This window comes from Podarcis liolepis, assembly GCF_965112155.1.
Source record: "Podarcis liolepis genome assembly, chromosome: 14".
In the NCBI taxonomy this organism is placed as follows: domain Eukaryota; kingdom Metazoa; phylum Chordata; class Lepidosauria; order Squamata; family Lacertidae; genus Podarcis; species Podarcis liolepis.
In genome coordinates, this window is record NC_139569.1 from 48,600,116 (window position 1) to 48,722,011 (window position 121,896).

Consider the following 121,896-nt stretch of genomic DNA (forward strand, 5'->3'; position numbering starts at 1 on the left):
AGAGCTGACACTAAATCTGCATTCTGCATGTGGAGAGGAACTTCACATTCCTCAAGTCTCAAGTGTATAGAACCTTTTATCTAAATAGTAGCCACCATAATAAACTTGTAATAGAGCTTGCACAGAAACACACAGAGAGACACAGAGAGAGAGGGAGGGAGGGAGAGAGTTACGGGAGGAAAAGGAGGCAGAAGCTTGAAAATGTTAAACTATGAAGACTGGGATATTTTGCCATGCAAAATTATCTTCATATAGAATCATAGAATCTTATAGTTGGAAGGGACCCCCTGCAATGTGGGAATCTCAGCTAAAGCATCCATGACAGATGGCCATCCAGCCTCTGCTTACAAAGGAGAGTCCACAACCTCTTGTGGGAGTCTGTTCCACTGTCAAACAGCTCTTACTGTCAGAAAGTTTTTCCGTATGTTTGGTCGGAATCTCCTTTCTTGTAACTTAAAGCCTTTGGTTTGAGTCCTACCCTCTAGAGCAGGAGAAAACAAGCATGTTCCCTCTTCCACGTGACAGCCCTTGAGATATTTGAAGATGGCTCTCATATCTCCCTCTCAGTCTCCTCTTTTCCAGGCTAAACATACCCAGCTCTCCTCTCCTCTCTCGTGAATGCTCCACTCACCCACACAATATTCCCAATGCCCCACTTGAGCTGCCCACCTCTCTCCCAGCAGCCCTTGCCCCTGGAAGATGGTTGCCCTTCCCACTTTCCTCGCTCCACGTTCTGGCTCCAACATCTGCCTGCTGCCCTCCTACATTCTCAGGCTTCTTCCCAAGCCTTCCTGAGTGTAAAGGCTCCTCCGCCATCCCACTCACAGCCGCTATCATTGCCCACCTCAACCACATACCTGCTGCCGTCACCACGACCTGGCTCCCCGCCCACAGACCTCCCTAGCAGCCATAGAGAGGGAAAGTGGAAGGGGGAAGAGCATGCCAGCTTCAGGTGCCACCATGTTCACCAGAGGTGAGGAGAAGAAAATCTTTGTTCCTATTGGCAATGTTGTGATGGCCTGGGACTGGGGCTCGGACTTGGAACAAGAGGAGTCTCAGTCTGCACTGGATCCTTTGCCTCAGGCATCATCTGAACCAAGTCTGGGGCCTGATCCTGAAGAGTTCCAGTCTGCACAGGTTTCCCTGCAACAAGCACCAGCTGGGCCGAGTCAGGGGCCTGAGCCTGCCCTGGCTCCAGATGCGGGGATTACCTTGTTGCCTCCAGCTGGGCCATCACTTACAGCTGCTCCACTACTTGTGGTCTAGTAACCCACCGACGTCTCCTGAGCTGCAGAGACTGAGGTCTGAGAGAAGGAGAGACCTGAGTACTCGCAGGAGGAGTGTTCGCCTTAGGGCGAGACAGGGAGGTGAGTCGCCTGGGGATCAGGACCGGCCGCTACCCTGGCAAAGATAAAAGGCTGTCGGACCCCGCCCCAGGATGCGGGAGCAACATTGCTATAGGCTAGATCCTGTGCCTGTCCTTGCCTGATTTCCTGCCTCGTGTCCTGCCTTGGCCCTGTCAGACTGACTCTTAGCAGAACCTCTGGATTCTGGTCCAGTCCTGGACCGCATTTCCCAGGTGACCCCCGGGCCCAGCACAAATGTCCAGGACATTCCAGGATGCAATTAGAAGCCAGGAATGGCTTCCGTCAATTTGGAATGTTCCAGTCAAAATGGGGCAGTTGTGAGGTATGGTGAAGCTGATAGAGACAGCAATTATTTTAGGGGCATCTGATATGTGTGCGACTGCGCATGTGTGATTTGCGCTGAACCGGAAGTGACCCAAAAAGTTGATTCCCACGTGCAGGGACCACAGCATGGTTTAAAGTGTAACAAAGCAGCAGGGTATATTAAGAAAGATGTTAGAAAGGATGAAATTAGATAAGACAAAACTTTAAAACGCAATTGTATGTAATTTGAGTTATAAACATGGATGGTGGGTGAGCAGGAAATCACTAGTTTTCTTGATCCAGAATATAATTGTAACAAATACAACTTTCTATATGAAAAAAAGAATAAAATGTTATTACAAGAAACCCAAAAAAAGGGGCAGGGTGGGGGCAGAACATGGTGTTTGCTGGCTTTTTCAATGGTTTTTAAAATATACACAATTTTAATGTGCAGTGCCTTCGAACATAAACCCCATGTAAATTGGGAGTTGCCTGTACAGTTTTATGACACACAGGGTTTTTCCTTTTGGCTTGGCAGTCCTGAGAATCTGGGGTGAGGGGGAAGTATTTTAGACTTTGTCAATTAATTGCTGTGGCAATGTTTAAATTTGACATAAGGGTTGGCACCCCCCAAAGAATCCTGGGAGGTGTAATTTGGTAAGAGTGCTGAGAGTTCTCTGGAGACTTTGCAGAACTATAATTCTGCCCAGTGGCGTAGCATGGGTTGTCAGCACCCGGGGCAAGGCAAGTAATTTGCGCCCCCTGACCCGTGGATTTGCGCCCCCTAACCCTAACCCCCAGATGTTGTGCCCAGTGCGGCCGGCCCCCCCTGCACCCCCCACGCTACGCCACTGATTCTGCCACAACCCTAACCCTTAACAAACTACTGTTCCAAACATTCTGTGAGGAAAGCCATGAAGTTTTTGAAGTGTTGTGATGCTGCTTTAAATGTGTAGTGCGGATGGGTCCATTTTTTCTGTCACAGAATATTTGCTGTCTGTGCGCAGTGCTTTTTTCTCACAAATTATGTGTGCTGTAGCAAGCTATGTCCCCCCTGCCCCCGCATCTAAGCATTCACTGATGCCTTGAACCATGAAACCCAATCAGACATTATGTGCTCCCTCCTGGATTTTTGTAGAAACCCCTTTTCATTGCTTGGCTCCAGATTCTCCAGCCGCTTTGCACATTTTACAAATTCCAACTTCATTTCAAATTTGCTTTTCAGACTTGGGCTTTGTTTCAGGGCTTTGTCCTCACATGCCTTTGTCCTTCCTCCTCTCTGGGCTGAGATTTGGGGTTTGCTCTCCTAAATGTTTTGCCTCTGAAGTGGCACCATCAAAACAGCCCTCAAACACGGATCGCTTTTCAAGCTCTTTCCTGCCTCTTTATTTATCTTCTTTGAAAGCCACTTTCAAACACCTCATCTGCAAAGACGTCACTGTTGCAGCCAGCCAGCCCTGCCTGGCTTGTACTTGCTGTACAAACTGTTATTAATCTCTTCCTGAAACAGAACCCCTGTTATCAGAAAAAAAGGGAGCCCTGCCTTTCCACCTGGAGCGAGTGGAGCAAGGGCCCTTGTCTCTCGTAGGCCTCTCAGATCTTTTCCTGTTTGAAGAAAGAGAGGTGAACAAGCAAGGCAGCTTCAAAAGAAAACGGTCCCTGACGTTGCAGGTTTCACTTCAGTCCTCTTCCTGGAACAGAGAAGAAAAAACACACAAACCTGAAGAATCCCAGATCTGACAAGTTGGGGCTCAGCAGGGCAGACAGCCTGAGCAGTTCCTTTTTTACATTTTACTTATAAAAATATCTACAGTATATGCCCCATTCATTGGAAAAAAAACAGTTTACAACAATTGCACATAAAACCATTAAATGAAAACTATATTAAAAAGTTAAAATAGGAAATAAGCTAATATTGTAAGATGTACAGTGGTACCCGCGGGTTACAGGCGCTTCAGGTTACAGGTTACAGACTCCACTAACCCAGAAATAGTACCTCGGGTTAAGAACTTTGCTTCAGGGTGAGAACAGAAATCGTGCGGCGGCGGTGGCGGCGGCGGCGGCGGCGGGAGGCCCCGTTAGCTAAAGTGGTACCTCAGGTTAAGAACAGTTTCAGGTTAAGAACGGACCTCCAGAATGAATTAAGTTCTTAACCCAAGGTACCACAGTAATTCTGAATTGTGTGTATAAGCCTGATGGAACAGAAATGTTTTCAGCACAGGGTTGCGATACGTCCGGAATTTCCCAGACATAGCCAAGATTCAGTCATTGGAAACAGTGTCCAGGTGGAAATTGCTTAAATGTCTGGGAAAATGCGGATGTATGGCAATTTTTGTGTCTTGATTTTCACTTTTTGATATATGGTGACCCTACTTCAGCAGGTGTTTAAAAGTTGCCACAGAAGGCGCCTGCTGCACCTCTGTTGGCAGAGTTCCCCAGGACTTGCCCAAGGACACTAAAGGCTTGGCTCCCTGTTGTTGAGCCTTGCTACCACGGACAACAGCCAATGATGATCCTGCAGATGATATTGGAGACTGAGCTGGGATATAAGGGTTTGGGTGGTTCCTGAGGCACCCTGGACCTAAGTTGTTCTGGGCTTTGTAAATAAATGCAAAGCAGCCGACTCCAGCAGTGGAAACGCAAGAGGTGTTGCCTTGCCCACCCCACCACATCCACCACTGGTGGAACGCCTGCCTCTCACCAAGTTTCAGCAAGAGGGAGGCGTTCCAGCACATGATGTCACTGCTCATCTTCCCCACCGCCGGGATAGAGAAGACAAGTGGCAAGGCCTTACAGAATGCCCCCTTCTCCTGCCAAGCTCAGCAAGAGCGAGGGGCATTCAGCCAGCGGCAGGAGTGGTGGGGCAAGCGGGGGGCAGAAGGCAGCACATCTCCATTTTCCCTCAGTTGGTGAAATGGGATGGGCCAACCCTGACCTTGAACCTAGCTCAGTAGTAGATAGGCAGCCAGTGCAGATGCTTTAACAATGGCGTCACTTGTTGTCAACCAGGTAATGGTGCAGGAGAACTTTCTCCACCCACAGCCAGCCCCAGATTTGAGGAGGTCCTGGACAGAATGCCTCCAGGTGGGCCCTGCGGATGGGCAGTAACCTGGACAGTGCTGGGTGGCTGAGGGGGGGCAAGACAGAAGTACTGTTTTGGGGGGACAGGAGGCGGGCAGGTGTGAAGGACCAGGTATGCAGCCTAGGAGTGATTTTGGACTCACAGCTGTCCATGGAGGCACAGGTCAAATCTGTGTCCAGGGCAGCTGTTTACCAGCTCCATCTGGTACGTAGGCTGAGACCCTATCTGCCCATGGACTGTCTCGCCAGAGTGGTGCATGCTCTGGTTATCTCCTGCTTGGACTACTGCAATGCGCTCTATGTGGGGCTACCTTTGAAGGTAACCCGGCAACTACAACTAATCCAGAATGCGGCAGCTAGACTGGTGACTGGGAGCGGCCGCCGAGACCATATAACACCAGTCTTGAAAGACCTACATTGGCTCTCAGTACGTTTCCGAGCACAATTCAAAGTGTTGGTGCTGACCTTTAAAGCCCTAAACCGCCTCAGTCCAGTATACCTGAAGGAGCATCTCCACCCCCATCATTCTGCCCGGACGCTGAGGTCCAGCACCGAGGGCCTTCTGGCGGTTCCCTCACTGCGAGAAGCAAAGCTACAGGGAACCAGGCAGAGGGCCTTCTCGGTAGTGGCGCCCGCCCTGTGGAACGCCCTCCCACCAGATGTCAAAGCGATAAACAACTACCTGACATTCAGAAGACATCTGAAGGCAGCCCTGTTCAGGGAAGTTTTTAACGTGTGATATTTTATTGCATTTTTGGTTTCTATGGAAGCCGCCCAGAGTGGCTGCGGAGGCCCAGCCAGATGGGCGGGGTATAAATAATAAATTATTATTATTATTATTACCCCCAAGTTCCACTTGCTGAAGAGGCAATTTCCCCAGGGCATATTCAGTGCCCCCCCCCCTGCAAAAAGGCACAACAACCAGGCTTTCCCCAAGCTCTCAGATTACTTCAGAACAGAGTTTAGAGGTAACCAGCCAATTTTCTCCCTCCCTTTTTAGTTCTCCTTTAGCAAACGTTAACGTTCGTGGTGCAAAACTGAGAGTACTGCTCCCCCTTAGGGCACCATCTGTTGCCATCTGAGAGGTGAAGAGGGGAGCGCTGGGCTTCCCCAGCTAGTTCTTTTGTATTTTCACCCAACTTCAATATATTTTAAGTGGTGCTTTGGGCAGGATAGAATCCACCTTCCAGCCATGCTCTTTCCGCTAATCACGAAAGTGCACCTTTCATTTTGGACGTGCAGGTCCGCCTCTAATTGGCACACTAGCCTGGGAGCAGATGGAGGGCCTGATTAAGAGCAGCCCTTCTGGCAATCACAGATCCTCACAACTCAGACAGTGGCGTCAGTGGGCGAAGGGGGGTGCCACTGGGGAAAGGCCAGGAGAGGAAGAGAGCTTGAAATGTATGCAGTCTCCATCTCTGGGGAGAGTGATCCAGGGACTGAAATTTGCAAGCTAGGCTTTAAATGAAACCAAATTTGTCACCTTTAAAACTTGACTTTGGTGTGTGAAGAAGAGGAACTCTTCTAATTGGTCCCCACCTGGTGCTGAATAAAATACATTTTGCATTCTTTCATATGCCTCTAAGTAAGGACTTAAAAATCACTTGCTCTTTTCAAGAGGTATGTTAGAAAAATGTCCATTGTTTGGGCAGGCAAGAAACACAGTGCTTGTTTTACGAGAAATATGTTTTGGTGGCGTCAAGTGAATGCCTAAACCACCCCAAGCTCTGTAGCTACAGTGGTGCCTCGGGTTACAAATGCTTCAGGTTACATACGCTTCAGGTTACAGACTCCGCTAACCCAGAAATATTACCTCGGGTTAAGATCTTTGCTTCAGGATGAGAACAGAAATCGTGCGGTGGCAGCAGGAGGCCCCATTAGCTAAAGTGGTGCTTCAGGTTAAGAACAGTTTCAGGTTAAGAACGGACCTCCAGAACAAATTAAGTACTTAACCCGAGCTACCACTGTATACACTTTTTCAATGGCTTTTGATGACTGGTGGCTACTAGTTAGAAAGGACACCCTGCTTGCTCTGGTGGGGGTTTTATGGGAGGGGCTAGTTGAAGGACATTTGTGCAGTCAAACCAGCAATTCCTGCTTTGGCAGATGGGCACATGAAAAGACTGAGATTCATAGAGCTTTCTTGTAAAATTTGCTAGCGAGAACTCTGTGAGATAATTTCCTTTGTCTGCCTTGGCAGGAAGCTGTAACACTACAGACATCCTGATTGCATCTTTCTTCATAATGTTGGCAAGCTGACTACGTGTGCATGTCTGAGCTCTGCAGCTCGGACACCATTTTTGAACTTACATTTTGTACTTTTGTAACTTAGATAGTAGTTTTAAACCTGCCTTCATTTTGCTGCTGTAAACTGCTACTTCAAGACCTGCAATATGTATTTTAAAACTTTTTATTTTTTTATATACAGTGGTGCCTCGCAAGACGAAATTAATTCGTTCCACGAGTCTTTTCGTCTAGCGAATTTTTCGTCTTGCGAAGCACGGTGTCGGAAAAGTTTTGGAAAAGCATCAAAAATCACCAAAAACCTCAAAAAAAGGCTACCACACCACATTCTATGAGTTGCTCCTCGAAGTCAAGTCGCAACTGTATTAACGGTGTTAAGAAAAAGGAAACAAACTTGCAAAAAACGCAAGACGTTTTCGTCTTGCGAAGCAAGCCCATAGGGAAATTCGTCTTGCGAAGCAGCTCAAAAACCGCAAAACCCTTTCGTCTAGCGAGTTTTTCGTCTTGCGAGGCATTCGTCTTGCGGGGCACCACTGTAACCATGTTTGTGTCATTATTTTTTTTAAGGGGGAGAAAGGATGTAATACCAGGAAAATCCAGTCTGTCTAGATTGCTATGGTAGAAGCTTAAATAAACCTCGTCTTAGCTTCCAAGTTTAAACTTCAAAGGATGGTGCTCTGTTGATCTCACAAACATGAGCATGGAAGGACAATACCTAAACAATATATCCTCTCCTAGTGTCTGAATCCTAGAAATGACATTTTTATTATTGCTTCCCATATTCCAAAGCTAAAAGATGAACATCCAGGCACCCAAGAATAAAAATCCCGGTTCCAGGAGTTGCTGGTTCAATCACAATTTGGATCCATGACGCAAAGGACATGGGCAGAAACCCAATTCCATTGAGCAACAGTGTTTTGCTCTAGGCTGGTCATTCTTCACTTGATGAGTGCACATTAAAATTAATTGGAATTACTCATGTACATCAAATAGAGAAGAGGGTCATTTTTTATTTTACTTTAAAGGGAAAGAAGAAGCAGACCCCTGAAAACACACATGCTGCAACAAGCCAGCAACCAAGGCAGGAGGGGGCAGAACACAGCCTTGTCAAAAGCAGCAACAACGGAGGGAGACTTATGCGTTTGTGGCTTGCAATGTGGAGATACATAAATTCTCTCTGGAGCACAGTCGTGAATCTTGCAAGCCTGCCTGCTGATGTGCCTCCAAACGTCGCAAGTGACTACAAAATATTCGGATGTTTGCCCATAGACCCCAACAGCGCCATCCCCACAGTCCTGTGATGTGCTTGGCTATGGAATTCCACAAGGATGAAGGGAAAATGGGAACCAGGACACCATCAGAATGGTAACCCAGCTGAAATCCATAGAAGTGTGTGTGTTTTTGTGCTGGTGTCATGTGCAGAGGAAGGAGCTGAGCAGATCCCAAGGCAGCAGGAGGGGGATGGCTCAAGGAGCTCAAAGAATCTTAGAGTTGGCCCAAAAAATTAGGGTCATCTACAGGTTTGGGGGAGGGCCTTGGCAAAGTGCCATCTGTGAGGTGCATCAGGGGCCTCACTGGTTGCAACCTTCATCAACCATCCAGAATTTCATCAGTCATCCATAGCGATTGTGTTACACCTCACACCCATAGCAGGATGTACACACACACACACACACACACACACACACACTTGCAAATACCCCCAGTAACCTGGGAAAGGTAATGTTACCAAATTCAAAATTCATTACCAAACTCAAAACCATGGAGAGACCTGGTCTGAACAAAGACATTGGATTCTTATCTCATTATACATGACTATGCCATTTTTCACCTTCTCACCCCTTGCCTTTTCCTGTAAGACCTATTGCAGTCGTTAAGAGTCGTCAACAGGCTCATCTCAGCTATCTGCCAATCTCCCATTCCCACCACCCTTCTGAGTAATACCCCTCCCCACCTTCTCACTATATAGAAGGATCTGGCAACTTCTGTTTCAGTGTATCTGAAGAAGTGTGCATGCACACGAAAGCGCATACCAAGAACTAACTTAGTTGGTCTTTAAGGTGCTACTGGAAGGAATTTTTTTATTTTGACTGGGAAAGGTAAGTTGCATAAGAACCTAAAAAGAGCTCTGCTGGATCAGGCCAATGGCCCATCGAATGCAACATCCTGTTCTCCCACTGGCCAACCAGATGCCTCAATGGGAAGCCCCAAAGAGGACCTGATCACAACAGCAGCACTCCCCGCCCCCCCCTGCAATTCCCATCAACTCACATTCAGAGGCACATTGCCTCCAACACTGGAGAGAGAGCATGGCCTTGTTATCCTCTGTGGATTTGTCTAATCCTCTTTTAAAGCAACCCAAATTGGTGGACATTATTACCTCTTGTGGGAGCAGATTCCACATTCCCCCTTGTAACTAATAAAATTACTTTCAGGATATCCTTCGGCTAATTTGCACTTTGCAGCTGGAGGAGGAGAGGGCAGAGGGTGAAGCAAGAGCTGTGAGTGGAGCGGGGCCCTTTCCCCATCCTTTGGACCCCCAAGGAAACTCAGCAAACCTGCTGCACCTGGAACTGGGTGTGGAGAGCGCCCATAAAATGCAAGTTTAGAGCAGGAGACCAGGGCCATGTCTGCAGTTTCCAGGAACTCTTCTTGTTGTGAGATTTTTGTGGGTGAGCTGAGAGCTCGTTTGGACCCTCGGTGAGAACCCAGAGACTGAGAGGGAGGGAGGGTGTGTCAGAATGAAAATGAGTATGTGTGTGTGTGTAACTTTGTATTAATGTAACATTTTCATATGTACAGTGGTACCTCAGGTTAAGTACTGGTACTTAATTCGTTCCGGAGGTCCGTTCTTAACCTGAAACTGTTCTTAACCTGAAGCACCACTTTGCTAATGGGGCCTCCCGCTGCCATGGCGCCGCCGGAGCACGATTTCTGTTCTTATCCTGAAGCAAAGTTCTTAACCTGAAGCACTATTTCTGGGTTAGCGGAGTCTGTAACCTGAAGCGTATGTAACCTGAAGCGTATGTAACCCGAGGTACCACTGTAACTGTTTTTATAATTTTTTAAAATTTAGCTGTTGCTGCTTCAGTTTTTTTGTACACCACTTAAAGACATTTTAAATATATTCAGCAGTATAGAAACTAAATAATCAATCATTCAATCAATCAATCTTCATACCAGCTGAAGAACAGCTCTCTATGGGTGTCAGGCTGGGACCTGACCCATCAGGGCCCTTACTGATGGCATTCCCTCCCTCACTCCTTGCGCAGGACTGTTTCCTTCTGACCTGGTTATACATTTTCCTGTTGTTAAGGTGTGCAAACATCTTATCTGGAATTGTCCTTGGTGTCTGTCCTAGCCTAAAGTTTTTCCCTGCTCCATAACGTCACTACATCTTCAGAAAAACCACTTTTCCCCACCCAGATCCCTGTTTTGGTCAGTCTGGCAAAAGCAGACACCGAGGGTGTGAGCACCATATTTTATCTTCTGCCTTTTCCAGCCTCAGTTTCAAAACCTCTGCTGAAAAAGGCCCTCAGCAGCTTTTTCCATTGCCAACTGGTTTTATGTTTATATTAGGGCAGGGCGATATCTGCTTTTCAACATTGTGATATATCACTAGCTAACCATCACTATATACCGAAATACCACAATGTCTGAAATAAGAGGCATTGGCTGGCTTCACGGTTTTTTGTACATTGTGATTTTTGCATAGCACACACACACACACACACACACACACACACACACACACACACACCATGTTTCACAATATATTGTCAGGTCAAAAAAAATTGAAACCAATATCATACTGACTTGAAACCAGTTTTAGACAATATATTGATATATATCGCCCAGCCCTAGTTTATATATTGTTTTAAATGTGCACCCTGCTTTTCTTTATAAAATCAAATCAAAGCTGCTTACAAGTAATTCATAAAAAGCATAAAGCACAAGGACAATTACTAAAATCAGTGTCACACACAGAGGGGCCTTAGGGATCATCTGATTACATCCCAGCTCGATAACTGAGATTGTCAGCAGGAACATCACTGGTTGCTCTCCGAGTTGGCAAGGCTCATTTGACAACATCAAGAAACTGAACCGTTAGTGTCATCAGTCCTGTGGAATACTTTACCAATAGAGATTAAGCTGGTGCTTTCTGTGACAACTTTTTAATGCCTGCTGAAAACCTTGATATTCCACATGCAATTAAAAATACATCCTTCCACATTGGTTAATGGATGCCTGTTTTTAACTTTTAAATAGGTTTTTATTATGCTATTATGCTTTATTGCTGCAAATTACTTCTCTAGCTGAACAATGTTTACAAAGATGCATCATAACAAGGGACAATGCTGCCAAAAATGTGTCCGTTAGTCAAAACTGCATACAAAAAATGTGTTTATCAGGAGAAAGTCATACCAAAAAAAGATGATGAATTTTCACGAAGATTTAAATCTGCAAATTGCTGGAGAAATGTGATGAACTGAATTTTAATATTGGAAAAATGAAAAATGGAGAGAACCAACATGGAGAGATCATTGCACCCTGCACTGTTTCTTCCTAGATTCACCACCTCCATCACCATGGGTGAGCCAGGATTTGGGGGGGCAGGACTTTTGTTAGGTGGGATGCGGGTGGCGCTGTGGGTTAAACCACAGAGCCTAGGACTTGCCAATCAGAAGGTCGGCGGTTCAAATCCCCGTGACGGGGTGAGTGCCCGTTGCTCGGTCCCTGCTCCTGCCAACCTAGCAGTTCGAAAGCACACCAGTGCAAGTAGACAAATAGGTACCACTCCGGCGGGAAGGTAAACAGCATCTCCATTTGCCGGCTGCTCTGGTTCGCCAGAAGTGGCTTAGTCATGCTGGCCACATGACCCGGAAGCTGTACGCCGGCTCCCTCGGCCAATAAAGCGAGATGAGCGCCGCAATCCCAGAGTCGGCCACGATTGGACCTAATGGTCAGGGGTCCCTTTACCCTTTACCTTTAGGGCTTTTCTTGGGAGGGCAGAACCAATGTGATTGGTTAGTTAGTTAAGTGTTTCTATTGTTTTACTTGATCTAGGAGGGTAGCTGTGCCCCGCCCCTTAGCTACACCCGTGTCCACCACTCTGCTTAGCTTTGTGGGCACACACGCTAAACCCTGTCTGTGATGCCTACCCCTTTTCCCCAAAGAATGAGACAAGAGACCAGAGTGTGGGTTCAAATTAGCCACAACTTTATTGAGCTTCAGAAGTGGGAAACTTGGCATAGGCCTTGGCAGGTAACCCTCTCAGCCCATCTGGCTGAGGATACGCAGGCAGGTGAGATCCAGTGAGAGGGAACTGTAAAGCACAAACTTACACAGCATGCCCTTCCACCGACCTCGTCCCAGGAGTTTGACCTACATGCCGCCGCTCTAGGGCCAGGGACTCCCAGTTTTTTGCCCTTTAACGGGCCCTGCAAACACCACCGCATGGGGAGGGAGCATGAATGCATCCACCCCGACTTGATTCTGGAAGGAAGAAAACCAAAAAAGGCTTGGACAAAAGGGGTCAGCCTCTTTTCTTTGGCCTTTGCCCCACCCCCGGCCAGCTGTCCATTGTCCTCCCTGACCGAGGGCGGGCCAAAGGCCAGCCCAAGCAGGTGGGAGGGACCTGGCCAGTGAGCCCTCGCTTGGTGCCGCAAACCCCGCCTGTTATGTACTGAAGTTCTCATCCTGGGCCAGCAGGGGGATGCTGTAGATACTTTTCACTTGGGTCCACATATGCAAATAAGGGATTGAAAGTGACATTCAATGATTGGATAGTTACAGAAAATGGTTACAGTTGCATTGTAGTGGAGCTCTATATAAGCAGGCTGGCTGAATCCTTCAGTTCAGTTCTGTTCTGGCCTGTGAATAAACAAGAGCTGTTTGAAGAATCGCTGTGTCATCTGATATGTTCACCCACAACTTAACATCGCCCACCTGTGGGGAAGGGAGGGCGGAAATTATCACAATATAGTTCAGAGAAGGGGGGGTGGACAGGCTTCATTTCCTGTACCCATTTTGCAATATGTTTGGACTAAGAGCAACCAAAACTGAGTGAACTACCACAGTATTTCATAAAACAAAACACACAACCTCACATTTTGATCTGTGCAAAATTGATCAAAGTTAAAAAAAACATAAAAGGTTAGTTCCGTTATGGTCTTGGGTTAGGCTAGGGGTGGTTCTGTGCTGTTAGGCCTAAAAGAAAAGACCAACTCTGATTAAGGTGATGTTTCTTTGGGGCCAAAGAGGGGGAGACACTGAACTCCATTTTAAAGGTTAATCATTAATGAGCTGCTGATCCTCACTATGTATTGATGAGCAGGGGGGGCTATTCCTTTCCTTCCTGTGCCCACATCACACAGGAAAGCAGCCTCTCTTGTTGTGTAAAAAGGCAAAGAGATGAGAAGCTTCCTGATCTTTTCACTTCTGTTCCTTTCCTGCCTTGCTGTTAGTCCTGAGATTCCAAAGAACAGGAAGAAGAAAGGTGAGTTGCCAATTTTCCAGATTTTCAACATGCATTTGTGGAAACTGCGCTGTGGCCGTGCTGAGTAAATGGTAGATGCTGTACGAGGACAGATAATGGGGAAATTCGAAAAAATGTGGGTCTGCTTCGAGCGCAAGGTGGGCAGGATTGGGCTCATGTTCTCCCCGAATTGGTAACTCTTATAACAGGACTGAAGTGGCTTTGCAAAAGAAAAAGAAGAAAGATTAGCACCCATAAGTATCTGCTCATTGGGAAACTAAGTATTCTGTTACTAAGACTGAAATACTCGTGAAAATCTAGGCGACCTCAAGGTAGCTGAGCAAAGCCAGCCACGGCTGGATCGACCAAGGCACATCTGCTTGCAATAGTTTAAGGGTGGGTGTGTGTGTGTGTGATATTTGTGGTCTCAAGGAAAATCCCACATCTGGGCTCTCATTCTCAGCTCCCTTTTGTTCATCTGAGTTGCCTGAAGTAGCACAGCATCCTGTTCCTTTGAATCAAAGAGACCCTGGCAAAACATCCGTTTGTGTAAGATCATTGTAAAGCGAGGAGGGCTGCTGCAAGCTCTGGTGGTTTAACCAATAGGTTTCTAAAGTAATGTTTTCATTGGTCTCCAAGTGGACGGAGGCCAACTTCAACATGGTGGGAGCAAATTTTGGATCACTGGGCCTGGGAGTCCAGACCACTCTTGGAGCCAACTGGGCAGTGGCGATGGAGGAGGAAACAGATGGAGGAGGTGGCAATTTGTAGCATGGTGGGGGAAGCGCAGTGGGGGGGGGTCAGGTTAAGCATGTCTGCACCATCACGTCTCAAAACAGTCCCTTCTGAAGATTATGTTTCCTTTGTAAAAACATTGGGACTGTATGTCCCTCCTTGCATTGCCTCTCCTTATAGCAACATGGGTGCTTACACACAGGTGAATATACCTACTGCAAGAATGGAGTGGTGCTTTTTATTATTTTACCAGGAATATATTATTATTTTTTAGCTACTTTGAAGGCTTGGGGCATGGGTGGCACTGTGAGTTAAACCACAGAGCTTAGGACTTGCCAATCAGAAGGTCGGTGGTTCAAATCCCTGCGATGGGGTGAGCTTCCGTTGCTCGGTCCCTGCTCCTGCCAACCTAGCAGTTCAAAAGCACGTCAAAGTGCAAGTAGATAAATCGGGAAGGTAAACGGTGTTTCCGTGTGCTGCTCTGGTTTGCCAGAAGCGGCTTAGTCATGCTGGCCACATGACCCAGAAGCTGTACGCCGGCTCCCTTGGCCAATAAAGCGAGATGAGCGCCACAACCCCAGAGTCGTCTGCGACGGGACCTAATGGTCAGGGGACCCTTTACCTTTTTACTTTGAAGGCTTATTGGTGGAACAGCAGTCTAGAAATATTAGTAAAAAATTAATAGCATGAAATTATTATTTTTTTAAATACAGGATGTAAGTGACCATTGGGCAGCTCCAGAAAGGCTGCTTTTTGGTTTCAAACTCACTCCTGCACCAACAATTGCTTGCTCTCTTTTGCTCTCACTCTCCTGCTCTTATAGGAGGCTGAAGTAATAGCTCTGCAGGCTCAACACTTATAAGAATAATAATTTTATTATTTATACCCCACCCATCTGGCTGGGTTTCCCCAGCCACTCTGGGCGGCTCCCAATAGAGGACTAAAAGCAGAATAAAACTTCAAACAGTAAAAACTTCCCTAAACACTTAAGTTGGAATGAGTCTGAAACCTGAATTTAGCAGAGTTTAGGAGCAGTCTTTTAGAGCGGGGGTGGGGATCGAATCTGAACAGCCAGCTTTCTCTGAATAGCCTCCACCTGCCCTGGTATCGTTTAACTCTTCCTTGTAGCTAAAGTTTTGATAATTTCTATTGCTGCTCATAACCCACCTTGCCTGTTCAAATCTGCCAGTGGTTGTGATGCAATTGGCACAGCTTAAACCATTTCTCAAGGGAAAAAGTCACCCCTTTACAAACAAGTCATCGACCTGTACTGGGTTTGGGGGTTTTCATGAAAACCATATATACAACCCTCTAGCAAACAGAGGAGCCCCTTCGCTTCTGTCCTTTAACAGCAGTCCTGCTGAACCATGTGTTGAAATGGTCCCATTGCAAAAGGCATTATTGCAAAAGGATATTGCAAACTCTTTTTTTAAAAAATGCACCCACTTGCAAAGGGGATACCTACTTATAAAAGCACATGTAAATAGAACATCAACTTGTGTGCTGAATACACTATAGAGGTCAAGTCTAGTTTTGGTGAGGGTCAATTTAGTCTTGTTGATTTTCTGCAATTTGCAGGAAGCACATTCAAAACGGAGACTGCATACAGCACATAATGTAAGGTTATGCCACCCTGGAAGTAGGTTTGTATCAAAATGGGAACCAAATCAACCTCTTAGGGACATGGGTCTCTTCATTGCGTCACGCTTGCCATTTCCATGAAGAACTGGATGTTCCAGGAGTGGCTTGTAACCACGTCAGTAAAAAAAGACACACTGTAAGCCTTTAATAAAGTACAAGCTGCTTATTTGCAAATAGACAAGCTGAGCCGCAGAAAGTAGTCACTAGGCCTAGGAATGCTAACCTTTCTTTCTTTTTTTGTAAATAATTTTTATTTGATTTTACAAGTGTAAAATTATAATAATGTCAAATACATACTCAGATTTAGAGATTTCTCTGAATCTCAAGACTTCCCACCATCCCCTCCATGGGTCCTATTGTCATCAATTTTAGCTGCATATTATTTCATCATCCAGATTTTAAGCCTATCCATATCATCCAAAGTTTTTGTTACATTACTAGTGTTGTTAAAATCCTGCTATTGTTTTCATTTGCTTACAGTGGTCCCTTAAATAAATTATAAATCTTTCCCATTCTTTCTTGAAAGTTTTGTCTTGGTTCCTGAGCCTTCTGGTCAGCTTTGCCATTTTGGCGTAGTCCAACAGCTTAATTTGCCATTCTTCTCTGGCAGGGACTTTGTCTTCTTCCCATCTCTGGGCTAGTAGCATCCGTGCAGCCGTCGTAGCATACATGAAAAGTCTTTTCTGCTCCTTTGGAATCTTGGTACCTGTTGTTGTTGTTTAGTCATTTAGTCGTGTCTGACTCTTCGTGACCCCCTGGACCAGAGCACGCCAGGCACTCCTGTCTTCCACTGCCTCCCACAGTTTGGTCAAACTCATGCTGGTAGCTTCGAGAACACTGTCCAACCACCTCGTCCTCTGTCGTCCCCTTCTCCTTGTGCCCTCCATCTTTCCCAACATCAGGGTCTTTTCCAGGGAGTCTTCTCTTCTCATGAAGTGGCCAAAGTATTGGAGCCTTAGCTTCAGGATCTGTCCTTCCAGTGAGCACTCAGGGCAGATTTCCTTAAGAATGGATAGGTTTGATCTTCCTGCTGTCCATGGGACTCTCAAGAGTCTCCTCCAGCACCATAATTCAAAAGCATCAATTCTTCAGCGATCAGCCTTCTTTATGGTCCAGCTCTCACTTTCATATATCACTACTGGGAAAACCATAGCTTTTACTATACAGATCTTTGTTGGCAAGGTTATGTCTCTGCTTTTTAAGATGCTGTCTAGGTTTGTCTACAATTCCTTAAAAAAATGTTTCTGGTTTCTTTATAAAGGTTATTTTAAACATTTTTTTTATTTCATTATATATCATTTCCCAGGATGCTTTTACTACCTTACACGTCCATTAGGAATGCCGACCTTTCAAACAGCATTGACCCCTGCAAAAGCACACACTCTTGCAGTTTCCACCGAGACTGCTTTTTTCCAGCCAATAGCGGAATTCAGTGCTTTTCTCACTGCTAGCATCAAGCTCTTTCTCCGGTCTCCAGCTACAAATGCACACAAGCAGAATACTCATTTCCAGTCCTAGTTCTGCCTGTGACGTGTAAGCTGCAGATACCAGTTGCTCAGAGTAGCCACCGGTCATCACAAGCCATTAAGCAAGCGACTGAGCTGTCCAGAAGCCAAGAGAGGTGGGCACCTCTCCACTCAGCGCAGCGCAGCAGCACCCCGTAATGCTCTTTTAATGAGAACTTTGGACCCAGCACTCTCAGCCAGCTTTTATCTCTGACAGGCATAGCTGAACAGTGCTTGCTTAGCAACGGCAGCCATTCTTCTGTCAAATACCACACTCACTTTCCCTATGGTTAATTGGAATGATGTTGCCCGGTGCCACAGTCATCAAGATGCTGAATTCTTTTTCCGATGGGTGGAGAAATGCAAAGAAAAGCAAGAGCAGGAGCAGGAGGAGAATGCTAGCTCCACGACAACATCTGAGAAATTGATTTTAGCGTCAATTAAAGATTTGTGGCTTCAGGAAAGTTAGGGGATTTTGCTTCCACCTTGCTTTTGTATACTGAAATGGATTAAATAGAATACAACTAGCTTCAAAATATTATTTCCCAAGGCCTGGAAAACACCCACACCTGCTTCTTAACAATTGTAGGGTGACTTTTGAAATTCTAAGCATTTGCCATTCCTCCATATTGCTGGTGGCTAAATAGATAGCATTACCCACAGGCATTTCACAGGTGGAAATAGACAGGATTACAGTGGTGCCTCGCAAGACGAAATTAATTCATTCCGCGAGTTTTTTCGTCTAGCGAATTTTTCGTCTTGCGAAGCACGGTGTCGGAAAAGTTTTGGAAAAGCTTCAAAAATCACCAAAAACCTCAAAAAAGGCTACCACACCGCGTTCTATGAGTTGCTCCTCGAAGTCAAGTCGCAACTGTATTAACGGTGTTAAGAAAAAGGAAACAAACTTGCAAAAAACGCAAGACATTTTCATCTTGCGAAGCAAGCCCATAGGGGAATTCGTCTTGTGAAGCAGCTCAAAAACCGCAAAACCCTTTCGTCTAGCGAGTTTTTCGTCTTGCGAGGCATTCGTCTTGTGGGGCACCACTGTACTGCCTCCCTCCTTGCACATTTGAGGTGGGGAAAGCTCATTTACATTGGATATATTGTTGTTGTTTTAATGCTGTAGTAGCCTGTCCTCAGCTGGTTTCAAAGTCAAGAGTGTTGAATATATACTAGAACAGGGGATGAGGAACCTGGAATTGGGTTCCAACTCCCATCAGTCCCTGTCAGTACAGCAAAAGGTCCGGGATTGTGGGAATTTCAGTCCTGCAGCATCAGGAGGTCCACAGCTTTCCCATCCCTGATCTGGAGGCTGCTTTCCAAAGTGCGAGGCACACATTTGGCACCTGCTTTGAGGGTTCTGCTCTGGAAAAAAAGGAAACAGAAATAGCGCCGCAACCCCAGAGTTGGTCACGACTGCACGACTGGACCTAATGGTCAGGGGTCCCTTTACCTTTACTCCTGAGCAGGTGCAGAGTGCATTTCCCTCACTGCTGAAGGACTCCAGAGAGTCCTCTGTAAAATGGAATCTGGAAGGGGAGGAGGGTCGGAAGATGGAGCCTATGAAACCCTGGACAGAAGAGGCCACATGTTCACATGGCAACAGTTGCTTGAAAATCCCTCACCTTGACACTCTCAACTACAAGGTTTGTTCAGATTGCACCCAAATTTTCACTGACTTTGTTTTAAAAACATGCACGTGTTTTCGGGTTTCTTTGTCGCTTTGCCAAACTGCTTTCACTGGGGCTGTTTACCAGATAACACTTATTTAAAAAGCACCTCCAGGCGACAGAAAACAAATGAGAAATGCCAGCCAGAAGGAAACACAAGTCTGGAATTCTGTTTTCTCTCCGCCCCACTGCCCTGTATATTGCAAGCTGATTTTGCAGCTTGGTCTTCTGGTGCTGGATGTGTAAAATGAATAAATGGTTGACACGACATGGCTTCTCCAAGGGGATCCTCTCCCCTTCCTTAGCATTTCAGAAAGAGAGAAACCACACCTTTGGCAAAGGTTAGGCTGGGCCTCGGGGAAAACGCTTGGCACCAGGCAGTTCTGCCTGCAACCATTTCCAATCAGCAAAAGTACGTTTTTCATGGCAGTCACTGACAAGAGTGACAGAAGGCCCCGGCTCCAGGCATTTGCCAAGGCTGCCTCGTGAAGGCCACCCATTTGCCAGTGGCACTGAGTAAACTATTTCCTGACGGGGTCTGATGTGGATAAGCAACTAATCAGTGTTTTCCTACTCCATGGTGGAAGAAGAATAGGGCCACAGCAACAGTCCATCCAATAAACTGGTGGGACATTTGGCCCCAGAAGTGGCTCAGCCATAGGACAGTGTTGCTTTGGGTACAGAAAGAGCAGCACTTGGAGAAATGAATGCTGGAAGCAAACAGCCTAAGAAACTCAAAAAAGAATCTTTTGCTTAGTGCCAGGCATGAGTCCTGTGAAGCAAAAGGAACTGTTTCTTTGCCATCTTCCATCCCTTTTTTCAAAATGTGCCAAAGGCTGGAGGTTTTCTGCAGACCCAAGGCCCAGGTACAGTTACCAATTACTTGAACAGCATTAGGGTGCAATGAAGGGCATTGCATGTCTTTAAAACAACAACAGGTGCAGCTGTTTTTTACATTATCTCTCACTTAAAAAAAGAAACCCCTTTGGAACGGTAGCTGAATAGTGCGCTGTGGGAGTACCAGGAAACAGCAGAGAGAACCCCTCTGGGCAGTAGCCTAAGCAGACTTTTGTGATTACTGTAACCCTTGAACATGCCATACTGTAAAGGACTTTTCAATATGAACGCATTCTGGTCATAACTCCAGGGACTCCGTTTATGGCCAGATGAGGATTGGTTTGTTTTCATTAAACCTTTTGTAGCAGGAGAATGTGCTGAGATTGGAAGGATGAGATTTCCCAGAACCTGACATCCTGTCCTTCCCTTCTCCTCTTCCTCTTTCACAAACAAGGTGGACACATGGATTGAATTAAGTGGAGCTGAATTTGCCATTCACCTCCACCACATCCCTCCCAGGGCCTCAGACTCTCTCCATTCAATTATTCCAAACTCTGCCAACAAGAAATACTAGCTAGAATGTGTGAAATATTCTCCCCTAGTTAATTATGAATGGAGGGACTTAATTTCTCCCTTGGTCTTCAGGCTCTAAATTCAATTATTCCAAAACCTGCAAATAAGAAATACTCACTAGAAATGCGTGTGTGAAGTTTTCACCCTAGTTAATTATGAATAGAGGGATTTAACAGCAACCCAGCAGTAAATAAGTACTGTACACTCCTTGAATTAATATCTTCCTCAGGCCTGAGAGTGTCTCTTTCTAGTCAGGAACAGCCCTCCCAGAGTACAAGCTGAGCAACAGGAACCAAAAACTGGGCACTATTAAAGACAACAGAGAGTGAGACATCTGCATCATATGAACAAAGGCTGTACTACTGGGCACTGAACCAAGGGGGTGTCCTCTCAAAGCCTAATAAGCGAGGCACTGGGCTTTGGAAGGAGACATGAGCTTCTGACTGGGTCCTCCGGTCCTGGAGTCCTCCCTCCTCCTTCCCAAAGCCTAGTTAGTGCTTTTCCAGCTTTGGGAAGGAGGCACAAGGGCTGGGGTGGGGCTGCCAAATTTTGGCCTCACACAGGGCACCATAGTATCCAATTCCACCGCTGCCAATGCACATTTGCTCCAATATAAATTAAATGGAGTTCAATGAGGCACAGGTAACTGGGTTCAGGATTTCAGCATAGTTCTACAGACTTTAGGTGAGGTATGTTACTTTTATGCTCATTTAACAGATGGGGAAGTAAGCCTGAGAAAGAGTGATGGCTGATGCAAGTAGTCCCAGGCCCCAGTTAACTCGTGAAGGCATTCCACTCCAAACAGGGGCGGGCGGCCTTTTCCTGCCAAAGGTGCCATTCCCTTGAAGGTAATCATAAAATAAGGCAGGTTGCCCACCAGGATCTTAAAAAGTGCAGTTTTGTTCTTGACAAGAAGCCCTGCTGGTTCCACTGATCAGCCTCACTCTGCAGGTATAAACAAGATGTTTGTATTTTGAATGAAACCACCACCATAATCAACCATGCAAAACATTTCACAGTTAATGGAAGTACATTGCATGCTGTAAAAAACAGAAAAATCTTCTTCCATGGTGGAGGTGTTTTTTTTTGCTTCACTCGTTTATAAAGACTCCTAAATTAAGACGTAGATGAACCATAGCTCTACCGCAGAACAAGAAAGCAGCAGACAAGAGAGGGTGATCCTAGGCCATGGTCCAAGGATGCTTTCTGATTAATAAGATAACTCTTTGATCACGTCCTCCTCAGCCTGTGGGATTCCAAGGCAGAAGTCCAGAAAACTGTTCCCCCTTCCTCCACTTGCTGGCATCAGTTCCTTCCCAGTGTCCTGCAAGAGAATATGACGCTCCAGATTCCTAATGCCTAATGGCAGAACTTCTAAGTGGAGAATGTGCTGTGTCTGCAGAACCAATGAGTGTGTGGCAGTTAGGGGTGGGCACAATTCTGCCCCCCTTCTTTGTGCCCATTACACAATTTTGACCTTTTCACGGCCATTTTAGGCAGTCAGAGGAGCTGGGTGCCAATGTCTTCTTGGAAGGCCTACTGTGGGCTGGTGGGACTGAGATGTTTGATGCCCCACAAGCGCAAGAAAACAGCATGTATGGAAGACAATGAGCCCAGAGCTCTTCTCCTTCACATGCTAAATTTCTATGCATCAGGGATGTCTTCCCTTTCTTCACATATACAACACTGTCAGCAAGCCTGAAGAGGTTGAGTCCATGCATCATTCTAACACTCAGTTCAGCTGACTGCATAAACTGGAATTAACCTTTGGGTAAGGAGAGGTGATGGGGACCACCAAAGGTTAAACATTAATGTTTAACTAAGTGTTTGCTATGCTTCCTTTCCAAAGGTTGTACTATTAAGAGCCCCAGGAGGAGATACATTTTTCCACCTCACTTTTTTAAAAGGCTCACTTTTTTTTCCACCTCACTTTTTTTTCCACCTCACTTTTTTAAAAGGCTCAGATTTTTTTAAAAGGCTCACTTTTTTTTCCACCTCACTTTTTTTTCCACCTCACTTTTTTAAAAGGCTCAGATACATATAAAGTGGACGCTCGGAACGTGATCCGTGTGGGATGCATGTTCGCAACCTGCAGCGGCACGTCTGTGCACGCGCGAGTTGCAATTCGGCGCTTCTCCACATGCACAAAGCTCGATTTAGTGCTTCTGCGCATGCACGCCCGCCAAAACCTGGAAGTAACCCGTCCTGGTACTTCTGGGTTTTGGCGGTCCATAACCCGAAAAAACGCAACCTGAAGCGTCTGTAACCTGAGGTATGACTGTAGATTCCAAATCCTTTAAAATTCATACATAATAGTTACACTTTGCCTTCAAACAGCTCTTTAGCATAGTTACGCTCTGTCACATTATTTCACAATAATCCTCATAACAACCCTCTAAGGTGGGTGAGCACCATGAGCCTACAGGATCAGGCCAGTGTAACCATCTAGTCCAGCATCCTGTTCTCACAACAGCCAGCCAGGTACCGACAAAAATAGAGTGGCTTGCCAAATTATTGGAGTACTACAATATATCCAAAACAATGGGAGAAATTGGAAGGATCTCAAAAGAGAAGATAGACAGGGACTGGAAGAAAAATCTCTTTGACCCATGCCTGCCAATCACAAGACAAACAGAAGTGTAGATGACCCTTGACTCTGCAGAAGGCAACTTCCTACGTCCAACAATCAACACACCAACAGTGAGGCCCCAGGCTCAGGTGCCTCAAACTCTGCTTAAAAAACCCAAAAACTGCCCCCTCTGCAAAAAAAAGGAACGAAGATACCCCAGTACAAGCATCATTTCCACTCTACAGCTCCCATGTCTTGCCTTGATGAAATAATACATTTTTAAATGAACATTGTGTGCCCATTTCCTAGAATGATTGACAGCACAGAAAGCTGGAGGATATTTTCATTCTCCGGGCTAACAACGTACAGTTTATATCAAGGAAAACACAGGAGAGAGAAATATAAATATGTACCAATGGGAATTATGGGACCAATTCACGCTTACCCACGGTGCCGTGAAGCATTTTCCCTTTCCCCAAGGTGTGATCACACCCTGCTCTGACAATCTGTGTGTGAAGGAGCCATGACTGGAGATTGGGGGGGGGGTCATATGCATGGGGGTGGGGAAGCCTTGTCCTCAGCTGCTCTTGTCTGGGCTCAATCTGAAGGGCTCAAGTGACAAAAGGGGAGATTTTGGTTGCTGAGTGCAATTTGGAAATGGAACCAATTATTTCCCAATTCTATTAAATTTTGTATTTAAAACATTTCGAAACCTCTCTTCTGACACGTTTTAAAAATAAAATTGGTTGGCTTGTGGAATACAGTCGTACCTTGGTTGTCGAACAGAATCCTTTCCCAAAGTCCGTTCAACTTCCAAAACGTTCAAAAACCAAGGCACGGCTTCTGGTTGGTTGATTGGCCCCGGAAACAATGCCAACAGCCAAAACAGACGTTCAGCTTCCAAAAAACGTTTGCAAACCAGAACACTAAACTTCAGGGTTTGCGGCATTCTGAATACCAAGGCGACTGTATAGTATACCCTCCAACATGCTGCAGAGGAAAATCAGGACACACATCTTTTGGGGCCATGTCCTCACTGAAGCCAGAACATGACATCCCAGAATCTAATCAGAAGCCAGGATGGCTTCTGTAATTCCAGGGTGCCCCAGTCAAATCAGGAAATTTAATTAACAACAACAACAACACACACACAGAGAGAGTGTAGTTCTTGATCTTCTTTGCTTTTTGTTTATTGAGGCATGCCAAGCTCAACCCCCAAAAGCCAATGCTTTTGTGAGTCAAAGATATTCATCGTTCAAACTCTGTGGCTTTCCCTAAGTGGGGCAGCCTTGTCCATTTGTCCCAGGCTTGCTCAACTGCTTCCCAAAATTTTAAACAAAGTGGCTTAGACCTCAAGATCACTTAGGAGGGGGCAAGTTTACTGCCTCCTCCCAGCAGCGGCCCCCACCCCACTCAAGGGCAGTGAGTTCAAGTCTGCTGAGTGGGCTCAAAGCACCAACCTTTTGGCCAGTGGCAGCTGATGTCCCCCAGAGCTGGTGGAGCTGCTAGAAGGTCCCAAGGGCATGGCCAAGTTGCTCTGGTTTTCTCTCCATCCTCAGTACTCTTGATTCTGACTTGCAGCAGCTCCCTAGGGTTTCAAATGGAAATCTTTCCCAGCCTTACCTGCATCTGTTATGTACTGAAGTTCTCACCCTGGGCCAGCAGGGGGATACTGTAGATAGTTATGCAAATGAAGGATCGAAAGTGACATTCAGTGATTGGATAGTTTGTATGCAAATGAAGGATTGAAAGTGACGTTCAGTGATTGGCTATTTACAGAAAATGGTTACTGTTGCATTCTAGCAGAGTTTTAGAAAGTTGCAACAGTTACGTTGTTCTGGAGCTCTCTATATAAGCAGGCTGACTGAGCTCCTCAGTTTAGTTCTGTTCCAGCTTACAAATAAAGAGCTGCTTTGGAAGAATCGCTGTATCGTCTGATATGTTCGCCCACAACTTAACACTTTCCTCTAAAAAGTAAGGTTCTGGTCCTCATGGTTCTACATAAATAGGAAGCAGCTGTATGCAGAGTCAGACCCTTGGCCCACCTGACTCAATAATGTCAGCACTAACTGGCAGCATCTCCCCCAGGGTTTCAGCCTTATTTGGAGATGCTATGCCAGGAATTGGACTTGAGACCTTCTGCATATGCTCTCCCATGAATCTATAGGCCCTTCCCATGAGGGACTTGGCAGCGCCCCCTCTGCACCACCACCCCCATAAAGAAGCTGCTGTAAGAATTCTGGTGCTATGCATGAGGCATCCAAAACAACCGAGAGTATCGCATAAATGCTAATTATTAATACCTCTGTGGTCAATTAAAGTGAAATTTTCACCTACATGTTTTTTTATCTTGTCCATTTGCAGCTTTCATTTGGCAATAAAAATGTTCAGGAAAGCACTAAAAAAAAAATTCCCATTACGCTGCAAAATATTTTAAGAGCGTTTGTTGGCTCAGGCATTTCAAGATGGTGCTGAGCTGTCAATTATATGTTTCCAGTTTAGAGAAATACTGTGGTTCTCTGACCTAGATTTCAGGGATTTTTACTGATTTGTGGTTGTGGTTCCGTTGTATTTATTGTACTGTATTTCCTATCTGACCCTGTGGCTGGCACACCTAGTGACCTTAGGGGGCAAGGACGAGGGGGGCGGGGGAGCCCTTTCTTCAAAGAGACGCCACTAATCAGATTGTACCCTGTACACTCACAGTATTCTATGAATGTTTTAAAATTTACCTCAGTGTCTTTCCTGGAACAGTTGCTGAAATGAATTTCCTGGCTGGTTCAATGACTATTCATTCCAGCTGATTGAAAACACATACAGAAAGAAACCCAAGCTTTAGGTGGAAGAGTTTTAGCTGCAGAAGATCCTTCTCCCTGTGCATCTAGGCAAAGCAATGTGGAGACACCGACCAGCCTTTTAGAATGCATTGTCTTGAAGGCAATGCTGTGATTAAAGACCATTTTTATCCCTAATTTGTACAGTTCTTGGGCATGTAGGGTGACGTGCTCCACCCCATCAGACCAGCCCAGAAGGGCTGACATCCGGCTGCAAAAAAAAAAGCATTTGTGTGCCAAGGCAGGTCATGGGAGTTATTATTAGCTCTAATTAGCACACCCACGAGCATCTCCACCTGCAGAGCAGTGGCACTCAAGGTGAGGGAACAGCAGAGATGCTCTCAGATCTTGGAAGGCAACTCAGAAGCAGCTCACAAGTGGCTGGGAGTCTGTCTAACACAGGTCTCACCAGTATATAACTTGGGGCATTTAACTCAAAGGACCTCAGCAGCAGAAAGGGATCCATGTGAGCATTCAAATGATGACTATTTAAAGCTGTCCCAATCCTTTCTCCAGCTCAGCCAGGGAGAGACAGAGAACCACTGAGTTTTGCCCTTCATGGGGAAAATTTGTTCAACTGTACATTTACAGGTTGAGTGGCAGGGCTTTTTTTCAGCCGGAACTCACCAGAAACTCAGTACCGGCACCTCCCAGCTGGGCACCATTGCCATTATAAGAGAACAAGGGAGGCGTTCATGGTGAGTTCCGGCAACTCTTTTTCTAGAAAAATAGCACTGTTGAATGGGAATGGGAAGTCCCCAAAGTCAAGATAATGGAATTCCGCTCACGTAACTCTATAACTCTATAAGGGACACAGGTGGCGCTGTGGGTTAAACCACAGAGCCTAGGGCTTGCCGATCAGAAGGTTGGCGGTTCGAATCCCTGTGACGGAGTGAGCTCCCGTTCCTCGGTCCCAGCTCCTGTCAACCTAGCAGTTCGAAAGCACATCAAAGTGCAAGTAGATAAATAGGTACGGCTCTGGCAGGAAGGTAAACGGCGTTTCCGTGCACTGCTCTGGTTCGCCAGAAGCAGCTTAGTCATGCTGGCCACATGACCCAGAAGCTGTACGCCAGCTCCCTCGGCCAATAAAGCAAGGTGAGCGCCGCAACCCCAGAGTTAGCCACAACTGGACCTAATGGTCAGGGGTCCCTTTATCTTTAACTCTATAACAGGAAGGTGGAGTCCAACATTTGGGAACCCACAGCCTCCGCCCCCAATCCCTACTTGGAGCAGGGGCCTCTGAAGGAGGCATTTGTCACCTTGACAATTATCAAAATTACCAGGATGTAAAAGACATGTCTTGTTACCAGCTAATAAAGGTTTTTGGTTGTTTTAAAAAACATTTCTAAAAATTTGAAGGGACAGCAAAAGAGGATAACTTATTAAGGCATACTTAGGTTGTTAACTGGCTCCAGAATATGTGTGTCTGAAGAACACTTATCAGGTGATATTTGGCTACAGCTTTGGCGCATGAACTTTGCTATGCCACACTGTGTCGTGTTAAAAGAAAAGCAGGATAAAATGATGTTTTGATGGTGTCCTATCCTAGCCAAAATTCAGAACTTTTACAGTACTAATTCAGATAAGCTCTGAAGATGGTGACAAGATAAATACATTTGTTCTGAAAGTGCAGAGTGATTTATAGACTGGAGTAAAGTCAGAAGGGTGATATCAATCATGTCTGGAGTAGACAGACCAACTGTCTCACGAACTGTTACTCTAAATAATAACAAAAAGCCTTGTCCACAAAGGAATGGCATTCCTTTGTGCTGAATTTAATTGTGGCAGAGAGGTTGGTAATCACGATTCATAAACATTTGTCACTGGGTGATGAATGTAGAGTCAGTCAGTCAGTCAGTCAAGTTTATTGCTTATAGCCAAAGGCTGCTGCAATGTATATATTGTCATTCAATAAAATATATACTAATTTGATACAAAAACTTAAAACATTTATATTGGATGAATGTAGAGGGAGCATCGTGAGTATCCTGATATTATTAAAATTAACACGTTCTCTAAAATTGAGGGAAGGGTTTATTAAGAAACATGCTTTGTCTTCAGAATTGGTTTCCTTTTCATTTGCTTTTGGGAACTCTAGTTACAGTGATACTCATTGTGTTGGTTCTTTATTCTGTTTTTGATCAACAATTGTATTATTACAACTGCATAATGGCTTTATCATTGAGCAACTTTGTCACTGTCTGGCTTTAAAAAAATGAGAAGCAAATACAGATGTGCAATGATCTGTGAATATCTGTGAACACAACATCTAATTGAGAGACTTTGCTGCCACAAGATCTGGTGAGGGCCACTCAGATGGCTTTTTTTAAGGCTAAACAAAGTGATGGAGTACAATAAGGCTATCCAATAAGGCTATTGGCCATGATGACGATGTACTACGTCCAGTACTGAAGGCAGGAGACCTCTGAATACCATCGCATTTGGATAGAAACTGTTTCTCAGGCGGCTATTCCTAGTCTTTATTAACCCTGTACCTTCTTCCAGAAGGCAGAAGCTGAAAGAGATCATTTCCAGGGTGTGCACTATCCTGCACTATCTCTGCAGCTTTTTTATGGCACCTGGAAGCATAGATTTGATCCAAGGTGGGAAGAGTGCACCCAATTATTCTCTCCGCAGTCTTTACAACCTTGGACAGCATTGTTTTTTCCTCTCAGTGTTTTAACTAACTAAAGGGAAAGGGGGGGGGGATGTTTTGGGATCAAGCAATAAGAACATATGAAGAGTTTGCTGGATCAGGCCAGTAGCCCACCTAGTCCAGCATCCTGCTCTCACAGCAGCCCAGAAGATGATTGTGGGAAACCCCCAAGCAGGATTCGAGTCCAATCACCCTCTTCCCTCCTGCGGCTTCCAGCAACTGGGCTTTAGAGACATCGCCATCATGACTAGTAGCCATTGATAGCCTTGTCTTCCAGAAGTCTGCCCAGCCCTCTTCTAAAACGAATGTTGCTTGTGGCACAGTCCGCATTGCAGACTGCAGATCCAGAAATGTGCCTTCCGTGCCTTCCCCATCTTGTGCAACTTCCTTTTTTTTAAATGATATTTATTAAGGTTTCATAAACAATCAAAAGCTTCAAAATTTAAACATAGAATACAAAAACCAAGAAAAACTACAAAAATGAAAAAACACATAAAAAGTACAGAATAGAGAACAGTTAACAGAATAGAAGAAAAAAGCATAAAAAAGCCAAAAAACAAAACAGAAAAGAAATTAGTATTTTCATATCTTATACTTCATTCACTAGTTTCTTGACCTCCTCACACCTCCCTTTTTGTATTCCAGTTCAGATATTTAGTTCAGCAAATCCTTACCCTCTGTCATTTATCCTTACTCAGCATCTTAACCTATAGTAAATATATATTTTCCACCATCATCAATCCATATTTACATATTCTTATTAATCTTTTTACCAACACCGCTTGTTTTCAATCCAACATCCCTTTAACATTCATTAATTTTACAGTATTTCTGTAGATAGTCATCTTGTGCAACTTCCAAGCTTTCAACAAGTGTCAATAGAGTGAAAGTGTTCGCGAGGTCAGCAAGCCTAAAAGCCAGCATAGCCAGTGAAAGTGGGCAGCAGAGCTAAGAGTAAGAAGGACCTAAGGAAATCAGGCACTGAGGAGAAGTGGGTGCCCTCAAACGCTGCAGAGGTTAGTTGATTAATTGCCTTGATTAATAGTAATTGTTCCAGGTCCTTTTGGAGCACTATTTCCTCCTCCTCCCCTCTGTAGTAAATTAAAAGCTTTCAGTTATTAATTGCACCTATACATCAAGAAAGGTTGCAGTTGTCTTCCCGGGTTGTGACTGAACTTTACTTATAGGCCTCAGGACCCCCTTTGGGCATAGAACAGAACAGGAGTGTGCAACATCAGGACCTCCGATTGGCAGGAGTATGAAGACTCTGGATTGGCCAGGCCTGGCATGGATCCTCAGTTGCCTGATCCAGACCATTACTTCCATCAAACAGCAATAACAGACAGTGTGTGCTGGTCCCGGGGGGAAGGTTACTGTTACTGTAGTCCAAGTTCAGTCCTAAGTCACTAGCCTGGAGATAGTCCACAAAGTGCGAGGTGAGGTCCAAAACAGGGAGCCGGGCGGGGACAGGAACACTCGAAGATCAGAAGCAGGAAGCCGGGTGGGGAACAGGAACACTGGAGGAACAGGACTGGATGCTGGCCGAAACAGCTCTTCAATGACGACGTTGCTCCCGCAACCTGGGACCGGGCTGACTGCCCTTTATCTTCTCTGAGGCCAGGGGCGGTCCCGGCCCCCAGGAGCCCCACCTCTCCTGGCCTTAAGGCGAGCACTCCTCCTGGGAGAAACCAGTTCCCTTCGCATCTCTGCCCTAAGCCTCTGCAGTTCAGGAGAGGCCGAAGGGTTACTGGGCCCCGGGGGAGGCTCACCTGTAGACACTGAGTCCTCAAGCACCTCTGGGGCCAGAATGGTTTCACCTGGTGCCTGCTCCTGAGGATCTGGCACAGGTGCAGGCTCCTCAGCATCTAGGCCTTGCCCCAGTTCAGCCGGCCCTGGAGGCGGGGACTCCTGTGCCGGCTGGGATTCCTCCGGTTCACTCTCAGAATTGGAATCCCAGGCCATCACACCGTGACTCTCCTGTTTGGGAAGGATTTGGCCATGACTGCCCACCACCCTGTCTTAGCCTCAAGAACCATATTTTTTTGTATTGTAATTTTATGTTGTGAACTACAGGTATAGGGCAATATACAAATTTAATAAATAATAATAACAACAACAACAACAATGCTAAAAAACAAGCCCCTGTGCATCTGTCACAGGATAACTTGGGGAGAGGGTAGGACCCCATTTCAAACCAAAACGAGGTGAGCTTCAAAAGGTGCTGGAAAAAATGTATGTTTTATGCATAAACAAATTGCAATTTACCCCGCTCCCAAATGACAAAATAACTCCTCATTCAGGAGACAACGGAGACAATTGCCTCAGATGAAGAGGGGTTACAATCAAAGCACATCCCAGTCTCTTGGGCACCTTCTCAGGTTGGGCATCCTTGCCTTTTTGGTACTCCAGGATCCCTGTAGGGTTGCCATATGTCCCCTTTTTGCAGGACACATCCTCTTTTTCATGGGTATGTAATCTATAGTTAAAAGTCGACGTCGGCAAAAGTGTCCTCTTTTTTGCTCTTCAAAATGGCAACCCTAGCACACCTCTCTCTCTCCCTCCCTCTCAAAGTGGCCCCTGCTCTCCTTAAACCCTTTGGGTCTCTCTCTGTTCAGTAAATAAGCACCTGCCTGTGCATTGATAACAGTTTCCAGAGAGGTGGCAGCTGTTGTTGCAAAAACAAGAAAGGAGTCTTGAGGCACTTTAAAAGGCCAGCAGTTTATAACAGATTTTGGCTATAATCCACTTCTTCAAAGCCCCGGTACTTTCCAAAAAGAACCCCTGAGATAGTTGCATTACATCGGGGATGCATTTAGGCTCTGGACTTCAAGCCCTCTTCTTGAGACCAGGAATGGGGGATCTGTGGGGCAATCCCCCCGCTTCCCTCAGCCCCAGCCAGCATGGCCAGTGGTCAGGAATGATGGAAGTCAGAGCCCAACAACATCTGGAGGGATCCCACAGCTTCCTTAGGTGTCTTGGACTGGCTGGATGCAGAGGAATGGTGGAAGGAACCAGCTGAGGAACCCCCAAGGGAAGAAGACCCAGAGCCAGGGCATTGGTGGTGGGATGACCATGAGGGAGAAGAGGGAGAAGACTGAGAAGAGGCAGCAGGGCATAGTGAACAGGGAGCGTCTATGGCAGAGAGCTTCCCAGTAGTGATGTATGGAAGTGAGAGCTGGACAATAAAGAAGACTGACTGCGGAAGAACTGATGCTTTTGAATTATGGTGCTGGAGGAGACTCTTGAGAGTCCCATGGACTGCAAGAAGATCAAACCTATCCATTCTGAAGGAAATCAGCCCTGAGTGCTCACTGGAAGGACAGATCCTGAAGCTGAGGCTCCAATACTTTGGCCACCTCATGAGAAGAGAAGACTCCCTGGAAAAGACCCTGATGTTGGGAAAGATGGAGGGCACAAGGAGAAGGGGACGACAGAGGACGAGATGGTTGGACAGTGTTCTCGAAGCTACCAGCATGAATTTGACCAAACTGCGGGAGGCAGTGGAAGACAGAAGTGCCTGGCGTGCTCTGGTCCAGGGGGTCACGAAGAGTTGGACACGACTAAACGACTAAACAACAACAACAACATGGCAAAGAGAAGTTCAGAATCAGGGCCAAAAGCCAAAGCAGGCAAGTGGGAGGAGGGAGACCCAGAGGCAGAGGTGAGTCCAGCTGACAAAGAGTCACAGGTGACTCCCTCTCCTGCTGCAAGAAGTCCCCCCCCCCCCAGTGTCTAAGAACAAGAAAAGGCATGAGAAGAGCGGAGGAGAGGTTGGCTTCATGCAGGCACAGCCTTCGATTGCTTGGGGAAAGCCCTGGAGAGGAGGGGACTTAGATGGCTGTGAGGAGGCGCCGAGGCGGGGACTTTTTTCTCAACAACTGATTCATGAAGTAAGCTGTGCCTTGTTAGGTTAGACAAGTCTGTGAAGATCACGCTTTGCTAATAAAGAGTTAACTCCAAGTTTCAATGGTACAATTTACTGCCAGCTCACTCTGTGACACCACCGCTGCTTCAGATAGGAATGTAATTATTTCACTAACTTTTGCATTTAGTAAGACACCCCTGCTGCATTTGGGGGCCCTCCGATACCTATGCCGGTGAGGGCCCTTGGTGTCTTCCCCAAAACCCTATCCCATGGGTAGGCAAACTAAGGCCCGGGGGCTGGATCCAGCCCAATCGCCCTCTAAATCTGGCCCACAGACAGTCCGTGAATCAGCGTGTTTTTGCATGAGTAGAATGTGTGCTTTTATTTCAAATGCATCTCTGGGTTATTTGTGGGGCATAGGAATTCATTTTTCCCCAAATAATATAGTCTGGCCCCCCACAAGGTCTGAGGGACAGTGGACTGGCCCCCTGCTGAAAAAGTTTGCTGACCCCAGCTCTGTCCTGATGGCGCCATAGCACTTCATTTCCCTCTGATCTCACACCATTTACAAAGCTGTCAACTTACAGATTTGAAAATAAGGGACCAGCAGCCAAAATAAGAGATTTTAGTCAACCAGCTGAAATACGAAGTTAAAAGGGACCAGATAATTTGGGAGAGCAGCCCCGGCTTTTAGCCCTTCGTTTCCAGAGGTTGCTGCTCAAGACACCAGCCGATGAAACACTGCAATTAAATAACTACAAGCAGCAACCACTTTTCACGCAAAACGAAGTCCAAGCTACGAAGATGCTGCTGCAGTTCTGTATCTTTTCTCTCGTGCTCCATCTGCGGGGCAATTCCATCAGGCGGGGCGGGAAGAAGGGGGGGGAATAGGGCCCGAAGTACAGTGGTGCCTCGCAAGATGAAATTAATCCGTTCCGCGAGTCTCTTCGTCTTGCGGTTTTTTCATCTTGCAAAGCACGGCTATTAGCGGCTTAGCGGCTATTAACGGCTTAGCGGCTATTAACGGCTTAGCGGCTTTAAGAAAAAGGAAACAAACTCTCAAGAACTCGCAAGACGTTTCGTCTTGCGAAGCAAGCCCATAGGGAAATTCGTCTTGCGGAACGACTCAAAAAACGGAAAACTCTTTCGTCTAGCGAGTTTTTCGTCTTGCGAGGCATTCGTCTTGCGGGGCACCACTGTAAACCCGCAGATCAGACCATCTATGCTAGTCTACCACTACAAATCTATGGGAGAAGCGCTTGCGGTCCTTCCCTTGTAAGCCCTTGGAACACCTGCCCACGCCTCCGCCTCCTCCTCCTCCTCTTCCTCCTCTCTCTGAACTGCTTTCTCTGTGGTTGCCCTCACTCTCCTCTCAAGGCTCCTCAGCAATTCATAGGCCATGCCAGGCTGCCCATCTCATCCGGGTCCTTTGGCGGCACAGCCGCAGTACAGCCTAGCGGGAGCAGGAGCAGCGGCGACGGGCAGAGGGGAGGCCCCAGGCAGAGACGCTCAGTTCGGCGGCCGCGAGGAGGATGGCGGCAGAAGGGCCCGAGGCTCCCGCCAGTCCCGGCGGGGAGGGGCTCCCAGGGGCTGAGGCTGGTGAGAGGAGGCCGGAGGGAGGCGGGCTGGGCAGCCAAGAAACACAGTTGGAGCCTCCCTCCTCCCTGGCCAGCAGGGAGGGAGGGAGAAGAGCTGCTTCCTTTGAAACCCGGGAAATTTAAGGGACATCCATCAATAAGGGACAGCAGCGGGACATGGCGCTAGGATAAGGGACTGTCCCTCCAAATAAGGGACGCTTGACAGCTATGACCATTTACTTTCCCCGCCCTCATTCTGCACCCAGGAACAGACCTTCACACATCTGGCTGTAGTAGAATTAATAACAAAAACAACACTAAATTGATTTAATCTTTAAGATATCACGAAACCCTGCACATTTGTAATGTTTTCCAAAGTAATGGCACCCTTACAGTTTGTTGCTGAGGTCTCAACATGTTCAGGAGCCCAAGCTGAGCATCTTTCTCTGTTTTGCATTCTCCTCAAAACCTTGGATCATGAAAAAGGGTTTCCTCGACATTTTTGCCGCAACCTTCTGGCTGCCTAAATTGGAGGCTGCATTGCAATGGAGCCCAATGAAATATGCATGCCGTGTGCTTATTCCAAAGACCTAATAAAAATACTTCTGCTTTATTACATTAAAGACAGGCTGTCAGAGCAGTTCACAATATTGCAGCAGAATGAGAAAGAAAGGGGTGAAAAAAGGGGGATGCGGTAAATGAACTGCATTGCTTCTTAGTTTTATGACGCCAGAATCGGCCACTGTTGAGAATGCGATGCTAAAAATAAAGGCCGTTGATCCTGAAAGCAGCCAACTTTCAATCTGCAGAAATGGCAGTGGCTGCATTGCTTGTTTGGCCCATACTTCAGGGCATTTAGTAGCAAATCGTGTGGCTTCGCAATATATTAGGTTAACAAAACTAGAATAAGAAAGTTCCAACTGGCCTGGGAGCCTAATATACTGAAAAAAATTAAAAAGAGAATCTGAGAGAGAGTCCCAAATTTCCAGATCTAATAAACTGTGTGGGTGAGACTCTATGAGAGCCTGGATATACAAGGCACTTCACACTTCCTTCTGCACAGCAAGGAAGTATTTAAATCCCCCTTAATTCAGGGGCTAAACTGAAAGTGCTTACCGGGGCGGTCCTACCAAGCAGAGTGACATATGCTGAGAGGCAGGGCTGCCTCAAGACATTTTGAGGTGAACCACGAAATTGGGAATCAAAGGCCATCACAGAAGGTGAGGGCTTGTGGTGACTCCAGCTGGCCAGGTGCAGAGCCCAGGAGACCCCGAGAGGGCAGCCCCCACCTAGGGAAGGGGAGGAGAGCGGCAGCACCTCCTATTTGCCAAAAGGCTGCTGGAGAGGTGGCGACTGAGAGGCTAGCAGATCCAGTCTTCAAGGAGCACAGCTCTTGCTGCTACTACGGCCGTGGCAGCAGACGAAGATCTGCTGCCCCTGTGGATCCTGCCACCTGAGGCAATCACCTCACCTTGCCTCATTGGTGAGCTGGCCCTGCTGGGCGGCAATTGGGGAAGGTTTTTGGTCTCTCAATTCCTATACAACTTCCATGATTAAAGACCATACCAAAAGGTTTGCTGGGCATCCATAAGGCCTTACAGAATTCAGACCCTGCTACTTCTCTCCATGACCCGGTTGTCTATACAGTCATACCTCGGGTTACAGACGCTTCAGGTTGCGTTTTTTTGGGTTACAGACCCGCCGAAACCCAGAAGTACCAGAACGGGTTACTTCTGGGTTTCGGGGGTTGTGCATGCGCTAAATCATGCTTTGCTCATGCGCAGAAGCACCGAATTGCAACCCACACATGGGCAGACGTGCCGCTGCGGGTTGTGAACGCTACAGGTTGCAAACATGCATCCCGCATGAATCATGTTCATAACCCGAGCGTCCACTGTATCTTCAAAGTACTTTCAAAGTACATTTCCCCCCTCAAAGAATTCTGGATGCTGAAGTTCACCCCTCAGCATAGTTGCAATTCCCAGCAGCCCTTAACAAACTACAGAATTCTTGGGTGGGTGGGTGGGGGAGGTGCTTTGAATGTGCTTTAAATGAATAGTGGATACACAGCCTTATAGTTCAATTATTGCTGTTGCTTTACTGTATGCTATTTTACTATATGTTGGCAGTTTTATTGTTCTTTGTTGATTTTATTTGCATGGGCTCCTTTGGGAGGAAGGGATACAAGAAATAATAATAATAATACAGTCGTACCTCAGCTCCTGAACGCTTGGGAGTCGAATGTTCCAGCTCCCGAACAATCAAAAACCGGAAGTGACTACTCCAGTTTCCAAATGTTCTTTTCTAAGCTGAATGTCCGACGGGGCTTCCACAGCTTCTGATTGGCTTCCTACGGCCAATCAGAAGCCACGCTTTGGAAGTGAAACATTTCGGAAGTTGAACGGACTTCCGGAACGGATTCTGTTCGACTTCCAAGGAACAACTGTAATAATACAGATGAATTTTTTGAGAACAGTGAGTGGATTGTAAAGCAGGCAACAATTTGCTCAACGAAGATAAAAGCTGGTGGGTTTTAGGCAGGGGGAAATGTCCCGGGCAGTCTACTGACAAGCAAGGGAGTGCCCATCATAGCTCCATGAACCCTCCCATTAATTAGAAATGGAGACCTAAGCTATAACAGCAAATGAAATGCTTTTTTCCCAGAAATGAGTTTTTTTCACATACAAATGGCAGCAATACTTGCCCAGCTAAAATGAAGGTCTCACATTGTAAGGCTTTCATGAAACATCCAGAGCAGAAGTTTTGCTAATCATTATTACTGAGCACAGCTCTCTGTAAGTTTTCTTTACTCGAAAGGGCCTTTATATTTTGAGTTTGCCAAAACGGGCCAAATTGTTTCTGTCAAATATTGGTTTAATGTAGAACTTGCCTAGGATTGTCACACCACAGGATAAAACAGGATTCACTGCTGCTTCTTTTTGCAAATTAATGTAGCACATCTAATCTAGAGCAGGCCATACTCTCAGATGGCACCATAATGGGCTTGTGAATAAATGGGACAATTTATGGAAGACATCCCAAATTAGGTACCTCAGAGCAGGCCTTAAACACAATACATTTTTCAGCAGTAATTGAGGAAATTGGCATAAGGAACCTCTTGAACCTCTAGCTGCTGTGGAACTGGGCAAGTGGGAAGGGGCCTTATCAGAGGCAAAACACCCACCAGCTGACCCAGAGGGGCCTGTCATGGTGCTGCCCGTGCCTGCCCCACAGACAGGAGATCTCTTTGCTGAAATCCCCATCCCTAGTGCGGATGTGCTCAAGTGGTACCATTGCAGCCTGTGTTTCACACCCAGCATGGCAAGGACCCCATGGCATAGTACCTGTGCCTTGTTAAATGGAGATGCTTCCAGAGATTGCACTTGCCACCTTTTGCATGTAAAAGAGGTGCTCTGCCCCTCCCCAAAACTCTGGTGTGTTTCATATGAACACGTGAACCTGCCTCCTGGGGCCCCTTCTGTCCTGAACTACAGGATACGTGGTGACAAGTCCAGTGGGAGTGCACAATCCTATGACAAATGCCAGCACACAGTCTGGCAGGCCAACAAGTCCAAAGTCCAATGTCCAAGTTCCCACCTCCGCAGCTACCAAAGAGCTCCCTGGAACACCCAAGCTGTGGTCCAACCAACATGGGAAGTTGAGCAGACACAGCACCTCCGCTCTGGTGATGGGTCCTGCTGCTCTGGTTCCTGTGCACTGACCTCCATGCCCTTGCCACCCTCCGTTGCCCCATGAGTACTTTCTACGCCAACCTCTCCTTCTCCATCCTCAGCCTGTCCTGGTGTGTCCCAGGCATGGCTAGACCCCTCTCCAGGATCCTCTTCCTCCTCCCCGCTGTTCTGCAATTTATGACACCTCAACTGTATCAGCTGCACTAGCTCCTAGTCTGTTTCCAAGGGTAATTCTGGTTGCCCTTCGTAGTTTGGGAAAGCACTCCTGGAACAGCCATCTCCTCTCATGTGAAATCTGCCCAACATATTTTAAGGTTGGTGTTTCACTCTGTTTTCAAAGGCAGGGTTGGTGTCAACATGCAGGAAGGTTTTCTTTGTGAACTCCCTGCTCCAAGAGCTATGGGGAGCTCCCCCTCTTTTATCTTTGTTCAACTGACACTTGAGGGGTTTGGACTAGATGAGCCTGTCAGGAGTTCAGCCCTCACTCGTGTAGGACCCTGGTAGAGACACATGACCGACTGGCATGTTTTCTCCCTCCTGGTCAATCATTCGGGAGCTTCAAAAGCTTTCTTCAGCCCGAACATCACAGCAACTGATGCCAACTGACACCGGCACACTTAGGGATTGCAGAGTCTTCACAGCTTGCGTGACAGAACCCCAGCAACTCAGCATTTTGGCTAATCTACTTTATTTACATATAAACACACACAGAGCACTGCAACATGGCTCCCTCTCTCTCTAGCATCATGACTGCAATCATGGAGCAGGAATTCTAACAGAGCCTTGGCATCCCTTCCAACTCTCCAATCAATGCACTAAGAAGCAGCAGACTCAAAAGCTTGTTTTAAAAGGGACAGTTTTCACAGAATCGTAGTTCTATGCAAACTGTCCCTTTTTAAACAAGCTTTTGGGTCTGTTTCTTCTTAGTGCATTGATTCCTCATGCTGCTGTTTTTAGTATTGTTAATTTGTGTTGTAATAATTAGACCGCTGTGGCTTTTATGTTGGCTTATGTTTGCTTGTAAGCTGCTTTGAGCAGCTCCTTTCCTGAGGGGAGAAGTGGGCCATAAATGTTTTAAACAGATACACTATCCTGAGTCAGACCATGAGCCCATCTAGTTCACTGTTGGCTACCCAGAGTGCCAGTGGCTCTCCAGGATTTCAGATGGGGGTTCTCTCCCAGCTGTATCTGGAGATGTCCCTGGGGACTGATCCTGAGATCTTCTCCATGTAAAGCAGGTGCTCTGCCATGGAGCTCCAGGACCTATAGCTGGGCAGGGGGTTAATGTTGCCAAAACCTAGGACTGGATGCCCCCTGCTCAGGATGTGGGGATTTGAAGTGCCGGATGTCCATAGTGAACCAGAAGCCCTGGCCCAGGAAGGGTACAATGAGCCAGCATATCTCTGGCCCAAGGAACTTGCGCTGCCCCTTCCAACTGCAAGGTCTTCCACTCAGGAGCTCTACTCAAATCAAAACCACTCTGTCTCAGCCAACCCCATCTCCACAGAAATGAATGACCACTAAAGCAGGAAAGGAGAGGGGAAAGTAGATTCTGACAGACCTGGGACAGAAAGAGGCACGTAACTCACAACAGTTCATGGTCATTCCCTCATTAATTCAACAAATTCACTGTTGCCAAGGCACCAGCAGTGGGCTGGGTTGGGCTATGGAGTGGAATGTTTGCTTTGCGTATTTGCTGCTACAATTGTTCATTGATTTGTTCCACGTTAATCGTTCCTAAGCTTGCAATGCAAAGAAATGCTGTTGCATCTGTTGGACTCTGGAGAGGAATCACCAGCCTGATGCCACTGCCTTGACTGGCATTTGCAGGGCCCTCTCTGCACAACCCACTCCAGGGCAGGTGAGATAGAAGGCAGAGAATGAAGTGCTGAGGATGACACAGGAAACCCTTTTGCAAGAGGGCAGTTGATCCCAAAGATGGGCACCATGGCAGGGACCTTTAGGCTCCTGAGCTCTCAGAAGGGTTTCCCTCCACTCGGCTGCATCCCTCCAGCGGCTTGGCTGAGACCAGCTGGCACTGGGCCCCTCCCTTCTCTGAACTGTCTTGAGCAGTGGCCATGAGACCTCTTTCCTCCCTGTCACTTTCTCCTTTTGTGTTGTATTTCTTACATAGTAAGCCATTGTTTTAAGCGTATTTATCGAACTTTGTTCCACCACACCCCAAAAAAAGCTCTGGAACGGCTCTGTAAGCAAGACAGTCCCTGCCCTCATACCTACAGTTTAAAGAGACACGATACAAAAAGGAAACGAATTAGGCGGGAGAAGGAGATAAGCAAATACATGTATAAATTCTTAGTTGCAGTGTTTCTATTATGTTTAATGTATGTAGAGTTTGGTGTCAGCGTTGCTTGTGTTGTTCACTTGTGTTCCTTTGGTGGTGAGAGAGGTTGGGGTTGGCCTAGGGTGTGATTGTTTGCTTGTGATTGGCTGTGGCGACCCCACCCCTATCCATCTTCCCTCTCTCCACCCCCCTTTCCTTTTTCTTTTTTCTTTTTTATTTTCTTCTCCCCCTAATGCCTCAACAAATGAAACGGATTTGTAAAAATGTTACATGAAAAAAAAATATGAGGCACTACACTTCTGTAAAACAAGAAAATCCTTAATAAAATATATATTTAAAAAAAAATTCTTAGTTGCAGTTTCTTCTAATGACCAGCTGAGGTAACAGCTGCTGTCTAGGGATGGATGATGGAGGCAGGAACCTGGCTTCTCACCAGAGCTGGTAGGGGGTTGCCTTGAGTTCTTTGGAAGGAAACTGGCATACGTATAGAATTATGGTGTGCAAGACAACACCATCCATTGCATAAGAGAGTGCATTGGGAAGGGTCCACAGATCCATGACAGAGCAGCTGCTTTGCAAGCAGAAGGTTCAATCCCTGATGGGCCGTTTCCAGAGAAGACTAAGAAAGACTCCCTAGGGAACCACTGCCAGTCATAGAGAGTCCTGACCTAGAGGAACCAGTGGCCTGGCCTGGGATAATAATGTCCAATGTTCCTCTTGTGGAAGAGGCTTCTTGTGCTCTTCTACAAGTAAACTCCAAGTTTACTCTCACCTCTTCAGGGGATAGATATGGGCCAATGGACACATCACAAAACTGGAGTGAGTCTTTCCCAGTCACACGCTGCCCAGCTTCCTCTCAGACAAATCACAGCCCATTTCTGTGGTCTGCTTTGTGCACCTCTACAGCCCCATTCCCTTTAAAAAAATATATTTTTATTGATTTTTACAAATAATTTCCAAAAATCATATAACATACTTTCTTATCTTATACAATGTTTTGGACTTCCATCAACTGCACCTGAAGATTTTTCAGTCTTTATCTGCGTTTCATTATTTTCAGTATTACATTTAATACTCCTTCACTAATAATTCTTATCATAGTTTTCTCGGCAATATTTCGCATAAACCTCCTTACAAAACTTCTTGCAATCCTACTAGTGTAATCTGTTGATTACAATTGCTTTTCAAATAGTTCATATATTTACTCTGATCCCGCAGGTTTTGAATCCTTCCTGTCATCTTATCCAATTCTGCATAGTCCATTAATTTTGTCTGCCATTCTTCTTTTGTCAGTAGTTCTTCTTGTTTCCATTTCTGTGCTAACAATACTCTTGCTGCTGTTGTTGCATATAAAAACAATTTATTGCCCTGTCTATTAATGTCCTCACTTACAATGCCAAGTAGAAATGCTTCTGGGTTTTTTTATAAATGTATATTTCAACATCTTTTTCATCTCATTATATATCTTTTCCCAGAAGCTTTTCCCTTTCTGACATTCCCACCACATGTGATAAAATGATCCTTCCTTTTCTTTACATTCCCAACATTTATTACCTGTTTTATACATTTTACCTAATTTCACTGGTATAATATACCATCTATACATCATTTTCTTCACATTCTCTTTTAAGGCATTGCATGCTATAAATTTTATTCCTTCTTTCCAGAGTTTTTCCCAACCTTTTAACTGTATGTTGTTCTGCAGACCCATTCCCGCTCCACCAACTGCCGAGGCCCAGCCCAGAGTCCATTCTTCCATGACAATGACCTGGGATCATTTGTTTTAAAACCTTTCTAGTGCTTTACTCTGTTTTTCTTCAAAGCAGTTTATTTTAGGAAGTAAAGAAAATCCATGAAGCCAGTAAAAACCACCCACTATTAAAACAATTATTAAAATCGAAAGAATCGTCTGGCTGGATTGGCTCAGCAGAAGCCCCTGTGTGACACCAGGCCGGCAGCTCAGCAGATCCTTGTGCACAAAGCTCAGCTTTGAGATGCAGGCCTAGGCTGGGCTCCAGGGTACTGACACTTTCATCGTTTTTCTATGCCAGGAATATTCCAATATCCTCTTGCAGGCTGGCAGTGGGGAGAGAAGCAGCATCTTTCTGGCTCAACTCCCCTCCCCATTTCAAAAGACACATTCCTAGTGGTCCATTGCTCCTTTCTTTAAGTCTGCAATGCAGAGATGATGGATGCTGAATTGAGGTCTTTTTCATCATTTTTTGTTAAGTTGGCATTTGCACAAGATTACCTTGCTGTGGCATCACAGTGCAGAGGGAGAAACAGGAGTGTGGAGGGAAAACAAAGTCTCGTGATGACTACCAGCATCTTCTGTAGAAATCAGAGAGGGAACTCCAAAACTCTAGCGGCTGACATTCTAATATTGTGCGTGCCATCAAATGCCAGCAATGCCCTTCAGCTCTCTATATTGGACAAACAGGCCAAACCCTACACCAAAGGATAAATGGACATAAATCTGACATCAGGAATCACAAGACAGAAAAGCCAGTAGAACACTTCAATCTCCCAGGACATTCAATGCAGGATCTCAAAGCAGCTGTCTTATTACAAAAGAATTTCAGAAACAGACTTGAAAGAGAAGTTGATGAATTACAACTTATCACTAAACTGAAAACTATGGAGAGACCTGGTCTTAATAGAGATATTGGATTCCTGTCTCATTACATATGCTAATCATCTCCATACTATCCTTTGCTTTTTCCTGTAGTACTAATTGCAGTCTTTAACATTCATCAACAGGTTTACCATACCCATTGAGTCAATCACCCATCTCCCTACTACCCTCCTGAGAAAAACCCCATCCCACCCTCCCACTATATATATAAGGGTCTGGTGACTTCTGTTTCAGTGTATCTGAAGAAGTGTGCATACCTAGAACAAACTTAGTTGGTCTCTAAGGTGCTACTAGACAATTTTTTTTCCTTTTTTAACATATTTCTAGCAGCTGAATTAGCCACGGCCCAGTCTTTCTGAAAGTCACCCACACTCACCTGTGGAGTCCTTCCAGACTCTTTTTTTTTAATGATATTTATTAAAGTTTCAGAAAAGGTTACAAAAATAAGAAAAAGAAAAGAGAAAATACAAAATACAGAAAAATAAAAACAATTAAAAACAAATCAATCTTTCCATATCTTGGCTTTCATTTACTTGTTTCCCTGACCTCCTCACACCTCCCTTTTTTGTATTCCAGTTCAGTTAGTTAATTCAGCAAATCCTTTCCCTCTTTGTTTTTATCTTAATCCTTTATCTTAATATATTATAACTTTAGATTCGGAGTCTTTCCAGACTCAGCCTGCACAGCCAGCAGTAAGTGAAGGTGGGAGTTGGAGTCCATTCCAGTCAGCCCACCCCTCAACTTCCCCAGCCCTGCTTTACAGGCTCCTTCTTCAGAATCTGGAGTCTCCTGTGCTCAGCCCCACCAACAGAAAAGAATAGAGGAAAGTTGCAGGAAAGGCCTGCTCTTCACCTGTGCTCTGATGGACACGTGGAACTCTTGTGTGAGGAGGAGTCTCCTTCCTCTGAAATGTGAGGTTGGAAGGCTTTGGAGCTGAGAGAGGGAAAGAGAGCTTTTGCAGGTGTGGGGCTGGTTCTCTGTGGGTATGGAAAGCCTGCACCAGCAAGAGGTTGCTGGGTGAAAGTGGTTCTCCTTGAATAAGTGATACCGTATTTTTCGCCCTATAAGACGCACTTTTTCCCCTCCAAAAATGAAGGGGAAATGTGTGTGCGTCTTATGGGGCGAATGCAGGCTTTTGCTGAAGCCTGGAGAGTGAGGGGGGTTGGTACGCACCGACCCCTCTCGCTCTCCAGGCTTCAGGAAGCTATCCGCTAGCCGTGGGAGATCCAGCTCTCCCAGGGCTAGCGGAGAGCTTGCCTGCACCCAGAAGCTTGGGGCACGCTGAGCTCCGCACGCCCCAAGCTTCGGGATTAGTGCAGCGCTCCACTAGCCATGGGAGAGCCGCGCGGATCTCCCACGGCTAGCGGACTGCTTGCCGGCACCCAGAAGCTTGGGGCGCGCTGACCTCAGCACGCCCCAAGCTTCTGGATTAGCGCAGCGCTCCGCTAGCCCTGGGAGAGCTAAGAATTTCTTTTTTAATTAAAGTGATGAAAAGAATGGCTTTGTTCTGACATTTACTGCTCACAGCTTGCCTTTTTGCTTAATGTGATTAGTTAGTGTTGTGGTGCTTGGTGGCAGATAAAGTCTTGTTAAAGTTATATCAGGATGCAAGTCACATTAATGCTGTAGAAATTAACAGGGATGAACAGAGGAAGTAAACAGTTCAGGAAAACCAGTTCAAGCTCCAGCAAATGAATTAGACGGTTGAATCTGGTTCTGAGACTACAGATCGATGAAACTATGAATTCGAGTTTCCAGTCTTCAGTTCACCACATTTTTGTATCAGATTCCAATTCATTTTTTTAAGTTAGCATTTTTGGGTACATTTATGCTGATAGACACGTTTTATATGCAATTTTGCCTACCATAAATATTTCTACAAATTCCCGGAAGGCAATGCCTTTTTATGTTCCCAAATACATGTACACTTTTATGCATGCTTCCCTTTAAGATACACATTCTTTGGTTGGATAACTGCACGGCAAATTCTGCAGGGTAGCTGCCACTTGGCAGAGCACCATTTGGTTTTTTCGGGAAGTGTGGCAGGGGGTGGGCGGTCACATTAAAATGCACACAAAACCAAATTTCTCCGCCATATTTGAATTGTGGCAAAATGGCCAAACGGAAAGAAAATGGTTAATGTCACTACTCTTCTTTCGAAGGTATCTCTTCTTGCTTCCATCGTTGGGCTAATAATATTCTCACTGCAGTTATAGCATAAAAAAATAATGTCTTATCCTGCCTGTGTATTTCTCTACCAACAATTCCAAATAGGAAGGCTTCTGTTTTTTTGACAAATGTATATTTCAACATTTTAAAAAATTCATTATATATCATTTCCCTGAATGCCTTCACTTCCTTACAATCCCACCACATATGATAAAAAGTACCATCTTTTTCTTTACATTTCCAACATTGATTATTTGTTTTATACATTTTTGCTAATTTCACTGGCGTTATATACCATCTATACATCATTTTCATTACATTCTCTTTAAGTAAACTGCATGGTGTAAAGTTTATTCCAGCCTTCCATAATTTTCCCCAATCTTCTAACTTAATATTATGACCAATATATTTTGCCCAATGTATCATACTATTTGAAAGTCTTTCATTATTTTTTTCTTTACCTTGTTTATTGTTTTATCTTTTTTGTAAACCACTTTGAGTTTTGAGTTTTTTGTTTACAATCAAGTGGTGTATAAACTTTATGGGGGAAAACCCCCCAAAATTTCTGAAACATCTCTTTGCAGGGCCACAACTGCAGCCAATCCGAAGGACCAGTCATTCCCGCTCCGAAACAAAGTTCCTGCTCTACTCAAATACCATTGAAGAAGGCTGCCTGATCGAATTTAACCAGTTCGATACTCTTGAAAAATGCCGTTTCAATGCCTCTCTTCCTTTGGTGATGATAGTCCACGGATGGTCGGTAATGAACTTCACAGCACTTTTTCTTTCTTTCTTATCCAGGGATGTTGCTCAGCTGAACTTTGATATCTAGATAAATCTGGCCTCATACAGAATCCCCCCCCCTTCATTTTTTCTCAAAGGTTGTTCATTGGCCTGATCTGTGGAGGAGGTGGTAGAGTCCTGACACAATGTTATGGGCTGTACCATCTAGAGGCGGCAGGTGGGCATTGCCATTTTTCAAACTCCCTACCAGAAAAGACAAGCATAGCTGGGAGAAAGGTTCCTTCCTCACTCTGCTGTGCTAATTTTCTACACGGAGAGAGGTTGTTGGGGGGTGAGAGGGAGGGGCGTAACAAAGGGGCATTCAAACCTACCTTGCACTGGCACAGCCCCTTCTCCCATTTCAGGATTTTACCACGTTGCTTTGCAAGGCTGGAATGTGGGATCAGACTCACAAACCAGCATGGGGCTGGAAAGGGCAGTGTGGGGAGCAAAAAGCACCCTGGAAAAAGTGTGTCTGCGGCACTGGCCCCCTCACCCTGCCCACGCTACACCTCTGCCACCTCCTTTTGCTCAACCTCAAATTCTTGCTACACCAAGGATGCCTAATGCAAGTGTTTTGAATGACTCCAGACCATTTGCAGACACGGGTATATTTAGCCTGGAGAGCAGAAGGCTGAGAGGAGATGTAATAGTCATCTTCAAATATCTGAAGGGCTGACACATGGAAGATGGAGCAAGCTTTCTTTATGCTGCTCCAAGGGGGCAGGACCCAAACCACTGGATTCAAATTACAAGAAATGAGATTCTGACTAAACATTGGGAAGAACTCATTAGCGCTCACCCAAAGTTTGTGCTCCTTTGGAAAATTGAAGATGTAGCGGAGACTGTCATAGTTTTAAGAAATATTGTTTATTCACATATTTACACCTTCAGTCTGCTTGGAGGAATTCCAGAACTTACAGCATGGCCATTCCAAGAGGGACTTGTTCCCCACAGGAGTGCAGCACTGGAGTGCAAGGCATCTCTCCCAGCCAGCCTTCAGCCAACCTACCCAAGATGGATCTCTCCCTTTGTTCTTCTTCCCAGCACACCTTGCTAAAGACTGTCATTTCCTGTCACTTCACACCCAATTAACCTAGCAACCTTCTTTATGCCCAGGCCCAGGTTTCCTTTTGGATGGGCCATCAGCACCTTTTGTCATGTTAACACCTCTATCCCAGGTGAGGCCCTGGCTTGGAAAGGTAGCTTAGCCTGTATCTTTCCACCGGCCTGCAGTCTTCCTTTCAATACTCCAAATAATCGAAATCCTACCATTTATTAATTTCTAGGGTTTTTTGGGGGGGTCCCAGGCCGCCCCTTCAAGCCTATAACAATATATTGTATTCACTCACCCCAAAAGGATGAGGAGAATCTATTTAGTCATGGTCTTAACCTTTCAGTTGGCCTCACATGCAGAACTATACTCCTTTCCACTGAAATAAGGGTGTGTGAGAGTAAATATGAGCATGTCACCATACAGATGTCAAAAATATAAAACTTCTGTCCTGGGAATTGTTCATGCTACTGCAGATGGACAAAACTGGAGCCCCAAATCAAGGATGTGACAGGCTGTCTTTGGCCATTAGGAAGCAATCACCCAAGGCACACCGTTGGGGTTTGCAAGGAGTTGGTGGCCTGGCTGTCAGCTGGCTGTGAGCAATTCTCCAGGCCTGCCCTTGCTTGGGCTTATCAAGGAGGGGGTCTCTTTCCCAAGTCCTCCCTCCAAGCTACTAATCAATCACATGCAGGCACCAAACGAGTTATCGGGCTTTATTGGTTTCTTCTCTGGCACCAGCTACAGAACATCAACCAGCAAGTCTAATACATGGCGTGTTCTCTCTCTCCTCCGGCAGGTTAACTCAGAGATTTATAGGGGCTGGGGAATTCTGGCAACCAGCCAATCCCATCACATGCTCCAACTTTGGGGACTAATTGTTACCACCTGCTTGAGGGGCTCCACCCAGTGGTACTTGCTCACAAGCTCACTACTTCATGACAGGGCATCATGAATTTTACAGACTTGGTTTTCTCCCATGACTGCAGGTGGATGGAAGGCTAGAAGGCTGGATTTGGAAGCTGGCCGAAGCCCTGAAATCCCAGCTGACACAAACAAATGTGATCATCACTGATTGGCTGGCCCTTGCTCATGCGCACTACCCCATTGCAGTGCAGAACACCCGAGATGTTGGCCAAGAAATCGCTCGATTCCTGGAATGGCTGGAGGTAAGCATACTCAGAGAGAGGAGACAGTATGAAGTGTGTGTTTAATGCCTCTTCCTTACCACCCCAGCTCCTCCAACTTAAAATTTGTAAATGTGTCTTATGCTGGCCACTTATAGCTATGGGCTGGTGTAGAGGTGAGGGACCACTGTCCCAGCACCAACCCTGCAGAGCAGACCACTGGCAACAGATCCTCTGCCTTGCTGCTACTGCCTTTGTTGGTCTGGTCTACACAGGAGGTGGTAAAGTCCTGATGTGATGGTATAGACCAGGCTTCCTCAACCTCAGCCCTCCAGATGTTTTGAGACTACAATTCCCATCATCCCTGACCACTGGTCCTGCTAGCTAGGAATCATGGGAGTTGTAGGCCAAAAACATCTGGAGGGCCGAGGTTGAGGAAGCCTGGTGTAGACTCTACCACCTTGAGACAGCAGATGGGCAATGGCATTTTTCAAAAGTCTCTGCCTGAGAAAAAAACGAGCATGACAGGGAGAAAGAAGAAGAAGAAGAAGCAGCGTTTGGACTTGATACCCCGCCTTTCACTCCCCTTCAGGAGTCTCACATTCTCCTTTTCCTTCCTCCCCCACAACAAACACTCTGTGAGGTGAGTGGGGCTGAGAGACTTCAGAGAAGTGTGACTAGCCCAAGGTCACCCAGCAGCTGCATGTGGAGGAGCGAGGAAGCGAACCCGGTTCACCAGATTACGAGACTACCGCTCTTAATCACTACACCACACTGGCTCCTACTTCAGTCCTCACTTGGCTGTGCTAATTTTCTACATGCAGTGAGCTGTGCCATCAGGGCAGGGTTGGAGGAAGGCTCTCTTCTCAGGGCTCATCCACACTCCTGCTTGTCCCACCAACTTCCTCTGGGAAAACCCCCTATTTACCACAGAATTGGAGCAACCAGGTTTTCTACGGATTCACATTTGCTCCAATTCCATGGTAAAAAGTGGGTTTCCCTAGTGAAAGCAGTGGGGCAAATGGAAAATAGTTTGGATCCAGGTTTCTTAAGCACAGGACAAGCAGAAGTGTGGATGAGGCCTCAAAGCTTGCACTAGGGTTTTCCTTCTAATCATCAGCTGCAACCATACGGTCTTCTGAAGATACTGCAAAGAAAGCATTAGCCTAGAAGGAGGAGTGATTCTCTCCATTGTGGTGGCAGAATTTAAACAAGGACGTAAAGTGTATTCAGTGTTGATTAGGGAGAGTGGAGTGCCCCGGGCCAATTTTGACCCCACAGGCTTGTAGTCATATCAGCTCTCTATAGCCTGTCATTCTGTCAAGTCAGGTGCAGTTGAGGCGTCTTACATTTCAGACAAGGATGCAGCATTTGCAATGTGCCAATGTCTCAGGGGAAGGTAGAGCATTGCTTGAAGCAAAGGGTGAAATGAACAAGCATGACAGTTTTCACGTCTGCAAAGCAATCCCTTTTATTTATCATTTATTTGTTTCTCATTAGTTTCATAAAATTTATATACCACTTGATTGTAAACAAAACAAACGCAACTCAAAGCAGTTTACAAAAAGAATAAACTAATAAAATAATAAGTGACAAAAAAACAACTATTTAAAACATTTAACAAAATAATTAAAGTCAACCATAAACTAAAAACAGATTTAAAAACATATCAACATTCTGCATATCTGGGTCTAAAGAAATACATTTTTAAACACAGTTTTTCTGCCATGGTAATAAGGAACACAGTTCCTGCATTATTTGAAAAGTAAAACAAGCAACTCCCTGTGATTTCTGCCCTACAGAGTGGGATTAAGCCGGCAGCAGGTGAGGCACTGCTAACTTGTGGAATTAACTGATACATGATGTGGTGATGATGGTGACCACTAGCTTATAGAGCTTTCAAGAAGGACAAGTTATATTCCTGGTCCACCAGAAGCTATAAGGCATGAGAGCTAAATCAAGACTCTACTTACAGAGACTGCCTGCCTCTGAATATCAGCTGTTTGAGAGCAAGAGCTGGAGTGTGTGTGCGCCTGACTTCAAACTCCATTTGTGGGTTTCCCAGGCGGCTCTGGCCACAGTGGGATGTGAGATGCTAGACTACGTGGCCCAGCAGACTGATCAAGCAGGGCTTTTCTTGAGTGCAGCCTCTCTCTGAATCTCACAAGTTCAAATTAATTCTGAATGTGGTCCCAAAACCATACAAACAGCTTCCTAGACCAGAGTGGGTGCATAATAAGGTAAATTGGGGGAGTTGGGGCAACATTCCGCCTGCAAGGGAGCCAGATGGATTCGGGCCACAGGGTACAATCCAGTTTGACATGCTGACTGGAGCAGACTTGCCCAACTTGGAGCTCTCCACCTGGCGTTGAAGTCCAGCAAGTCCCATCAGCCAAGGGCAGCAGGACCAATGGGTAAATCAGCAACATCTGGAGGACAGCAGGTTGGGAAGGCTAAATGAGAGTGTCACATGCAGACTGGGGAGACCCAGGTTCAAATCATATTGCAAGTTGCATATTAGAAGTCATATTTGAGCACAAGGTTTGAGCACTGGTCAAAAGATTCCCGCAATGGACAAGATGGCCCTTGTGGTCCCTTCCAATTCTATGATTCTAAGTGCAATTAACCATCGTCATCATCCCCACTCAGCCATGAAGCACCCTGTGTGACCCTGAGCCAGTCACTCACACCTACCTTCTAGGGCCATTGTGAGGATCAAATAGCCTTGGAGGAACAGCTGAGGTTCTAAAATCCAACTGGGAGGTTCTCCTGGGCAAACCCCACTGAAATGAATGGGAGCAATGCAAGAGCACAACTGTACTGTTCCAATGGGGCTTGCACAAGAGAACTTCCCACCAAGTTGTGCCTCATGCTCATTAGTGGGAGGGACTGAGGTCAGTTGGATTTCCATCTCGGGCACCCAAATGTCTTGCGCCAGCCCCAGGCTGAGCCTGCAACAACAATGCATGCCCCACATTTTGCCTGCACTTCACATGGCTGCCGGGTATCTTCCAGGAATCTGTCCAGTTCTCCAGAGGCAATGCTCACCTGATTGGGTACAGCCTTGGCGCTCACGTCTCTGGCTTTGCCGGCAGCTACATTAGGGGTGCAAGGAAGATTGGCAGAATTACAGGTAAGAAGAAAAATCCCGCAAAGCATCCCTTGGGGGAAGGGCCATTGGAGCTCAGCAGTAGAACAGCTGCTTTGTGTGCAGAAGGCCCTGGGTACCATCCCTGACAGCATCTCCAGGCAGGGCTGTGAGAGAACCCTGCCCAGAATCCTGGAGGGCTGCTGCCAGTCCGTGTAGACACAGCTGAGCTAGATAGACCAGTGGTCTGACTCCATATAGGGCAGCTTCCTGTCTTAAACCCCTCAGTCAAAACCGAGGTGGATAACTTTTTCCAGGCTGCATTCTCTTCTGGGGGTGGGGTGAGGGGACACCCCTGTACCCCGCTCAGTAGAAAAAGTGAGTAATGAATATAGTTTACTTTTATACAGTAGGATAATTTCTACACACCTATATGCAAAATCAATTATCAGCTAATAATATTAATTAGGTTTTCTGCCATACGCTTCCTATTTTAAGGGATAGTTTACATGTTTGGGAACAAAAATCATTTTGCTTGATTCAACAGTGCCTGTGAATCAGAATCAGAATAATCTTTATTTGCGTCAGCCACCAGCCATAGTAATAAAATAAGATACAATGTACAGAAGATAAAGGTAAAAACTTAACTACTGTATATAAAATACATTTAAATCAATAATCAAATGACAGATCTTATTCTAGTTGCCCCCGCTAAAAACTTTTCAGTTTTTGCTGTCTCCAGTTAATTCTGAACTGCCAAAAGAAAGGACACTGCAGCAATGGACAATAGCAGAGGGGTGATAACCTCACTCTTCAGTGCCTGTGGTGTTGGTCCTGGGCTGAGCAGGATAATCTTTCTAGAAAGCATCTCTGTAGCATTTGCTCATATCTGGCAGCTGCAAGAAAACCTCAGTGCTTAGAACTAATTGCGCCCAGAACAATGGTTGCCTTGCCTTCTGATGTGCATTTGTTGAAGTTGCTCCTATTGTGTGTGGTCACATTAATGAGAGCGCTCATGACGCTCATTGTAGGGTCTGGCATAATTCCCGTAGATTTCATGGGACTGAGAAATAGGGGCCTTCAAGTGAGTAAGCCACATGCAAACAGTGCTTGCATCAAAGGTGAAAAAGTGCTGGGTTCTATCTTGGGCCTGGTGTGTAAAAAGGGTCCAAGCCCAACAGGCTTCCAGTCATGGACTGTGAAGCAGGCGCCACCATTTCTGCAATTAAATCATCATATTCCAAATGCTTCCAGGAAGGCTAGAACAGTGCAGCATTCCTGCTTAGGAGGAATCAGTGCAAAGGAGACCTCTTGCAAAAGGAAAGCTGCCTTGAATAGCTTCATTCATAGCAACCTATCTCCACATCTTGCATGGCTACCTACCCCCTTCTTTGAACCCAGTTACACAATAGGCTGCTGTGTGTTTTCTGTGTCAAAGAGACGCCTTCCAAAAACATGAGGAGGAGCAACAATGAAAGGTTGAGGGGATGGAAAAGACAGAGCAAAAGTAGGGGACGGTCTGGTTACTCCCCTGTCCCTGCTCCACCTGCTTGATTTTGGTAAGCCAAGAGCCAGCGCTGCTCCCAGGCCAGAAGTGGTGGTGCTTTGTTCTAAAGGTGAGGCAGAAGCAAAACTCGAGGGGGGTCTTCAGCAGAGGAACTTTTGCTCAGCTCCCATGAACATCATTTCCAGGCTGAGGCTTGGAAAGATGGAGCCATTTGAGATTTTCCACCTCGGAGAAATCAAGGGCTAACATTGCTCTCCTCCCCACACTTTTACTGAAACTTTGCAGAATCCCACACCACCTTTGCCCTGTTCCCTAAGTGTTATCATTAGAATAATTATTATTTATTGCCTGCCTTTCACCCCAAGATCCCAGGGCGTGCTACAACATTAAAGCACAATGTTCAAAACAGTTTATAACAACTTGCAATTACAAAAATGTGGTGTGATTTCTGCAGGCAAAGCACACGCTCTATCACTGAGCTATGACCCACCACCTCCATTCCCCCTACCCTCCCCCTCTTGGAGGCATTGAACTTTACATCATGTAAAGGCACAGTCTGAAGATGGTGCCCTCATCACAAGCCCTGGTTTGCATTTCCTACAGGGCTTGACCCGGCTGGCCCTCTCTTTGAAGGGATGTCCCCAACAGACCGCTTATCCCCAGATGATGCAGACTTTGTCGATGCCATCCACACCTTCACCCAGCAGCAAATGGGCCTCAGCGTTGGCATCAAGCAGCCTGTTGCTCACTTTGACTTCTACCCCAATGGAGGGACTTTTCAGCCTGGATGCCACATCATGCATGTCTATAATCACATCGTGCAGTATGGAATTACAGGTAAGGAACATAACAAATGTAAGAAGCGCCCGGCTGGATCGAGTTAATGGCACATCTCCCTCAGCATCCTGTTCTCACAGAGGCCAACCAGGAAGAGAGAAGGAGGTGCGGTAATGTTGGGGCTCTGCAGGGTGAGGCCCACAAGTGTGCCTGCCATCCCACACTTTCAGCACTCCTCCTCCTTACCCCCATAATATACAGTGGTGCCTCGCAAGACGAAAAGAATCCGTTCTGTGATTCTCTTCGTCTAGCGGTTTTTTCGTCTTGCGAAGCAAGCCCATTGACGGATTAGCGGATTAGCGCTATTAGTGGCTTTTAGCAGCTTTTAGCAGCTTTTAGCAGCTTATCTGCTGATTGGATCAGCTGATAAGCGGCTTAGCGGCTTAGAAAAAGTGGGGGGAAAGGGAAAAAAACCCGCAGGAACTCGCAAGACATTTTCGTCTTGCGAAGCAAGCCCATAGGAGATTCGTTTTGAGAAGCACCTCCAAAACGGAAAACTCTTTCGTCTAGCGAGTTTTCCATCTTGTGAGGCATTCGTCTTGCGGGGCACCACTGTACTGTTGCATCCCATACACACCTTTAGGCAAAATCTTCTCCCACAGGATCTGTGCATATGATATTTCCACAGCTTTGAAGGAGATGATTGTTCTAGTCTGGTGCAGTAAAACCAACAATGAGTCTTGTGGCCTCTTAAAGGCTGACAGTTTTAATGTCGCTGAAGCTGTTGAGGAACAGAGCCCCCTTCATGCAAAATGTGCGAAAGAGCCACCCCACCCCCACCCCGCTTGAGTGAAATGGATTGAATTCCAAAGTTTGTAGGCGGATGTGCTTGGGAAGGCCCAAGCAAGAGAACAGGATGGGTTGTCCTTAGTGCTTCTAAGCATCAGCTGAAAGAGCTTAAGGATCCCCATAGTGGCAATGTCCCAGTAGCACTCCTGTCCCCAATTCCTATTGCCTTCTCTCCTGCTGTTCCCCTCACTCAGTCTTGTATGTCTTGTGGCCCACAAACAGAACACAGCCTGCCAACCAGCTGCCCCCCATCTTCCTGGATTTTTCTGCCTCTGCCATTAGAGCCCGGCATTTCCCAAGATGCAAAGAGAGGGAGAGGACTGCACTTCTGGCTGCTGCCCCTGTTGCTGCTGCCCTTCCCAAGCGGATGGGGTCTCAGGGATGGTCTCCCTGCAGGCAAAAGTTCTGAAGTTCCTCAAGTAGCCCTTCCTCTTCATCAGTGCCAGATTTAGGGTGGTGCAGGTGGTTCCCTGAGGGGGTGCAAATTTGAGACAATCCATAATTGAGAGGATTCATTTGGGAATGCCAAATTTTGGCTTCCCACAGGGCGCCATATCATAAAAGATTGCTGAAATCGGGTCCTGTCTTCATCTTCCTTGCAGTCTGTCTCCTGGCTCTTCTGACGGAATGATTCAAGAGTAGCAGCGGGTGGTTTATTCTTGAATTCATCCCTGGGATGTAGATAGCTGGCTCTGTCCTTCAGATTGGTGCTGGTAGGAGGGGGCTTGTCAGAAGAGGGACATGGCAGCAGAGTGCTGGGGGAGAAGAGACCAGGTTGGGAGCTCTTTCCATTCCCTGTGAAAAAGAGATCGCGGAAGCGCTGTGGTCCTGCTGCCCTGTTTTTGTGCAGGTCTGGCTCAGACCGTGAAGTGTGCGCACGAAAGGTCCGTCCACCTCTTCATCGACTCCCTGTGGCACAACAACCAGCATATCAAGGGCTACTGGTGCAAAGACATGCAGACCTTTGACAAGGGCCGGTGCCTCAGCTGCAGGGCAAAGAGGTGCAACATCCTGGGCTACCATATCCGGAAGGAGAGAGTCCCTGGCAGCCGGCAGCTGTTCCTGAAGACGCGAGCCCAGGTGCCTTTCAAAGGTTGGTGTGAGCAGATGAGAAGGGAGCAAGAGATTGCCGCCATGTCTCCTGGGAAGCCAAGGCAGGCAACGTCTATCTGTGCTTACACAACATATGGGTTTAGGTGTGTCTCTGAGTGAGCATCATAGGCGTAGCCAGGATTGGGGGGGGGGGGGCTTTTGTTGTGGGGGCAGAACCTCATTTAGCTAGCTTTGTATTTTTATTGATTTAGGGGGAGCAGCTGCCCCTCCCCAACCCCCCCCCCTTGGCTACTCCCATGGTGAGGGTGGAACCTGAGTTTGGCAGCCCTGATATGAAGAACCACCCCTTCCTGGGCCTCTGGCTGGAGACAGACTTGCCAGGTGTGCTATCTCAGTATGGAAAGGGGCAGGGGTGGGGACAGGTTGAGAAAAATGCAGGGAGGATTGTCAGATCTACAGGCTTCCATTACTCAGTGGTTCTGATGAATTTGACAAAAAACAGGCCATGCCAGTGTATTTGCCCAGAGAGGGCCACAAATGACCTCCTCCTTCAATGGCACTCCAGATTTTATTTGGAATTTGTCTGCAGACAAACAGTCAGTCACATTGGCATTGTTTTCAGAGTGCAAATAGGCAGCTGGAGAGTTTGGGCATTTTCAAGGTGAGATTGTGGCTTATTGTGGGAGATTAGCAGCAAAAGCTAACAAATGCATATCCTTGCTAGTTAGTATGAGAAGGGGATAAGACCACAGAGCTGTATTGATGATAGGTGGGCCATAGAAATACAGTTGGCTGAGAGGGCTCTGGGTGACGTCATTTCCCCTCCTCTCCTGGAGAGGAAGGAACATACAGTGCTCCCTGTTCCTTTCTCTCTCCCTTTGACTAGCTAGGGATGCAAACATGCCTCTGTTTGCTCCAGCTTCAAGCAGATGCCTGAGGCTGGTTATACTGTAAATATAAAGATTTTGCCTGAATAGTTTTTACTGCTACTGTTGCTGTGAACCAACACATCATTATAAAGTAAGTAAGTTTTTAAACTTGCTTTACAAGTTGCTGCCTGGTTCTTAGTTAAGTGGGGTAAGGAAGGGAGAGCCAGCTTAGTTCATAGCTGGACCTGTCCAAAAGAAGGCTTTATAGCCGAATTCCTATACTTTTAATTTTGCTGTCAATGATGGGATTTTGAAACTCTGTTCAGCCCACACATGTGGGTGCCTGGGGAGATAAATTGCAATTAATATATCCTCTCCTACCCATTAAAACCAATCCCACACTTATTGTCTCTCCCATGGGTGGGGGGTAGGGTGTATTCCCTGCCCCCCCTCCTGCCCTCCTGCCTCTAACTGCTCGACTGCCTTCCAAACTGAGGCTTACAAAACTCTGTGACTCCCAAACAGAACACAGCCTACTAGCGACGTGAGTCTTTTCTTCAATAACATTGTTGGTTATTAGATAAATTCTATCCAACATTTTACTCAAAGTACTTGTAAAGGGGGACAACAACATATAGTTGTCCAATCCAGAATAAAAGCAGGTTAGTATTTAAATTACTTTTTTGAAAAACAGACTACTAATTGCCAATGAACATTATTTTCAATAACAACCTCGTACTAAAGAGACGGAGTGGAGTCAACCTGTCCCAAACGGTAATTCTAAATTCTGAACTATGAAAGGCTTGACTTTGTTACAGAAGACGCTCAGCAGCTAGGCTTGCGTTTTCACCCAAAAGAGCAGCTTCCACCATTGCTGTGCCCCTGCTGAAGATAAGGAGAGCCTGATGGATCAGGCCAGTATCCCATCTAGTCCAGCATCTTCTCCTTACAGTGGCCACCCAGATGTTTGTGGGAAACCAGCAAGCAAGACCTGAGCGCAGGAGTCACTCCCCCCTCCTGTGGTTTCCAGCTACTGGCGTTCAAAAGCAATTGCTTCCTCTGACTGGAGGCAAAGCATAACCATCGTGGCTAGTAGCCATCAATAACCATAAATTTGTCTACTTTAAAGCCATCCAAGTTGGTGGCCATTGATGTTTCCCATGGGAGTGAGCTCCACACTTTTAACTCTGCACTGCATGAAGAAGTACTTCCACTGAAAAGTCCCTTCTGCCTGGTGTCAGGGCCCAGCTGGGCTGAACTGAGCAAAGGAGGAGACACAAAGCAATGCTCAATCCGCAGATCTGAAAGGTCAGAGAGGAGCATGAGCGAGGTGGACATTCCTGGGCTTGCAACAATGGCAGCAGAAATAATTTCTGGTTCTAATCAATCATGCTAGTTTGCATTTACAGTGGTACCTTGGGTTACATACACTTCAGGTTACATACGCTTCAGGTTACAGACTCCGCTAACCCAGAAGTATTACCTCGGGTTAAGAACTTTGCTTCACGATAAGAACAGAAATCTCACAGTAGCAGCGCGGTGGCAGCAGGAGGCCCCATTAGCTAAAGTGGTGCTTCAGGTTAAGAACAGTTTCAGGTTAAGAACAGACCTCCAGAATGAATTAAGTTCTTAACCCGAGGTACCACTGTACATGGCATTTCAGACTGTTCCAAGTGCTCCTAAACATCATCATCATTTGAATTTATATACCACCCTATACCCAGGGGTCTCAAAATATAAAACCACAAAATCAAAGATATAAAATCACGATATAAAACCACAAAACACCTAATAAAAATAAAAACAACAACCTATAGCCCCCCCCAAAAAAACACATTTTAAAAGGGCATATTATGTAAATTGGATCAACCAAAAGGCCTAGTTAAAAAGGAACATTTTTGCCTGGCGGCTAAAGGTGTATAATGAAGACACCCGGCGAACTTCCCTGAGGAGAGCATTCCACAGCAGGGAGCCACTGCAGAGAAGGCCGATTCTCGTGTTGCCACCTTCTGGACCTCTTGAAGAGGTGGCACATGAAGCAGGGCCTCTGAAGATACCGTATTTTTCACACCATAGGATGCACCGGACAATAGGACGCACTTTGTTTTAGAGGGGGCAGAACAAGAAAGAAAAATTCTCCCCCTCTCTGCCCAGCGCCCCTTCAGTGAAGCGGCAGGAGGCGCTGCACAGAGAGGGGGAGAACTTTCCCCCTCTTGTTTTCCCGCTCTAAAACAAGGTGCCGTTTAAGGTGCGTTCAGGCAGCTACCTTGGAAGCCTGGAGAGCGAGAGGGGTTGGTGTGCACTGACCCCTCTCGCTCTCCAGGCTTCAGGTTCCTTTCGACCTGCTCTTTGGGGCTGGCGGGGGGAAGCCCACCACCAGCCCCAAAGAGCAGGTCAGGGAGCAGCGGAAAGGCGCAGCGGAGAGGCTCCTGCCATAGCCGCGCGTCACCTCTCCAGCCGGGAGAGGGTCGCGGGGCTATGGCGTCTTCACTCCATAGGACGCACACACATTTCCCCTTCGTTTTTGAAGGGGGAAAATGCATCCTATAGAGCGAAAAATACGGTAATCTCAGGGTCCAGGTAGGTTCATATGGAAAGAGGCGGTCCTTGAGGTATTGCAGTCCTGAGCCATTTTAAGGCTTTATAGGTCAAAACCAGCACTTTGAATTGGGCCCAGAAACTAATTGGTAGCCAGAGCAGTTGAACCAGGATCAGTGTAATACTCTCAAACCGTCTTGCACCAGTGAGCAACCTGGCTGTTGAATTCTGCACCAGCTGAAGTTTCTGAACCATCTTCAGAGGCAGCCCTACGTATAACACATTGCGGTAATCTAACATTGAAGTTACCAGAGCACAGGCAACAGTTGTTAGGCTATCCCTGTCCAGAGAGGGGCGTAGCTGGGCCACCACCCGAAGCTGATGGAAGGCACTCTGAGCCACTGAGGCAACCTGAGCCTTGAGCGGCAGCAAAGGACCCAGGAGGACCCCCAAGCTATGAGCCTGCTCCTTCAGAGGAAGTGTAACCCCATCAAGAGCAGGCGACCTCCCAGCCATCTGGTCTTGGGAACTACCCACTAACAGTGCCTCAGTTTTATCTGATTGAGCTTCAGTTTGTTGGCTCTCATCCAATCCATTACCCAGGCAAGACACTGGTCCAGCACTTCCACTGCCTCACCTGCAGATGTAAAGGAGAAATGATCTTGGTCATCCTTGCATCATCCATGTAAGGTGGGTCAAAATTATTATCCCCAGGTTGCACCCTGAAGTTAAAAGTTAGCAAGTTGTCAAAGGTTTCCTGAACTAATGAACGAAAGATGTGACATTCGAATGCAGTGTGACTTCATGACTCACAGCTCAGACCTGGCCGGGGAGGGAGTGGCGGAAGCGAGACCCTCCCTCCCCTGAGGCCCAGCACTGCTCTTCCCCCACTCGGCATCCACCACTGAGATCCGCTTGCTGGGACTGGTGCCGCCGCCATTGAAATAAGACATTTTGAGAATGTCAAGTTATCCGAAAGGTCAAGGCATGGAACAAGAGCAGTCTTTCATCGTAGGCAACGGAGAACAACAGTGCAGCTATTATTCCTGGGCCTGTCAAATGATCTGGTATGACTTTCCTCAAAACGCTGCAGCGATCATGTGAGAATGCCAGATAGGAACAACAAAACCACATGCCAGAACATGGATGCATTTTGCAAATGATTAAAGCAATCAGGGATTCAAGTCTGAATCCAATGAGGAGTTCCCCTTGCCCTGGAAACAAGAGCATCACGGTCAATGCTGGCTTCCAGGTTTCTTTTTGGGGAGGGGGATCTTTGGGAAAGACATTCTGAATGTCCCCCTTTTCTCAGTGAGTTTACCCACTTGCTACCATTGTTGCCGGCTACTGCAGTTGCTCCTCTGCCCCATCTTTGTTACTGCCTGTGTCTTCAAACCAGCCAGTGCCATTGAAGGCCAACATGGCGGTGGCTTGTGTGCCAGAGCGCAAGCCAGCCAGCCAGTTGCAACAGTGGTGAGGAGGAACCAGTACATGGAGGGGGTCATGAATGGGCACCTGACTGGGCTGTTGCTCCTAAGCAGGTGCCCTGCCATGTTGACCCTTAAAGGATGACCCTTTAGGATGATAGATGGCATAATCTAGTGTCTTACAACATCTGAAGGGCAACATGTTGTGGAAAGTTGCATTAGATGAAGCAAACAAAGTGAATTATTATATGGGAGAACCACTGCATTTCATTTTATATCATTTTATGGATCTGAATTTTGAGCTAAGGATTCAAACACCATGTTGCATTTGCAATGGGACAGGGGTGGGCAATCTTTGTGGCCCAGCAGGCCAGATTTTATCTCCTCCCACACCATAGGCCAACTATGACAGGTGGGTGGCCCCAGCCCCAGCTGCTAAACATCTGGCATCATGATGACATCAGGCAACTGATAGTTCGGCAGTCCTACCCACTGGTCAAAGTTGGTCGGAGGGGAGAGAGGAGGGGTGTCTGCATTGTCAGCACATTCCCCATAGGAAACTCACTGGTGAAGCAGCACCAGCAGAATTAACCCCTGCCCTCTCCCATCTGACTGAGAGGTGGTTTTGGGGAAATGGCCTTGTGGATCCCCTAGCAGCCCAAGTTTGCCCCTGGAGTAGGGAGAAAGAAGACAGCCAGTAAAGGCAGGTGCATATTTTCAGCCAGTGGTTTCCTCCTTTCCACAGTTCATCACTATCAGTTCAAGTTCCGTTTCATCAACGAATTCAAAGAGAGGCAAATAGATCCAACATTCACAATCTCACTGACAGGCAGCAAAGACAACGTTGAAAACCTCTCCATCACTTTGTGAGTACTGGATAATATTGTTGCTGTTGTTTTTATTATTTTTTATTAAATTTCTATACCGCCTTCATCCAAGGATCACAGGACAAGTTGCAATATAAAAATGCAAAAATATATAACATTGTAACAAACAATAACAACCTTCCCTACAGTTTAAAAGGCCATAGATTGTTTAATTAGCCAAATTAAATGCTGAATTATAAGCCAAATTAACGCCAAGTGTGCTCCTTTACTGTGCCGGGTATAGAATCTATCTTTGAAACCAATGTGTGTGTATCAGCTCAGAGAGGAGCGTGGGCGGTAACAAATATTTTTGTGTAGAATAGGGGTGGGGAGCCTTCAGCCCACAGGCCACATCTGGCCAGCCAAGGATTCAAATTTGGCCCACAAGGACATTAATCCTAAACCAAACCCATCTCACACCTGACGACATGTGGGGCAGGTAGAGACACTGCTGACACTACAGTTGGGAGCTTTAAAAGTGCACTGGAAAAGGAAACCAAGAAAAGCAGGCAGCTCCAGTTTGCCCGCCTGTCAGCTGATGCTTTTTGCCAGCACTCGCTTCCTGCTGGATTGCTGCACGTCTCACCTCCCCCACATTAAGCACCTTATCTAGGCTGGTACCCACGCACCCCACTTCCTTGCTTATCTGTCTCGCTGCTGACAACAGCCTTACATTTTTATGTATATAGGAAGATAATATGGATCAACAGAGCTACGTGCATTTTTGGTCTCTCATTGGGAGCACAGCTTTAAGGGTAATCACAATGAGCTCCTGGACATCCAAACTGACCACCATGTTTGCTATCCTTTATAACACATATTCCTCACATGGTCTCCATTTTCAGGGGGGGCGGCAGCTGGATAGTTATTGACTTACTGATTCTATTTTGTATTGACTCTGTAAATTGATTTTGTTTATATTATGTTATGTATTGAAGTGGTGTATCAGTGAAGTTCATTTGATATATAGCAAGCATAATTTGGTGGGAAAGAGACCCAAGGATAAACGAATGTGTGAAAGGTGCATTGGTGTCACACATGCATTTTGGCTGAATTACTTGTCCATTGATTTCAATGGGTCTGTGCCTTGTATGATGCTTGGATTTTTGCTTTCTCCCTCTCCAACTCTCCCTTAAGAGTCGAAGGCATTACAGGGAATAAAACATACACTTTTCTTGTCCCTCTGGAAATTGATATTGGTGAGCTGATGATGATCAAGTTGAAGTGGGAAGGGATTGCAATTTGGGAAAACATCTGGAACACTGTTCAAACAATCATCCCATGGGGAAAGGGCGACCGCCGACTGGGACTCATCATGGAGACGATACGAGTCAAGGCAGGCGAAACTCAACAGAAGTACGTGTCATGGGACAAAGAGGGGTGACTGCTTATAGCCCTGTTGGGGTTTGGGCCATTTGAGCCAAGCTGGTGCCCTTTAGATGACTCCAATCAACATTTTTGCTGGCTGGGGCTGATGAGAGCTAGGGGCACCAGGTCGGCAAAGGCTGCATTCGAGGATGACCAGAGCCAATTCCAGTATTGCTTGCCTTCTGCAGCTGATGCCTGGAGCAGGGCTAGGACACTTGTGGGGCTCCAGTCATTGCTGGACAACCTCTCCCATCACCTTTAAACACTGGGCATGCTAGCTGGAGAACTTCATGTCTCTCATCCTTGCTCCAAGGGACAAGCTGCCCTTCTTCTTTGGCCCAACAGCAATGTCTGCATTTGCACTAGGATGGATTTTGCCCCCCCCCCAAAAAAAAAAAAAACAACACAGAGAGATTATTAAGACCCTGAATCTTGCATTACATCACAGAACACGTGTGTTCCAATTTGACAATATAGACAGTCCCACACGAAAGAGGAGACCCCCATAGTTAAGTGGCTGTGTTTTTCGGGCAGGAAGGTCAGACTTGGAAAGCATTTCCAGTTCTAAAAAGGAGCAGATCACAGGGGAAAGAAGTCTTTTTCATCTGAGGCCTTGGAAAGTTGCTGCCAGAGTAGACTGATAATAGTAGGACACAGGAAACTGCCTCATACGGTGCCTCTGGCCACTGTCCCCTTGTCCTCAGCACTGCCTACTCCCTGGCTATGGCTGCCTAGGGTCTGTCCATCTAGCAAAGCAGAGCAAGATCCCAGCACCTTCTACATGCAAAGCATATGTTCTATCACAGAGCTATGGCAGAAGTGATAGAACATGACCTGGTTTAAGACATCTTCTCTATGTGGACTTCCTTGCCAAAGGAAGTCCATCTGATCATCAGCCTTGCAGTGCTGCACCAGGCAATGAAACTGCTTTTATTCTAAAGGCTGTTGCAGCTGTTATGGTGATTGGCTTTCCTTGCTAATCGTCCCTGTGCCCTGCTGTGATGAACTGACGGCTGTCATTGGTCTTTGAGCTTCCAGTCTAGTATGATGCCATTTTTATGATGCCATTTTTAGAGTGCACTTTTTAAACACTACATGTCCTCTTGGAGATATGACTATTACAATTAAATAAACAAGTAATATTTTGTTTCTCCCTCTTCTCTTCTCTTCTCTTCTCTTCTCCCCCCCCCCCCCAATCTTCTGCACAGAATGACATTCTGCTCTCAAAGCCTTGACGATTTACACCTCTATCCAGGCCAGGAGAAAATGTTTGTTAGATGTGAAGTAAGCTCCCAGCGGCTCAGGTGAAGTTACAAATAAGCAAGAACCTGGAAAAACTGTCACTGCTCTTCAATCACTTTCAAGCTGTACCTTTTCTTTGGGTTTTTATTTCTTAACATCTATAATTTTTATGTATATATCTTGGCTGGGCAGGGTGGGGTGGGGTCATAGAAAACTCTGCTGGATCCCAAACTTCAATTGTTTACATTTATCCCAAATGTTGACTAAAGTGTGAAAACAACTAAATCAGCTGTTAAGTAGGCCAGAATATGCATATTTCATAGATGGTTAGACAGCATGGATTTTTCATTACCAACTCACTCAATAAAGGGACATACCATTTTACACAAAAAGTTTTCTGGTCCAATCTGGTTAGGAAATTTAAACAGCACGTCGAGATCTCAAAATGAGCAAGAATCGCTTGAGGTTTATAGACTCATTAAAATTAAACCCTAATGTGTGTCCTTATTTTTTAAAGTCTGGGCATTTTAATGTTTTGAGTCAACAGCTTAGGCTATGGACTTAGTTCAAAATTTGCCAGCCCAGTGCCCTCCTGTGCTGGCTGGGGCTGATAGGATTTGGAATTCAAAACATCTGGAGGGGGCCAGGTTGGTGAAAGCTGACTTAGTTCATAAAGCTACACCTGAAGATGACCATGTCATGATAGTATACAGTCCAGGGGTACATTTGTGTCCTGTGCAAACTTCATTGAAATGCTGGGGCACTATACAAAAGCATTACAGTGGTACCTCATGTTACATACCGTCCCCCTTACAAATGCTTCAGGTTACGTGCTCCGCTGACCCGGAAGTAAATGCCCCTTGTTGCAAACTTTGCCCCGGGATGCGAGCGGAAGTCGCGCTCAGGTGGCGCGGCAGCAGCAGGAGGCGCCATTAGCAAAAGTGCACCTCAGGTTTCAAGCGGTTTCCAGTTACGAACAAATTAAGTTCGTAACCGGAGGTACCACCATACTGTAGAGAAGACTTGCATAGCTGGTGATTTTGAAAGTACACTTGTATAACCCCTCCTGCACTCATATAACACCCCTTCAACAATTATTATTATTTATTGAGTTTATATACCGCCCTATACCCGTAGGTCTCAATGAAATGGTAGAAGGTACTTTCGGAATTTGGATTCCCTTTGCTATATCTAGGAGGGCTGGTCCAAGAGTGTTCAGTGCTTCTAGCGAAGGGCATTATCTGACTGGATTGGCAGCTGAATCTTCTACCAACACTGGCCATAGGAGAGCAACTTCCACTCCACCCAAGGGCAGCAAGCAGGCCACATGCCATGCACACACACCCCTTCCTCTCCATCTTGCTGCTGCCTCCTGCCTCACGCCAAATGGGTCAAGCCCAGCTAGACAGCTCTGCAGGGAAAATCCTGCCCATTTGCTTCCCTTAAGAGGGAAAGCCAGTCCTGTTAGCCATACAAGCATTAGTAAAATTAAGGCTTATGGCTCAAGCTTAACACTGGTGTGAAAGTGAAGTCTTGATTTTGTGCCCATAATGTGTTTTGGGATTATAGCCTATAATTCTAACACACTTAATGAGCACAAGATCAAGGTTAAATTTCATACCAGCTAAATTAAAAGCAAGCATTCATTGGAATCACATGTTTGGGTGCATGTTTAGTATAGCATGAACATATATTCCCACTTTGACCAGCATCTGCAGTAGAACAAACCACCTTCTCAACCCCATCAACATTAAGAGCTACGGGCAGTCTTCTGCAAGGCTATGGAAGCTTCAGCTAAAGTGATAATTGCAACCACCCCATGAGCATGTGGCTAGTATAAAGGCCAGCCCAATACATTTTTGTTCTCTGAGGCAACAGAGATAGCAGCCTCCCCATTCCACGTACAAAAGCCAAACACCATTGATGGGACAGAACCCTCCACTGCATCTGACAGCAACAGGCTTGCTTAGGTGGCGCTGGGCAGGGCATGACACTTGCAGCTTTGACTGCTCTCCTCCCTGCAGTATCTGTGTTATAGCAGGGCCAGCCCTGGCTAGCATGGTCATCTGAAGCCATTTTCAAATTTGCTAGGGTCCCCAAATGAAACACTGGTCTGAACACATTGGCTATACTTGTTGAAACCTTGCTTTTAAACTATGTGAACCAGAAAATCAAGTTCTGCAAACTGTGGGTTTGATCCTGACTTAGCCGTACTTCCCGAAATTAATGGGGCAGGTTAGCCACAGCTACTGTATGCCTGGCTCCAGCATGCCCGGGTCCAGCGCTAGAATCCTAAACATATACATGCTCTGCAGACTTTCAGGTAAATATGTATTTAAGACTTTTGTTTAAGGATTTTCACAACAACTTGGAAAAGGCGTTACAGCTGAGCAGTATGTTTCTGTGTAGGGATCCAGGACTCATCACCTTTTAACCGGAGATACTAAAGATTGAATCAGGGACGGAAGGCAAAGCAGTTGCCCTACACCAAGTTATGACGCTTAGTGCAGGTGACTGAAGCAGCAGGGGTGGGCTGCCGTTCTTTTGCCACTAGGGGCTCGTCCACACTTCTGCTTGGGTTCAAGCGGTTTTCCCTGCACCCCACTCCTTTCTCAGAGAAAATCTGTTCTTTGGCTCTAAATTAGACCAAACGTCAATCTGGAAAAAACCTGAATTGCTGTTTGCTCTGATTGAATGCTAAGAAGGAGTTTTATCCAGGGCAAAGCAGTGAGACAACAGGATGGGTGCACGAGTCCCTAATCTAGCCTTTATGGACCTTTTCAATCCTGCCCCTTTTTTCCTAAGATTCAGGAGTGGGAGCAGAATGCACTTTTTAAGCTCAAGTAAATTAAGCAACTGTTTCCATGTCTTAAGTTGCCATTTGTCATCCATATCTTTGCAAACATCTTTTGAAAATGAGCTGGACATTTTCCAATTGCACTGAATTGTTCTTTTGGCTTGTATCCAAAGTTAAGTTCTACTGAGAATTAGGCCCATCAATGGGCATGAGTAACTTAAGTCCATTTGTTTCAATGGGTGAGCAGAACTTCCTGGGATACAATCCTTTGTTTCCCACATAATAGGGAGTGTTTTCCACAAAAGAAGTCCACCAGAAAGACAGTGCTTGGAGATGAGGGAAAACATGCTAGCATGCCTATTACTCAGCCACCTTAAACAGAAACGTGCACAGTAAACTTAGTTGCGTCCAAAGTGCTACTTTAAAGGGACGCAGGTGGTGCTATGGCCTAGGGCTTGCCGATCAGAAGGTTGGCAGTTCAAAACCCCACGACGAGGTGAGCGCGCGTTGCTCGGTCCCTGCTCCTGCCAATCTAACAGTTCAAAAACATGCCAAAAAGTGCAAGTAGATAAATAGGTACCGCTCCGGCGGGAAGGTGAACGGCGTTTCCGTGCGCTGCTCTGGTTTTGGTGTTCCGTTACGCCAGAAGCGGCTTAGTCATGCTAGCCACATGACCTGGAAAAACTGTCTGTGGACAAATGCCGGCTCCCTCGGCCTGTAAAGTGAGATGAGCGCCACAACCCCAGAGTCGTCTGCGACTGGAATTAACTGTCAGGGGTCCTTTACCTTTTTTAAGTGCTACTTTAGGTGCTCCAAGTAGTATTTTTGACTGTTTCTCTTGGCCTTTGAGATTGTTACCCTATGTGTCATATCTGAAATTACAACTCCAATATCTGTTTGCCATATAAAATGAAGGGGTCAATATTTAAGACTGAGGTCAAAGCCTCACATCACTCAAGTGCCCAGAACTAATTGCTCTGATCAGTTTACTTGTGCAGTCCACCCACCAATGCATAGTGTTGCACTAATAAAATTGACATTGATAAGAAATAGTCCAATCCATCCCTTAAAAAACACACATACACACACACACACACATACACATACATGCATGCACACGAGCCTCTAACCCACAAACACGTTTCAATAAAGCACAAATATTTTGATAATCACACCATAGCACTGTACTGAGATAAAGTTTTACAGGCCTGGATGAAGCACTTGCAGATACAGCAGCAGTATGATTTGGGGCATGTTTAACTGAGACCCCCCCTTTTTGAGCCACATCAATAAAATGAGATCTACTAAGAAGCACAGGACATGGGTGGCACTGTGGGTAATACCACAGTGCCTAGGACTTGCCGATCATATGGTCGGCAGTTCGAATCCCCGCGGCGGGGTGAGCTCCCGTCTTTCGGTCCCAGCTCCTGCCCACCTAGCAGTTCAAAAGCACTCTTAAGTGCAAGTAGATAAATAGGTACCACTTTATAGTGGGAAGGTAAACGGCATTCTGTGTGCCGCTCTGGTGCAGGATCGCCAGAGCAGCAATGTCACACTGGCCACGTGACCCGGAAGTGTCTGCGGACAGCGCCGGCTCCTGGCCTCTAGAGTGAGATGAGCGCACAACCCTAGAGTCTGACAAGACTAGCCCGTACGGGCAGGGGTACCTTTACCTTTACTAAGAAGCACAGCCTGCTTCTGGCAGTGAAATGTAGGAAGGCACATCAGAATTGACTGCCCTTCAATTCTGAGAAAGAGCTCAACTTCCAGGGTGATTTCATCAGGTCTATTTATTAATGCATTTCAAGTTTTAAAAAAAACCTTACATTTGTTTGCACAATACTTTATTTTATTTTTGCAACTTTTTAGTAAAAATTTCCAAAGTGAACCAAAAAAAAAAAAAAGGATACTGTATAAAACACAGTGGACATTAAACTGACAGTAGTATTAGATTGCAATTTGCCTTGATAATCTTGTTTTAATTTACCACATCTTAACTTGTAGTGGAGAGTTCAGTGCACTTTTCTCTTTGCAGAAAACATGAAACTTAGACCCAAAATAAAACAGGGTAGCCAGCTCTCTGCCAGGCACCCTAGCCACAGGAGAACATTACAAGCAAGGAATTTACATGTTCCAAGATCTACCACACTCAAGAAGTTACTATGAACTCTTGCAGAACAAAAGTCACCATTTTAGAAATGCAAACCTAGCTTCCAGCCTTTGCACAGTCTGAAGAACAGAACAAGAACAGAACCACCCCAAAATGTATTTTAAAATGGTTTAAAAGCAACTACAGATTTCTAACTAGTTAAGATCCTTCAGAATTATTTATAGTCTATTGGTCTGGGGGTTTCATGTACAAAATTTGTCTCTAAACCATGTACAAAAAAGCTGTATTTTGAAAAAAGTCACCACATACTGTACAAGTTTTACAAGGAAGAGATTTCATTATATTCTTTTAACATTTTTGGCCTTGCTGGCTTGCTTCACATTATGAGAATGTGTGTGTAAACTGTATACTCTTGGAAAACAAAACAAAACCCTGGCCAACCCCTTAATAAAATTTGCTTCCCAAGCAAAGCCAGAAATATTTTTACAGCCATTTGTTCCCTAATTAGCTTGGTGCTTTTGGAAAAACAGAAGCAGCGTATCACAAGCTTGAATAATGCCCTCTTCCATTTCCTGCATAGCAGTTAAGCATATTATGACATTGCTTTTGTTTCTACTTTGTTTTAAAATGCCAATTATTTACACTCATAATAAAAACTTTGGGCCATTGTGCTGTTGAGCTTCCGGAGTCCTTTAAGCGCCTTTTGTGGACATTCCCCAGCCTACACAATTAAAACACAACTACAGCAGACTCTGCGGCAGTTACTTTTGTTTAGTGGTTATCCTTAAGAACAGTATCATGCTGAAGAATTACCAAAATACTTAAACAAAAAAATTAAACAACTTTTCATCTCTCCCATATCTGTCAGAACTGGGAACCTAATTACCACATATTAAGACTATCAGAGCATATCAAAGAAAAGTCAGTTGCAATCTTCTGAGGAAAAATAGAACACACTTGTCTTTCTACCAAAGCATGAAAAAAGAAGTCGATCATTTAACAGGCAAAGATTTTTTTTTCTTCCTTTTTTTGGAAAATACTTATGCTGAGCTCTCAGAAATCATATATTTTACATAAAAATTAATGATGGGAACATTCTGGCATGTGCTATCCCCAGGACAGCAGCGGCACAATGCGAGAGAGAAAGCACAATCCAGAGGGGACATTTCCTCCACAAGCCCCCTTTGGATCAGAGCAGAGCTTCGTTCATTTTAGTGGGGCTTGTGCAGGATGAGAAATCTGGGTTTTGCATCCAGAGTGAATGTTAGCAGTAATTCTGACCATAATATAGATACATTTAAAAAAGGATTCGATCCGATTCACAATTCCTGCATAAAGCATTACAGAATCCAGACTTTTATACACCTTCAACCTCTGTTATCCTGAGTATGTCAATTAAACAGTAATTTCTTCATTAAGAGCGTAAAAGGTTTATAATACAAAGAAACATCCATATTGCAATTCTCTTGTTTTACAATTGCACACAGAAGTACAGGTGTACATGAGAAATACAATGTCTGCATATAACATTTTATGTACATTGGCAAAGTAATGTCTCCAATGTCTAGCTTCCTAGCCTCAACAGTTGAAAAATATATGCTTTAATTCATGTGAAGAGGAGTTTCACAAGAGCCATGTTTGCCTCCAAGTGAAGAAAAGGCAACAACGAAGAGCACAGGGAGGAGAAGGTCGAAATCATGGTGCTGAAGGCGGTTAAAAATCTGCTTCAAGATCAGCCGCTTCTCTTTTGGGGCAGGGAAATGCGAGCATTGAACATCTCCACATCTTGCCTTTTTTTCTTCTGCTTTTTAGTTGAAAGTTAGACCAGGGACAATGACTTAATATAGGTTTTCTTTGGAGTGAAATTTTCCCACTGTAGGCACTAGGAAGAACCAAGGCAAAAAACAGCACTTAACGTCTCATGTGTCCCATCTGATAACTCTCCCGGGGCCTCTGGCGTGGAGGAGGCTGAGCTGTTTGGGGCGGTCTCCTTCGCTTCAAAGTGCCTGCAGAAAAAAGCATAGTTTAAAAAAACATATTGCCTGTTTAGAGACCAGTCAAAACCTAAGGCTTAATGTGCTATATGCAAATGTGCAAGGCCTTTGATTGCCTATCTAAGGTAAGAACAAAGATGCCAAGCACAGAGTACTCAAGATCAGTTCTCCCTCTTCCTGCAAAACATCGGGGGGGGGGGTACATTAAACAAAGGAAAAGCAAAACAGTGGTTGAGACAACCATTTTATGCAACTGCAAAGGCCTGTCAGCGTAAAGTACCGTATTTTTCGCTCTATAAGACGCACCAGACCACAAGTCGCACCTAGTTTTTGGAGGAGGAAAACAAGAAAAAAAATATTCTGAATCTCAGAAGCCAGAACAGCAAGACGGATCGCTGCACAGTGAAAGCAGCCATCCTTTTTGCTGTTCTGGCTTCTGGGATAGCTGCGCAGCCTGCATTCGCTCCATAAGACGCACACACATTTCCCCTTACTTTTTAGGAGGGAAAAAGTGAGTCTTATAGAGCAAAAAATACGGTAAGTTGCCAGGTGAAGCCTGAAAGTCAAAATGCCTGCTCAGTTTCTGCTGGTGGAGTGCTCCACAGCATGGGACTGGTGGTGACACAAAAAGTCTGATCTCTAGGCTGAGGCCAGTCAGGCCCCTGCAACACAGAGGACAACAGCTCTCCTCTGGATGTTCTCCGTGATTGGGCTGAAATACAACAGCTCAGGCAGTCCTTAAAGCATCCTGAGTTTTGTTTATCAACACAAGAACCTTGAACCTGGCCCTGTAGCACATGGGCAACCAGTACAGAAGTTTTAGCAGAGGTGCCAGCTTTCTGCCCTCATCAGTAGTCTAGCTGCTGCATTCTGTCCTAGCTTCTCCTATGTGAACAAGGCCCACACAGAGCACATTGCAGTAATCCATTCTCAATGTTAGCAACACATGGGCTATCAGATACAGCTGTTGTACCAGACTAAACAGGTAACAGCCACCTAGGTCATTTGCACTTCCAATAACATAAGCTTCATACCTACTCCTTTAGAGGCAGTACAAGCCCATTAGTGTGAAGGAGTTAAGGATACCACCCATTATACTAAGTCCACAAAGATTTGACAGCTGAAGGGACAACTGACTTTTAAGCCTCTGAGTATCCAATAGGGCAGCACCTTCTCATAGGTTTTCCTCTTCTATATACAAGAGCATTTTGAGGAAACACAGCCCTGCCCTTTCATAGTGCAACTGCTACAAGGTGCCAGTGACATTTTCCATTATACAGAAGAGGTTACACAGAATTTACAGAAGTCACAACATGAAGGTGCTTACCTGGGAGAGGTTTAGGTGGTGGCAGCTTTGGGTTGCTGCTTGGGGTATGAACACTGCATATCTTAATGAAACCGGCCATAAACATGATCAGCGCAATCCCCATAAGCAGGACAGCCCACCAGTATATCTGAAATATTGTGACAGAACACAAAAGACTATTTTTAAGATAGATGTGCATGTAAAACCCTACTGCATCTTAAAATCAGTGCAAAGAGATAGCTTTATTCCTCAAATGCCACCAGAGGTCTCTATGAATGAGATTCTAGGACCCCTGAGAGCCCCCATGGAGTTGGGGAGAGGCCCATGGATCCCAGCCTTAGCTGCTGGCTCCTCAGCTGCAGCCCACCTGCCTTACTCTATGGTCCACCAGAAGGGGGTCTGGTGGTGGCAGCAGAGGGCATGCAGACCCCAGCAATGAAAGGAGAGTAGGTGGCTTGTTTTGACTATTATCAAGTAAAGCTGAACGAAGCAGCATCGTTGAGGGCCTGTCAACCACCTACTGTTTGGTTAAACCTTTTATAAAAGCATACCTGGGAGTGGTTTAGATGGTTATAAAAGCAGTTACAGCACTAAAGGAAAAATCAAATGGGTAAAGTTCTCAGGAGGGAGGCAAATGAATGCAGAAACCAGTTCAACTACCCAAACCTGGACAGGTCATCTGCTTTCTCGGGACAGGCACTTGCCCTCCTCACACCTCCCCCACCCCAGCACTAGAAACAAGGCTGAAGTTGGACGATTCACAAATTGCAAAGCAAAAGCCATTTAACCATTAGCAAATCTAATTATTGTGTTGAAGTTTCTCCACTACATTCTCTGGCTTTAATTCAATTTGAATTTGCAGGTTAAAATCAAGAGTAGTCATCCATATATTAATGCAATCATTTTCCAAAAAAGTAAACTGACTTGAGTCTAGAAAAGTGAATTTTCCCAGGACTGATATAGAGAATAAAAGGTTAAGCTCCATCTTGGAAACTGCCCAAACTCCATAGGAAAAACTAGACAATACCGCACTAATAGAATTACTAAAGGAGAAGAGATTGGAACAGGACACTGGTGGGTTGTGACAATGGCAGCTGCATTTCGCTGGGGACAGTAGCATTTGAGAGAGAAAAAGACAGAACACAGGACAAGAGCAGGAAAAACAAATAAGAGACGAGTGACATCTCACTTTTTATATATTATAGAAGTGAATCTCCTGTGGGCAGGCAGGGTGGGAATTGGGGTGGGGGAAAAGGTCCCATTCTCTGTCCTGTAATCTGTGTCACAAAGGGCACTCATCATATGCAAATCTCCTGAGAGCAGAGGGCTGGCCACAGGTGCTATTCTGACCTGGCATTTGGGAACTATGTTAATCATTTTGGCTAAGTGATACATCAGTGATGAAAGGAGGCAGAGACCTTCTTTCCATGCCCAGGTACACAGTACATATTTGTATGGCAAAATATTTAAACCTCAGCCCCAAGTTGCATGTTAGAGCTAACAATGTGCCCTGTACCTGAAAATGCTGAAGATAAAACTGGAACAGGACAACATTTTATTGAACTTTTTAAAAACAGTGACCAAACATAAAATTTGTTAAGAGAAGAAAAGATGGATACTGCACCAGCAGTTAGATTGGCCAGATTCAGAGTAAGGTGGCAAAAGGAAGCTGAAATGGCTGCACTTTTGGCAGTGTATAAGGAACCATTTACAACTGAGACATATACAGCAGCTATAGATTTGGAAATCAGAGGGCACCAAAGAATTCTACCAACTACCATTTACTGCACACAAAACTGAGAGCTGCTAAGGAAGAGCTGACTGCACGACCTGCCTCCCATGAGGTCTCATTAGAAGTAGTACAGATATGGAGGCTGACTGGTCACCAGACGAAACAGAACGTGTCTGACAATCACAATTCAGCAGGAATAAAGGAATGCAGTGGCATCCAGGCCTGAACAAGCCACCAACCATGGTAAGACAATGGCAGAGCTTCTCTAATGTAATGAGGTGAGAATCAGCCCCTCAAGAGACCAGATTTAAAGGACATGGGCATGGGCTTAGCTGGGGGGTGCAGCTGCCCCACATATCAATAAAAATACTTAACTGGGGTTCTGCTTCCTCCAACAAAAGCCTGCCCCCCTTAACAAAAATCCTGGCTACGCCCATGGACACGGGCAATGGTCACTGTTTGGAAAATGTGCTAGGTCAAAAACATATTACTGCAATAAACCTAGCTACTGAGTGTGTGTATGAAAATTTCTTATCTGGCAATTCCCATTCTTTTCCATTCCTAAACAACCCTGAAAATGTTTCATTATAACATAACATTTCCTGTTCTCCTGGTGAATAAAGGGAAAATGTGAAATGAAACACAGTAATATCCAGAGGAAGAACTGTGAGAGAGACACTGAGTTGGCCAGCAGGTAATGGCTTTTCCCACCTGCTTTGCCCCACCCTCCAGCCCTAGATTTTATAAGAGAGCTGTTTCCAAACTCTGAGGAGAGACTCTGTTTCCATCATAGGGTGGCTGGTTTCACCAGTGTGGCCCATGTCTGGCCTGAAGAACTGTCAGAAGGTATTTGTTATGCACATGTGTACAGTGGTACCTCGGGTTAAGTACTTAATTCGTTCCGGAGGTCCGTACTTAACCTGAAACTGTTCTTAACCTGAAGCACCACTTTAGTTAATGGGGCCTCCTGCTGCTGCCACGCCGCTGAAGCACAATTTCTGTTCTTATCCTGAAGCAAAGTTCTTAACCTGAAGCACTATTTCTGGATTAGCGGAGTCTGTAAACTGAAGCGTATGTAACCTGAAGCATATGTAACCTGAGGTACCACTGTATTTCAATGCGCTAAACAGAGTGAAAGAATATGATTCATGGGGGTGCAGTATGAATTTAACAGAGCTTAGTGTATTTTTGGCTGCTTTTTTGTTCATGTTGTTAATACTGTTTTATAGATTATACATGCTGTATTGATTTGTTAATCATATGACTTTTGCTTTAATTACAGTGCAGCTTGTTTTTTAGTTGCTGTTTTGTTAATAGTGTTTTATAGATTGTAATTATTATATTGATGATTTTTTAGTTATTTCATTTGATTCATGCTGTATTTGTGATGTTCTATTATGCTCTACCATGTTACTATTATTTATTGTTTGCAAGCTGCTTTGGGATTCATTTGAATGAAAAGCAGCATAGAAATATAAACATCAAAATCTATTTTTCCTGGCACTCAGCCAATACAGATGCACACAAATCAGTGAAGCTGCCTGCCTATTGGATCTTTATCTCACCCTTCCTCTAAGAAGCACAGGGTTATGCAGTTTCCCTCATGTCAACCCCCACTGTACTAAGACTAATCATGCCTTGCCTAAGGTCACCTAGTAAGCTTCATGGCCAAGCAAGAATCTAAGCCAGCTCTTCCTGGACCAAGTCCAATGTTCTAGCCACATAGCACACTGTCTTCTAAAGCCTGGAAAGTGCACAACAGCCTTTTTCACCTCTTGTCATACCCAAAGCTGGCAACAAGCTTTATCTATTTGTGTCTAAATATATCTATCTAAATATATCTATCTATTTGTGTCATAATATAATATAATATAATATAATATAATATAATATAATATAATATAATATAATATAATATAATATAATATAATATAATATAATATAATAATATAATATAATATAATATAATATAATATAATATAATATAATATAATATAATATAATATAATATAATATAATATAATATAATATAATATAATATAATATAATATAATATAATATAATATACAGGGAACCTTTGGTTCTCCAGATGTAACTGAACTACCTATATGTCCCATCAGCCCCAGCAACCATGGCCAATGTTACACATACACAAATTCTGAAAACTAGAAATTACAAGAGCTCACGAGTAGAGCTTCTAGCAATTCTTAATGGCTTTTCGTCATCCTCCCACCCCACTTTATTCAACAGTGTACTACCACTCTGCTTCATTAGAAAAAGGATACAACTTTCTTAAAGCAGAATCTGTATGATTGCAGGAGAATTTTACCATTATCCATATTGAGGGCGGGGGGGGGGGGGAGAACCTGACTCCTAGTGGTGCATCAATAAAACTGCTAGCATGCTACCCTTCGGGTAAATATTTACAGATCAGCAAAGCAGATGCTACAATGGCTCTGAAGAAAATGAACTACTGCTCTTGTAAAAGCACTACTCATCAAAGTAGCATTGTAGAATTGTGGCAATCAAAGAGGTTTTTCTTTGGAGGTGGGAATTAATTCAAATTCAAAACAACTGAAAATGGCAAGCTTTACCACAGTTTACAACATAGTATTAGAGATTTCTTATGTTTAAAAACTTACAACGATCCATTCTGCAATGTTTTCATACAGCTCTGGATTAAAAATGGCCTTCTTTAACCTGGCTAAGGGGCCGTCAGCATCTACCAATCGACACCTCATGAACACATCACAGTAACCTTTAAAATCATTGCAGGGTGACCCAGGCTGCAGGGTAATAGTTTTGTGATCGAAGAAGTTCTTCCATTTAGCAGATCCTGTACTTGCACAGGAGTCTGGAAGCACTGGATAAAGCAAAAAACATTTTAAGAACAGATGTTATTTTTAGGAAGAGCAATACAACAAAATGCATCACAAGCAACAGCCTGCCCGCAATTACATGTGTATTGAAAGAACGTAAGAAGTACAGGACAGCAATCATTACTTAAATCAGGGGTAGGAAATTGATCCATGGGTCATTTTGACAGGTGGGTGGGGCCACACAACTGCCAATCACTTGTTGTGTTATGATTCTTCCTTTGCCGCCCCACTTCAAATTCAAGCCAGGATTGCAAAGCAAGAAATCTGTGGATGAATGGAAATGCTCCAAGAGTGGGTTGCCATTTCTCATATCATGGGTTAAGATCTTGCTGCCTTTTACAAAGAGCAGGCAGAGGCTTATTGGTTATCTCAGTGCTAAGCACTACAGCATTAAAGACCAGATATAAGCTTATCTCGGTACAAGTACTGATGCACTTAGCACTAAGATCTGAGGTCCCTTGTCATCACTTACTGCCAAGATCAGAGATAACAGATCTTTACGCCTGACATCACAGGTCACTGGGTAACTGATAGATGGATCCAGTTTGCCCGAAAGGCCTCATGGGTCAAATTCAGAGGTCTGGTGAGCATAATTAGGTTGGTGGGCTGGAGGTTCCTCCTGCCCTCAGGTTAAATGGATAGTCTTCATGAGATTGAAGTGTTACAACCAGGACTGAGCCAAGACATTTTGGTGGTTGAAAGAGAAAAGAGAGGAACACCATTTGAACTAGTAGAATAGCACACAATGCACTGGGATGGTTTCTCACATGAGTAATTTCATTTCCTGCTGCAAAGGAGCAGAGATTTTTTAAATAAAGAAAGCTTGTGCACAATGACACGGGTGGCGCTGTGGGTAAAACCTCAGCGCCTAAGACTTGCCGATTGCATGGTCGGCGGTTCGAATCCCCGCTGCGGGGTGAGCTCCCGTCGTTCGGTCCCAGCTCCTGCCCACCTAGCAGTTCGAAAGCACCCTTAAGTGCAAGTAGATAAATAGGTACCGCTTTCTAGCGGGAAGGTAAACGGCGTTTCCGTGTGCTGCGCTGGTGCTGGCTCACCAGAGCAGCTTTGTCACGCTGGCCACGTGACCCGGAAGTGTCTGCGGACAGCGCTGGCCCCCGGCCTCTTAAGCGAGATGGGCGCGCAACCCCAGAGTCAGACACGACTGGCAGGGGTACCTTTACCTTTAACTTGTGCACAAAATAAGCCATGCTTGGACCCTGACAGGATGGAGGTATTGTCGGTGAGGGGCTTCCATGTCAGAGATGTTGGTCAATTGCCTGTTCAGCTGCACAGTCTGGGGATGAATCTGGATCCCACTCCGTCACTGGACTCCCAGGGAGCCTCAATGGCTAGAAGTGCTTTTACCAGGACCTCTCAGTTGATTGTGTCCTCACACTTGGCTGTCCTTAATGGCACACAAGATCCACCTCTTGAGGCAATCATCTTTCTTCATGGTAAGGTTCTCTGAATAACTCTGCAAACTTTTCCTCAGCTTCAGTTTTATTAAATAAAAGTATCTGAAATTCTAGTATCAAAATCCAAGCTTACACTATTTATGTTTTAATGTGAAGAGAACTTACTTTTCTCCATGCAGCATACATGGCATAATTCTTTATCATCCTTTGCATCTGTACTAGCACATGTACATTCTTCTAAACCATACTTCTCACAGATAGAACCAGCACATTGCTAGAGAAGAAAAGATACAGTTATTTCCCATACATGCTTTACATTCCAGAAAACTTAAGGTAACAACAACAACAACAACAACAACAACAACAACAACAACAACAATTTATTATTTATACCCCGCCCATCTGGCTGGGCTTCCCCAGCCACTCTGGGCGGCTTCCAAAAAAATATTAAAATACTATAATACATCAAACATTAAAAGCTTCCCTAAACAGGGCTGCCTTCAGATGTCTTCTAAAAGTCTGGTAGTTGTTGTTCTCTTTGACATCTGGTGGGAGGGTGTTCCACAGGACGGGTGCCACTACTGAGAAGGCCCTCTGCCTGGTTCCCTGTAACTTGGCTTTCTCGCAGTGAGGGAACCGCCAGAAGGCCCTCAGTGCTGGACCTCAGTGTCCGGGTAGAACGATGGGGGTGGAGACGCTCCTTCATTCATCATTTGTACAGGAAGAACCACCACCACCATATATTGTGAACTTTTTTCGGTACAGAGAGTAATACCTTTCCCACTCTGGAAATAATAAAACTGGATGCAGCAGCTGGTGGCACTTGATATAGACTGGGCAGAATACAAGGCCTGACAATGCAAAGCTTCAGAATGCCATTTCCTAAACACTAAGAAACTTCACAGGTTCTCCACTTGTTACCCAATAAAGGAAATGCTTTATTCCAGCTGGGAGAAATATACAATCATCCTGGGCCAGCAGCATGTAAGCTGAAATTGATTCCTTAGCTTTTCTGTAACATCTCTAGAAGACTTACTCCATTTATGCAAACTTGTGTATTTCTGTTGCAGTCCGTCAAGTTAGGCTTTGGTGCAGATGTTGGACAGAAAGAAGTGTTGCCATTGCACCTCCCTTCTTCCGCACACTCAGAATCATTTCGGCACTTTGCTCCAAATACCCTGAATGTACAAGATGGTGTACAACAGGGACCTTGACTGGGGCTGTAAAAGAGAGGGAAATACTCAGTTGTCACTTCTTAACAGGTACCTCCTGTCACCTTATTCAGCCCACACATACCCTTTCGTTATTTAGCTGGAAGGATTAACTTTAGCTTTGGTTCTACAGCCCATCACCAATATAGATCAAAACTTTAACCGATAAGCTTGCTCTTAAAAAGGTGCCTCCTATCACTGTTTAATCCCTATGACTGTGGGTATAACAGGGTTGTTTAAAGTCTCACTGATAGTTTTTAGCTGAATTCAAAAGCTTAAATCAGTAGTAAAAAGAACAAGGCACTGAAAAGAATATGTGGGTCTCCCTTTCACGTGTAACACACTCAGCCCCACTTGTGGCACTTCCTTCAGTTTCAAATAATTTATTAGCTGCCTTTCAAGTGTTCAAGGCAACAAATAAATAAAATATATTCAACAAAAGCAAAACAGAGGTAACAACATCAATAGGAGCAAACAGCCTAGTCAGCTGAATCAAAGGCCAAACAGAAGGGATGTGTTCTATACCACTGGCAGGAGGAAAACAGAAAATTGGAATTTGGAACTCAAAAGCAGAGCCAGAAAAGAGGACTAAAGCTAGCATGATCGACAATATAAAAAGACATGGACTTTGTCACCACCGGTGTTCTTTAAAAAAACCTCATATACTACTGAAAAGCCTCAAATAGTGACTCTATTCACATGTATCAGGGCAATTAAAATTATTCAACCCCAATGCAAATCAGGTTTATTATCAAAATGTACAGACTTTCAGCTGTTTGCAATGAGCAAATCAAACAAAAGCGATTGAAATAGCTCAACACAACAGATGCTTCAATTGGTTTCCCCAAATTCAGCTGAAATTGCAACTTATATTGGCTTCTTCAGTCTCACTATTATTCAACCCCTTCAGGGCAAGTATCTTTAGTACTTAGGTAGCAGCCTTTTGCTGCTATGACCTTCTGCAAAAGAGATGCATAGCCAAACAGCAGTTTCTGGCAGAATTCCTGAGGAATCTTAGCCCATTCCTCAGGAGCAATGGCCTCCAGTTCAGTAATACTCTTGGATTTGCATGCTGCAACCGCCTTCTTCAAATCCCACCAGAGATTTTCTATGAGGTTCAAGTCAGGTAACTGTGATGGCCACTGTAGAATTTTCCAGGACTTCTGCAATCAAACCTTGGTGGAATCTGAAGTATGCTTGGGATCACTGTCCAGTGACGTCCAAGCTTCAGCTTCCTCACAGATGGCACGATGTTTCCTCCTAGGATTTCCTGATACTTCAGTGAATCCATCCTGCCTTCCACACACTGCAAGTTTTGAGTGCCAGAGGATGCAAAGCAGCCCCAGAGCATCACTGAGCCACCACCATGCTTCACTGTAGGCAGTGTTCTTCTCAGCATATGCTTCATTCTTCCTCCTCCAGATATAGCGCTGATCCATGGGGCCAAAAAATTCCAATTTTGTTTCATTGCTCTACAGAACAGAATCCCAAAACTTCTGTGACTTATTTATATGATTTTGAGCATACTGGATCTGACTTTGTAGTGGTGTACGTCTTGGGAGTTCTGGGATGGAAACCTTCTGCATTTAGTACGTGCCTTACTGTGCTCACTAAAACCTCAGTGCCTGCTGCCACCAAGTCTTGCTGCAGCTCTTTTGCAGTCACTCAAGATTTTTTCCCAGCCTGCCTTCTCAGAAATCTGGTTGGTGCCACAGATAGCTTTTCCCCCCTGCCCCATCCAGGTAATGTAACCATTGTTCCTTTAACTTTGAGCTTGCAAACTATGTTCCCAACTATGTGCCTCTAGGAACATTCAGTGCCTTCTTTTTGTATCCTGCTCCTTGTTTGTGAAGGCCGATGATCTCTTCACTTACCTTCTTGGACCATTCTCTTGACTTACAGTATTTTTCGCACCATAGGACGCAGTTTTTCCGTCTTAAAAACTAAGGGGGAAAGTCTGGGCGTCCTATGGAGCGAATGCAGGGGGGGAGGCAGGCAGGAAAAGCCCCCAAGAGCCACACACAAGCTTCGCGTGGCTCTTGCGGGCTTTTCCCCAGGAGGGAGAAGGGACTGACGCGGCCAGTCAGTCCCTTCTCCCTCCTCTAGAAAAGCCTTGCACAATCTCTCCAGCCGTGGGAGGCTGCGCAAGGCTAAAGAAGCCAACTTTTTAAAAATCTCTCTATCTCTACCTCTTTTTCTTTTTTCGTCCTTTCTCCACCCTCTTATTTTCCTCTGGATCAGTGTTTTTATCTAGATTAACGTTTTAGTTTGGAGGGGGGAATATTATAAAAAAGGAAACTTTTCCCGTTGTGCAAGGCTAAAGATGCTGCTCAAGGCTAAAGAGGAAGCGCGCAGCCTGTCCGTGGCTCTTTGGGGCTGGGGGGGAATAATATTTTTTTCCTTGATTTCCCCCTCTAAAAACTAGGTGTGTCCTGTGGTCTGGTGCGTCCAATAGAGCGAAAAATATGGTACGTTGTATTTCTAACATGCAGCCAAATTTGATGCTCAGCAAACCCCTAGGCCCATGGGTTTTCAACCTTTTGGAGTCCATGGCTCCCTTGACCAACTACATTCTTTCTGTGACACCTCCTCTCCTTGGGAGTCCTCCAGGCGGCAGCCGCCACCCCTGGTCTCTGAACCCCCTCCCCCCCAAAGAGAGGTGCATCCACATCCCACCCACAGGGACCTGGAAATATGCCCCCAGTCTTAGCAGCCCGACAGAGACTGGCCAAAGATGAACATGAGGCCAGCACCTTACTCACCTTAGGAGGCAGCAATGGGTGCCAATGAGCCTGCACGGCATAAAGGCTCCATATCAGTGCTGGGCATTCAGTTCCCAGGCAGGCCTTGCACACAGCAAGCATCATGAGACAACACCTGTTGTATTTGTGCTGTTGTGAGGGATTCTATTCAGGGAGTTGGGTAATAGTGAGACTGGAGAAGCCAGTATGCCAGCTGAATTTGGGGAAGCATCCACTGTATTGAGCTATTTCAATTGCGCCTGTTTGATCTGCTCACTGCAAACAGCTGAAAGTCTTTAATTTTGATAATAAACACAATTTGAAATGGGGGTTGAATAATTTCAATTGCCACTGTAAACTGTGGTTTACAGATACTTATTGGCAAAATGTTCAGGGGCAGCAATAGTCAAGCAGTTGGATAGTGAAAACCAAGTTGGACATCAATACCTGCACTGCTGGCCTGGTTTTAGTTTGCACTTCTTGTCTTCTGGTTGGTTTGCATCATAGCAACAGTCATCTTTACACTGGTCACTGTAACCACAATCACACTGCTCTCCTTGCTCCACCAATCCATTCCCACAGATAGGTTGACCAGATTCTGAAAAGCAGGAAGATCTTGAGAACACTTTGTCCCTTAAACATATATTGTGAGATATTTAGAGAAACACTGGAGGTCACAGTGACTAACTGAACCAAAACAAAAGGGAAATTCCTTTTAAATAACCAGAGCAGGTATGGGAAACATTTCCCAGAACGCTTCTAATGAGTGTGTTGCAGGAGGCAGGTATCAGCTTGCTCTGACTTTCGGGGGGGGGGGGGAGTACCAAGTTGCATTTTTTGTTGTTGCTTAAAATGTTCTATTTACTCAAAACATGTGGATATTGCTCTCCATCCAGTAGATTCCAAGATAGTGAACAAATATAATGATTTTATTGATAAAAGTATTTCTATGCTGCAATATAAGAGCCATATATGCCTATGTAAACTAAAAATAACTGTACGAAAAAATTCTTAAAATGACTAGTCAGTTAAAAAAATATCCTTTGAACAGCCACATAGGCCTGTGAGATGAAAAAATATTTAAGTGATGCCTGCAAATCAAAAGGAATGCTTGCTGAATCTCTGCTGGAACTTTAAATTGTAACTTTAGCAATAATATTTGGCAACAGCTAAACCATAGGCTAAGGCACTGCATGCATTTATATGCCTGGGAATACAGAAACGTAACCAGGAGTAAAAAGGTTGCCACTTAATGGTGTGGTGCATTTCTTTGTGAAAAGATGCTTTGCAATCAGGACACCAACAACACAAAAACCCTCTCCTTTGTTGTGACACAGTGCACATCTGTTAAGAAGGGCCCTTGAAGAAGAGCTCCAAGCAGATCTCAAAACATGGCTAGGTTGAGACAGGCATTTGAGTCTTTAAAGGTAAATGCCAGCACCCTGAACAGGACCCAGAAAAATAGCATCTGTGTGAGCTAGGGGGTGGGACACACTTGTGAACAAGCAGAGCTGTAGTTTACTGGTGACAAGCAAGGTTCTTGCTTGCTTGGCTTTCTTTTTTATCTATTGGAGGGACAACTGGCCAGTCAAAATTTCAAAAATGACATAATTGGGGAGTCTTGAGACTGTCTAGATTTCATACTGATACCCTATTCCCATATCACCCTCCCCCCAAAAAACATGGATGAATTATCGACCTACCAACAAAACAATTATTTCTCTTTTTTTCAAGAACTTGACTGATATTCCGAACGCTACAGATAGAGAATTTGTTGTTGTTAAGTTTGTCCCCAGATGTTGCTCTTGCATACATGATGTAATTGCCATTTTCTTTCTGTCCCAAGTTTTTAGACTCTCCTGGAGTGCATTCTGTTCCAGAATCATGCTGAAAGAGAGATAATTCTCGGTTTAATTTTCTGTTGTCTTAAAGGCAGCTTTACAGTAATAGTGTTAGTGGAGGAGTGAATGTTCCCAGGATAAGAGGCAGGCAGGGTTAGGGAGAAATGATATTTGCAGCTAGTTTTCCTGGAATTAATGTGAAAACTTTTCATAGAACATTCACCAACCAGCACACATAAGCAATATTATATTTTTGTTACATTCGATAGATTGTTTCTATCCATTAATATGTTTATCCATTAATAACCAATATGTTATCCCCTTATCTGCACAATATGAACAGTCTGAGCACCAACTGAAGTAAAATTTAGACTTAAAACTGCAACAAACCATTCTAGCAATAGATAAAACCAATGGCTTCAAGTTACAAGAAAGGAGATTCCAACCAAACATTTGGAAAAACTTTCTGGCAGTAAGAGCTATTTGACAGTGGAACATTCTCCCTTTGGAAGGTTGTGGGCTCTCCTTTCTTGGAAGTTTTTAAGCAGAGGTTGGGTGGCCATCTGTCATGGATGCTTTAGCTGAGATCCCTGCATTGCAGGGGGTTGGGCTAGATGACCCATGGGCACCTTCCAACTCTACCATTCTATGATTCTATGAAAACAAAAAACATTTTAATATTTCAAAGTGCTTTGAGCATCCAAACTCCAAGTTCAGCATAAATTGGCATTGCTAAACCCAACATGTTTTATATCCCAGTGGAAGGTGTTCAGTATCAATACAAGCTAGTCACATAAACCATAAGAGATGTGGTGATTTTTTCTTAAACATTGGCATAAGTGATAAGATTTATATTTAACACTATCAAAAGCCAGGACAAAGAAATGGATTCTCCACATTATGTTAACCAGACTATATATCATTGCTTACATTTTAGCAAGGCGAGTTGCAATAACTGTGTGCACACAAGACTGTGTGTCCGCCTTTGTATTTATACAAACAGCACATTCCACATGGCTATTGCAAACTACTCCTGCCACATCTCATACAATTTCACTGAAGCTTGCAAAGGACATGTTCTTGGAAAGCAGAGTTCAGTCCTTGTTAACATCTATCTTGCAGAAGCTTGCTAGCACATGTGACCCTGCAGGCTGTGAAAAACAAGGCCAAACTGTATAGGAACAAGCCAGTATTCTTTCAACTATGCCATAGCAAAGGCTCTAAAATGTCATTTCTCAGAGAGAGAGAGAGAGAGAGAGAGAGAGAGAGAGAGAGAAGCATTTGCTCTGTTGCACATGGTCATAAGTGCACTGTGAAAGTATGATAATTCCTGATTGCCCAAATTAAAGAGTCAAGGCTTGGATGCAACAAATTGTTAACTTGAGAGAAGCACAACTCACATCAGTTCTATTTACACAAAACGGGAAGCGAGGATTTCAGCACAACTCTTGAGTACCCCTTATCTGCTGTAGAAGCAGGGCCAGATAGGAATGCAGCTGTAACACTCATACTTACTGGAGAACCAAAGTTATGTCCAACTTCATGTGCAAAGGTGATATGAGAGACCTTAGGAGGGACGTGGGAACCATAATTCTGTACTGTGATGATGCCAGTATTTAAGGATTTCTTTTTGCCGTCAGAATAAAGCTTGCTCTTTTCACATATACCACCAGAGCTCCCTGCAGTTAAAATTAAGCAAAAACATTTTAAAAGGGGATTATTCTAGATTCACTAGAAAGCTATGAATACATATTCCAGCTAAGAAAATGCCACAATAGAGCTTTTCTCGCCATTACTTTTGTTATCAAAACATCTCACCCTATATTCTGGCATAATTAGCAAGGAGCAACTGTAACAAAGCTCTTTGTGCAGACAAATAGTGAATGACAGGCAGATTTATTGGCCACGTTTAATCCCCTGCAAAGCATTCCCTTCCATCAGAAGTTCAAATTTCTGGCACATTCCACACTTTACTTAAGTGGACATTTCATTGCTTAGGGTTAAGTGAGGAACTGTTTTAGTTTATGTAATTTTACTACTCCACCTCCAGTATCATTTGGAATAATCTCCAACACAGAACTTCTGCCACAGAACAACAAACTGACACAGTGAGCTTTTCCTACGAATTGGCTGATTGACCTTAGAGCAGGCTTCCTCAACCTCGGCCCTCCTGATGTTCTGAGACTACAATTCCCATCATCCCTGACCACTGGTCCTGCTAGCTAGGGATCATGGGAGTCGTAGGCCAAAAACATCTGGAGGGCCGAGGTTGAGGAAGCCTGCCTTAGAGAGCGGCTGCTGGTCAGTGTAGGCAAGGCCAAGCTAGATGGGCCAGTGGTCTCATTCAGTGCAAGGCAGCTTTCCATGATCCTATGACCACTTTCCACAATCCTATCATTCCATTCAGGCTCTATTTGAAGTTTTGATTCTTTGCTCCAACATGTATCACTGACCTTCCATTCTGTTGCCAAGTTTGGAAAGGGTCTCACAACTGGGATGGTTCAATCAGTAGAGCATGAGAATCTTAATCTCAGGTTTGTGGGTTCGAGCCCCACATTCCTGCATTGCAGGAAGTTGGACTAGCTGACCCTTGTGGTCCCTAAAATCATAATCTTAGGATTTTAGCAGGACAAGTATTTTGGAGGGGGGACCTACAAACTATGCCTCAGTAAAATATCTAATTTTGGACTGAGGAAAAAAAGTTTTATCTTATACTGGAGAGGACAACCTGCAGCCTTATGTGACCCTTAGCCTTTCATATGGCTTTCAGAGAGAGACGGAGTGGGGCAGAGAGAAAGCTTTACAATCCTGCACTGCCACAAACTTTTCCCACCCTCAGCTGCAACCCCCAATGGCCAACAGTCTATTCTATATGGAGGCCAACATGTACTTGCAGGGGTAGACTATAAATTCTTGAGGTCCTCAAATATGTGCTTCTTTAACTGTGATTCTTCCAAGTGCTACAGTTCAAGTGCTTAAATAGCACACTTTGCTGTTGCAAAGTACTTAGCCTAAGAATATCTGCTTATCTCAGCAAGCAGTATGACTCATTCTTAAGAGTATATTTACAGACCAACTGTTCTTCGGGAAGTTTGGGTTGAAACCACAAAGACAAAAATATCAGTTAGACAAGTCACACCCACTTCTGAGTTACCACAGTTATCCAAAATTGTCTTCCTGAAGATGAAACTACTGATCAACAGGAATTTTAATAGGATGGTGGGATAGGTTGTGACCTGAAAATAACATAAATTGTGCTATGCAGAGGTTAACAGTAGTCTCTCGAAGGTTTTGTTTTGTTTGTTTGTTTTTGAGGAAGGGGCTATGTTACGTCTGCAGAAAAATAATGCAAGAGGTGCCAAAATAACCAGCCGTCTGTGGGCTTTAAAAATGATATTTGCAGAATGAGAAAGTTGATAATTTTCCCTTCTTCTTCTATACATTACTTATTAATGTATATGTTGTTTTTCAGTCAATATTGACTCCCAAAGCAGCTTAAGAAAGGTTATTTTTGCCATCCAAATGCTGTGTAGAGAAATGCCCTCAAGTGTATTCCATGCACCCAAATGCCCTGAAGTGAAACACCCATAAGTCACTTGCATAGTGGTTAGTGAGTTCAAGCCATAATCAGTTCAAAAGACATTCTCCTGTTTAAGGCTTGCTCCCCGAAGGTGACTTGGATAAGTACAAAAAGGAAAATCCTAATGACAATGCCTGAAAAGGACTACAGGATAATGCCTTATGCCAATTATCTAACTCAGTATTGTCTACACACTGACTGGCAGTAAGTCTCCAGTTTCAGACAGGGCCTTTCCCAGCCCTACATAAGAGATGCTGGGATTAACCTGGGATATTCTGCATTCAAAGCAGGAGCTCTGCCCCTGAACTATAGCCTTTCCCTAAGCCCATTGAAACAGAAACAGATCTGCTTTGCCACTTGCTTTTAGGCAGAACCTGGACGTTAATGGTAAACAAGTGAAGTTACCTCTATCCAAAGACCAGACATGAGCAAGGCAACCCGTCTTCTGTCAATGGGCTACAGTTAGCAGTGGGAAAAACAACTTGTAGTCTATCATTCTACTACTGCCTTCTCTTTCCTCTTCCTCTGTATCCCAGAGACTGTTGCAGAATGGACTGGCCACACTTGCCAAAGGTTTGAACTGACTGCTTGCAAAGGGTTTTGGAAATTAGTCCGAGTTTCACATCCTCCTAGCCTTGGACTGTGCTAGATGATCCTTCCACTTTGGTTAACTGCAATGAGGGCAGCTTTAGACACTTAATTGAAAAGCAACTCTTCCCTTTATACTACAGTGGTACCTCTGTTTATTTACTTAAATTTGTTCCATAGGTCGGTTCTTAACCCGAAACCGTTCTTAACCTGAGGCGCGCTTTTGCTAATGGGGCCTCCCACTGCCACCATGTGACTTCCACTCGCATCCCGGGGCAAAATTTGCTACCCGGAACACCTACTTCCGGGTTAGCGGAGCTCGTTACCCAAAGTAAGGAGGATGGTACATAACCAGAGGTTCCACTGTACACAGTTTAAATGGGCACTAATGATACGAAATAGGAGTTGTTCTGGTATTGTCTAGCACAGAATTCCCCAACATAGTGCCCTCCTGGTATTTTGGACTACGACTTTTATCAGCTGCAGCCAGCACTGCCATATGATGCTGAGGCTGATAGGAGTTGTACTCCAAAATGTCTGGAGGTCATCAAGTTAGGAAAAGTTATAACTTTTTTCTGGCTGGTTAAGATTTATTTCAACACTTCAGCTGTAGGGTGGAAGTTAATCTCCTGTGCCTCATATACTTTTGTGGGAGTAAGGAGCATATGACAACTACGTAGTACAAGTGAAAAGAAGTATCACCTCAGGCAGGCAGGCCTGCCAGGTAGCAAGGTATGCTGCCTTTCAGTAACACTAGGAGTTTAAACTAGGCAACACAACCATTTAAGAATGATGGCCATGATGGAACTCTGTGTATAGAGCCAGACCACTGCCACAACACTGACAGGCAGCAGCTCTCCAGGATACAGGTAAATAGATATCCTTGCTAATAGATATCATTTTAACTGGAGATGCCAGACTGGTCTTGATCTTAAGATCTTTAACACACAAGATACCCTCTATACTTCACTCAAGCAACATAAACTATTTTTAATTTTTTTTTACCTGAAGGTGCTCCAACCCAAGCCAAGCCAAGGACACCATCATCAAAATCACGATCAGTGAACACATAGGCTAAACAATAGTCATCATGATTCTGCTCAGAATTGAGTTCCAAAAATTTCTCCACACCAATATTTGGAAACCTGAAGGGATTGGTAGGGTCTTTTTCATCTTGAGTAGTGTTGATCTAAAAGAAAAGGTTCTGTGGTGTCAAATAACTCTTGCTAGCCAAGTAGCAGCTTTTCAAAGATGTAACCTATGCTCACTGTAAGAATCCACACTGCAAAAGACTGATTCACAGATATAATAATATACATTACTCAATCCCACCAGTTTAACATTCAGTGACTCAGAAATGAATTATATGAACAGTACCCGCTGAAAAGCATTCAGAGGGGGAAAGAAAACTCTGTGGTGCTTGATCTGCAAAAGCAGTTCAACACATGCAATTTGTGGCTTGATGTTGCAGTCATTAAGAGGCATGGTATGAGGTGACACAGGACCAGAGAAAAGATGATTTGCCAAGAGCCAAGGAACTGCTTTAATCGCCACCCAAGGACAACAAGTAAATGGTAACAATGTACTAAGTTCAACAGATGTACTCCAATTCCTAGGGGCTAGTAAATTTAAACAAAGAGGAAGCAAAAGCACAGGAGAAATCCCTTGAACTCTAAGGGAAAATGTAATTGGAATCAAAGAACATTTGCAGTTATAGGACAGCTTCAGGGCCTCAATACCATCACCCAATAGTACAGATGGAGTGGCATAAAATTTATATGGGCCAGAAAATGGAGATAAAATATCACACCCAGAATCTGAGTGTCAGAGGGATGAAGGTCAACCAAGCTTAAACTTTAAGAAGGGGTGGAAAAAAATAACATTTGCCTTTTATTGCTCTCAAACCCGTAAGATTTGTTTTTCATGTCATCAAGTCTGAGCGCTATATTATTAATATTCCATTATATAATCTCTCTGAGACAAAGTGACTAGGTCTAAGCCCACCAGCGGGTTCCAAAACTGAGCAGGTATTCAGACCCAAATGTGAAGTCCAAAACTTCTCCACTATACTAGGCAGGGCTTCTTAGTAAAGAATCTAATTTCACCAACTGATTTTCCTTGAGATTTTCAGAATCTTAGTCACCCCTCTATTAGTGGAATTTGGAGGAGAATCTCAATGCTTATGTTAGTCAAAATGGTACCACACACAAGAGGGAAGAACTTCATGCTGCTCTGCGGCTATGGAAGACTGAATGTGTTTGGGGGAGGATGGCAAGCTGCGGGAGGAGGAATGAAATGGGTAACCTGGAAGAGGTATGGCTGGCTGGCATCCTGACCAAAAACATTTCTCTATGCAACGTTTTGTTGCTGGTTTCATTTGTAGCGAAGATTCAAAAGTTGCCTCCACATCTTTTATTCCATTAGTGTAAATAGGGTAGGAATTAACAGTATGTTCACCAGCACTGGACTACTGGAATAAATAATAGGCAACTGAAAACACTTTATTTACCAAAGAAGGATAGAATTTTTTTTATGTATGCCACAACAGCAGCAAGAATACTCATCGCAAAGTATTGGAAGACACAAGATCTACCCACCCTGGAAGAATGGCAGATGAAGGTGATGGACTACCGTATTTTTTGCACCATAACACTCACTTTTTTCCTCCTAGAAAGTAAGGGGAAATGTCTGTGCGTGTTATGGAGGGAATGCCTACGGGTGGCATGCCTACGGATTTTCCTCCTCTAAAAACTACGTGCGTGTTATGGTCAGGTGCGTGTTATAGAGCGAAAAATACGGTATATGGAATTGGCAGAAATGACTGGCAGAATCCGAGACCAGGGAGAAGAGTTGGTGGAAGAAGATTGGAAAAAGTTTAAAGATTATTTACAGAAATATTGTAAAATTAATGAATGCTAGAATGATGCTGGATAGAAACTAAGTGGTCTTTAGCTGTAATGCTATAAGGGAATATGAGAAAATGGCTATTAATAGGTAATAATTTAATTTTACAATATTTTTAAATTTGAAGACAAAGAGAATGAAGAGGGGAGGGATTTGCTGAATTAACAATTTGAACTGGAATACAGAAAAGGGAGGCATGAGGAGGTCCGGGAAATAAGCAAATGAAAAACATGTGATGGAAAGACTGAATTGTTTTTAGCTATTTTTATTTTTTGTATTTTTCTTTTTTTCTTACTATTTTGTAATCTTTTGAAAATCTTAATAAATATCTTATTTAAAAAAATGAAAACACTTTATTTAGCAGGAATGGCTAAGTTAGCTAGAGCTTGCAAGGAACAGAATTCTAAAAATTAAATTACAGAGTACTTACTCTTATTCGTTTCACCATAAAACTGATATTTCGGATTCCTGAGAAATCTGTTGACTGGTAAATTGTGTCAATTGCTTTAACATGGCTGGATATCTAAAACAGAAGAAGGTTAAAGTTCTGTGCATGTAGTTCTCTGAGAGGCAAAATGTCAAGGGAGCTGCCTTAAACCATTGATTCATTTAGTTCATTTACTTCTTTATTTAAAGAAGTATTTATGTACCACCCATGTACAGCAGTTTAAAAAATATTAAAAGCAGTACAAAATAACAGGCTGTTGCTCTGGAGTTCTAATCCTACCTGGAGATGAACCTGGAACCTTTTGTATAATAATAAGCATGTCCTCTACCACATCCCAGAGAAATTTCAGGGTCCACCCCCTGCATGGGCATTTATCGTATGTTCTAGAGATACATAAATACCCATAGTGCACACCCACAAGTAACTATAGGTTCTGTTGCTGACAATGTGCTTTTTATGTGTTGTGCAAAAAGTTGTATACATGACAATTTCCCAGAAAAAAACAATGTAGGCTACATTAAGATGACTTTTTACATAAAGGACATCCTCCTTTCACCTCCTTTAAAAGAAAACTATCACTTGAAGCAATAGCTAAACACTTACCTGCGCAATCACAGCTTCTCTTGTTCCATAATATCTAAAGAATAGGTGGTCTGTCTGAATATAGAGTTGACAAGTGTTTTTTTCAGCTTGTGCAGCTCGTTTTCTTCTTAAAAGCTCTGGGCCATGATTGGTAGATTCTTCTGAAGTTTGCTGCAGCATACAAAGCCAAGGAGCTTAGCAATATAGATAAATAACACTTCTATACAGCCTTCCAGTTCAAAAAATACAGAGACCAACAGCACAATCCTAACCATGACTACTCAGGAGTAAATCCTATTGAATTCAGTGGGGCTCACTCCTGGGTAAGTAGAATTACGATTGCAGCCTCAGTTACAGACAATGGAAAACGTTATGCACTGTAACACAATAGTAACAATCTGCATTAAAAACAGGGGGGCGGGAAATGAGAGAAAATAAGGCCTGTTAAGAACCTTCAAATCAAGCAGGGCTCCAACATGTAGAAGGTAACTGTGGGCAAGTGGTGACTAACAATTTGTATTGGCTGGTAAATTCTGATGCAGTAATATGCAAAGATGTGTTCAACACCGAAGCTTCTATCCTCCATAATGCAAGACTTGGCTGTCCTCTTTAGTGAGAGAGTGGTCTGACACATCTCTGCACTGTCCACAATTACAGTTGCTTGAATCCAGCCACATTTCCCTATTACCATACGTACTGGTACAGTGACTGGGCTCTTAAAAATGTTTGCCTCCAATTAATCTGGCACATGCAAAGTTTATCTAAGGACTAAGAGGAAATAAAATAGCTCATGAGCCAGTTGAATGCATGAATGAAGTTTCAATGAAAAAAGACACATTTCTGCAGCCTGAGGAAATTTTCAGCCAAGTTTTTAGGCCTGCTACTGACAGGTATTTAAAATGTTCTTAAAAGCTGCAATTAACTTTTAATCAAAATCAGAAAACCTAATAAATCAACTTAGCTTAATGGTATCCATGTTCTTGACTGTAAAGCTTCAGGAAATTTAATGTAAACTGCATTATCAGGTAATATGATTCAGATCCAAGTAACAGTTTAACTAGTTTTGTGCCATCAAGGGTTCTTTGAGCTTGTATTTCTCATACAGTCCTCCTATGACATATATCAATTCCTTTTTGAAACTGAAGAGGGAGAGTCAGCAATAATGACATAGTTATCACAAGGCATGATCCTTGGTCATGGCTACAGTAAACAGCTCTTTGGCTTCTGGCTAAAGAGTGCAAGTTCCTTTACAAAGCTATGAGCCTCCTAATATGGAGTAGTGGGGGTCAGGAGTAAATGATTATATTTATATACCTGGTTCATGGGCTCTTCTACACCAGTCATTTGGTACTTTCTCATTCTTTCAAATACGGAATGATCTGCACAGCCACCTTGTGGTCCATATTTATGTGGGTATCCTAGAACACAAACCAAGTGACGAGTTGGATCTTAATTATGAAACTAGTGACAGATCTGCCTAATACTTTGTAAGTTACTATCAAATCTTTTTAGTGAAGACAATCTGCATGCTTTCCTCATAAGCTGTTTTGAACTTCAGATATCCATTTCCCTCCATGTTTAAAACAAATGCATCCTATTTTAAGATTACAGTGATTTCAAAGTAACTAAAAAGGGAAAAAAGAGTTAACTAATGTCAATGAACAGTTTAATAAGGAGTATGTCAGTTTTGACTATGCAGCGTTTAAGAGCTTGCATACTTGAGAGGCACAGAAGAATCAGGTAGTAGGTATGTACAAAGAGGAGCCAACAAAGAGATGTTCATGGTTTGATACCGCATGCTCACAACAAGGCTGCAATTATTTACAAATTGTTTTCTAATGTTAAATAGTGCCTCCAGCTGCAACTTAGTTATTACTGATATGAGCAATAATTAGGCCCAAATGCCACTGCTACCAGCAGGTTGCACAAGTAGAGGACTCATTCACATGTAACACTAACATGGCTTACTATAAATGTGAGTGTGTGTGGATACTGTGCTCCACCTCTGGACCTCCTGTGAGGTTAAGGCATGGTTTCGCTTTAAAATGTTATCCATTTTTTTTGGCTTGTGGTTTGTCTCCCTATGGACAAGACCATGAGCTGTAAACTCTAAAGCAGACTTTGGTTACAAGCTCATGGTTTGTAGAGGAAGCTAATAAAGGAATTTAAACAAACCAAAGGATATGTATCAGGCGATACAGGTGGCCTCACAAAAATCTCATCTGACAAAGGCCAAGGTAAAGGGGGTGTCTTCAGCAAACAACGAAAACCCATTATGCCCCCTCCTGGGCTGCCACCCGCTCCCCATGATTCTTGAGGGCAATGAAAGTGCCAAGTAGGCCCTCTCTGCACATATTAACATCTGACAGGATCCGTAAAGAAAGAGGTTGTTATTCAGATATTTGGGGCCTGAGTACTTTAGCGCTTTATGGCAGCATCTTGAACTGGGCTCAGAAACTAACTGGCAACCAATACAGCTGTTTCAAAACAGAGGTCGTGTACATTTTACATGAAACCCCAGCTGATCACATGGCTGCAGTATTTTAGACAAGGTGAAGTTGACAAATCATGTTCAAGGCCAGCCCTACATAGTGCACATTGCAACAGTCTAATTGGGAGGTTACCAGAGCATGAGTCCAGTGACCAGGTAATATACCCTGACTGGCTCTCAGGTGGCATTCTTGAGGCAAAGAAGCAGCATGGCCAATAAGAAATAATAATTTAATAATAAATTTAAAAAATACAACCAGGCATTATGGGAGTTGTAGTCCAGGAGCACCTGCAAGGTTAGCCAGCCCTTTAGTAAGATGCCTAACTCATGCTCTAGAAGAACACTGGCATTACTCATGTGTTTGTTTGGACCTGAACTCGGTCAAAGAAGGAGAAGCAATATATATTAATTTGGGGTTTATTTTTTCCATCCCAATTAAGTAAATGATGCTATAATACAAAATATACATGTCATCTATGACTTCTAGGGCTGGAGGTTACTTGTGTCACCATTACTACTCTATATGATGATGCAAGAAACAGTTTGGTCACACTTGCACAGAGTTCAGCAGGACACACTTCACCTTATTCAATGCATTCCTGCCCCTAACCTTGGATCTTGAAGCACAGGGGAAATTGAATTTTTATGTAAAATGCCCATATTTCAGTGGGAGCTTTTCTGTCTTGAAACATGGTTGTAGATCTGAGACATGATTTAATGTCATGAGACCAAATCTAGTCTCAACAAGCACAATCTTCCAGGTGGCTATTTTCCCAACTGCAATTCTCTACAATAAGGTGAAATACAGTTACTAAAGTAGTAAAAAAAGAATTTGAAAGCTCCAGGATTCTCATCTTCTCTCATTAAAAATATCATTTCACAAGAATGCTGTTCACTGTATTATATTATGACTATCATTTCATTTTCCTGGTATGTATTAAGAAACACTATGACTTAACAAACAAAACAAGCATTCCTATATAAAGCAAATCCAAGGCACTTGGTGGGGGAAGGATTCAGTCAAGCTATTTTTAGAAAATATTTAACAAAGTACTACTCAATGCTAAAATTAGATATATACCAGCTTTTGCATTTGCAATTTGACCAATTAATCAATATTTTCTTCATAATATCACAGCTTCGAATGGGTGCTGATCTAGATCTACTGCTAGATAGTTTCTTTTCTCTTTAAACTTTCTTCAGCTGGGTAGCTTAGTTACAGCATGGTGCTGATACTGCCAAGGTTGCAGGTTCGATTCCCATAAGGGACAGCTGTATATTCCTGCATTGGAGGGGGTTGGAGTAGATGATCCGCAGGGTCCCTTCCAACTCTACAATTCTGATTGTATTATCAGCTTTTAATTCTGATCTGAACATATGAAAGAAAAGGCGGTATAATCAAATGTGCCAACAAGCCCCAAAGCAGTCCCATTTCCTACCACCCACCATTTATTTAGTACCGATAGTATATTACAAACCCACGATTAAACTGCAAATCTTGCTCTATGAGAACATTTTCAGTGATTTCTGCATTTTATAACACAGCTTTACAGCAGAGGTTTTCAACCTTTTTGAGTCCACAACTCCCTTGACCAGCTATCTTTTTTCTGCAGCACCCCTGTGGTGCTCAGGAGCCCAGTTATATCACCCCTTGCCTGCAGAGCTAACAGCCTCTTACCCTTTTTTGAACACCCTCCCTCAGCCTCCTTTCCTCTCCTCTCTCCTCAGGAGTCCTCTGGGCAGCCGCTGCAGCCACCCCTGGTCTCTGAGCTGCCCCCCCAAAGAGGTGTCTGCTCCTGCTACCCCACAGGGGCTTGGGCAGAGGATGCCCCCGGCTTTAGTGGCCCAACAGAGACTGGCCAAAGGTGAAGATAAGCACAGTATCTTATCTTGGTGGCAGCAGGGCTGCTGCAACAAACAGCTGTGCAAGCCTTTGGGAGGCAGAGATGCGAGAGGGCATTAGAGGAGGGGGGGAGAAGAAAAATTGCCCATGACATCCCTGACCATCATTCAATGCACCCCAGGGTGCCGCACCACACTGGTTGAAAACCACTGGCTTACGGCAAAGAACGAGTACTAGTTAATGAAAACAATTCATTTCGAAACAGAATAGAAAGGATTTTTTTAAAAGAAAAAACCCTTATCACTTACATATTTAACATCACTCATAGAAAAAGTATGAATCAAGATCAAGAGTAAGAATCTAAAATAGTTCACCATATTTTGAAATTAGAATAGAAAGGTCGCCTTTTACTGGCCACCAATTTCACTGCAACATGGACAAAGGGCTTTGTAGAAAGTGGACAAGAAGATCCCCACTTGCAGAATAGGCTTTTGTTTAAACTCTGAATAAGACTTCATTGTGATGCTAAACATATGTTGCATTGTTGTGCCTGAAAAGCCGCTAAAAGGATATTCCTGCCAAAAACTGAAAGATCCGGCAACCAACAGGCTCATCCATTAGAAATACAGATTTTGTCTACAGTGGTGCCCTGCAAGACGAAATTAATTCGTTCCGCAAGTTTTGTCGTCTAGCGAATTTTTCGTCTTGCGAATCATGAAATCCCATAGGAATGCATTGAAAATCAATTAATGCGTTCCTATGGTAAAAAAAAGTCCAAACAAAGCCAAATTTGGTACAACAACAGTTTATTAACTGCTCTTTAAAGTCACACATACTGTAAAGAGCAGTTCAAAAATTGAAGGGAAAATAAATTAACTTTATAAACAAAACATGTCTTTGTTTTTAGACAAAGGAAACAAAGTCGCGAGACGTTTTCGTCTTGCGAAACAAGCCCATAGGGAAATTCGTCTTGCGAGGCAAATCGAAAATGGAAAAACCTTTCGTCTAGCGAGTTTTTTGTCTTGCGAGGCATTCGTCTTGCGAGGTACCACTGTATCTCAAACAATCTTCTCAGCTGATGCCAGTCTTGTTACCTTCCCATAGTGTAGAGTGCCTCAAAGCAGGAGACAAGACTTCTCACAATCAAATACTCACTAAATTCACTTTATTCTTTGTCAGCTGAATTTGATCTGATAAACCTCAGACAAAATGATGGACACCGTCAAGGTGGTCTGTTTGTATAAAAACTAGTTTTCCAAAATGAATGTCCTAAACAGGAACATCAAGCTGTTTTGCTCCCATACATTTGGGTTTGCAGTAGTATCTTCTATCTCTACCTCTCCTTTGTAGCCTTGCCAATTCCATACTTTGCTTCCAATCCAGCTGCTAAACTAATAGCAGAGTAGGTATAGTTGAGTTAGATGTAAAGGTGGGGGAGGTTCTGCAGCTGAGAAAAATTCTTTGCCTGAACTGATGTGAGATATCAAGGCAAAGTGGCTGCTCCTGGCTCTCTCTCCCCTCAAAGGCTCCGGCTTCTCCTCCCCTTTCACTCTCTCTCTAAAAAGATTTCAAGGCACTGCTATCCCAAGAATAGCTGTTGAGCTCTTCAGAGAGCAAGTGAGTGCTCACTTCCCTGTCCAAAGCCCCCCACATCTCCATTGTTAATGCAAGACTCGCTGCTGCTGTGATCGGGAAGGAAGAAAGCAAGGAAGGGTGGTGGCAATAACAGGGTAAGAGGGGTCATGAGGGGAGTCTGTCTAAGTGTCAGAAGCGCACGGAGGAAAGGCCACAGAGCTCCCTTCAGCAAATTGGAGAGGGTCCGGCTGCATAAATTCGCATTTTGCGTTGGACCCATCTTCCCCTAACTGACCCTGTCATACCTCAGAACCTCAGCAGGGGGCTGAGAGTGACAAACGCCCAGTGCCTAGCAGGCTTCCTCAACCTTGGCCCTCCATATGTTTTTGGCCTACAACTCCCATGATCCCTAGCTAGCAGGGAATTGTAGTTTCAAAACATCTGGGGGGCCGAGGTTGAGGAAGCCTGGCCTATGCCAAGGCTTACCTACACCTGAATTCAATCAAGTGATGGATATTTTAATCCCACAGCATGCTGAGAAGAAAATCCCCCAGAGGGAAAGGAATAAAACACCTCTTGGATGCCTTTCCTTTTCCTTCCACGCAGCTGAAGTAAACCAGCGGGGATAGTGCCCTCTTTCCTGCCAGCTCAAACTTATGGAACCGGCCAGCTCAGCAGCTGTGAAGAGCCCACCCAGCCCTTTGGGAGAGGGAGAGGGGGAGAGAGAGACTTTTGCTGCTGCTCTGCTTGGCGAATCAGGTGTTTTGCGGGGCAGAGTGGTGCCCAGCAAACATTATGTATCTGAGCTCATGAGTGAAGACCAACAGCATTAACTAAGCTGCTGTGATGGCAAGGGCTGTTCATAAACATTCTAAAGCTCAAATCTGATGGAATGTTGGTCATGCGCTTTCCAGGAGAGGTGAAAATGCCTGAGATTAGAACCTTATACAGACTTTCAGGGCAGTAGCCCTGCAAAGGAGGCTGTGAACTGGGAAGGAATCTGAGGTAAGGAGGTGAAGGAGTAGGGATCCCAGAAGAAGAGGTAACTGAAGACAAACAGGAACTCAATGAAGCTTTTTAAAAAAAGCAGAGGCAATAGAGAAGTTGATGAAGGTGGAAGATAGGAGCTGATTTGAACTATGTTTGGCAATAATAATAATAATAATAATAATAATAATAATTTATTATTTACACCCCGCCCATCTGGCTGGGTTTCCCCAGCCACTTTGGGGGGCTTCCAAAAGAATATTAAAATACTGTGATACATCAAACATTAAAAGCTTCCCTAAACAGGGCTGCCTTCAGATGTCTTCTAAAAGTCTGGTAGTTGTTGTTCTCTTTGACATCTGGTGGGAGGGCGTTCCACAGGGAGGGCGCCACTACCAAGAAGGCCCTCTGCCTGGTTCCCTGTAACTTGGCTTCTCGCAGTGAGGGAACCGCCAGAAGGCCCTCGGTGCTGGACCTCAGTGTCCGGGTAGAACGATGGGGGTGGAGACGCTCCTTCAGGTATACTGGACCGAGGCCATTTAGGGCTTTAAAGGTCAGCACCAACACTTTGAATTGTGCTCAGAAACGTACTGGGAGCCAATGTAGGTCTTTCAAGACCGGTGTTATATGGTCTCGGCGGCCACTCCCAGTCACCAGTCTGGCTGCTGCATTCTGGATTAGTTGTAGTTTCCGGGTCACCTTCAAAGGTAGCCCCACGTAGAGCGCATTGCAGTAGTCCAAGCGGGAGATAACCAGAGCATGCACCACTCTGGCGAGGCAGTCCGCAGACAGATAGGGTCTCAGCCTACGTACCAGATGGAGCTGGTACACAGCTGCCCTGGACACGGATTTAACCTGTGCCTCCATGGACAGCTGTGAGTCCAAAATGACTCCCAGGCTGCGCACCTGGTCCTTCAGGGGCACAGTTACCCCATTCAGGACCAGGGAATCCTCCACACCTGCCCACCTCCTGTTCCCCAGAAAGAGTACTTCTGTCTGTCAGGATTCAATCTCAATCTGTTTGCCACCATCCATCCTCCAACCGCCTCCAGACACTCACACAGGAACGTCACCGCCTTCACTGGTTCTGATTTGAAAGAGAGGTAGAGCTGGGTATCATCCGCATACTGATGAACACCCAGCCCAAACCCCCTGATGATCTCTCCCAGCGGCTGCATGTAGATGTTGAAAAGCATGGGGGAGAGGACAGAACCCTGAGGCACCCCACAAGTGAGGGCCCAGGGGTCTGAACACTCATCCCCCACCACCACTTTCTGAACACGGCCCAGGAGGAAGGAGCGGAACCAATGTATGACAGTACCCCCAGCTCCCAGCCCCTCAAGACGGTCCAGAAGGATGTTATGGTCGATGGTATCAAACGCCGCTGAGAGATCCAGCAGAACTAGGAAACAGCTCTCACCTTTGTCCCTAGCCCGCCGGAGATCATCAATCAGTGCGACCAAGGCAGTTTCAGTCCCGTGATGAGGCCTGAATCCCGACTGGAAGGGATCCAAATGGTCCGCTTCTTCCAGGCATGCCTGGAGTTGTTCAGCAACCACTCGCTCAATCACCTTGCCCAAGAATGGAAGATTTGAGACTGGGCGATAGTTGGCCATCGTGGCAGCATCTAAAGATGGTTTTTTAAGAAGCGGTTTAATAACCGCCTCTTTCAGCGGGTCTGGGAAGGCTCCCTCACGGAGGGAAGCATTCACCACCCCACGAAGCCCATCGCCCAGCCCTTCCCGGCTAGCTTTTATAAACCAGGATGGGCAAGGATCAAGGAGACAGGTGGTCGGTTTCACTCGTTCAAGCAGCCTGTCCACATCCTCGGAGGTAACAGATTGGAATTGATCCCACGCAATTTGACTAGACAGGACTCTAGCACTCTCCCGCCCCGGCCCTGCTCCCATGGTGGTGTCTACCTCTTCCCGAATCTGAGCGACTTTATCTGCAAAAAACTTTGCAAAATCATTGCAGGAGATCATGTGGCCCGTACTGGGCCCCGATGTAGCAGGTGGTTCCGCTAAATTGCGGACCACCTGAAAAAGTCTCCTGCTGCTGTTTTCTGCAGATGCAATAGAGGCGGTGAAGAAAGTCTTCTTCGCCGTCGCTACCGCCACTTGGTAGGCTCGACATTGAGCTCTAACCTGTGTCCGGTCAGCTTCAGAATGGGTCATCCGCCACCGGCGCTCTAGCCGTCTCAACGATTGTTTCATTGCCCTCAGATCCATGGAAAACCACGGGGCTGTCCGGGCTCCATGCAATCGGAGAGGGCGCTTCGGAGCCAAACAGTCAATAGCTCTGGTTAACTCCACATTCCAGCGGGCCACCAGGGAATCAGCTGAAAGGCCATCAACATGGGATAAAGCATCCCCTACCACTCTCTGGAAACCATTTAGATCCATTAAGTGGCGGGGGCGGACCATCCAAATCAGTCCCACCTCCCTGCAGAGGGGAAGGGTCGCGGAGAAGTCAAGTTGCACCAGGAAGTGGTCTGACCATGGCACTTCTTTTGTTTTGCTTTTACTTAGTGTCAGAACACCAACATCCATGGAGGTAAACACCGGGTCCAAGGCATGTCTGCGACTATGGGTTGGGCCAAACTTATTCAGGGACAGCCCCATGGAGGCCATGCTTTCCACGAAGTCCCAAGCGGCCCCTTGTAAGGTCGTGCTGGCATGGATATTAAAATCCCCTAGGACAACCAAACTAGGTGTCTCCAGGAGAACATCTGCCACGACCTGAAGCAGCTCGGGCAGGGAATCCTTGGTGCAGCGGGGAGGTCGGTACACCAAAAGGAATCCTGTACTGCCCCTATTGCCCAGCTTCCAGAACATGCACTCAGAGAACTGGGTCTTCCCAATAGGACGCCTGGTGCAAACTAATGACTTCCTAAAAATCACTGCAACCCCCCCTCCCCGCCCACAAGGCCTGGGTTGCTGTGCGTAAGAGAAACCTGGTGGACAAGCAGCGGCAAGAACAGGCCCATCTGCTTCATTCAACCAAGTCTCTGTTACACATGCCAGGTCAAATCCTCCATCCATGATCAAGTCATGGATGGCAGTGGTCTTTTGAATCATTGACCTGGCATTGCACAGCAGCACCTTCAGGTTATGTGGGTATCCCTTGCTGATTCTAGTATCCGTCCGGTCAGGACCAGACCCGGAGGCAGGGATAGTCCTCAGACAACGACTAAACCTGCCTCCTCTGTAATGACATGGTCTGGTCTTAGCGTAACTCCTCCTCCTACCCGTGATCACTGAGATCGGTTGTCCCAGCGCATCCCCCTCTGTTGATAATTATCCTTATCAACTTGGGCTACTGATTTTCCATAATATGATCTCAAGATATGTACTACCCATTCCTTTCACTTGAACCCAGAAGTTCTTGGCACACTGCCTGAACAGATAGCTTTTTAACCAAAGTTGGCAGGAGCCAGAGCAATGGCCCCAGCATACACTAGCACCAATTTGTCCTCCCTAATGAAGAGACTAGGCTGGTCCTTTTTTAAGACAACAAAGGGGTCATGGAAAGGGACAGAGAGCAGAACACAACAAAGGAAAGCTTTATTGCTGGCAGAAGTCCTTCCAGGATTCTCTAATGCTATCCTCAAGACACGGACAATCACTAGAACTGCTAAGCCACACATTTAATTTCAGAGACTGACAGCCAGTGAAACATATCCAATAAATTAAAATACTAAGGAAAATTGCTTCTACAAAACCTACAAAATATGTGCAGGTCTTGCCCACCCTCTATCTTGTATGATACTAATAGTTATTGCTTAAGAAACACATCTGATATAACATTCCAAGGCAACATACCTATGGCAATTTATAGCTGTGATGTCACTCTTCAGTTACATGCATTCCCTAACACTTTGGTATCCCAGACCAAGGATATATGTGTAATATCACTTCCCATGTGGTGTTGTTGCTGTTGTTGTTTGTACCCCACCATAAGTTAGCCCTTAGGCATCTGTCATCCCCACACTTGCAGTCAAAGAGATTTATGGTTTTTATCATATATTTACACAGTAGCACAACAGCGAATGCCTACATGAGTATGGGAACAGCTTTCACGCGGTTTGCTTTCATAAAAAATCAAGTGTCGCACCATTTTAGGATATTTGTGCTGTACTGATTATTTTCACGGTACACGATAAACGGAAATACTTACTAATATCATCTTCGTGATACATGACTGAATGAAAAGGCAGGGCTCTGTCCTTAATATATCTTTCTGCTGGTTCAATATAGAAGGTCCCAGTGTGAGTCTTAATGAATCCTTCAAATCTTCCATCAACAACAGATCCATGGCTAAAGCTTCCCTGCTCACCTTTGGGGGAGAAATAAAAGATTAAAGAAAATAGTGCACTGGCAGTTTTCATACTCAGGCATCAACCACCAATAATTAAGCTTCTTAAACTATGCTTGCAAACAGCTGATACCCTCCCCTGCCAGCCGCCTTCTCCTTTAACCACCATTAACATGCTTTGCTCAAGGCAGGAAAGTTGCAGAGCTATCCCAGTTGCTTCAAAAATATTGTATTAAATACCATGTGACCCTTATATGAATGCATAACCAGCTTATTATAAAACCTCTACCATGAGGTTTTGTCACAGATTTAACCTCTGAAAAGAATAGTTCGGTTGGCCAATCTTGCTGAAATTGTTTACCACTTTTCAGCAGGTGGCAAACAGTCAAAAAAGTAGTACACCATTCTGCACATAACTGTACAATTCCAGTTTATCATTAGTTTTAATAAATAGTGAAAATATCATTAGCAGGGTCAGTTCTTTAATGTTTAAATTCCCACTCTCTTAACAAGCCTTTTCCTTAAAGTCACAGAAAAATGAAAAGGGTGTCTTTTTGATAGATGTTGACTAAACTTATTCCAAAAGTTTAAAAAACAACACATGTCCCAATTATCCACAAAAAGACTCGTAACATTAACTTTGTGAACATTATTTGTCAATACACAAATAATGAGTTTTAGCAAACAAGATGTCCTGCAATATTTCTGACACCATCAAGCCACTTACTGATTTGCTGACTTTTTGTGCTATGAAGGAATAGTAACCTTTCTAATAATTTCCAAAAGGTTAAGTCATGTTAGTCTGCTATAGCTAAACAACAAATTGTGGGACACCTTAAGAACTGACAAATTTACTATGATATAAGCTTTCATGGACTACAGTCCACTTCTTCAGATGCCTTCAAGTGTTACAGGAAAATAAACACATAGCTGGTAGTGGTGGTAGAACTGTAAACAGTGCAATCAGAAAGAAATTAAATGCAGGAAAGTACAGAAGGTGATAGCTACATTAACAATGGCCAATAAACTCTTTTTATTTTATTATTTTATTTTATTATTATTTTTGGTAAAAGCAAACATCCTAGCATTGGTAGGTCAATTGATACATGTAGTGTGATCCTAATTTATATATATATATATATATATAAAACCTTTGCCCTGATTCCATCTATGCATGATAACAATTGATCACTTAATCCTCCCTAGGTGTATCTCCATAAAGATCATTTCCCCTTCAACATCTAGGGTTGAAAAACACATGCAAAGTATCTGCATGTGTGTGAGTGCAGCATGTGCTATATGCATTTATTTGTGTGGCTTTATTCGTTTCAAAGGCATAACAGGGATCCATGCTGGATTTTAACACAAGCAACAAAGGTACTTCATATAAATTCATACAAATAAATTATTTAATTCAGGTTTGAGGAATATTTGGCCCTTCTTTTGTTGCTGAACGACAACTCCCATCAAGCATGGCCAATAGCCAGGGATAATGGCAGCTGTAGTTCAGAAACCTTTGGCCATCTAAATATTGCTGAAGTGGCTTTAATCTGAAAGATGACTTACACCTCTGACTTACACCTTTTCTCCACTGGTGCAAAGGTCTCATGCAGAAGTTGGGAATATTTTTGAGCCCAAGGCCCACCTTCCTTCAGAGCCAATCTTCTGAAGGTCGTCTTCCAGTAGTGGGTGCAGTCAAAACAGTGAGGGGGTGCTACATGCAGGCAGGATGCACACATAGTGCACCTTCAGTTAAAGGCAGTAGGCCAGATGTGAGGCTCGCCTGAGGTAAGTAGCTTTAGCTTACGCGATTTGAAAAAACCAATGGAAAGAGAGCACTTCAGCTTAAATCCACATTACTTGCAACTTTTAGAGGCAGTTTTTAGGTGGACTTTCCAAAAATATTTCAATTATTGAGACCTGATCTATTGTTCACTATTACACTTAAAACAGATTTATCACTAACTTAAGACAACAACAAACTTTTTAAATACAAAATGATTGAACTTACCATAAATGTGCCCAGTATATATGTGGGAGGTATCGTAATCAAGTACTTTATCTGATATCTCTAGCTTGAAGTCATCACTAAAGAGAGACATATCTCTCTTCATTCGAAGGTTAAATTGTCTGTAAAGGGAAGACAACAGAACTTAAATGTAAACAAAGGAACATACAAAGCTGACTTCTACAGAGTCAGACAACTGGGTCCATCCAGCTCAATACTGACTACACTGGGCAGCAGGGGTTCTCCAAAGTTGCAGATGGCATTCTCTTCTAAGCCCTATCTGAAGATGCCAGGTGTTGAATCTGGGACCTTCTGCATACAAACAAGGTACTCAACTACTAAGCTACAGGCCATATTCAATTACAAAAATACCTCAAGAACACGAGCTGTTAAGAGTGTGAGTGAGAATGAACATCCTGAATCTTGTTAAATACTTTCCTTCTTTGATATTCATAGGCCATCAATGTAGCCCAATTATCCCAAAATACCATCTGGTACTGCAGCCATGCATTCCCAGTTTCCTTTATTATAATCTTTAGGTTTCCTATTTCAACCACTTATAGGAAAACATCTGCCCCCTGCCTAGAAGTACACATTAAGAATACTGCTCTGATTAAAGCTGCAAGAGACAGTACCACATGGCAAAATCTTATAAGCAGGGGACAAAATACTGGGGGTGGGGAGTCAGGTCTATGCAGGACAATTTGCAGCGAGCTTTTTCTCACTCCAAAACCCAGAAATCTTGGAGAAATCCATAAATTTTTATTAGTCAGTTAGAGCGGGGCAATTTCTCTTTGCTCTTTCATTTCCGGCAAGAAGCCAAGTATAGGATAAAGCTCTTTTGCAGTAATCCGGTCTATTAACTAGCTGGGCCTACATCTACTTCTGCTCGTTAGTAATTCTAACTAAAAAAACCTAAGCTAACAGAAAAGCAGGCCCAGAGCATAAAACGGAGAGGAAATTCACAGTTGGAACCACGCAAGAGAGTAAAGGCTTTCCCAAAATGAATTTCGCTTTTCATTTAATATTGATGTCAAGTTGTCCAGTCTACCTGTCACAGGAAAAGCGCCTTGTGGATCAAGTTTGTTCTGTAGGTCAGATGTCCCCTATCCCTGGATTACTACTATGGGAATAAACTACCGATTTCAAAACACTATAAATATACAACTTTTAAGAGCTAGATGGAGACACAACCGGTTTCTACACAAACAATTATCCACTAAAATTACATTCACTTGAATTTTGTAAGATAAACTTCTGAAAGTTAGTTTTGGTAAATGCAAGTAGAACAGAGCTAGTGGTGTGCAAAGCAAGAGTAAAGGAAAAGAGAACAAACGTGTTATTTTTTTCAGCTATTTTTTAAAAAAACAATGTAGCTGCATTGGCTAATAAATGTATGCAGCAAGGAGCAATTTATCCTTCATTCCTTCAGCACCTCAGCCTTGAACATTAACAGATGAAAAACCAGCTATGTATATACAAAGGAGATTTCATTGTGCCCCAGACTGTAAACTAGATTAGTCAAAGTCTGTCCAGTTTCTGAAGTCTTGAAGCCAACAGGTTGCCGAAAAAAGTTGCAAAGTGCTAAGTGCCTTTACACATTGAATGAAAAACTTGAAGGAATTCAGCAGCCAAGAACCATAACTATAAGTACAATGCAATGTTAATACAGTGGTGCCCCGCAAGACGAATGCCTCGCAATTCGAAAAACTCGCTAGACGAAAGAGTTTTCCGTTTTTTGAGTCGTTCCACAAGACGAATTTCCCTATGGGATTGCTTCGCAAGACGAAACGTCTTGCGAGTTCTTGCGAGTTTGTTTCCTTTTTCTTAAAGCCGCTAAGCCGTTAATAGGCGCTAAGCCGCTAATAGCCGTGCTTCACAAGACGAAAAAAACCGCAAGACGAAGAGACTCGCGGAACAGATTAATTTCGTCTTGCGAGGCACCACTGTATTAAGTTAATTCTTTACCATTCCTTTATATTTGATGAAATTTAAGGAATATAAAGTAATAAGCTTGATCTGATACTTACCTTCCATGAGCATGGAAATCTAAGCGTAAAAATTGGTCTTCATGTGATACTGCTCTTTTGGCACGCTGGTGTTTTTGGTGTAATGAATCCACATCATATGACAGGCCTTCATAATGTCTTATGTGTTTATTTAGAGGATTTCCGTATTGACCTGTGAACAAAACAGTGGATTGATAAATCAGTCAGTCCAGTCACATTTCAGAAATAAGGGAAAGGCTCTTTCCCCAAACTATTTCTATTTTCATTCTCCTTTAATTTTCTAAACCTTTTGCTTAGAAAAGTAAATTGAGATTGTTAATACAAACTCAACGTCAAATGGTAGCAATATTCTTGCATGTACCAGTTGTAACTCCAAAGCATGTTGAAATACATTTAAGATGTTGCTTATAACTTATATTTTTGATTCCAAACACTATTACTTCAGATTAAGAAATATCAAATATTTTCAATAGACAGTCAGGATAACTTGCCCTTTTCAGAACTATAAAAATACACTCTAGGAAGTACCTACCAAGCCAATCACCAAAAGAAAGAGAAAAAGAAACAGGGACACTAACTTCCCTTTCTGAAGAAACCTTTAGACTGAAACACATTGGGCTACCTCTTTACCCTAGCCTGAGACTGTACTATTTCAAATGTTTTTAATTCTGAATTTTGAATTGCTTTAACCTTCCCTGGATCTGCTAGTGAAGAACTAGGAAATTTATTATTAAACTGATAAATATTAGCATTTTGAGTTGTGCTCTGTTTTGGGCAGAACAAAGCCAACAGACTTTCTTTGGAGAGTGAGCAGGCTTTAGAAGTGGACGCAGAAGACAAAGGTACAGATGCTCACCCATACTTGGAAGCTAAAAGGAGAGTCACGGACAAATCTCCTTCCATCAGCCAAACCTCTTAGGGGTTAGACACTTCCACTTTAATGAAATTATATTTCTAAGTGGGGAGGGGCAACAGCTCAGTGACCCAGAAGACATGCTTTGCATGTAGAAATCACTAAATTAAATTCCTAGTCTTGGGGCTGAGCAATATATCGCCCAAAACCGGTTTAAAGTCCATAATGTGATATTGCTTTCATAATTTTTGTCCTGGCAATGTATCATGAATCATGGTTTGTGCTATTGAAAAATCACAATGTGGGGAAAACCTTGAAGCCAGCCAATGCCTCTACACAGCTCCATTCTTATTTCAGACATTGTGATATATCAGTATATTGTGATGATTAGCTAGTGATATATCACACTTTTGAAAACCAGGTATCAACCAGCATTACCCGGCATATCCATTAAAAAAAAAAATCAGTATCAAGTGATGGGAAATATGTTTGCTTCAGAATCTGGAAGGCCACTACCACAGGTACAGATAAATTATAATCTGGCCTGAAAACAGCTTTCCAAGATTATTTTTTTCCTAAAAATATTGAGAACTAGATTATGCTTATACAGTACTGTACTTCTCAGTTTGAATAGACTACTGTATCTACGAAAAGAGTTAACCCGCTAATTAAAAACAACTGCTCAATAAAACTGAAAAAAATGAAAAATCTAACCAGGGTTAGATGACAGAAGAAAATGGAGCCAATATAGTAAGAAGGATTATGACAAAAAACAAGAGACCGTTAAAGAGTGAAAAGAACTAAGGACATTTTTCATGGGAGAATTGAGCTTAAGGAGAACACCAATTGTGAAATGAGTAGGCATCATATGGAATTGAAACAAAGTTCAAATTCAAGTGTGTATTTCCATCCGACAAGTTTTGAACCAAACACAGGGAGTTTTATAAAAGAAACAAAACTTGACCAAGTATATGTGCAGCCATGTAACAAAGGGCTGTAGATCAGTAGTTGAGCATCTGTTTTGCATACACAAGGTTTCAGGTTCAATCCTCAGCCCCTCCAGGTCCCCAGCTTGAAATCCTAGAAGTCCTGAGCCAGAGGGACCAAAGGCAGCTTCCTATGTTCATATATTGGTGGTCAAGGTGCTAGAACACTATTTTTCTCCTGCCCAAATGAAGCCAACCCCATTGGACATCATCCAGAAGCAGCCATTCCATTATGCAGCATCCGAGGGAGAGATGATAAGTACAGCCAATTTATCAGCTTATCTGAGAGACCAGCAATGTTTGGCACCTCTTCTCCTTGAACTGCTTCCAATCCAACTGATGGTAGTAAGAACTTCATGACTAAGAACAAATGCCCAAGTTTGCATTTCCCCCGCCTGTCTCCCAAGCCCTTTTCTTTTTGGGTTTTGTCTTTTAATTTGCAAACCTGACTTACTGATTTTTGCAAACTGCTCTGGGAGCCTTTTCGGTTGTTAACAGTCTCTGCTTTGGTGGCAGTTGTACGCTTCACTGCCCAGCCTCAGCGACCACTTGCTCCCTAACTGGTCTCACAGCACATGGCCCCAAACATGTGCAAATACTAAAAGGAACCTCAGTTCCATTACTTCCAGTCAACAGGGGGGACGATACTAGAACATAAGTCTGACACAAATGAGTAAGAGGGCCAAAGCAAAATACTTACAAGGCGATATTTAGCAAATATAGTGGTACCTCAGTTTTCGAATGTAATCCATTCCGGAAGACCATTTGAGTTCCGAAACGTTCAAAAACCGAGGCGCAAAGAGCGGCCTGCAAATTCAATAGAGATAATGGGGGGGGGGGGACTCAGTGGAAGCCGTTTGATGTCTGAGGCGCGTTTGAAAATGGAAGCATTTACATCTGGGTTTGTGGCGTTTGAAAACCGAAACGTTCGACTTCCAAGATGTTCGAAAACAGAGGTACCACTGTACATTTTTAGTTTTATACAGGGTTTTGTCTTTTTGGTTTTTTTTAAGGAGGCAATTCAGTGGTTAAGACAGCACCAGTTTTTAGGGTGAACAGCATTTCAGACAGCACTTACCAACAATGGCTTTATCATGATACACCATTTTGCTTTGTAGAATTGCAACTCTCCCCCATCCCCTAATCCACCCACCAACAGCAACAGCAAAGTCATCCAAGACCTGGTTTGATAGTGAGCTGCAAGCACTGATATGGAACTGATCTAAATAGTAATAAGTGGACATGGATAATGAGCTTTTTAAAAAGGTTTAGCAACCCCCTTTCCTGGTCTCTTCCTCACTTTCTTCCAATCTAGAAAACTGATCACTTTTGTATCTCTTGGCTCTTAAATACAGACAGAGCTACAAAATCACTCTAGAATTTTTCAAGTTAACCATACCAAACCATTTGTTGAACTAGTGATGCAAAACCTATGGGTGGGGTGGGGGAAATAATATTCCAACTGATAGGAACCGAAGATTAATGGGGCACCGAATAAAATATCACTGACGAGCACTAAAAAGAAAGAACTAATCCTATGTTATTCTTTTCTCTTCTCAACTTTTTTCTCCGAAAATTGTGGTTTTTGTTTCTACATAAAATTTGGGCTGTACATGCTATTTTTGTTATGCCCAAATTATATAACCATCACTTTTGACTACCAAAATGTCAGATTTTAGCTTTTGTTTTATTTTTAACTCCTCCCCCCCCCCCCCCCGTTTACCAGCTCAAGCTGCAGGCAGCTCCATCTAAATCTGGATATTTTTGTAATAGTTTCAATAAAATTAAAGAAAGCATTTTACCCTACCTTTCTGTAATGTGCCAAAGGTGGTCAATAAAATAATATTTATTTATTTATTTATTTATTTATTTATTTATTTATTTTTAGCCTCCCCAGCCACTCTGGGCGACTTCCAACAGGATATTAAAAACACAATAAAACATAAAACATTAAAAACTTCCCTAAACAGGGATGCCTTCAGATGTCTTCTAAAAGTCACATACAGTGGTGCCCCGCAAGACGAAAGCCTCGCAAGACGGAAAACTCGCTAGACGAAAGAGTTTTCCGTTTTGGAGGTGCTTCGCAAAACGAATCACCTATGGGCTTGCTTCGCAAGACGACAATGTCTTGCGAGTTCCTGCTGGGGTTTTTTCCCTCCCCCCCCTTTTTCTAAGCCGCTAAGCCGCTTATCAGCTGATCCGATCAGCAGATAAGCCGCTAAAAGCAGCTAAAAGCCGCTAATAGCGCTAAGCCGCTTATCAGCTGATCCGATCAGCAGATAAGCCGCTAAAAGCCTCTAAACACCTCTAAAAGCCTCTAATAGCGCTAATCCGCTAATCTTTCAATGGGCTTGCTTCGCAAGACGAAAAAAACCGCTAGACGAAGAGAATCACAGAACGGATTCTTTTCGTCTTGTGAGGCACCACTGTAGCTTTTTAACTGTTTGGCATCTGACAAGGGTGTGGTGTGGGTGTGGCTGGAATGTGGTTTGTTTGGTTGTTGTTGTTGTTTTGCTTTTGTTGTTTTAAGGGATGGCATCCAATTTCGTTGCACTTTGTGCAATGTTGCACTTGTGTAATGACAATAAAGAATCTATTCTATTCTATTCTATTCTAAGAGGGCATTCCACAGGGTGCATGCCACTATGGAGAAGTCCCTCCACCTGGTTCTCTGTAACTCCATTTCTCGCAGTGAGGAAACTGTCAGAAGGCCCTTGGAGCTGGACCTCAGCGTCTGGGCTGAACAAGGTGGGTGGAGATGCTCCTTCAGCTATACAGGGCCATGGCCGTAGGGCTTTAAAGCAGTGTTAGAAACTCAGGTACAGTGGTGCCTCGCAAGACGAAATTAATTCGTTCCGCAAGTCTCTTCGTCTTGCGGTTTTTTCGTCTTGCGATGCACGGTTTCCCATAGGAATGCATTGAAAATCAATTAATGCGTTCCTAGGGAAACCGCCTTCAGACCAGGTCCGGGGACAGTCTGTCCCCGGACCTCTTCTGAAGGCTGGGGGGGGGGACAAGGGCTTTTCTTCCCACCCCCAGCATTTTTAAAAACCCCGGGACAGCGGAGGACTTCTCCGCTGTCCGGGCGATCTTAAAATGCTGGCGGGCGGCATTTTAAAATCGCCCCGGACAGCGGAGGACTTCTCCGCTGTCCGGGGCGATTTAAAAGCCCCTGGGAAGGCAGGCAGGGGGGACAAAGACTTTTGCCCCCCGCCAGCCTTCAGAAGAGGTCCTGGACCTCTTCTGAAGGCGGGCGGGGGGCGAAAGTCTTTGCTCCCCCCCGCCTGCCTTCAAAAGGTGTCCCTGCGGCGGCGGGAGGTGTCCCCTGCCCCCCGCCCGGCTTCGGAGCACCGGGAGAAGCGATCTCCCCGCAGCCCCTTGCTTCAGAAGAGGTCCGGGGGAAGCGGGGAAGAAGCGCTTCGCTTCCCCGCTTCCCCCGGACGTCTTTTGCAGCAAGGGGCTGGGGGGAGATAGCGATCTCCCCGCAGCCCCTTGCTTCAAAAGAGAAGACCCGCTGTCCCCGGGGCAAGCTTCGTTTTGCGAAGCAAGCCCATAGGGAAATTCGTCTTGCGAGGCAACTCGAAAACGAAAAAACCTTTCGTTTTGCGAGTTTTTCATCTCGCGAGGCGTTCGTCTTGCGGGGTACCACTGTATATAAACTACGCACCAAATGGCTCCTTAAACCAAGGTTAGAGTCACCAAAACAGAATGTCTAGTTGCCATTTTGGGGCAAGGCAGTCTTATTTTTCAAATGATGAACTGACTGTGATTGATTTAAACATCTGGCTAGTTCTGATAACAACCTTGAGCTAGGTTAAAAACTTTGAGAATTTAACAATATCCTGTCAAGATATCCTCATATATACTGGCCTATTCCTACCTCTTTTTTTTTAACAGACCATTCATAATGTAATAATACTCTTCACACCTGTGAGGAGGGCAGACGAGTAGGGTAAGCAAAGACAAGCTACAACAGTTACCGGTAACTATAACGTTGTTCACTGTTCCTGCTCAAGCTGACAAAAAAGCATTAGGAATCTTTAAATTCATTTTTATTGTACAGATAAAAGGTAACTGATAGAATTCTACAGGATGTGGTATTAGTGTGTAAAAACAGTCAAAATCAAATATCCCCAGAGGGTGGACATGTCAGGGGCATAGCGTGGGGGGCCGGGGGTCGTGGCCCTGGGCACACAATTTTGAGGGGGCATGAACCAGGTGCCCCCATGCAGGGTTCCCTATTGCGCCCTGCTTGCTGTCTGAGGTCTTTGGGCCCCAGAACCTGGCCTAGCCTCACTGTCACGTCCCTGGCCCCCTCGCTGAATGGCAACCCAGCCAGCAGTGGCCTGCTCCTTGCTCAGACGGTGAGCAGGCACAGATGGAGGGAGGGAGGCAAAGGACAACCCTTGCGTAGCCCAGCCCAGTGCTCCTCTTGACAGGCATTGGGGAGATTTTCCCACCAAGGCCCGTGTTGGCTGGCCAGGCTCCCCTCTGCATGGGTGGGCAGTGCAACAGAGGCCCCCTTGGCTCTGGTGGCAAGGGCTGAGCTGGCATGGCGGGTTCCGTTCACACTCTGCATCTGCCTGGTGGTGTCCGCTAGGCTGGTGCAGGAGGTTTCATTTGCCCTCCACACCTAGCCCCAACCCAGCCTGCACACTCCCACCCCGGGCACCAGCAAACAATGCTATGCCACTGGTCCAGGCACAGCGTTTGAAATTACTCTATCGCCAGTTTTGCTACTCAGGAGCACCATCCAGTGGCCAAGTTGAGATTTCCAGTCTGGAAATCTTGCGGGTGGAAATCTTGCAACAGATATCTTGCGGGTGGGGGGATTGAAGGGGAACCTTTTCATTGTTGTAGGAAAGTAAGCAAACAGGAAAAGTTTTTTCACACACTTGAATTAATTGTTTATCTCCTGCAGGGGCGGGGGCAGGGTGGAGTAGAAAGCACATTGTAGTTTGCAACCAAACACAAGCAGGTTAAATGGTTTTTTTCCTGTGCTGCCTGATTATTTAAAATGCTTCTAATGGTAACCTTGCATCTCAAAAGTAAAATGGCTCTAGCAGTAAAGCAGTGCATCTTTTCTTGTTTGCCTTTCATTTCATCTTATAATAATATTTTTGCTGGCTTGCTTAGAAGAATAATGGTTTACACCCTTTATTTGGATTCTACTGCATCGTTTTTTCCAGGAATGCAGGTTGAGCACTGGGGTGGGGAAAGCACACTGGAAATTATGACAAAAAGGAGGGTTTGGGGGGGGTTCCTTCCTGTGTATCCCATTTTGAACTTTGATATTGTGTATCTGATGGTGTATTTGGTGTGGAGGGAGGTGTGTAAGTCGAACAAACATTCTTGAGGTGTGTAAGTCGAATAAACATTATTATCTCTTGAAATAGATAAGAAACACATTCAGGTCTAGTTCTTTGATTCCAGTCTTGCCCATTTGTGACAGTGAGTGATATTTAATGGATGTGGGTTTTCTGCTTTGTGAACCCAAGTCTGCAGCATTCCTAACCTTTCCTGGAGATGAGTTAGCAAAGTCTGCTAATGACACAAAGTTGTTTGGAGTAGCTTTTAACTAAAAGAGGCTGTTAGGCACTCCAAAAGGATCTCTCCAAACTGGATGAATGAGCATTAACATGATAAATCTGATCCAGTGTTAATAAGTGCAAAGTGATACACGCTGGGGGGGGGGGGAATCCTAGCATTACATATATGCTAGTGAGGTCTGAGTTGGTGGTGACTGACCAAGAACTTAGGGTCATAGTGGATACCTCAATTAAGAAGTTGACCCAGGTTGTGGCAGCAGTAAAATGGGGAAATATATTTTAGGGATCATTAGGGAAAGGATTGGAAACAAACTGGAAATATCATAATAGGTAAAAAAAAAAAAGGACCCCTGGATGGTTAAGTCCAGTCATAGGTGACTATGGAGTTGCGGCACTCATCTTGCTTTCAGGCTGAGGTAGATGGCATTTGTCCACAGACAGATTTCCTGGTCATGTGGTCAGCATGACTAAACAGCTTCTGGCGCAACAGAACACCACGACAGAAACCAGAGCGCACGGAAACGCCATTTACCTTCCTGCCGCTGGGAAAGAGCAATGGGAGATCACCCTGTCGCAGATTTGAACCGCCAACCTTCTGATCAGCAAGCCCAGCACCACCTGCCTCCTGATATCATAATGGCCTTATACAAGTCTGTGATGCAGCTGCACTTGGAATACTGTGTGCAATTCTCGTCACCATGTCTCTTAAAGAATAACATAATGCTGGATTTAAAAAAACAAACTGGTGGAGTATCATCCTACTTTTTAAAATATTTGCATGAGTATTCCTGTACCATTTACAGGGAAGTGCTTTCCTTTTCAGAAATAAAAACATTAGAACTTTGAAAATCACGTTATGTGGGCATGACTGTACAGAATGAGACACGGTCCCTCACTGGCAGAAGCTGTGACTTTGCAAAGTGAAAGAAAAAGCTTCTTCCTATTGAGAAGCAGTGTGGTATATGACTGTATGACTAGACACACTAAATCCCCATGAAGTTCACTGGGTGTTACTGTTGTATACACGCCTAATTTTAAGCCCCACTGTGCTCTCTGTATGACCTGCTTTGCTATGGCTGGTTAGAACCCTCCCAATACCACAAATTGCAAAATAAACCAAATAAATTCTCTATGGAAAAATAAACAAAGTGCCACTACATGGGGGGCAAGTAGCCATTCGGTTTTGCACTCATAACCCAGGTTTCAGGGAGCCATGTGGCAAATACCTTTTCTATCCCAGTTTCTAAGAGTCCTAATTAGATGGCTATGGGAATCCAACAACAAGGACAAGAGTGCACTCTTCCACTCATGTTCCCCAGCAACCAGTATCAGAGGAATAAATGAGCAGCATTATAATAATTATATTTTATTAAAATTCAAAACAAAAATTTCACATATACAAAGCATTAAAAAATTCTTTAGTTTTTTCAACTTCCCCTCCCATTTTCCACAGTGTTTTAAATTTCTTCCCCTTGCTGCAACTTACCTTTTTCCCCTTACATCATAACCATCATACAACAATCTCTAATTCCTTCTGTTGCTCATAGTTCAAATCCTGCTCACGAATTCATCATACTATAATATTTCTTTAAATGTTTTGAAAAAGACTTCCATTCTTCCACAAAAATCTGACTTTTCATTAAGCAGCTCCAAAATAGCTTATTCTTTATATACCAGGTTCCACAAAAAGTTGTTAAATAGGGATTTTCAGAAAGAACAAGTTTAAAAGCTTCATATAAACTGGCAATATTTTGGGGTACAGAATAATATTTTTGCAAGTATTTTTTAGACAGCCCTGTAAGTCCAACAAGCAAGTAAATACAAAACCTGTTTTAATTCAGAAACAATTAAGGTAAGAAAACTGTCATAAACTTCATAACTTTGGACAACAGTAAGTTGCATATGATAGGAAACAAAAATAAAGAATACTGTGGAGCTGGAATTTTCCAAGATATCAAAATGGTGCCTGGGAAGTCCACCATACAAGCAAACGCTTGCCTCTCCTTTTAACATAAAGGAGAATAGCCAAAGAAAACCAGACTAACCAAAATGAACAGGAACATTTACATGCCTTGTAAATACTAGCCTCAAGTACATAAGTACTCCTAGATTCATGTAATCTGCAAGAGCATCTACTGTACACATTTCACTTTCATCAACATACCGTGTTAATAAACACTAGAACTTAGGACCAGGAGCACACCTTACCTGCCAGCCTGCAACTACTGTATCAGCAATTATTCCAGATGTCTGTGGTTGAAAGAATATGCAAACTGTTGGATCATTTTGCAGACTGCTTGGATAAAAGTTAATGGGTTTCCATTCTCAGCTCAAACTTAGGAAATGCTCCAAAGAATGACCTTATCTTGAAAGTTTTAGTTTCCAGGCATTAAACTAGCCACAAAGTCAAACAACCTTCTCTTATAGCAGTAAACACAAAGCTTGACACTACAATCAGTCAATACAGATATATGAAATAGGGGCCGTGTTGAGATTATAATCTATTGTTTCAGTGACTGGAATCAAGGGGCAGCAAACCTCAGGCTTATGCTGCCTCTTCTTTTCACCTTATTTAGTACTAATTTATGTGCAAGAGGAAGAGAATTAATGCTTCTGCTTTCACTTTGGAACAATTACAGTGCCATGTTACATTTAAACGTGGGAGAGCTCAGTTTGTTCAAATTAAAGTTAGTTAAACCAAGATGCACTGGTCCATGGGGTCACAAAGAGTCGGACACGACTAAACGACAACAAAACCAAGATCTGAAACCAGTTTGATAATAATGTTTTTTATATAGCCCTTTCACATCACTATGAATACTTGAAAGCACCATACAAAATGCACTTCACATGCATTATCTAGTTGTAATACTTATAACAACCCTATAAAGTAACTGAGCATTATTATCACACATATTGCAGATACAGAAGCTGTGTCTGAAAGAGCAGCTTGCCAAAGGCCGCATAGCAAATTTATGGCAGAGGTGAAATCTGAACTGAGGTGTTTTGATCCGGTGTTTGTTTAAACTAACTTTGTTTAATCCTCAGCTTCCCAATTCAGATGAAATATGAAACTGTAGTTTCATAATATGTAGTTCTGAAATATTCTGAAACTGTAGTTTCAGAATATGAAACTGTAGTTAGTTCCAGCATAAAAACAAAAGCTGCCACTCTTTCTCAGGCATAGAGGAAAAAGAGAGAGGACAGTGTCATGGACAGTTTCAGGTCATCTGAGTCAAAGTTTCGGTGAATATGATGTCAAATATGATGCTGGAATACATCAGGTTCCATGTAAAATGCTGAAATAGTTGTAAATATCTCCTGACTTAATGAATCGCTCTCTAGTTAACTGACAAGAATTGAGTTTTTAAATTACTTTGAATTTTATAAGTTCTGAGCTTTGACTAGGTCTGACAAATTCCAACTCTCATCTACTTAAACAACATGGGTAATAGTAAAAAATGATGGAAATTGGAGTTCAACAACTGAAGGACTGCAGGTTCCCAATCCTGAACTAGGTTCTGGGTTTTTTGCACTATATGAAGCCACTTTTATGCCTATTTTTTAAAGTATACTGGAGACTGCAAAGGCTAAGAAGATGCTAAAATGCACATGCAGAAATGCAATCATGGACTTTCTCTTAGAAAGACAGTAGGTTGAAGTTTACTATATATTATCCAAAAAAAGCAACATGCCATTAACCCTACCAATCATCTCAACAGCATAGGTTATATGGTCTCACAACTAGATTCAGACTTTGAGGAGACCAACTAAAAGTATGTTGATAGACAAAGTTTCTTTTCAGTACAGTATACTTAAGATTGCAAATCCTCCATCACTTAAAAACACTGAATCCAATTCAGAATTTATGAAGCAAGGACTGAAACCTTTAATGTGGTGTTATTATTTAAGTGCAGAAGAACAGAAGGTTGATAACTGAGTAAGTCTGAAGTGTGCTATCAATCATTTGCAACCACTGGTCTGCACATACTCATATGTGAACATCCCAAGTCAGTGGTTCTCAAACTTTTTCCTCTGGGCTACACTTTCAAAATAAAAATTTGTTTGCGACACACCAAATTTTTAATTGATAAGAAATACATTGGGGCGGGGGGGGGGGAGAAACAACAACTAGCAGTGCTTCATTTATAATACAGAACACAACTACTTTATAATATGATCACGGGACATCCAGAAAGTATAAATCACTGCAGAGTATAAAACAATCATTCCCACACACTTGATGCTCTTGCTCTCATTTTGAAAAGATATGTCCCTATTCTGCAAATAAAAAAAGATTTTTTTTGATACTATACGACACTTAAATGTTTCTCCAATTGTCTTTGAATCTTCCCACCACTTGCCATCCTTTCCCACTACACTAGTGTGGCATGCCACACCCTTTGAGAACCACTGCCCTAAGTAGAAAAAAAAACTATTTAACTCACAAAAGCTTCTGCATGAACTTAGTGAAATGTAAAAGTGGTTTACTTTTAAATAGAGCCTTTCCAAGAGTCAGGATCTTAACTGAAACCATACTACACAGGTGATGTTGAAATGTTAGTTAATCTTGTTAATCCACGCCCTACTGCACTTCCTGATAAGAATTGCTCATAACCAAGTTCTATGACATCATCAGGACCACACCTTGTGCCCTTCCAAAGAAGACATGTTTTGCCACTTTTAAGTGGGGGGAAACAGTGGTGCCTCATTTATGACATACCTTTGGTGAATTAGAGCCCACTTCACAGCTCTCATCAACAAAAGTTTGCACCACAATAAATGTATTTTAAAAGACTTGTTTTTTGTTTTTTTCCTAGCAGAGCAGCATGTCTGGAATTGGTAACCAACTGAGGAATTTGTCACCATTCAGACAAAATTATTCTGATTCCAACCTGCCAATTCTGATTCCAACCTGCCAAAGAGCAAGTAAAACCAAAACACCCTTCAATGGCAGGATACTATAAGATAAATGTGTTTATTCTGCCTTCCATAATATCAAAATTTTAGAGTAGCTGCCACTACAGCACAGAGCAAAAAAAGTCCCCATGTATCTTTAAGACTAATAAAGTGGTTCCCAATTGGTGGTCTGCTCAACCCACCCACATAACTAAAACTATCATCAAAATTTTCAAAAGTAGTGGGTTCATGACTTGGCCTTTGAAAAACCACAGTAGTTAGCTAATTGGGAACCACTGGACTAATAGATTAGGCTGCAATCCTAATCTTGTTTAGCTGGTCATATAACCTATTGAATATAATAGGATTTACTGCTGAGTATTCATTGTTAGGACTGCACTGTATGTCTATGAAAACTTGCATCACAATATGAGGCCCCCTTCATTATGTACAGTTACACAAAGGATAATGACAGAATAAATGTGCTAAGAGCTTTGTGACACTTTAGGGATGTTATGTATAAAGACAAAGCCACAATCCCAAGCCGCTTCTTGAGCACTCACAGTAAGTTGCAATGATGGGGTGAGGACTTCTAATTTTGACCCACAAGAATTGCTTTCTGATTTAAGTAAGCAAAATTATTCAGCTTACTCAAAATATGGATAGTGAACCACAGACAGAATGATAGCAAAAGATAAAATAGAAGAAGCAGATCTGCCATAAATTACAACATTTTAACAAATCTCAACAATATTGCACTTCCTCTTTTCAGAAATACCTCACCCTGCTTTAGAAACTCATTTAATGTATCATTCCTTCCAGGTATCAGATACAATACACAACTTACAGAAGGCCTACTCTCCTCCTGAAAGTCTTCTAGCTCTTTTGACTTGATGCCCAACTGGATCAGACTCACAGTGGTGAGAAAGAGGGATGGCACAACAGGAAGTAAAAAAAACTCACTGGAAACTACCCCATACTAGGTGTGAGTGCAGAGGGCATATTTACATGTATCTAACTGCCTTGTTCCCCTTTTTCACACAACCCCCCCTCCATTCATTTGAGGCAGCAGGAAGGAGAGGAGAGGAAATCTCAGAGGGGAAAGTCAGATGGGGGGGAGGGTAGAGAAAAGGCAGGAAAGACATGAAGGCATGTATAGACTACAATATTTTTCTAATGTTTTACAGTTATTGGGGGGGAGTGTGCTACCCCAAAGCAATTACTGTATGCACATAAGACTAAGTGGAGGAGAAACAGTCTCCTCCAAGTGTCACTGTAAAAGAGCCTTACTTGCAAACTGCTTTTAGGGAGTGTGTTTTTTCAATCAAGTGGTATATAAATTTTATCAGAACAGTAATAAATAAATAAATCAGCCTGCAAGCTCCATCTTGGAGTCTCTAAGCTGACCTCATGGCTGCAAGCTTTGCACTTTTCCCCATTAATGTATTTTTATTATTTTGCCTCGTTTCACCTGGGCTTTGTCTAATAAAGAGTTCTAGAGAACTCAAACGACAGCTACACAGTAGGGACATTTTTGGCTGCTTCTAGTAAAAGGGTTACCCAACCGTGGTTTTTTGTTTGTTGGTTTTCCCCTTAATGGGTCAAACGGCCACCTTTGCATATGTGTTTGTGTGTCTGTATAGTTATACTTTTCATAATTACAGTTTCTTCTTTTACGTAGAGCCCGGAGCTGTCCTTTTAAACAGAAAAGCAGGAGAGGGGTCGAAATAAATAGTGTGGCGGCAGCAGAAAGGAGTGAAAGGAAGAGACAAGAGAGTGTGGAGGAGACTCCCCGCCACCCTCCCTTTTCAAAATGGGCCCAATCCAACAATTAAAACACACCGAAAAAGAACTGAAGCCGCTATCGGGGCAGGAAAAGGAAAGAGCGGCGGGGGACCCAGAACCGGAGTGGAGCGGGAGCCGTGAGGGAAGCTGCCCCCGGGGGCAGGAAGGAACCTCGGCTGCTTAAGTGGCTGCTTCCCGGGGCGAGGGAAGGAGGGAGAGGGAAAAGGAAGGAAGAAGCGGGGGAACCACTCGCCCTCCTCCGACGCGGCCTCGCCTCGCCTCACCTCCGGCTCCGGCCGCCCAGGAGCAAAGCACGACGAGCACCCTCAGCAGCACCATCTTCTCCGCAAGGCCCCGCCGCCGCCTGCCAGCCAGCCAGCCAGGCGGCCGCCTCTCCTCCTCTTCCTCCTACCCACAAAGCATCCGCCCCGGCCGGAGGAGGGGGAGGAGGAGGAGCCGAGCGGCGCCGCCGCCGCCGCTGCTGCTGGGGCTGTTCTCCTTCCCCTTCTCCGCCTCCCGTCGGCCTCGCCTCAGGCGCCCACCGAAAGTGCCTCGGAACGAGCTCCCTCGGTCGCCTCAGAGTCCAGTCAGCGCCCGGCGCGCGCACCCGCGCACTCCCCCCCCCCTCCTCCCTCAGTCCTTCTTTCTTCCCCCTCCCGGCCGCCGCCGCCGCCGCCGCTGCTACCCTCTTTCTTCCTCTCCGTGCGCGCGCACGCCCGGCCGCCTCCGCTCAGCCACTCAGGGGCGACGGAGGTGAGCGGCGCCGAGCACGCAAGCGCTGGGAGATCGCCGGGGAGGCGAAAGGAGGCGTGGCTGTGTTTAGGCCCGCCTCTTCGCCCTCCGGCGGTCGTTGCTTGGGGCCACGCCCCTTACAGTCTCGTGTTTTCTTCCTTTCTTTCCCGCCCGGCACAAGGCAAAAGCCCGCCTCCTGCCTGTCACGTGGCCCGGGGTTGTTATTGTTAACTTGAAGGCCTTGGCCGGAGCCGGCTGGCGCGTGCGCAGTGGGTCCCTCCCCTGGGGCGGGAGTGAGGGGCGTTGTTTTTTCCTGCCATCATTGTTTCCTTAAAGGGGAAGGTGGCGGCTGGGTCATGGCTGGGGCAGCGGCGTGCAGCAGATCTAACCCGCTGTATTTGCAAATCCTTTCGCAGTGCAATTATTTTTTCTTGATATTTGGCCTTTTGGGGA

At 44.5% G+C, this 121,896-nt stretch overlaps 2 protein-coding genes and 1 long non-coding RNA gene across 3 annotated transcripts; 2 read left to right on the forward strand and 1 right to left on the reverse strand.

The window, feature by feature from the left end:
- The first annotated feature begins 13,333 nt into the window (after positions 1-13,333).
- Positions 13,334-63,673, forward strand: LIPC (lipase C, hepatic type). The gene is made up of 9 exons (XM_083475877.1): positions 13,334-13,494; positions 45,318-45,493; positions 47,560-47,739; positions 50,713-50,830; positions 52,896-53,129; positions 54,769-55,011; positions 60,551-60,671; positions 61,809-62,027; positions 63,248-63,673. Exons 1-9 carry the CDS (start codon positions 13,410-13,412, stop codon positions 63,345-63,347), a joined length of 1,476 nt encoding a protein of 491 aa, XP_083332003.1. The 5' UTR covers positions 13,334-13,409; the 3' UTR covers positions 63,348-63,673.
- Positions 63,674-67,850: 4,177 nt separating this feature from the next.
- ADAM10 (ADAM metallopeptidase domain 10) lies at positions 67,851-121,494 on the reverse strand. Its single transcript, XM_083475711.1, has 16 exons — positions 120,996-121,494; positions 106,661-106,811; positions 104,634-104,752; positions 102,485-102,643; positions 92,724-92,827; positions 91,431-91,580; positions 90,810-90,902; positions 88,481-88,664; positions 84,823-84,986; positions 83,170-83,353; positions 81,914-82,064; positions 78,551-78,734; positions 77,680-77,788; positions 75,863-76,083; positions 71,510-71,636; positions 67,851-70,194 (listed from the first exon to the last, which is right to left on the reverse strand). The coding sequence occupies exons 1-16, from the start codon at positions 121,048-121,050 to the stop codon at positions 70,100-70,102; spliced, it is 2,250 nt and encodes a 749-aa protein (XP_083331837.1). The 5' UTR covers positions 121,051-121,494; the 3' UTR covers positions 67,851-70,099.
- Positions 70,203-71,591, forward strand: LOC310693702. Its single transcript, XR_014519345.1, has 2 exons — positions 70,203-70,463; positions 70,725-71,591. It is a non-coding gene; the product is annotated as an uncharacterized lncRNA (long non-coding RNA).
- Positions 121,495-121,896: the final 402 nt, after the last annotated feature.

Excerpts from the sequence above, each read along its gene's own strand:
- ADAM10 (XM_083475711.1), bottom strand. The coding sequence starts at position 121,050 with ATGGTGCTGCTGAGGGTGCTCGTCGTGCTTTGCTCCTGGGCGGCCGGA. Across the intron at positions 88,665-90,809 it reads TTATGGTGAAACGAATAAGA|ATCAACACTACTCAAGATGA; the intron begins GTAAGTACTCTG and ends CTTTTCTTTTAG. Across the intron at positions 78,735-81,913 it reads AAACCAGGCCAGCAGTGCAG|CCCCAGTCAAGGTCCCTGTT; the intron begins GTATTGATGTCC and ends TCTCTTTTACAG.
- LIPC (XM_083475877.1), top strand. The coding sequence starts at position 13,410 with ATGAGAAGCTTCCTGATCTTTTCACTTCTGTTCCTTTCCTGCCTTGCT. Across the intron at positions 45,494-47,559 it reads TGATAGTCCACGGATGGTCG|GTGGATGGAAGGCTAGAAGG; the intron begins GTAATGAACTTC and ends CCATGACTGCAG. Across the intron at positions 62,028-63,247 it reads GCAGGCGAAACTCAACAGAA|AATGACATTCTGCTCTCAAA; the intron begins GTACGTGTCATG and ends TCTTCTGCACAG.